This window comes from Nycticebus coucang, chromosome 12, assembly GCF_027406575.1.
Source record: "Nycticebus coucang isolate mNycCou1 chromosome 12, mNycCou1.pri, whole genome shotgun sequence".
Lineage (NCBI taxonomy): Eukaryota > Metazoa > Chordata > Mammalia > Primates > Lorisidae > Nycticebus > Nycticebus coucang.
In genome coordinates this window covers 89,184,348-89,290,352 of record NC_069791.1, presented here as the reverse complement: position 1 = coordinate 89,290,352, position 106,005 = coordinate 89,184,348, and the positions used below count along the sequence as shown (strand labels likewise).

The 106,005-nt window shown below is 39.6% G+C and overlaps 2 protein-coding genes and 1 non-coding gene across 4 annotated transcripts; 2 read left to right on the top strand and 1 right to left on the bottom strand.

The window, feature by feature from the left end:
• Positions 1–19,729: 19,729 nt before the first annotated feature.
• LOC128563043 (small nucleolar RNA U13) lies at positions 19,730–19,833 on the top strand. Its single transcript, XR_008373710.1, has one exon. It is a non-coding gene; the product is annotated as a small nucleolar RNA U13 (small nucleolar RNA).
• Positions 19,834–60,106: 40,273 nt separating this feature from the next.
• METTL9 (methyltransferase like 9) lies at positions 60,107–105,491 on the top strand. 2 transcript variants are annotated; one of them, XM_053555761.1, is made up of 5 exons: positions 60,107–60,526; positions 71,900–72,090; positions 76,398–76,607; positions 84,343–84,527; positions 104,777–105,491. In XM_053555761.1, the coding sequence occupies exons 1-5, from the start codon at positions 60,362–60,364 to the stop codon at positions 104,977–104,979; spliced, it is 954 nt and encodes a 317-aa protein (XP_053411736.1). In that variant the 5' UTR covers positions 60,107–60,361; the 3' UTR covers positions 104,980–105,491. The 2 variants fall into 2 exon arrangements, with proteins under 2 accessions (XP_053411736.1, XP_053411735.1); XM_053555760.1 differs by having other exon boundaries at positions 60,112–60,526; positions 104,774–105,491.
• On the bottom strand, positions 93,148–104,761 carry IGSF6 (immunoglobulin superfamily member 6). Its single transcript, XM_053555763.1, has 6 exons — positions 102,576–104,761; positions 99,408–99,767; positions 97,147–97,253; positions 96,407–96,460; positions 95,966–96,046; positions 93,148–94,142 (listed from the first exon to the last, which is right to left on the bottom strand). The coding sequence occupies exons 1-6, from the start codon at positions 102,640–102,642 to the stop codon at positions 94,086–94,088; spliced, it is 726 nt and encodes a 241-aa protein (XP_053411738.1). The 5' UTR covers positions 102,643–104,761; the 3' UTR covers positions 93,148–94,085.
• Positions 105,492–106,005: the final 514 nt, after the last annotated feature.

Here is a 106,005-nt window from a genome sequence, read left to right as displayed (position 1 = left end):
TTGACACACTTTCATCACACTGGTTAACATAGCCTTCCTGGCATTTTCTCAGTTACTGTGCCAAGACACTTACATTCCACATTTACCAAGTTTCACATACACCCTTGTAAGATGCACCGCTGGTGTAATCCCACCAATCCCCTTCCCTCTACCTACTTTCCCTCTCCCTCCCCTCCCTTTCTCCCTTCCCCCTATTCTTAGGTTGTAACTGGGTTATAGCTTTCATGTGAGGGTGCTGGATTTTATCGAATGCTTTTTCTGCATCTATTGAGAGGATCATATGATCTTTATTTTTGCCTCTGTTAATATGGTGGATAACGTTTATGGACTTGCATATGTTAAACCAGCCTTGCATCCCTGGGACGAAACCTACTTGATCATGATGTATGACTTTTTTGATGATAAGCTGTAATCTATTGGCTAGGATTTTGTTGAGAATTTTTACATCTATATTCATGAGTGAGATTGGTCTGGTCTGAAATTCTCCTTTTTGGTTGGGTCTCTTCCTGGTTTTGGTATCAGGGTGATGTTTGCTTCATAGAATGTGTTGGGGAAGATTCCTTCTTTCTCGATTTTTTGGAATAATTTCTGCAATACAGGAATAAGCTCTTCCTTGAAGGTTTGATAGAATTCTGGTGTGAAGCCATATGGACCAGGGCAGTTTTTGGTTGGAAGATTTTTTTTTTTTTTTTTTTTTGCAGTTTTTGTCCAGGGCTGGGTTTGAACCCGCCACCTCCAGCGTATTGGGCCGGCACCCTACCACTTTGAGCCACTGGCGCCGCCCAGGTTGGAAGATTTTTTATTGTTTCTTTAATCTCAGTGCTTGAAATTGGTCTGTTCAGGAGCTCTATTTCTTTCTTGCTAAGTCTAGGGAGAAAGTGTGATTCCAAATATTGATCCATTTCCTTCACATTGTCAAATTTCTGGGCATAGAGTTTCTGGTAGTATTCAGAGATGATCTCTTATATCTCTGTAGGATCAGTTGTTATTTCCCCTTTATCATTTCTGATTGAGGTTACTAGAGATTTTACTAGTCTATTTCTTGTTAGTCTGACCAATGGTTTACCTAATTTATTTTTTCAAAAAACCAACTCCTTGTTTCATTAATTTTCTGAATGATTTTTTTGTTTTCAATTTCATTGATCTCTGATTTGATTTTGGATATTTCTTTTCTTCTACTGACATTAGGTTTAGATTGTTCTTCTTTTTCCAACTCCATAAGATGGCTTGTGAGTTTGTTGATGCGCTCTCTTTCTGTTTTTTGAATGTAGGCATCTAAAGCGATAAATTTTCCTCTCAAAACCACTTTTGCAGTATCCCACAGGTTTTGGTAGCTTGTGTCTTCATTGTTGTTATGCTCAAGGAAGTTAATGATTTCCTGTTTTATTTCTTCCTGCACCCATCTGTTATTCAACAGAAGATTGTTTAATTTCCATGTCTTTGTGTGGGGTCAAACGTTTTTGTTAGAGTTGAGTTCCACCCTTACTGCCTTATGGTCTGAGAAGATACAAGGTAAAATTTCAATTCTTTTGATTCTGTTGATATTTGTTTTGTGTCCCAGGATATGATCAATTTTGGAGAATGTTCCATGGGGTGATGAGAAGAATGTGTATTCTTTATCTTTGGGATGGAGTTTTCTATATGCGTCTATCAAGTACAGTTGTTCTAGGGTCTCATTTAAATCTCTTATATCTTTGTTTAATTTCTGTTTAGAGCATCTGTCCAGCTCTGTAAGAGGAGTGTTAAAGTCCCCTGTTATGATGGTATTATCGGATATCGTATCAGACTGAGTAAGGTCTGTTTCAAGAATCTGGGAGCATTTAAATTGGGTGCATAATATTTAGAATTGAAACGTCTTCCTGTTGTATTTTTCCCTTGACCAATATAAAGTGACCATCTTTGTCTTTTTTGACTTTAGTGGCTTTAAATCCACATGTATCTGAAAATAATATTGCAAGTCCTCTTTTCTTCTGAATTCCATTTGCCTAAAAAATTGTCTTCCAACCCTTGACTTGGAGCTTTAATTTGTCTTTTGAAGCCAGGTGTGTTTCTTGCAGACAGCAAATAGATGGCTTGTGTTTTTTAATCCAGTCAGCCAATCTATGTCTCTTCAGTGGGGAATTCAAGCCATTAACATTTATTAAGATAATTGATAAGTGTGGTAGTGTTCTATTCATCTTATTTTGTGAGAGTCCATTGCTTAGTTTTATCTTTTGCCTCAGTGTGGAGGTTAGGTTCTGTCCTTTAATTTCTGAGTTTTTACTTTGCTGCTGATCCATGGTCATTGTGTAGAACAGGGTGAAGTATTTCCTGTAGAGCTGGTCTTGTTGTGGTGAATTTCCTCAATGTTTGTATATCCATAAATGATTGATTTCTCCATCAATTTTAAAGCTTAGCTTAGCAGGGTACAAAATTCTGAACTGGAAATTGTTCTGTTTAAGTAGATTAAAGGTAGATGACCATTGTCTTCTTGCTTGGAATGTTTCATTAGAAAAGTCTGCAGTCACTCTGATGGATTTGCCCCTGTAGGTCAACTGGTGCTTACTTCTGGCAGCTTGCAGAATCTTTTCTTTTGTCTTGACTTTGGACAGGTTCATCACAATGTGTCTTGGAGAAGCTGGGTTAGAGTTGAGGCAACCTGGGGTCCGATAGCCCTCTGAAAGTAGTGTGTCAGAATCTTTGGTGATATTTGGGAAATTTTCTTTTATAATATTCTCTAGTATGGCTTCAATTCCTCTGGGGTATTCTTCTTCCCCTTCTGGGATTCCTATAACTGGTATGTTGGAATGGTTCATAAGGTCCCATAATTCTGACGGTGAACATTCTGCTTTCTTTCTCTTCTTTTCTGCCTCTTTTACTATCTGAGTTATCTCAAGAACTTTGTCTTCTACCTCTGAAATTCTTTCTTCTGCATGGTCTAACCTGTTGCTGATACTTTCCATTGCATCTTTAAGTTCCCTAATTGACTGCTTCAGTTCCTTTAGCTCTGCTATGTCCTTTCTATGTTCTTCATATTGTTCATCTCTTATTTGATTCTGTTTTTGGATTTCCTTTTGGTTATTTTCCACTTTATTAGCAGTTTCCTTCATTGTTTCCATCATTTCCTTCATTGTTTTCATCATGTGCATTCTAAATTCCCTTTCTGTCATTCCTAACATTTCTTTATAGGTGGAATCCTCTTCAGTAGCTACCTCATGGTCCCTTGGAGGGGTTGTTCTGAACTGGTTCTTCATGTTGCCTGGAGTTTTCTGCTGATTCTTCCTCATGAGTGATTTCTTTTATCTGTTTCCTTGCCCTAATTTTCCTTTCACTGCCTCTTGCTCTTTAAGTTCCCGTGCCTGTGGACAGTTTTCCACTATTTTTGTCCTCCTCTTGGGGTCCAGAAGTCTCTCGCTGACTCCCTGTATCCTCAAAGGGATGATTATAGGCAGATCCCACCAGCCAAAGATGCCTGGAGTCTTATCTTCCCAGACTCACAGTGCCCAGATTGAAAAAAAAAATTTTTATAGTGACAAGGTATCTTACTATGTTACCTACACTGGTCTTGAACTCCTGTCCTCAAAGTGCTGGGATTACAGGCATGAGCCACCATGCTTGGCCTTGCTGGGGTTTTTGCATATTTTCTCTTATAGAACTCTAAGAAACCATATCAATCACTGAATCATTGTTTTTACTGCTCAGAAAATGAGCTCTTGCTCCTTGAAAGTAGAGAAGCTGGCCAAGTGGCTCAGTGAGTGGGATGCTGGCCCCATATGCCGAGGGTGGCGGCTTCAAACCCGGCCCCGGCCGAACTGCAACAACAACAACAAAAAAATCAGTCAGAGGCAAAAAACCCATATGTTTATTAAAGAATATTTGTATTCTCCTTATATAATTAAAAATTCTCTTCTTATTGTAATGTACTCATGTTTTGTCAATGAAAACTTTTCAGAGCTAAACAATGTGCTTTTTTCTTTAAAACACCTATAATCTGGCTTGGCACCCGTACCTCAGCAGCTAGGGTGCCAGCCACATACACCAGGGCTGGCAGTTCAAACCCTGCCAGGCCTGCCAAACAACAGTGACAACTGCAACTACAACAACAAAAATAGCCTGGCATTGTGGTAGGCGCCTGTAGTTCCAGCTACTTGGGAAGCTGAGGCAAAAGAATTGCTTAAGCCTAAAAGTTTGAGGTTGCTGTGAGCTGTAATGCCAGGACACACTGGTAAAAGGTATATTTCAGACATATTACAGTAGGATAGTGAGTTGTTTATTTATTTATTCAACAAATATTTGGTTCGCCAATTGTATGGTAGGTGAATTCTGAGCTTTAACCCCAAATTTTGGGGGTTAAACTTCAGGGGTTAAATTTGGATTTATTTTTTAGATTTGAGTTGAACCTTTCACATTACCATAAAGCAATTCTGTTTGTTTTTAACTGATAGATTCTTTCATACGGTCAGTTTTAGTAAAATCTCTTTGTGTCAGTGTGAAAATGAAAAGTTAGGAAACCATTTCCTGGTTTCTTCATTTGTTTTATAGTAAATAATTGCTATTTCTTTGTTACTTATGGAATGTTACTACCCATAGTGAATTTTTTTATATATGTGAATAATAGCATCTCTAATCAAAGTAATAGTTGTGTGTTTTAATTGATACTGTAATTCAGAAGCAAATTTATTTATAAATAATTTATAATAATTATAAATTATTTATAATGAGAACGTTTATTTTGTCATCAACAAGAGTAAGCAAGCATAAAGCACGGGGTTCCATCTTCACACACTGCGATTCTGTTTTCATTTCAGTGCCTGGTACTAATACTTACCAGTCAGTCCTGGCTGAAGAAGTTTGGTTACTATAGGGTTATCTTAATCTCTTTTTACCTAGAAGGAACAGCTTCCATTGTCATGTTACTTCTGGGAGGGCCATACTATTACTGTTTGGCTGTTTATCTCACTATTATCATGTAAGTAAATACCAGGTCCAATCTTAGAACACCGTGAATTCCATTCACCCATCAAGGGGTGAAACATCTTTGCGCTGAACTGAGTCTAACGTGTTTCTAGGCAGAGTCAATGCACCGTTTTGCCAGCTGTGTGAATGATACCAGCTTGTTTTTTTTTTAAAGGAGTTAAGTTCATTTTTTTAACCTATTAAGGTGCAATGTTTAGTAAATCCTGCTGCCAAGTATAAGAGATGCTGAGCTTCTGTTTCTCCTACCACCCTTCTTCCTATTTCTGCAACCTCTCCTCCTCCTCCTTTACAAGCACCCACACCTCCCTTCCCACAGGCATCTCAGATTCAGCATATCCTAATCAAGGATCTTGCCTCTCTTAAATCTCTTAAATCTGCTCTTTCGCCATTGTTTCCCATCTTGTGAAATGCCTCTACCATCTCTCTGGTTGCCCAGGGCAGGGACTGAGAAGTTGTCTTTGCCTTCTTTGTCTTCTTTGACACTACTAATTATTAGCAATTTTATCTCCCTAATGTGTCCTGAATTCATGCCTTCTCTGTTCTGTTGCCATCCCTGCAGCTCTGGTCCTCACATCTCTTACGTGGATCTACGTGGCCTCCTCTGTGGTCCCCTTGTGTCTGCTCTGCAGTCCTTCCAACCCCTTCTCCCATATTGCTTCTAGAAGAACATGTCATTCCTTTGCTTAACAATTTTAAGTGGCTTCTCATTGCTTTTGGGATATAGGCAAAATGATGTTCTTTGTTATGTAGGCCCTCTTTATCTCTTCATCTTCATTTTTTGTTACTCCCCCTCCACTTACACTGCACTTTCTGCCATCCAGAAGTACTTTGTAGCTCCTGGTTCAAACACCTGTGTCTAGCAGATGCAGTTCCCAGCTTGGCCCTATTTCCTTCTTGGCTCTCTCCTAGTGTTTCTCAGGCTGCAGCTCAGGTATGTGCTTCAGTGGGAGGCTTTCCTCATCTCAATTAGCTGCCCCTCCTACATGACCTAGTGCCCTGAGTTTATCTCCACTGCAGGGCTTGTGCCTCTGCCTGTGACTGTCAGTGGTCCCCACGGGACTGAGTTTATCATGACTAAGTCTCTTATCACTATGACCCATTACCTACTGCAGGTCTTATAAATAGTCAAGTTCTTGCAAATAGTCCTTAGAAAATGTGTTTTCAGCGGATGAATTAATAAATTCTATTTCAGGTCCCTGCTGGAACAATTTAAGAAAACTTTCATGAAGGTTTGTTTATTTTGAAGTAGTAGAGGATGTAGTAATTAACCTAAAAGATTGAATCTCAATAAATAACTATTTTATAAGTCTGTAAGAGTGGCTTTGGCTACATAATATTTAAATGAAATTTTTTTTTAAGTTCTCTACTTTATTGCCCCCTTGTTTTTTCATTCTACAGAATTTTTGTATGTATGTACAAACATTAAAGTACAAAAAGAAATTTAAAACCCACCAATTGGGCAACAACATGCAAGACGTGAGTCAATAGTTTTTTTCACTTCTTGTATCTTTCTTTATTTTTCTTTTTCAATTCTTTTTTTTCTTTTTGTTTTCACCATACACTGGTTAAATGACATTTTATAGTAATTTTTAGAATGAAGAATTGTCTTCGCTTTTTTATTTACTTAAATCATCCCCCTGATTTTTATTCTCTTATCATTAATTAAAATGCTATATGCCCCTTTCCAGTTCTTAAATTATGCTATCCTGGACATCAAGAGAAAGATTTCTGATGGCATGTTCTATTCTTCAGAGTTTAGTCATAATTTAAATGAGCAGGTATTCATTTAGGCATAAGAAAAAAGCATAAAATTCATTTTTAAAAATCCCAAATGAACATAATTATTTCATTTTAAAAGAGAATTATATTCATAGATATGTAACATTTAAGGAGACAGAAATATAGGCCTAATATGTCTTTTTTTTGTAGTATATTATTTCCTTTTTCTTCTTGAAAACCAAATGTCAACATGTCAACAACTTTCATTTGATTTTTTTAAAAGCTTTGTCTCCCAATTGCAAAATATATATATATATGTTTAATATTTTTTTCCTAGGGTGATTGTGATTTTTTTCCTTGTTTAACCTGCCACTAGCTGACATTTACCAAAGTTCAATCAGCAGTAAGTATATTTATTCAAATATTAGCTACAAACATATTATATGTAGGCTGGACCCATATCTCATCAGAAAAGAGATAGCACAACTCTTCTTTCCTTTCCTGGCTTGTCTTTTTTTTTTCCCTCCTTAGTTCCAAGGTTGTTATCATTGGTTGAAATATAAGACTTTGGTGAATGCATTTGATTTATTTTATATGAAATGATAATTTTAAAAATTATATGGCAGGATTCTTACCAGGAATACATTAAAGTAATAAAAATTTGGGCAGAAAAATTGAGGCATGAATCCCAGTTCTACCATTTACCAGCTGTGTGACTGTAGACAAGTTAATTTGTTTTCCCATCTCTAAAACAGGAGTGGTGATTGTCATGGGGTTTAAATGAAATAATAAGAACACATACTACAGTACAGGACACAAATGGCTCTCATTTAACGAGCAGTTAAGAGCCTAGCTATGTCTTCTTTTTAGATATTAGTTTCTCCATTTAAGAGTTAGGTTCTTTTGGTCCTATAACCCCTAAAAACTAAGGGGCCAATATTTTATAATACTATACTATTATTGTCTGCTTAGGACCAAGGACTTCATAGACAAAAGGTCCTTGATACATATGTACATATACACATATACATACACACATGTAATTTGTGTGTGGTATAGAATCATGCTATTTTTGTCTGTTCCAGGTCATCTCTTCCATCCATGGTTTTTGGCATCAATGCTTTGTTTACCAAACCTGCTCAGTCTTTGGCTCCCATCATGATACTCTGGAGGCTAAACCAGTATGGATATGGAAACTCAAATAGCAGGTAAAGTAAAAAAGCCCTTTGAAATGATGTAAAAGAAATATGAAAGCAAACTCAGCCTTTTACATTAATCACTAAGCAATTATCTTGGACTTTGGATATTATTGGTCATTAACTCATATATCTTGAGTAAGCCATAATAAAAAGTATTAATGTTAAGTGGGAGTATCTTTAAGTACATTCTTTAAATTATTTGCATACTACATATGTCTATTTAATTCCCACTAAGCTACATTTTGATTATTTTATCTAAGTCATTCATTCATTTATTATTTAATTTCACAAATGCTTTTGAGGGCCTGCTATTATCTGCTAGGTACAAAGGTACTGGAATACAAGATGAATAAGAGCCTCTAAGAGGCCTTACAGATTATAAAAAACTGTGGCGAAAGCCGTACCAGAAGTATAATGGGCACTATAGTAATTCAGGGAAGAGATTCCTATCTCTGTCTATCTGGGGTCAGGGAGCACGTCTCAGAAGAGGGGGTTCTTGAGCTGAGTTTTGGATGCTGAGTTGGATTTTTCTCCTGAACATGGAAGAATGTCATTCCAAGTAAGATAACAGCCTGGTAAGAGCTGGAAGCATGAATGAACTCTCATTACGCTATTTGTGTATTGATTTGACAAATATTATTGACAGCCTGCCAAGTAAGTGCTAGGCTGTGTGATGTGGCACTGCTGTGTGAGGTACAGCAGTGAACAAAATAACAGAAATCTCTGCTCTCAAAGAGCTTATATTCTAGTGGGAGGGAGGCAGATGAGAAATCAAATAAGTAAAATACATAGTATGTTGGGAGTGGTGTTATTTCTCTGGTAGAAAAAAAAAATAAAGCAAGAAAGAAAATAGGATAGGGGGAAGCTGCATGTAAAACAGGGTGATGGAGAAGGCCTCACTGAGAAGGTAGACATTTGCTTAAGACCTAAAGGAAAATGGGAGGGAACCATGGAGGCTCTCTGGGGGAAGGGTGTTCCAGCCAGAAGGCACAGCAGGTGCAAAGGCACCGAGGTGCAGGCATTCTAGGTATGGCAAGGAGGCCACTGTGGCTGGAGCAGGGTAAGCAGAAGGGAGGGAGGGGAGATCGTGCAGGGCCTTGCAGCCCTCTTTATTACTTTGATTTCACTGTAAGAGTAATGGCGATGGTGAAGTAGGATGGATTGTTTGACTGGTTCAGCAGACTTTACTTCTTAGAGCAGTTTTAGGTTCACAACGAAGTTGAACAGAAAGCACACAGAGTTCCCATATGCCCCCCTCTCCCACACATGCACAGCCCCCACCATTATTAACCTCCCCCATCTGAGTGGGATACTGTTACAACTGATGTATCCTCACTGACACATCATCATCACCCAGAGTCCATAGTTCACATTAGGGTTTACTCTTGGTGTTATACATTCTGTGGGTTTGGAAAAATGTATGATACATACTTACCATTATAGTATCATAAGGAATAGTTTCATTGCCAGAAATGTCATCTGTGCTCTACCTATTCACCCCTCTCTCCTCACTAACATCTGGCAACCACTGATCTTTCTTTTACTGTCTCCATAGTTTTGCCTTTTCCAGAATGTCTTATAGTTGGAATCATGTATGGCATTTTCAGATTGGCTTCTTTCACTTCATAATACATATTTGTGTTTCCTTTTTCTTTTTTTTTTTTTTTTTGAGACAAAGTCTCACTTTGTCACCCTCAATAGAGTGTTGTGGTGTCACAGCTCACAGCAACCTCAAACTCTTGGGCTTAAGAGATTCTCTTGCCTCAGCCTCCCAAGTAGCTGGGACTACAGGCGCCTGCCACAATGCCCGGCTATTTTTTTGTTGCAGTTTGTCCAGGGCTGGGTTCGAACCTGCCACCCTCGGTATATGGGGCTGGCGCCCTATGACTGAGCCACAGGCGCCACCCGTTTTCTTTTTTATGGCTCCATAGCTCATTACCTTTGGTGCAGAAACAATATTCCATCGTCTGGATATACTACTGTTTATTTATATATTAGTCTACTGGAGGGCATCTTGGTTGCTTCCACGTTGGGGCAGTTATGAATAAATCTGCTGTAAATATCCATGTGCAGGTTTTTGTATGGACATACGTTTTCATTTCACTTAGGTAAATGCCAAGGGGTGTGATGGCTACATCATATGGTAAGGATATGGTAGTTTTGTAAGAAACTGCCAAACTGTCTTCCAAAGTGGCTGTACCATGTTGCACTCCTGCTATCAATGAATGAGAGTTCCTTTTGCTCCATACCAAGCCAGCATTTGGTATTATCAGTGCTTTATATTTTAATCATTATAATAGGTCTGTAGTGGTATCTCATTGTTTTAAATTTGCAATTCCCTAACAGCATATGATGTTTTCACATGGTTATTTGCTATCTTTATACCTTCTTTGGTTAGGTATATGTTTAGGTCTTTTGATGATTTTTAAATCAGGTTGTTCATTTTATTATTATTGAATTTTTAGAGTTCTTATTTTTGATAATAGCGCCCCCCCCCCCTTTTTAGCTATTTATTTAGCAGGCTCAGGCCAGGTTTGAGTCTGCTACATGGAGCTAGTGCTCTAACCACTGAGCTACAGGCGCCCCTCTGATATTTCTTTTGCAAATATTTTCTCCCAGTCTGGAGCTTATCTTCTCATTCTCTTGACAATGCCATTCTTAGAGCAGAAGTTTTAAATTTTAAGTTTAGCTTATCCATTCTTTCTTTCATGGATCATGTCTTTGTTATTATATCTAAAAAACCATCACCATACCCAAGATCAACTAGATTCTCTCCTATCTTATTTTCCAGGAGTTTTTATTGTTTGTTGTTTGTTTGTTTTAAGAAACAGAATCTTGCTATCCCAGGCTGGTGTGTAGGAGCTATATTCATAGGTGCAGTCATAACTCACTGCAGCCTCAAATTCATGGGCTCAAGGCTCTTCCTGTCTTAGCCTCCCGAGTAGCTGAGACTATAGCCCATTCCATCATGCTGGGCTGTGGTCCACTTTCAGTTCATTTTGTGAAGGGTATAAAGTTTAGATCTAGATTCATTGTTTTACACGTGGATGCCTACTATTCCAGCATCATTTCTTGAAAACACTACCTTTTTTCCATTGTATTGCCTTTGTCCCCCTTTGTCAAATATCAGTTGATTATATGTATATTCCTCCTCCCTCCCTTCTGCTTACTCTGCTCCAGAGCATGTGGGCTTATTCTGAGCAGTCTCTTCTGGTCTGTGTTCTATTTGTCTGTTTTCACCAGTACCCCACTTCCTGATTACTGTACCTTTACAGTAAGTCTTGATGATAGGTGGTCAGTCTTCTGACTTTGTTTTTCTCCTTCAATATTGTCTTGGCTGTTCTGAGTCTTTCGTCTCTCTGTAGAAACTTTTTTTTTTATTGTTAAATCATAGCTGTGTACATTAGTGCAATCAAGGGGTACAATGTGCTGGTTTCATATACAATCTGAAATATTCTCATCAAACTGTTCAACGTAGCCTTTATGGCATTTTCTTAGTTATTGTATGTAGACATTTGTATTCTGCCTTTAGTAAGTTTCGCCTGTACCCATTCTAAGATGCACCGTAGGTGTGGCCCCACCCTTTGACCTCCCTCCACAAAAACCTCCCCCCCTCCCTTCCCCTTCCTTGGCCCTTTCCTCAACCATAGAAACTTTTGAATCGGTTTGTCAATATCCATAAAATAATTTGCTGGGATTTTGACTGAATTGAACTAAGTTTATAGATCAAAGAAGAACTGACATATTACAATATTGAGATTTCCTATACACACACAGATTATGTCTCTAGTTAGTTATTTGATTTCCTTTTTAATTTTTATTTATTTTTTTCTTGTAGAGACAGTCTCACGTTATTGCCCTCAGTAGAGTGCCGTGGTATCACAGCTCACAGCAACCTCCAACTCCTGGGCTTAGGTGATTCTCTTGCCTCAGCCTCCCGAGTAGCTGGGACCAGCTAGTTTTTTGCTGTTGCAATTTGGCCGGGGATGGGTTTGAACCCGCCACCCTCGTTATATGGGACCAGCGCCCTACCTACTGAGCCACAGGCGCTCCTGGGCTCAAGCGATTCTCCTGCCTCTGCCTCTCAAGTAGCTGGGATTACAGGCGCCCGCCACAATGCCTGGCTATTTTTTGGTTGCAGCTGTCATTGTTGTTTGGCGAGTCTGGGCTGGATTCGAACCCACCAGCTCAGGTGTACGTAGCTGGCGCCTTAGCCTCTTGAGCCACAGGCGCCGAGCCCTATTTGATTTCTTTACTCACAGTTTATACTTCTCTCCATATGGATCTTGTACATATGTTGTTAGACTTATATACCTGAATATTTTATTTTGGGGAGTGTTACTTGTTTATTGCTGGCATAAAGGAAAGAAATTGACTTTCGAGTATTAATCTTATATTTTGCAAACTTGCTATAATTGGTTATTAGTCCCACTGAGGAAGGTTTTTTTGTTGTCGATTCTTTTAGATTTTCTACATAGCTGAGAAGTTTGTTTTTTAAAAGTTTTTCTTCTTTTTCCTCCATTGTTTTATTATTAACATTTTCAAATATTCAAAATAGGTGAAAAAGTTATACAGCTATGTAGTTTGAATTATTTACATGGTACTATATTTGTTTTATCACATATTCAATGTAGCTTCCTCTATTTATCAATCAGACTATCTTGCTTTTCTCACAACTTTTTATTATAAAAATTTTCAACACAAAAACGAATTAAAAGAAAAGCACAGAGAAAATCCATATACTGACTCCTTAGAGTCAATAGTTGCTGATATTTTGCCATTTTTGCTTTATCTGTATCACCGTGTATGTATATTGTGTTCTCTGAGCCATTTTAAGGTAAATGACAGATATAGTGTATGTCATCCCTGATTATTTACCGTACATCTGCTAGAAATAAAAGCATCTTGACTGGAGAGTTTTGAGCAGAGTAATGACTGGATTTGGCTTACTTGCTTTTTTTTTAGACAGAGTCTTGCTCTGTCACCCAGGCTAGAGCACCACGTCCTCAGCTTAGCTCACAGCAACCTTAAGCCACTGGGCTCAAGTGATCCTTCTGCCTCAGCCTCCCAAGTAGCTGGGACTACAGGTGCCTGCCACAATGCCTGGTTATATATTTTTTCTCTATTTTTAGTAGAGATGGGATCTCACTTTTGCTCCAGGCTGGTCTGGAACTCCTGATCTCAAGCAATCCACCCTCCTTGGCCTCCCAGAGTGCTAGGATACAGGCATGAGCCACCATATCTGGCCTTTAGCTTACTTTTTAACAGCCTCCCCTTGGCTATGTATAAAGCATAGAAGCAGGTCTGGGGGCTGTCACAGGGAACCTCCAGATTAGGGGCATGAATGTCACACGTGATGTGAGCTAGAGGGAGTGAAGGGAGTAAAATTTAAAGGTAATCGGGGTTCTACCCTGGATTTGGAAGGTGTATAGGATTTGGGTCTCACAAACATGATGACTTTCTGACTTTTGTTATATGTACTATTTGTACTCTATGTACTATTTCTGCTCAATATTTTCTTTAAATTTATTTTAGATCCAGGTATAGTGGTTTGTCCTGTAGTCCAGAGATAGTTGGGAGGCTGAGGTTTGAGGAACCCAGGAATTGGAGGCTGCAGTGAGCTATGATCATGCCACTGTACTCCAGCCTGGGTGACAGAGCAAGACCCAAAACAAAACAGACAAAATCAGTAAATAAATAAATTTATTTTAAATTATGACCTTAAAAGAGTTTAACTTTCATAAGCAAAATGATTCACAAAATCATTCACTTGGTGGATTTTAATTTTTCTAACATAATTAAAAAGAACTGGTATGTATCATCTGAAAATCATCGTGTATATTACCAGGGGATTCAGTTGCTGTACTTTGGGAGGGACCACTACAGGTAAAGGGAAGTCACTGAAGATTTTTAGGCAGGAGAAAAAAAATAAACTGAATTTTGTTTTAGAAAAATCTAGTAATGGTATAAAAGAAGAATTAAAAGGGTGTGTGTGTGTGTGTGTGAAAAGTGAACATGTAGTTACTAATTCTACTAGAAGGTAGACAAGAGACAGGGAATCGTAGCACAGAGTGGTAGGTACTATGATAAGAGATATATGTGAAATATGTTGGTGGCTAAAATATAGTCATGTTCACAGGGGAAAAATTGCTTCAGCCAGGTTTCAGGGGAGGCATGATTATTGTAGATGGAGGTCAGAGTACCTGGGGGAAATGACCAGCTCATGCAAAGCAGAGGTATATGAAAAGATCCAGCACTCATCCAACAAATATTTACCAAACATCTACTGTGTACCAGATCCTGTACTAAACCCAAAGAACAAAGAGACAGGGCAGCACCTGTGGCTCAGTGGGTAGGGCACTGGCCCCATATACCAAGGGTGACAGGTTTAAACCCGGCCCTAGCCAACTGCAACAAAAATTAGCTGGGCATTGTGGTGGGTGCCTGTAGTCCCAGCTACTTGGGTGGCGGAAGCAAGAGAATTGCCTAAGCCCAAGAACTGGAGGTTGCTGTGAGCTGTGATGCCATGGCACTCTACCGAGGGCAATAAAGTGAGACTCAGTCTGTACAAAAAGATGAACAAAGAGACAAAAGATGCAGTCCCCGCTGAGTAAGTTCCCAGTCAGTTATAGTAAAAATCCTAATGCTGGGTGTTCAGTGCTATTACAGAAATCCATGTGGACTGTTGAGGGTGTGCACACTGGCCGAGCATATCATCCAGACTAAGTAGCAAAAAAATGATTTTACTGATGAATTTAGAAAATTCATAGTTGCAAAAGGAGTCTGTGCAAGAACAGAGTCATGAGATCATAGGACATGGAGGAATGGCAGATGTTTAAGTAGTAGGGTTTGAGGACCATAGACTTGATCCTAAAAGGAATGGAGAATTATGATTATTAAACTAAGAAATAATATCATATTTGCCTTTTCAAAGATTACCCTGTAGTGTGGAAAATGGTTTGAGGGTTATTAGCCAGATTGCAGGGAAAGAGCAGTTTGAAGGCTGATGAAGAGATTATAAAGTGAAGAATGCTGGTGTGTCCTGAGCTAATGTAGTGTGACCTGGAAGGCAAAAGGAGGTAGACAAGGAAGGGGTGAAGGAGTGAGAATCAACAGAACTTGGTTAGGAGGCACGCCTCCCAGTTGGGTGATTGTCGTTAAGAAATGAGTATCTGAAGGACGTGAATATAGACTGTTCTGGACCACATTTCTTCTGTACAATTTGAAGGAAGTCTTTCTCTGTCTTAGCTTCTTCATCTACTACATGACTGTTTTCCACATGTACCAGGGATGTTGCTTGAAGTCCAAGTAGCACTACAAGTCTCAAGCAGTCTTGTAGTAGAGAACTATGGTAGCTAAGAGGGGACAGGAACTGAATCTGGGGTAGAAAAGACCCAAAGCCCTGTATTTCTTATGAATAGCTTATTCACTGATGGATGTGAATGCAACGGAGGAAGGACAGATGTGTTAACTTGACCCTCTGAATTTTCTTTGTGTGTGTAACAAATAACAACACCCTATGGTTGTCAACCTTACTGCACATTAAAATTACTTGGGAGCTTGAGAAGCCCTGATGCCTAGGTCACACCCTAAACTAGTTAAATCAGAATCTCTGAGGAGTGAGTTCCAGGCATCTGAATTTTTTTTTTTTTGCCTCAGTTTTTTATTTTTATTTTTTCTTTATTTAATTTTTTGGAGGCAGGGTCTCACTATGTTACCCTTGGTAGAGTGCTGTGGCGTCACAGCTCACAGCAACCTCAAGCTCTTGGGCTTAAGTGATTCTCTTATCTCAGCCTCTCAAATAGCTGGGACTACAGGTGCCCGCCACAACGCCTGGCTGTTTTGGGGTTGGAATTGTCATTGTTGTTTGGCAGGCCCAGGCTAGATTCGAACCCACCAGCTCCAGTGTATGTGGCTGGCGTCCTTGCTGCTGAGCTTTAGGTGCTGAGCCTCAATTTTTCATTTTTAGTAGAGACAGGGTCTCATTTTTGCTCAGATTGGTCTTGAACTTGTGATCTCAAGCGATCCACCCACCTTGGCCTCCCAGAGTGCTAGGATTACAGGCATGACCCTCTGCGCCTATGCCTGTTTTTGCTAATTTTTCTGTTTTCAGTAGAGATGAGGTCTCACTCTTGCTCAGGCTCATCTTTTTTTCTTGTCTTTTTCTTTCTTTTCTTTTTTTTTATTGTTGGGGATTCATTGATGGTACAAGAAACCAGGTTACATTGATTGCATTTGTTAGGTGTCTTGCCAAAAGGTGCGGCACATACCAAGAACCCACCCCCCTCCCTCCTTCCCTCTCTCTGCTCTTCCTTTCCTTACCCCTCTCTCCTTTTTTCTCTCTCTGCTCTCCACTTCCCCAACCCCCACCATATTCTTAATTGTCATTAATTGTCCTCATATCAAAATTGAGTACATAAGATTCATGCTTCTCCATTCTTGTGATGCTTTACTAAGAATAATGTGTGATTGCAGTACACTGAGCTCCACAGAGACAGCGCCGGGGCAAGTGAGAGTCGGACGGGCACTGGGCGACTCTGTGCCTCGCTGAGGAAAAATAACTAAACGTGGGCACAGGAGATCCGAAGAAGCCGAGAGGCAAAATGTCATCCTATGCATTCTTTGTGCAAACTTGTTGGGAGGAGCACAAGAAGAAGCATCCAGACGCTTCAGTCAACTTCCCAGAGTTTTCTAAGAAGTGCTCAGAGAGGGGGAAGACCATGTCTGCTAAAGAGAAAGGAAGATCTGAAGATACGGCAGAGGCGGACAAGGCCCGTTATGAAAGAGAAATGAAAACCTATATCCCTCCTAAAGGGGAAACAAAAAGAAGGTCAAGGATCCCAATGCACCCAAGAGGCCTCCTTCGGCCTTTCTCTTGTTCTGTTCTGAGTATCGCCCAAAAATCAAAGGAGAACATCCCGGCCTATCCATTGGTGATGTTGCAGAGAAGCTGGGGGAGATGTGGAATAACACTGCTGCGGAGGACAAGCAGCCTGATGAAAAGGAGGCTGCAAAGCTGAAGGAAAAATATGAAAAGGATATTGCTGCAGACCGAGCTAAAGGAAAGCCTGATGCAGTGAAAAAGGGAGTCGTCAAGGCTGAAAAAAGCAAGAAAAAGAAGGAAGAGGAGGAAGAGGAGGAAGATGAAGAGGATGAAGAGGAGGAAGATGAAGAAGATGATGATGAAGATGGTAATGAATAAGTTGGTTCTAGCGCAGTTTTTTTTTTCTTGTCTATAAAGCATTTAACCCCCCTGTACACAACTCACTCCTTTTAAAGAAAAAAATTGAAATGTAAGGCTGTGTAAGATTTGTTTTTAAACTGTACAGTGTCTTTTTTGGTATAGTTAACACACTACCGAATGTGTCTTTAGAAAGCCTTCTCCTGGTGGTATTTTCAATAGCCACTAACCTTGCCTGGTACAGTCTGGGGGTTGTAAATTGGCGTGGAAATTTAAAGCAGGTTCTTGTTGGTGCACAGCACAAATTAGTTATATATGGGGATGGTAGTTTTTTCATCTTCAGTTGTTTCTGATGCAGCTTATATGAAATAATTGTTGTTCTGTTAACTGAATACCACTGTCATTGCAAAAAAAAGTTGCAGCTGTTTTGTTGACATTCTGAATGCTTCTAAGTAAATATAAATTTTTTTATTAGTAAAAAAAAGAAAAAGAATAATGTGTTCCACTTCCAGCCAGGTTAATACAAAGGCTGTAAAGTCTCCATTTTTTTTTAATGGCTGAATAGTATTCCATGGTATACATATACCATAGCTTGTTAATCCATTCCTGGGTTGGTGGGCATTTAGGCTGTTTCCACATTTTTGCAATTGTAAATTGAGCTGCATTTTTTTTCCTTCTGGGTAGATGCCCAGTAATGGGATTGCAGGATTAAATAGGAGGTCTAGCTTGAGTTCTTTGAGGGTTCTCCATAAGGTTGTATTAGTTTTCAGTCCCACCAGCAGTGTAAAAGTGTTCCCTTCTCTCCACATCCACGCCAGCATCCGCAGTTTTGAGATTTTGTGATGTGGGGCCAGGCATCAGAATTTTTTAAAGCTCTCTAGCTTATTCCATTGTGTAGCCAATGTGGGCAATCTAGAGATTTACTTCCTTGGAAACAGAAGCTCTCGAGACCAATTCTTGTTGGCTCAGCCATAAACACGTTGGCAGTCAGACAGACACGTTGGCAAACTAGTCTCATGATGCTCTAAGCATTTTTAGAGGTATAAACTCATACAGCACACTCAAGTATTGTTTATCTTTCTGTGATAATTTAACATTTGGTGTCTGGTGGCCTCACATAGCTAATGCTAATTGGAAAGTGTCTGACTGAAGTCCAGAGTCTTACACTTCGCAGAATATGGTTTGATAATCAGAAAGCACTGTGAGATTCACCAGTGCAAAGAATTTAGCAAAAATGTTTGTTTAAATAAATGTCATACGTGTAAGTTTTCTAATGCCCGATTACTATTTTATGGTTACAGTATGCAAAACTGTATAGCACTGGGCATTATTCTTCTTCCTGCCATTTTCAAAAGATGGTCTTTGATCCCTTGAGAAAGTTTAAAAAATGTTGGTTCTGCACAACAGATTACTTTACTACATTTAATAGAACCATTTGTTTGTTGGTGACCCAGGGATATACTCTCTAGCAAACAGCCAGTAAATATAATGATTGTATTAGTTTTCAGTCCCACCAAATTTGTTGTTAGTGGAGATCTATAACTGGGGTAGTTGGACAAGAAAGCTACATGTAATCTCTTCTAATTATTTGGAATAAAGTACTTCATTTGGTAAAGGTAGAAAGGGGTTATCTTATTATTTTATAAATGCAACTCCTATTAAAAAATTGCAACACAGTCCCACATTTTGCACAAAGAATAAACAATGACAATGAAAATCTAGTACATTGGCTCTCGGCACCTGTAGCTCAAGCAGGTAAGGTGCCAGCCACATACGCCAGAGCTGGCAGGTTCGAAAGCAGCCTGGGCCTGCCAAACAACGACAACTACAACCAAAAAATAGCCAGGCATTGTGGCGGGTGCCTCTAGTCCCAGCTACTTGGGAGGCTGAAGCAAGAGAATCGCTTAAGCCTAGGAGTTGGAGGTTGCTGTGAGCTGTGATGCCACGGCACTCTACCCAGGGTGACAGTTTGAGGCTCTGTCTCAAAAAAAAAAAAAAAAAAAGAAAAAGGAAAGAAAGAAAGAAAGAAAGAAAATCTAGTATATTATAGCAAAAGGGCTACTCCTTCTATTTGACTGATGAAGCATGCTTGCATACTTTTTTCAGCAAATGTTTATGGAGTACTTACTAGGTGTTAACACTGGGCTGTGAGCTGGGATACAAAGAGTTGTAAGACTTTCTGGTCTTAGGAGCTCACATGGTATTAGTAAATTAGGCAGATGGGCAATTCCAGTGCAATGAGTTAAGTCCAGGGTTGAGATAAAGACCATGTGCAGAAGAGCACAAGCTTGGCAATCGGCTACTGGTTACTGGATGCAGCACACTGCATCAATTCCATGTCATAGCACTGTCCTATCCTCCTGGCCAAATTCCTGTTGCTTAATAGGAGATTCTGGAATAGAAAGGTACATTTTTCACTAACAGTAGGAATATGCCAATTTATTAGTTGAATTACACTGTCATCTGGGATGTGTTGAAGGAAATTGTTTTTTTGTTTTGTTTTTGTGTTGTGTTGTTTGTTTTTTTCTGAGGTAGGGTCTTGCTCAGTTACCCAGGCTAGTAGAGTGCAATGGTGTCATCATAGCTCATTGCAACCTCAAACTCTTAGCTCAAGCTATCTTCCAAGTTGCAGGAAATCTAAATGAAATCCACTATTTTAAAAATAGGCTTTTAGATCCTTTTGTGGTTCATAAGTGTGATGATTGGGTTTTCACACTCATGTATGAGATATGCCTCCCTCGAACCCTGTTATAGCATCGGCACATTACATGTCTGACATGAGAAGAAAAGAAAAAATAGCTTTCTATGATCAATCTGCTTTATATACAAGAATATATAAAGCTTCTGCACAGCTAAGGGTACAACAACTAAAGCAAACAGACGGCCTTCAGAATGGGAGAAGATATTTGCATGCTATGACTCTGACAAGAATATTTGTTAAAGTTTTATATGCAGCATCCCTTTTGCTTGTCTGGAAAGTCTCACAATAAACACTTCCAAAATTATACTTGCAAACAAAATTTAGAAAGTGACTCTTCTCTTAATGATATAGCAAACAATATTGTTTTAGACCCCAGCAAAGAAGATCCAAGATGAATTGTTTCAGGATGACAAATTTATAAATGAAGAATAATGCCAAGGTTTGGTCTTTTAAGTTCAATGAAAATATTCTTGATGTTTAATTACATGAAGCTAATTATTACATGCAATCAATTTTAAAACTGCTTTTTGAAAACAAGTGCTTTTTCTTTTTTTTTTTTTTTGGCCGGGGCTGGGTTTGAACCCACCACCTCCGGTATATGGGGCCAGTGCCCTATTCCTTGAGCCACAGGAGCAGCCAACAAGTGCTTTTTCTATTTCCTAAAGCAACAGCCTGAAAGTTCTCAGGCAAGAACCATCTCCTTCATGTGTAATGACTTCTTTTTTCCTATCAAAACTAAATGCGTGGTTTTATGTTCTGTTAAAGATTAGGTTACCCAAGAAGAAATAACTAGTCTTATGTGTTATACTTGGTGCTGGTAGATTTTTCTGTTTCAAAGTATTAATTTTATATCATACTATTGATCCTGCTGTAGCTCTGAAATGCTTATTGTAAATTTCTTCACTAATGTTTTAAGTATGTTTTACATATGAGGCCATCAAAGCATAGAACCTGGAAAAGGAAAAGAATAACTCCTTCTCTGAGGAACTCAAACAGCTTACTACACGGTTACTAGAAGAGCAGAAATAGCTAGCAATTACAACATTCTGTGTAGTCTAAGTCTCCAGTTTTGTACTTAGGTGAAACACAACTCCCCCCTTGCTTAGCACTGTGTATTTGGGAAGATTGGGTTAAAAACATATGCGACATATTACAACTTACAAGGAACAAAAATGTAAGCATATACATTTGTTAGGGTTGCTAGAATGAATTTCAGTATAATCAGTTAGTCTTTGACAAGGTTCTTTAAGTCTTGTTGCTAACTGTAATGAACATGAGCCCTGGTAGCTTTCTAAATGATTAAGAACTTTTTGTTTTTAGAGACAGTCTCACTTTGTCACCCTTGTTGAGTACTGTGCCATTACAGTTCACAGCAACCTCTAGCTCTTGGGCTTAGGTGATTCTCTTGTGTCAGCCTCCCAATATAGCTGGGACTACAGACACCCAGCTATGATTAAGAAAATTTGGCCATCCACGCTGCATTGGCCATGATTAAGGGCTTTTGGAATGGAGCTGTCTATGGAGCCAAAATCCGGGCCCCTCATGCACTGGTCATGACCTTTCTCTTCCAGACTGGCAGCCTCTGGGAGAAGCTTCGGGCCATCCTGCAGGCCATGTACACCCACTCCCGGAACGTGGCCTGCTTTGTGTTTACCTACAAGGGTCTCTGTGCCCTGCAGTCCCATGTGCAGGGCAAGAACTACCAATTTCACTCCTTCCTGGCTGCTTTCATGGGGAGCATCCTGGTGTTTGGGGACAACAACAACATCAACAGCCAGATCTACATGTACCTGTCATCACGTGTCCCGTTTGGCCTGTGCCGCTTAGGTGTGGAGAAGGGCTACTTAAAAAAAAAAAGAAAGGGTGGCGCCTGTGGCTCAAGGAGTAGGGCGCCGGTCCCACATGCCAGAGGTGGCAGGTTCAAACCCAGCCCCGGCCAAAAAAAAAAAAAAAAAAAAAAGAAAAGAAAAAAAAATTTGGCCTAAAAGATTATTACTGAAGCTAACTCGGTTCACTGAGTATGTCAGAAATAGGGCTGACGTAATGTGAAATTTTGACGTAATGTGAAATTTTGTAACGTAAAATTTACGTAATGTAAAATTTGACGTAATGTGAAATTTTGTGGAGGGAATTCTATGCAGTATCTCATAGGACCACAAGAATATATGTTCTCAGTTTTACAGAGGAATTATGAAAGATGATGTTGTTTAACTTCACCAATAGCAGATAGAAGTTAACTATTTTCCCCATAGTTCACTTCCCAGTTTCTTCTGTAAATAAGGTTTAATATTTCATTGCAAAGGGCCCACTTGAGAACAAGATTATGTTGAAAGGAAAAGATAATCAAGTTTAGGTGTTTCTTTTCCTTTTCATTTCTTTTTTTTTTATTGTTGCAGTTTGGCCGGGGTTGGGTTTGAACTCACCACCCTCAGTATATGGGGACAGCACCCTACTCACTGAGCCACAGGCACCATCCCCTTCATTTCTTTATTATTTTTTTAAATTGTAGTAAGACACACATAAAATAAGCCATTTAAAAATGTATGGTTGAATGGCATTAACTACATTCACATTATTACACAACCATCATCACTATTCACCTCCAGAATTTTTTCATCTTACAAAACTGAAATGTTAACCATTAAACGCTAACTCCCCATTCACTCTTCCCCTTCATCCCAGCCACCATCATTCTACTTTCTGTCTCTGTGAATTTGACTACCTTAGGTGCCTCATATAAGTGAAATAATAGGATATTTGTCTTTTTGTGACTGGCTTACTTCACTTAGGATAGTATCTTCAAGGTTCATCCATTGTACAGCATATGTCACAGTTTCTTTCCTAGATAAGGTTGAATAATATTTGTATACCTATGCTCATAGGTATACAAATACATATGAGCATTATTTGTATAACATATGTATACCTTTACAATAATATATGTATACCTATACAACAATGAGATTATTTGTATAATGTATGTATACCTATACAATAATAATACATAGCAGCATTATTCACAATATCCAAAAGATGAAAGCAACCCAAGTATCCATTAATGGATGGATGAATGGATAAATGCAACATATTATACCACGTATACATACAATGGAAATTTAAGAGGGATTTTTTGAGAAGTACTATATTGATAATTTTTCCCATTTAGTCTTTAGGGATGGAAATATTAATATCCTCCAAAGAAAAATAGGTGCATAGGGAGTTAAATCTTTACATAGTAGAATCTTTGCAGTTGACCACCCAAGGGACTATAACAAACTGGTCAATATATGGAGGTGGTCAACATAAGGAACAAGGCCTGCTGTGCTGATATGTACATGTGGTGCATGTCAGGTCTATGGAAATTAGGTCAACTTAAGGATGTGATCATGTAGGGAGGCAGTCAATATGTTTTAATCTCCTAAAACAGGTGTCCTCAAACTTTTTAAACAGGGGGCCAATTCACTGTCCCTCAGACTGTTGGAGGGCTGGACTATAGTTAAAAAAAAACAAAACAAAAAAACTATGAACAAATTCCTATGCACACTGCACATATCTATTTTTAATTTTTTATTTTTTTTATTATTGTTGGGGATTCATTGAGGGTACAATAAGCCAGTTACACTGATTACAATTGTTAGGTAAAGTCCCTCTTGCAATCATGTCTTGCCCCCATAAAGTGTGACACACACCAAGGCCCCACCCCCCTCCCACCATCCCTCTTTCTGCTTCACCCCCCCATAACCTTAATTGTCATTAATTGTCCTCATATCAAGATTGAGTACATAGGATTCATGATTCTCCATTCTTGTGATGCTTTACTAAGAATAATGTCTTCCACTTCCATCCAGGTTAATACGAAGGATGTAAAGTCTCCATTTTTTTTAATGGCTGAATAGTATTCCACGGTATACATATACCACAGCTTGTTAATCCATTCCTGGGTTGGTGGGCATTTAGGCTCTTTCCACATTTTGGCAATTGTAAATTGAGCTGCAATAAACAGTCTAGTACAAGTGTCCTTATGATAAAAGGATTTTTTTCCTTCTGGGTAGATGCCCAGTAATGGGATTGCAGGATCGAATGGGAGGTCTAGGTTGAGTGCTTTGAGGTTTCTCCATACTTCCTTCCAGAAGGGTTGTACTAGTTTGCAGTCCCACCAGCAGTGTGAAAGTGTTCCCTTCTCTCCACATCCACGCCAGCATCTGCAGTTTTGAGATTTTGTGATGTGGGCCATTCTCACTGGGGTTAGATGATATCTCAGGGATGTTTTGATTTGCATTTCTCTAATATATAGAGATGATGAACATTTTTTCATGTGTTTGTTAGCCATTCGTCTGTCGTCTTTAGAGAAAGTTCTATTCATGTCTCTTGCCCATTGATATAAGGGATTGTTGGCTTTTTTCATGTGGATTAATTTGAGTTCTCTATAGAGCCTGGTTATCAAGCTTTTGTCTGATTGAAAATATGCAAATATCCTTTCCCATTGTGTGGGTTGTCTCTTTGCTTTGGTTATTGTCTCCTTAGCTGTACAGAAGCTTTTCAGTTTAATGAAGTCCCATTTGTTTATTTTTGTTGTTGTTGCAATTGCCATGGCAGTCTTCTTCATGAAGTCTTCCCCCAAGCCAATATCTTCCAGTGTTTTTCCTATGCTTTCTTTGAGGATTTTTATTGTTTCATGCCTTAAATTTAAGTCCTTTATCCATCTTGAGTCAATTTTTGTGAGTGGGGAAAGGTGTGGGTCCAGTTTCAGTCTTTTACATGTAGACATCCAGTTCTCCCAACACCATTTATTGAATAGGGAGTCTTTCCCCCAAGGTAAGTTCTTGTTTGGTTTATCGAAGATTAGGTGGTTGTAAGATGTTAGTTTCATTTCTTGGTGTTCAATTCGATTCCAAGTGTCTATGTCTCTGTTTTTGTGCCAATACCATGCTGTCTTGAGCACTATGGCTTTGTAGTACAGACTAAAATCTGCTATGCTGATGCCCCCAGTTTTATTTTTATTACTAAGAACTGCCTTAGCTATACGGGTATTTTTCCGGTTCCATACAAAACGCAGAATCATTTTTTCCAAATATTGAAAGTACGATGTTGGTATTTTGATAGGAATGGCATTGAATAGGTAGATTGCTTTGGGAAGTATAGACATTTTAACAATGTTGATTCTTCCCGTCCATGAGCATGGTATGTTCTTCCATTTGTTAATATCTTCTGCTATTTCCTTTCTGAGGATTTCATAGTTTTCTTTATAGATGTTCTTCACGTCCTTCGTTAGGTATATTCTTAGATATTTCATTTTCTTTGAAACTATGGTGAAGGGAGTGGTGTCCTTAATTAGCTTCTCATCTTGACTGTTATTGGTGTATACAAAGGCTACTGACTTGTGGACATTGATTTTATATCCTGAAACGTTACTGTATTTTTTGATGACTTCTAGGAGTCTTGTGGTTGAGTCTTTGGGATTCTCTAAGTATAAGATCATGTCGTCAGCAAAGAGGGAGAGTTTGACCTCCTCTGCTCCCATTTGGATTCCCTTTATTTCCTTATCTCGCCTAATTGTATTGGCTAGAACTTCCAGCACTACGTTGAATAGTAAAGGTGACAGAGGACAACCTTGTCTGGTTCCAGTTCTAAGAGGAAAAGCTTTCAGTTTTACTCCATTCAGTAAAATATTAGCTGCGGGTTTGTCATAGATAGCTTCTATCAGTTTTAGAAAAGTGCCACCTATGCCTATACTCTTCAGTGTTCTAATTAGAAAAGGATGCTGGATTTTATCAAATGCTTTTTCTGCATCTATTGAGAGGATCGTGTGATCTTTATTTTTGCCTCTGTTAATATGGTGGATAACATTTATGGACTTGCGTATGTTAAACCAGCCTTGCATCCCTGGGATGAAGCCTACTTGATCATGATGAATGACTTTTTTGATGATAAGCTGTAATCTATTGGCTAGGATTTTGTTGAGAATTTTTGCATTTATATTCATGAGTGAGATTGGTCTGAAATTTTCCTTTTTGTTTGGGTCTTTTCCTGGTTTTGGTATCAGGGTGATGTTTGCTTCATAGAATGAGGGGAAGATTCCTTCTTCCTCAATTTTTTGGAATAATTTCTGCAGTACAGGAATAAGCTCTTCCTTGAAGGTTTGATAGAATTCTGGAGTGAAGCCATCTGGAACAGGGCAGTTTTTGGTTGGAAGATTTTTTATTGTTTCTTTGATCTCAGTGCTTGAAATTGGTCTGTTCAGGAGCTCTATTTCTTCCTGGCTAAGTCTAGGGAGAGGGTGTGATTCCAAATATTGATCCATTTCCTTCACATTGTCAAATTTATGGGCATAGAGTTTCCGGTAGTATTCAGAGATGATCTCTTGTATCTCTGTGGGATCAGTTGTTATTTCCCCTTTATCGTTTCTGATTGAGGTTACTAGAGATTTTACTTTTCTATTTCTAGTTAGTCTGGCCAATGGTTTATCTATTTTATTTATTTTTTCAAAAAACCAACTCCTTGTTTCATTAATTTTCTGAATGATTCTTTTGTTTTCAATTTCATTGATCTCTGATTTGATTTTGGATATTTCTTTTCTTCTACTGAGTTTAGGCTTAGATTGTTCTTCTTTTTCCAATTCCATAAGATCTCTTGTGAGATTGTTGATGTGCTCTGTTTCTGTTTTTCGAATGTAGGCATCTAAAGCGATGAATTTTCCTCTCAAAACTGCTTTTGCAGTATCCCAGAGGTTTTGGTAGCTTGTGTCTTCATTGTTGTTATGCTCAAGGAAGTTAATGATTTCCTGTTTTATTTCTTCCTGCACCCATCTGTTATTCAACAGAAGATTGTTTAATTTCCATGCCTTTGGGTGGGGTCGAGCATTTTTGTTAGAGTTGAGTTCCACCCTTAGTGCCTTATGGTCTGAAAAGATACAAGGTAAAATTTCAATTCTTTTGATTCTGTTGATATTTGTTTTGTGTCCCAGGATATGATCAATTTTGGAGAATGTTCCATGGGGTGATGAGAAGAATGTATATTCTTTATCTTTGGGATGGAGTGTTCTATATGCGTCTATCAAACACAGTTGTTCTAGGGTCTCATTTAAATCTCTTATATCTTTGTTTATTTTCTGTTTAGAGGATATGTCCAGCTCTGTAAGAGGAGTGTTAAAGTCCCCTGTTATGATGGTATTATCAGATATCATATTGCTCAGACTGAGTAAGGTCTGTTTCAAGAATCTGGGAGCATTTAAATTGGGTGCATAAATATTTAGAATTGAAATGTCTTCTTGTTGTATTTTTCCCTTGATTAATATAAAGTGACCATCTTTGTCTTTTTTGACTTTAGTTGCTTTAAATCCACATGTATCTGAAAATAAGATTGCAACTCCTCTTTTCTTCTGAATGCCATTTGCCTGAAAAATTGTCTTCCAACCCTTGACTCCGAGCTTTAATTTGTCTTTTGAAGCCAGGTGTGTTTCTTGCAGACAGAAAATGGATGGCTTGTGTTTTTTAATCCAGTCAACCAATCTATGTCTCTTCAGTGGGGAATTCAAGCCATTAACATTTATTAAGATAATTGATAAGTGTGGTAGTATTCTATTCACCTTATTTGCTGAGAGTCTATTGCTTAGTTTTATCTTTTGCATCAGTGTGGAGGTTAGGTTCTGTCCTTTAATTTCTGAGTTCTTACTTTGCTGCTGATCCATTGTGGTGGTCAGTGTGCAGAACAGGTTGAAGTATTTTCTGTAGAGCCAGTCTTGTTGTGGCGAATTTCCTCAATGTTTGTATATCCGTAAATGATTTGATTTCTCCGTCAATTTTGAAGCTTAGCTTAGCAGGGTACAGAATTCTGGGCTGGAAATTGTTCTGTTTAAGTAGATTAAAGGTAGATGACCATTGTCTTCTTGCTTGGAAAGTTTCATTAGAGAAGGCTGCGGTCACTCTGATGGATCTGCCCCTGTAGGTCAACTGGCGCTTACTCCTGGCAGCTTGCAGAATCTTTTCTTTTGTTTTGACTTTGGACAGGTTCATCACAATGTGTCTTGGAGAAGCTCGGTTAGAGTTGAGGAGACCTGGGGTCCGATATCCCTCTGAAAGCAGTGTGTCAGAATCTTTGGTGATATTTGGGAAATTTTCTTTTATAATATTCTCTAGTATGGCTTCCATTCCTCTGGGGCATTCTTCTTCCCCTTCTGGAATTCCTATAACTCGTACGTTGGAACGCTTCATAAAGTCCCGTAATTCTGACAGTGAACGTTCTGTTTTCTCTCTCTTCTTTTCTGCCTCTTTTACTATCTGAGTTATCTCAAGAACTTTGTCTTCTACCTCTGAAATTCTTTCTTCTGCATGGTCTAACCTGTTGCTGATACTTTCCATTGCATCTTTAAGTTCCCTAATTGACTGTTTCAGTTCCTTCAGCTCTGCTATATCCTTTTTATATTCTTCATATCGTTCATCTCTTATTTGATTCTGTTTTTGGATTTCCTTTTGGTTATTTTCCACTTTATTAGCAGTTTCCTTCATTGTTTCCATCATTTCTTTCATTGTTTTCAATATGTGTATTCTAAATTCCCTTTCTGTCATTCCTAACATTTCTTTATAGGTGGAATCATCTGCAGTAGCTACCTCATGGTCCCTTGGCGGGGTTGTTCTGGACTGGTTCTTCATGTTGCCTGGAGTTTTCTGCTGATTCTTCCTCATGAGTGATTTCTTTTATCTGTTTCCTTGCCCTAATTTTCCTTTCACTGCCTCTTGCTCTTTAAGTTCTCGTGTATGTGGACTAAGGGTTACAGGACCAGAAGGGTGAGAAGGTTGAAGAGCAAAAAAGGGATGAAAGAAAGGAGGAGCAAGTGATAAGAAAAACAAAGAAAAATAGAGAAAGGAGATGGGGTGGGTAAAAGGAATATTGACAAAAATAGGAGAGGCACAGAAAGAGGGGGACAGAACAATATAGGTGTACAGTAGGGTACTTTGACACAACCTTAAAAAAACCCCACCTTCTGGGTGTGCCCAGTTGGGTAGTTCCCTTGAGGTCAGCAGCTCTTTGCTAACCTGATCAGACACAGTACCTTACCTCCACCAAGTAGAGAGGAAAGACAAAAATGCTATAAATCAAACCAAAACAAGCAAACAGAAAACTTTACGGGATAAAATTGGGTGGAAAACCAAATAATAGCGGTAGAAACACTAGCAAAAATGAAGTTCTAATTATTGAAAAAGGCAGCAATGGGAAATTATAATTAAACTAGAAAAATTGAGAACGAAAAAGGATCTGTATGGAAAAGGTTGATCTTAAAAAACAAAACAACATGAACAACATCAAAATAAACAAAAAAACAACCAAACCAAAAAAAAAAAACCCAACAACACACAACCAAAAACAATGCAGTGTGTATATGTTATTGAATATTGTCTGGGCAACACATGGTCTTCTGGGGTATGAGATGTTAATCACAGTTCTGATACGACTGAAGGCTGCTAGTTTCTCAAACCCCAGCAGGTAGACACCCTAAATCTCTCTTCAGCGCACTTGAAAGGCACTTTGAACTTGTTCACTTGCTGAGCAGAAGCTTTCCCAGGAAAGTGCTTGTCGCTGGAATCACTGCTGAAGTGGCTATCCACTTACCCAGTGTGCCAAAACTGGTCTCCCTCTGCCTCTGAGGGTTAGGGCTGCAAGGCGGCTCAGACCCTGCCCTTAGGCTACTTGGTCGCTGGGTTACCAGCTCCCACCCAATTCTACTTCTGCGACCCTGAGGGCGGAGCTTGCCGGGGCAGATCGCTCACAATGGCTCCCTGTGACCCACAGCCAAACACTATTAGCTCCGTCTGGCTCAGAGGCTCAGACTGGGGCTCTAGAAAATGGCCAAAGTTCTCCGCACTCCCGCTCAGGCTCTCTCCAAGGCAGTTCAACTGAGTGCCAAGTCCAAAGACACCAATACAGTTCACAGGTAAGGACTTTCTGGTTTGCAGTCTTGCTGCTACTGAATTTACAGTTGCGGGCGGGTTTAGACGGATTGAACACACGTGACCACTTGCCGGTTTTCCACTGTTTTAGTCTTCCTCTTGGGGTCCAGAAGTCTCTCGCTGACTCCCTGTATCCTCGCAGGGGTGATGATAGGTAGATCCCACCAGCCAGAGATGCCTGGAGTCCTATCTCCCCAGACTCATGGTGCCCAGATACAAGGAAGCTGTTACTCGGCTGCCATCTTGCTCTGCCTCCCCCACTGAATGTTTTTAATTGGCTTGTCAAAGATCAAATAACGGTAAGTAGCTGGATTCATCTCTTGGTTCTATATTCTGTTCCAGACATCTACTTCTCTGCTTTTGTGCCAGTACCATGCTGTTTTGATCACTATCGATTTATAGTACAGTCTCAGGTCTGGTAGCTTGATTCCTCCTGCTTTGTTTTTATTGCTGAGTAATTTTTTGGCTATTCAAGTTTTTTTCTGATTCCATATAAAACGAAGTATTATTTTTTCAAGATCTTTAAAATATGACAATGGAGCTTTAATAGGAATTGCATTAAAATTGTATATTGCTTTGGGTAGTATAGACATTTTAACAATGTTGATTCTTCCCAGCCATGAACATGGTATGTTTTTCCATCTGTTGACATCTTCAGCTATTTCTTTTCTTAAGGTTTCATAGTTCTCTTTGTATAGATCTTTCACATCCTTTGTTTGGTATACTCCCAAATATTTCATCTTCTTTGGCACTACTGTGAAAGGAATAGAGTCCTTGACTGTGTTTTCGGCTTGGTTATTGTTGGTATATATAAAGGCTACAGATTTATAGGTGTTGATTTTGTAGCCTGAGACATTACTGTATTCCTTGATCACCTCTAAAAGTTTTGTAGTGGAATCCCCAGGTGTTTTCCAGATATATTATCATGTCATCTGCAGAGAGTGAAAGTTTGATCTCTTCTGACCCTATGTGGATACCCTTGATCGCCTTTTCTTCCCTAATTGCAATGGCTAAAAATTCCATTACAATGTTAAAGAGTAATGGAGACAATGGGCAACCTTGCCTCTTCCTGATCTAAGTGGAAATGATTTCAGTTTAACTCCATTCAATATAATATTGGCTGTGGGTTTGCTGTAGATGGCCTCTATTAGTTTAAGAAATGTCCCTTCTATACCAATTTTCTTAAGTGTTCTGATCATGAAGGGATGCTGGATATTATCAAAAGCTTTTTCTGCATCAATTGAGAGAATCATATGGTCCTTATTTTTTAGTTTGTTTATGTGTTGAATTACATTTATAGATTTACATATGTTCAACCAGCCTTGAGACCCTGGGATAAATCCCACTTGGTCGTGGTGTATAAATTTTTTGACGTGTTGTTTGATTCTGTTTGTTAGGATCTTATTGAGTATTTTTGCATCAATATTCATTAGTGACATTGGTCTATAATTTTCTTTTCTTGTTGGGTCTTTCCCTGGTTTGGGGATCAAGGTGATGTTTGCTTCATAGAATGTGCTGGGTAATATTCCTTCTTTTTCTATATTTTGGAAGAGGTTTAGTAGTACAGGTACTAGTTCTTCTTTAAAGGTTTGGTAGAATTCTGACGTAAAGCCATCTGGTCCTGGGCTTTTCATTTTAGGGAGATTTTGTACAGTTGATGTTATTTCAGAACTTGATATAGGCCTGTTCAACATTTCCACTTCGTTCTGGCTAAGTCTTGGTAGGTGGCGTACTTCCAGGTATTAGTCTATTTCTTTCAGATTTTTGTATTTCTGAGAGTAGAGTTTCTTGTAGTATTCGTTAAGGACTTCTTGAATTTCAGAGGGGTCTGTTGTTATTTCATTGTTACCATTTCTGATTGATGAAATTAGAGATTTTACTCTTTTTTTCCTGGTTAGGTTGGCCAAAGGTTTATCTATTTTATTGATCTTTTCAAAAAACCATCTTTTGGATTTATTGATCTGTTGTATAATTCTTTTGTTTTCAATTTCATTTAGCTCTGCTCTGATTTTGGTTATTTCTTTTCTTCTGCTGGGTTTGGGGTTGGAGTGTTCTTCCTTCTCCAGTTGCTTGAGATGTCCCATTAAGTTATTAACTTCCTCTCTTTCCATTTTCTTGAGGAAGGCTTGCAGTGCTGTAAATTTCCCTCTTAGGACTGCGTTTGCAGTATCCCAGAGGTTCTGGTAATCTGTGTCTTGATTGTTGTTTTGTTCCAAAAATTTGGTGATTTTCTTCTTAATCTCATCTATAACCCATCTATCCCTCAGCATAAGGTTGTTTAGCTTCCATGTTCTTGTATGGGTATGCAGGTTCCTGTTGTTATTGAATTCAACTTTTATTCCATGATGGTCTGAGAAGATGCAAGGAATAATTTCTATTTTTTTAAATTTGCTGAGGTTAGATTTGTGGCTTAGGATGTGGTCAATTTTGGAGTATGTTCCGTGGGCTGATGAGAAGAATGTGTATTCAGTTTTGTTGGGATGAAATGTTCTGTAGATGTCTGTTACGTCCAGATGTTGAAGGGTTGAGTTTAAATCTGAAATTTCTTTGCTTAGCTTCTTTTTGGAGGATCTATCCAGCACTGCTAAAGGGGTGTTAAAATCTCCAACTACTATGGAAGTGGAGGAAATTGAGTTGCTCATGTCTGTTAGAGTTTCTATTATAAATTGAGGTGCATTGTGGTTGGGTGCATAAATATTAATAATTGAGATCTCATCATATTGAGTATTACCTTTAACAAATATGAAGTGTCCATCCTTATCCTTAATTATTTTGGTTGGTTTAAAGCCTATTGCGTCTGCGAACAGGATTGCAATGCCTGCTTTTTCCTGCTTTCCATTTGCCTGGAATATAGATGACCATCCCTTCACCTTGAGTCTATATTTGTCTTTTAATGTTAGGTGCAATTCTTGTATGCAGCAGGTATCTGGCTTGAGTTTTTTTATACAGTCTGCCAACCTGTGTCTCTTTAGAGGACAGTTTAAACCATTCACATTAATTGAGAATATTGATAAGCCTTTCGAGAGTCCAGTGGACGTTTTTAATCCTTTTGCAACTGTGGAAGTTGGAATTTGATCAAAATTTTCTGGGTGAGTTTACTTTTGTGGTGGAGGATTATGCTGGTCTTTGTGGATGATAGGTCTGAGAATATCCTGGAGAGCTGGTTTACTTATTGCAAATTTCTTCAACATGTGAAACATTGAAGTATTTAATTTCTCCATCATAAATGAAATTCAGTTTAGCTGGATACAGGATCCCGGGTTGAAAGTTATTTTGTTTTAGGAGATTAAAAGTCGATGACCATCCTCTTCTAGCTTGACAGTTTTCAGCAGAGAGATCTGCAGTTATTCTAATATTTTTCCCCTTGTAGGTAATGGTTTTCTTTCATCTGGCAGCTTTCAGAATTTTCTCCTTCATATTAACTTTAGTGAAATTGATTATGTGTCTGGGGGGTGTCTTATTCGGGTTGAGACGTGCTGGAGTTCTGAAACTGTCTGCTATCTGAATTTCAGAATCTCTTGGCATGGCTGGAAAGTTCTCCTTCATAATCTCATGGAGAAGAGACTCTGTGCCTTGTGTAGCCACTTCATCGCTTTCGGGGATCCCTATAAGACGAATATTGGTTTTCTTCGAATTATCCCAGAGCTCTCTGAGAGAGTGATCTGTTTTTGCCCTCCATTTCTCATCCTCTTTGAGAGTTTGGGAGCATTCAAAAACTTTGTCTTCAATGTCAGAAATCCTTTCTTCTGCTTGGTCCATTCTGTTACTGAGGGATTCTACTGTGTTTCTCAGATCTTTGAGGGATGCAACTTCTTGTCTCAATGTGTCAAAATCTTTGGTCATTTGGTCTTTGAATTTGTTGAATTCTTGAGATATCTTTTGGGTTACTGCTTGGAGTTCTAATTCAATCTTATTTGGTATCCAGATTCTGAGTTCGATTTCTGACATCTCAGCTATTTGTTTGTGCATGGGATCTTGTGCTGTGTGTGCCCCATTGATCCTTGGGGGAGTTGATCTACTCTGATTATTCATATTGCCAGAGTTTTTCTGTTGATTTCGCCTCATGATTGTTTTTCACCGTTGCCTCTGGCTGTCCTCAGAGTTGGGGAGGTGTCTCTCCAAGATTAGATCCCAGCGGGATCACTCTATTGTTGCTTGATCTTTGTAGGGAGTGACCCTGTGTATTTCCTCTGGGGCTGCTCCAGCTAGGGAGTTCTGGTTGTGGAAGCCGCTCTGGCGTGTGACACAGCAGGATCCAGCAACAGGGCGGGAGGTGGTGCACATGGTTCTGGGATTGCCTGGTACCCAGTGACTTTGGCACAGAGATCCCAAAGCTCCAGCAGTCTCTGGCCAGGAGAAGGGCTCTGCGTAGAGGCAGGGAGGGCTCCAGAGGGCACGCAGCTACCAGTATCCCTGGCCAGATGAGCGGACCAGTGTGGAGGCTGGGAGGACACAGGAGGGAGGACGCAGGGTTGCACGGCTCCTGCAGTTCCTGGTCAGGGCATGCAGAGGCCCGGTTGGTGTGGGGTCATGGCACAGATCTTGTGGAGGTCCAGGCAGCACCAAGCCCAGGAATTTGAGGTTGCTATGGGCTGTGACACCACGGCACTCTACCCAGGGCAACAGCCCGAGCCTCCAGTGTGCCCAAACCGTTTCACTCTACCCCTAAGGGTTAAGACTGTAAGGCAGGTCAGTCCCCGCCTTTAGGCTGCTGAGTTGATATGTTACTAGGTCCCACCCGCTCCTTGCTCTGGGACCCAGAGGGCGGAGCTTGCTGGGGCAGTTCTCACACAATGGCTCCCTGCAGCCCAGCTCAGTGGCTCTGTCTGGGGCCCCAGACAATGCCCAAAGTTCTCTGCACTCCTGCCTCAGCTCTCCTCAAGGCAGTTCAACTGAGTGCCAAGTCCAAAAACACCGAAACAGTTCACAGGTAAGGCCTTTCCGGTTTGCAGTCTCACTGCTGCTTGTACTCACGGTTGCCGGTGTAATTAGGTCAATCGAACACAGCAACCACTTGCCAGTTTCCCACTGCTTTTGTCCTCCTCTTGTGGTCCAGAAGTCCCTTGCTGACTCCCTGTATCTTCAAAGGGATGATTATAGGCAGATATCATCAGCCAGAGATGTCTGGAGTCTTATCTCCCCAGACTCACCATGCCCAGTTGCAGGGAAGCTGTTACTCGGTCGCCATCTTTAATCCAATCCTGGATAAAAGATTTAAACTTAAGACATGAAACTATAAAAATACTTGAAGAAAGTGCAGGGAAAACTCTTGAAGGAATCGGCCTGGGTGAATATTTTATGAGGAGGACTCCCCAGGCAATTGAAGCAGTATCAAAAATACATTACTGGGACCTGATCAAACTTAAAAGCTTCTGCACAGCCAAGAACATAGTAAGTAAAGCAAGCAGACAGCCCTCAGAATGGGAGAAAATAGTTGCAGGTTATAACTCCGATAAACGTTTAGTAACCAGAATCCACAGAGAACTCAACGTATTAGCAAGAAAAGAACACATGATCCCATCTCAGGGTGGGCAAGGGACTTGAAGAGAAACTTCTATGAAGAAGACAGACGCACAATCTACAAACACATGAAAAAAAGTTCATCATCCTTAATCATCAGAGAAATGCAAATCAAAACTACTTTGAGATATCACCTAACACCAGAAAGAGTAGCCCACATAACAAAATCCCAAAACCAGAGATGTTGGCGTGGATGTGGAGGAAAGGGCACAGTTCTACAGTGATCGTGGGAATGCACACTAATATGTTCCTTCTGGAAGGACATTTGGAGAATACTTAGAGACCTAAAAATAGACCTGCCATTCGATCCTATAATTCCTTTACTAGGTTTATACCCAGAAGACCAAAAATCACAATATAACAAAGACATCTGTACCAGAATGTTTATTGCAGCCCAATTCATAATTGCTAGGTCATGGAAGAAGCCCAAGTGCCCATCGACCCACGAATGGACTAGCAAATTGTAGTACATGTCTGTGGAATATTATGCAGCCTTAAAGAAAGGTGGAGACTTTACCTCTTTCATGTTTACATGGATGGAGCTGGAACATATTCTTCTTAGCAAAGTATCTCAGGAATGGAAGAAAAAGTATCCAATGTACTCAGCCCTACTATGAAGCTAATTTATAGCTTTCACATGAAGGCTATAACCCAACTATAGCACAAGAATATGGGGAAAGGGCCAAGGAAGGGGAAGGGAGGGAGGAGGTTAGAGTGGAGGGAGGGTAATGGGTGGGGCCACACCTACAGTGCATCTTAGAATGGGTACAGGCGAAACTTACTAAATGCAGAATACAAATGTCTACATACAATAACTAAGAAAATGCCATGAAGGCTATGTTGAACAGTTTGATGAGAATATTTCAGATTGTATATGAAACCAGCACATTGTACCCCTTGATTGCACTAATGTACACAACTATCATTTAACAATAAAAAAATAAAATAAAAATTTAAAAAAAATTTAAAAAAAAGTTAAAATTTCAGTAATAACAACATAAGCCTGAAAGTGTTGGATCTTAAACTAGAACATGGTAGTTATCAATTTGCCTTATTTATTTAAATGTTCCTTCCCCTGGCTGCCCTTGAACTTCTAGCCTAAGGTTTTCTCTCTGCAGGGGTGTCAGGGTGCTCACACAAGCCTTTGCCTCTGCAGATTATCACAGGTGTTCCCCATGCCCCTCTCACCATGGAAAAAAGAGAAAAAAGAAATTATGTCTGAGACATAGAAAATCTCCCAGAGAGAACCCTTGGCAGGTGGAATCCAATTTCTTGATATTTCTGAAACTGAAATCTGTTATAAGTACAGAGCACTGAAGGATAATGGGCTCCTGCTGGTAACCAAACACTCAGACAAAAAGCACTGAGGAGCCGCAGCCAAGCAGAAACCAGCCTTTTCATGACACACTGGGTTTCTGAGCACATATTGTAATAATTCTGTGACTAGCTGCTCATGGCCATGGCTCTGTGGGTGCCCCCTCCCTCTCCTGTTCAAAGGTCTTGACCAGACCACTTCCTTTCTTTTTTGTGTTTGAGCTACGTGCGATTTATGTCACTTCAAAATGGAACCTAGGTTTCTGTTGCCTTTTTGGCATCTTGGGCCCATTGTTGGTCCGGTTCTTCCGTCTAGTCTTTCTTGTGGTTCCAGTCAGTGAATAGTCATTGTCAGTGAGAGAAGCGTCATGCTTGCAAGCACCTGCAACATCCAATTCAAAGTACAATACAACCTTGTCCTGTTGTTCGCAAAAACCTGTGCTCAGCTGTTTCAAACCTCACGTGTTTTTATTGGTAGTGGTCAATTAGAAATCACTGATTACTTTCCCTAGAGTGGTCAGAAGCAGCAAATTTATGGTAATTTGGGCACAAGTGCCGATTGGAAAGGTACATTATTCAAACCACCGCTGCAAGTGATGGAAATCAAAGCTGGCTAGCTCAAATAAAAAAAGGAACATATCAGCTCAGGCAACTGAAAAGTCAGGCAGAGCTAAATCTCAAATGATGTCATGAACTTGTTTCTCTGACTTTCCTCTGCGTTACCGTAGGTACAAGCTTTTACGACGTGGCAGCAAGATAACTCCAAGTTTACATGGGCCTTACAGCCCAAGATTGTAAGGAAACATGAACTTTTGTTCCAATAGCACAGACAAAGTCCCCAGGTAGACTGTGAAAGGTACTGCATGAGTCACGTACCTGTTGCTGAGGCAGCAGTTGTACCCTGAGGTGTGGAGTCCTCTGACCAGGTCTGGACAGGGGCTTACCCTTGGTGATGGGAGTGGAGCAGTTGGGCTCCACCAAGTCTCAGCAACAGAAGCAGGCTTACTAAGGAAGAGGGGAGAGTATTTTCTTTTAAAGGAAGAAATGCACAGAAGACAAAAACATCATATACACCTGGAAATGAGGTTTTCCATAGATAATTTGTGTGGATCAGAAGGATAATCACATTCTGACAGCACCATCCATGCCTCTGCTAGTTCCAGAGGCTGTGGTCAGTATGTGACAGATGGTCCAGCCTGTGACCTTGGCCTCTGTGGTTATCTCAAAGCTGGAAAGGTAGCAGCAGGAGAGTGGAGAGTGGGTAGGTAATAATCATTTCTTTGAATGAGTAGGGCTCAAGGTAAAGGATGATCTTGAGGAGTAGCAGCTGGGAAGCAAATAAAGTCTAGTGCAGAGCACTGAAGACATTCTCAGCTACAGTTTTTAGGGGAGGAGGTAGTGGTAGTTGGAGGTTTTGCATGTGGTTCCAGGCAGAGGCTTTCTAGTTAATAAAGCCTATGCAGACTTCAGAAGTCAGCCCAAACATCATTTATTCTGGGAAACCTTCCCTGGACTCCACTTGCCAAGAGTCGCCCAGACCTTGTGACGATGAGCTCTCATCTAATCCTTGAGCTTTTCCATCATAATGGTTTTTGTAGTCATCTTATGTAATCATGTGTAAATCAAATCTATTTATGATTATTTGATTGAGGTCTGTTTCCTGCATTGGGAGGTCAGCTCTATGCATGTGAACTCTATTGATTTTGCCTTCCACTGATATCCAGTATTTAGCCCAGTGCCTCACACATTAATAATCTCACAGTACCTATTTTTTAGATGAATGAATGATACTTAGGTTCTGGTAATAGTGATGGGTTTTAGCATGGAAAAATAACAAACTGCCTCCTCTTCTCATACAGTTTGACTTTTTCACGTCTTTCTTCAATTGGCTGAATTAATGAGGTGCTGTTTTAGATAATTCAGGTAACCAAAAAGAAGCTGCAGACCAGATAATCAGCCACTATCAGGATGTTAAACCTGTGGCCTGTGGGCTGCATGCTAATTATTTGAGGGTTAGGTCTTGCTTATCTGTGGTGTCAGATATTGCAAAAAATATACGTGGACTTTTTTTTTGCTCATAAGTTTTCATTAGTGTTTGTGTTTTTAATGTATGGCCCAAGACAACTCTTTTTCTTCCAATGTGCAGCAGAGAAGAAAAATGGTTGCACACCCCTGCATTAGGAGCCCTCTTCTATTGTGTATGATTTAAATGAAAAATATCATCTATCAGGAATGTAATTGAGAACCATAGAAGTTCTTTTTTTTTTTTTCTTTTGGCCGGGGCTGGGTTTCAACCCGCCACCTCCGGCATATGGGACTGGCGCCCTACTCCTTGAGCCACAGGCACCACCCTTGAGAACCATAGAAGTTCTTCACAGAAAATCAGACCATGTCACATTTGAATATTATAATTAACCTGGTTTCCTTTTATAACCATAACCTCTAACCATGTTGAATGACATTGTTTAAAACCTATGAAAAGGAATTTTCTTTTTTAACTGATCAGGTGAATTATTATTATTATTTTTTTGAGACAGAGCCTCAAGCTGTCACTCTGGGTAGAGTGCTGTGGCATCACAGCTCATAGCAGCCTCCAGCTCCTGGGCTCAAGTGATTGTCTTGCCTCTGCTTCCCAAGCAGCTGGGACTACAGGCGCCCGCCACAATACCCGGCCATTTTTTGATTGCAGCCTCATTGTTGTTTGGCGGGCCCGGGCTGGATTCAAACCTACCAGCTCAGATGTATGTGGCTGGCGCCTTAGCTGCTTGAGCTACAGGCGCCGAGCCTGATCAGGTGAATTTAAGATTCACCAAGATCAAGACTCGAGTATTATGAGTTGTAGAGATTACGGAATTATTCAATTGTCTGAAAGAAAATCAAAATTATTTGATAAAATTTCTTTTAATTTTTAAATGTTCATAGATAAAACTTTTCTGAAATGCTTTATCAAATGGCTTTGAATTAATAAAAGCCATTGTAAAGATTAACTATGTTTTATATCTTTTTTCCCTCCCCAGTACCCTTTCAGATCTTCATGATGTTATGTTTGGTTTGATTTGCCTGATCCCACTGGGCATTTCGATAATTCAGATTCTGGTGTGGAATCCATTCTCAATCAGAAACAAGACCAACTATACCGAGACTCTGTGAGGTCAACATCAGCTGTTATGGGATTCAAACAAAACTTTAGGTGTTTGCCTGTTCTTCTAGGGTTGACAGAGTATTAGAAAACAAACTTGTTCTTTATAACCTTTAATTTATTTAGAAAACAAATTTTAAAAAATTCCAGCAAGTTTAGGGTTTTTTGACTCTCTAATTACAAAGTTCAATGTGTATTAAGGCTCGTCTATTGACTGTTTCTAAGAGGTCTCATGCCCTAGGTAAGACATAACCTGTAACTCTTTACCAATTGCCATAAGAGTTGCTTTGGGTCTCTCAGAGCCCACTTGTTTGTACATGACACTTTATTTTATTTTTTGTGAGGGATATACATTTTATTGGAAACCTTAAGTACTCTTCAAATAGAACTTAATGTCTTCAAATCAAGGCTCTTATGCATCCTACACAGAACACTGAACCTTTTGGATTAGATCAGGGAGAGGGACAGCACAGAGGATGAGTACTTACTTTGCCAAAAGGAGTCCTCATGACAAATGCTCTTCAGCCAGCTTATTAGCTTTTGCCACTGGTTCTTTAATGAGTCTCCTTATATAGAAGTCCTGTTCTGGAAGAGGATCATGTTCACCTGCCCAAATCTTCCATAATCCCTTGTTGGGTTACACTTCCTCCAGGGGTACCAGCTTCCCCATATGACCTGTGAAGACACCAGCCACCTAGAATGGCTGCGAGAAGAAGTGCTATATTTCCATGTACAGGACACAACCAACTGTCTTCCTCAGAAAGTTTATTGATACCCATGATGACAATGATGTGTTAGAGGGATTTGTAGTCCTGCAGGATCTTTCATACCTCATAGGCAGCATCATAACGCTCATTGCCATTGATGTTGGGATCCATGATGCAAGAGGTAAAGTCCAGAGGAGCCACAGTTGAACAAGTGCACGATGGTAGCATCCAAATGGGCAAAGTAGTGACAGGGCAGGGTCAGTGAAATCATTTGTGGGCATAAAGATAGCCTGTGTAGGAGTGACAGAGTAGTGATTCTTTCTTGCATAGCACCTAGGTTAAACTAATAGCCCTCAGCAAAAGAGATTCTGCCCAGTAAGGCAGATATCTCTAAGCCAGCCTGAGCAAAGGGAAAGATGGTGTCAATAAATAGCAATACAGGCTCAGCGCCCATAGCACAGTGGTTCCAGCAACAGCCACATACACTGAGGGTGGTGGGTTTGAACTCAGCCTGGGCCAACTAAACAACAATGACAACCTCAACAAAAAACAGCTGGGAATTGTGGTGGGCACCTGTAGTCCCAGCTACTTGGGAGGCTGAGGCAAGAGATTGCTTAAACTCATTGCTGTGAGCTGTGACACCACGGCACTCTACCCAGGGCAATGTAGTGAGATTCTATCTCAGATAGATAGATAGATAGATAGATAGATAGATAGCAGTACATCTTCACCTTCTTGGTCCCTATTCAGTCACAGTCCAATCTGTGGTAGCTGGGTGTGAGCACGAGGTGGTTCATTCATTTGATTGTACACCAGTCCTACCTTGGGTAGCATCTTTTAAGTTGATAACACCACACTCGATCATTTCATGGTATAAGTCATTGCCTTTGTGTGTCTTCTCACCAAATCAGCAAACATAGAGTACCCACCATATACTTTGGTGACATTGTTGATTAACTCCCATGATTGGTACAGTGTTACCATCTATAGTACCACCAAAAAGCCAAATTTTGCCAAAATTTGAAGATGGTTATATTCACCTACCAAAATCTGCTATAATCCTTTGATGGTCTCCTTCAGGGGTATCAGCTTCCCCATAGGACCTGTGAAGACACTGGCAACCTGTAATGACCAAGAAAAATGCTATGTTTTCCATTTACAGCACACAGCCAACTTGTCTTCCTCAAAAAGTTGATTCAATTTTGCCACCCATGGCATATGGAGCCAGCAGATCTACAATCTTGAATGCCCACCAGGATGTCCTGCTCGACATTCATCTTTATGAACTCAGGAGCATCAGCATGAATGGGAGAAAATTGTTTGGTTTTGATAGGATCTCTCTCATTAACAGATTCTTCCAGTGATGTTCATGATTCTGCTCAAAGTCTAATAGTCAATAGAGATTTTGATTGGTACGCCAGCATTCAGGACTTTTTGTCATCTAACCAAGCCTCTGTTTCATCCATACCAATGGTCCTTACTGTGCTCTTACCCAAATGATGGGTCACCTCCAAACCCAGCCTGGTCTCTCTGCATTGTACTTGCAGAGTATTTAAGATGGGTGGTAGTCCCTCATCAAACTTGACGTCCTCCATTGGACTAGTGACACTATTATGCGCCCAGTGGCAGTTTCTGTGCTGCAGAGTCGTGGGCAAGTCGGACCACTGCCAGGATGGCCCAGAGAGAGCTAAGCTTGAGGTAGCACTGCTGAAAGGCTGAGTCCCCTTAAGGCCCTGGAGGCCAAGGCAGCAGCCACACAACCCGCAAGACTCAGAGTCTGGGTAGAGACTTCCTCTTATGTTTTTAAACCTCATATTGCTTCTTTGCCCAATTTTATTAGTGAGATGATCTTTATTCTTTTCTTTTTCTCATTAATCTTAAATCACCATTATCTGTAGATTGCTTGTGATTAATAGTGGAGAAGGTCAGGATACTCTGCTTTTAATGCATTTAAAAATACATTTTAATTTAATATATTTTAATATGCTATTATAAGCACCATGGTATTAGCATAAAAACAGACATGTCAACCAATGGAATAGGATAGAAAGCCCAGAAATAAACCCATGCTTATATGATCAAAATGCCAAGAACAAAGATGCCAGGAAGACACAATTGGACAAGGACAGTCCTTTCAATAAATGGTGTCAGGAAAACTGGATATTCACATGCAGAAGAATGAAACTGGTTTCTTATCTCACCCCATATACAAAATCAATTCAAAATTGATTAAAAACAAATGTAAGACCTGACACTGTAAAACTGAAAATATAGGGGGAAATCTCCATGACATTGGTCTAGGCCAGTGTTTTTCAACCTTCTTTATCTCACCACACACTTGAACCTGTAGTTAAACTTTCATGGCACACTTAAATTATGTTGCTCTAAAAAAAAAAAAAAGTTACAAAAATACACTTACTGTGCTTTGAACTTCTTTTGAAAATAATTTAATTAATAATCTTTAAATTTTTTCAAGGCACACCTAAGATTCTCTCATGCCATGGCACACTGGTTGAAAATCACTAGTTTGGGCAATGATTTCTTAGATGGTATCCAAAATCACAAATGGGGTTACATCAAACTAAAAAGCTTCTACCCAGCAAAGGAAACAATTAATAGGGTGAAGCGTCAACCCCTGGATTGAGAGAAAATATTTTTAAACCATACATCAGATAAGGGGCTATTATCTAAAACATATAAGAAACTTAAACATCTCAATAGCAAGAAAACAAATAACCAATTAAATAATGGGCAAGGAACCTGAACAGACATTTCTCAAAAGAAGACATATGAATGGCCAACAGATATATTTAAAATTGCTCAGAAGCTTTAATCACCAGAGAAATGCAAATTAAAACCACAATAAGATATCACTTCATGGTTAGAACAGTTATTACTAAAAAGAGAAAAGATAATGTTGGTGAGAATGTAGAGAAAAAGGAACTCTGGTATACCGTTAGTGGCAATGTAAATTAGTACAGCCATTTTAGAAAACAGTATGGAGATTCCTCAAAAAACTAAAAATAGGGCTACCATATGATCCAACAACCCCATTTCTGGGTCTATATCCAAAGGAAATGAAACCAATATATTGAAGAGCTATCTGCACTCTCATGTGTATTTCAGCATTGTTCACAATAGACAAGATATGGGAGCCACCTAAGTGTCTATCTATGGTGGAATGGATAAAAAAAATTGTCCAGCTTTCAGCCAGGAGAGAGACATATGAGCAGGGCTAACACTACCCTGTAGATGGCACAGGCAGTCCTCCTGTAGTCACCTGCTCTGTGAGGGGTCCCCCCTCCTCTCCTGGGAGCCCCTCCCTCCCTACAACATCAAGGGCTGCGGCCGAGATGGCCATGTGTGTGTGGCCAGCAGGGCAGGAGCTTCTGAGGCCCCTTGGCCCCTGGGTACACAAGTGGGTCCCTGGGGCCTGCGTGTGGGGCTCCCGGTCTCCTCTGTGCAGCTGGGCCTTAGGCATTGGCCCTCACACTGCCAGGTCATGAGCTGCCTTGCCAGCCCTGCCACTGCCTCCTCCCCTTATTTTGGCACTCAGCAGAGGCCATTCCAGCTTACTCCCACTGGATCCTGGATCTTCCCAGACTGGAACCCCCACATGCCTAGCAGGCCCACGTGGGAGGGTGCAGTGGTCCCAGGAGGTCTACTAGGCTCTCCTGCTCCCAAGTGGTACCACCTATGTATAATGTGCATCCTTATTTTTTCCTCAAAAACTTGGGCAAAAAAAATGCACATTATACACAGCAAAATATGGCACAAAGGAATGCTATACAACCTTGAAAAAGAAGGAAATTCTTTCATTTGTGACAATCTGGATAAACCTGGAGGACATTATGCTAAGTGAAATAAACCATGCATGGAAGTATAAACACTGCATGATCTCACATGAGGAATCCAAACAAGATGATCCCATGGTAACAGAGAGTAGAATGCTTGTTACCAGAGACTGGGGGTGGGAGGGATAAGAAAGGAAGTTGTTGGGCTGAGGATATAAAGTTTCAGATGGACACAAGGAATAAATTTTAGTGATCTATTGCATTGCATGTTGACCATAGTTGATAATAATGTATCATATATTTCAAAATTGCTAAAAGAACAGATTTTAAATGTCCTCACCATAAAAAAATGATAAGGAAGGAAAGTGATGGACATGTTAATTAAGTTGATTTAACCTTCCTGCAATTCTTGTGTACATAAAAATATCACATTGTACCCTGTAAATATATACAGTTCTTATTTGTCAATTAAAAAAATAGGTTAGTAGAAAATAGACAAGGTCAGATTTGGGAAATTCAGGGACCAGGGTAAGAGAATTCAAATAACTGAGGTTTATCCAGCTGTTTCTCAGTCAAGGTGCTTTTTGGTTGTTAAGAAATAGGAATTCAATTTGAATTATCTTTTTTTTTTTTTTGCAGTTTTTGGCCGGGGCTGGGCATATGGGGCTGGCACCCTACCCCTTTGAGCCACAGGCACCGCCTTATTTCTTTTCTTTCTTTCTTTTTTTTTTTTTTTTTGAGACAGCGTCTCACCCTCACCCTGAGTAGTGTGCCCTGGTGTTATAGCTCACAGTAACCTCAAACTTCTGGGCTCAAGAGATCCTCTTGTCTCAGCCTCTCATGTTGTTGGGACTACAGGTCCTCGCAACGATACCTGGCTAGTTTTTCTGCTCGCAGTAGAGACAAAGTCTCCCTGTTGCTCAGGCTGGTCTCAGAGTTCTTGAGGCTCCACCTGCGTTGGCTTCCCAGTGTGCTAGATTACAGGCCAATTTCAATTATCTCAAGAGTTTTTTTTTTGAAGGATATAATAGGCAAACTCAGAGGCATCCAGGTGTGGGAAATTATAGAGTTGAGCCATAAGTGGGGAAGGCAGGGACTCAGATAGCTCTGTTTGTCTCTGCCATCTCTGTTTCACTGTTTTTTTTTTTCTCTCTCTCTCTCATTTAGTCACCACCTCATCTGACTCAGATTCTGTGTCCTTGTTCAGATTTTCTTAGCCAAGAGTGGTAATCAGCTCAGCAGGAGACACTTGACACATTGGTGTGCAAGAAATATTTATAAGTGACTCTTTGAAAACAATTTGTGCATATTTATACATATGTGATATAATAACATTCTATATGTATAATTTAAATCATGCTAATGAAAAGGATGTCTAGAACATGGTTTACAAATAATAAAATAACCATATGCTTGATTGTAAATGCCATACACCTGTAATTTCAATGTGATTTGTTCTTTCTTAGAAATTCCACTACTGGTTTTTATAATTCACAACAATAGAAATGAAATCAAGACTGTGAATAAATACTTGATTACTATTCAGTTCAACAAGTCACTCATGTCATTGACCATGGAATATAGTTCCAACCTAAATCTTGTCTTGGGCCAGGTATGGTGGCTCATGCCTGTAATCCTAGCATTTTGGGAGGCCAAGGCAGTAGGATCACGTAAGCTCAGGAGTTTGAGACCAGCCTGAACAAAAATGAGACCCCATCTATGCCAAAAATAGAAAAATTATCCAGGTGTTATGGCAAGCACCTGTAATCCCAGCAACCAGCTACTTGGGAGGCTGAGGCAGGGGGATTGCTTGAGTCCAGGAGTTTGAGGTTGTAGTGAGCTATGGTGACACTGTTGCACTCTGGCCCAAGTAACAGAGTGAGATTTTGTCCTCACCCCAAAAAAAGTTGTAAAAAGAAAATGTTGTTTTCTATCTTTGTTTATGTTAACAAGTAGGACAAAAGTGAAACAAAAAAGACCCACTTCCGAACTTCATTTGGTCACCAATGTTGTGAACAACTTCTTTGTTGAATTGAATGATAGGTTTTAAATATTGGGGAAAAGATCTCAATTTTTTGTGTGCTTTTCACAGTGTGATGGCTATAAATATACAGTTTTGAGTTTTGACTTTACCCTGTATTATTACCATTTTTCTTATTAGTGTCTTAATTCTAGACTAGAGGCTGGCAAACTATAGCTGGTGAGCCCAAGCTAACCTGTGGCCTGTTTTTGTTCAGCCTCAGATCTAATAACCAAAGAAACAGAGCCAGCATGTGGCTCCCATAAAGCTTAAAATATTATCTGGCTCCTTACAGAAAAAGTCTGCTGATCCCTTATCTAGAAAATCAGCAAAAGCAAACAATAATTTATACTGATTTCCATGGTATAGATACTTAAATTACACCCAATTTCAAGCTCTCCGTGTGATACCAGTAAACACAGATTTGGGAAGAAATGAACAGTAGCCTATCATAGCATAAATAATAGTAAAATGGGATAAAATAATCAGGAAGTAATGAGTTTTGAGTTTTTATCACCTTTGTTTGTTTGTTTTTTGTAGAGACAGAGTTTCACTACCGCCCTCGGTAGAGTGCCATGACGTCACAGGCTCGGTAGAGTGCCATGACGTCACAGGACTCACAGCAACCTCCAGCTCTTGGGCTTACTCCATTCTCCTGCCTCAGCCTCCCAAGCAGCTGGGACTACAGGCGCCCACCACAACGCCCGGCTATTTTTTTGTTGCAGTTTGGCCGGGGCTGGGTTTGAACCCACCACCCTCAGTATATGGGGCCAGCGCCCCACTCACTGAGCCACAGGCGCTGCCCATCACCTTTGTTTTTAAGATCATTTATTAATTGTAAAATTATGTATATTAAGTTCTAATAGTGGCTTGTGTTCAAAACCCAGCTTGAGAAATTTTTCAAAAGTCAGCAACTGGCTCCCACCAGCAGGTATGAGCAGGCTCCAGCATACCACTGGATGTGCATCACAGGGTTCTCACGGGCTGCTGCTGCTCGTCTGTGGGTGAGCCTGTTCATAAAGAAGAAAGTGTGGGTGGGGTAGAGCTGATCTATATTCTGAGTTCTCTGATCCAAGCCAGAATGTTGTAGTAAGAGAGTACACAATGATGTATTTTCCAAATTTGTTTTCATTTTGTTTACCCTGAAGTCAGCAAAGTTCTTTTAGGGCCTAGAGTTGGGAAAAGCTAAGGACAGAAGGAAGGATAGACATAATGACTACATTCTCTTCCAGAAAGGCTTACTAATCATAAACTCACATTCAATTCTACAAGGAGAGCGAGCTTAAGGTTGTGAAGCAGTTTGAATTTGTGTACGACAGGTGGTAGATTTAAATTCAATCACAGCAATAATGAAATGACATACACAAATGGTCTCAGCTAGCCAATGAATCTGCTAGGCTGAAAGTGTTTCTGCAGAAATTTTTAAGAAGTTTGCAATTGGGGGGTGGCGTCTGTGGCTCAGGGAGTAGGGCGCCGGCCCCATATACCAAGGCTGGCAGGTTCAAACCCAGCCCCAGCCAAACTGCAACAAAAAGTAGCCAGGCATTGTGGTGGGCACCTGTCCCAACTACTTGGAAGGCTGAGGCAAGAGAATTGCCTGAGCCCAGGAGTTGGAGGTTGCTGTGAGCTGTGACGTTACGGCATTCTACCGAGGGCGATAAAGTGAGACTCTGTCTCTTAAAAAAAAAAAAAAGAAGTTGGCAATTGGAAAGCCACCTTATTAGCCTTAAGGACACTGAAGTCTTTCAAGTTTCCTGGAAATGGCTATAAAATTTTTAAAAATTGGCTTGGCGCCTGTAGCTCAGTGGCTAGGGTGCCAGCCACGTACACGGGAGCTCACTGGAGCTAGCAGGTTTGAACCCAGCCCAGGCCTGCTAAACAACAATGACAAGGTTGCTGTAAGCTGTGACGCCATGGGACTCTGCCGAGGGTGACAAAGTGAGACTCTGTCTCTTAATAAATAAATAAATAAATAAATACAATTACCTCACTACAAAATAATCTCATGACATTTAAATACTTTTTATTAAAGTACATATTTCTTCTGCTAAGGATCTCTTCTCTGTCTCTTCCTTTATGAGTCATGTTGAAAACTCTTAATTACAATGAGATTCTGAATCGATATAACTGGCATAACCCAGGAAACTGCATTTCCACCATCACACAGCCAAGTCTAATGATAGGGATCCGAAGACTGTTCTAATAAACACTAGGAGGCAGTAGAGTGTCGTGGTGAAAAATGTGGGTTCTATAGTCAGACTACCTAATTTACAATCTTGTCTCAATCACTTATTTATTCACTGTGCAATCGAAGCTTTCTATATCTTGGATTCTTCTTCTGTAAAAAGGTGGGTGCTGATAGTATTGACCTCATCAGTTTGTTATGAAGATTCAAAAAAATAACATATGGAAGATCCTTAGCACAATATCTGGCACCTAGAATGTGCTGTCCTTGTTCTGAGTGACAGGTGGAACTCTTGCAGTGCTGTAGCAAGAGGCTCTCTTTCATGAAGAGTAAGCTGTGGCTCAGATCTAGAATCTCATGGGATAGAAACATACCTATTTCCATGTTTGTTTCTAGAGTTCTTTTCTTCCCAGGTGCTTCACAGTAGACTGGGCAAACCTCACACAATCAAACAGAGCAGGTGGGGGGTGTGTATGTGTGTGTGTGTGAGAGAGAGAGAGACAGAGACAGAGACAGAGAGGTGAATATACAGGAGTAAGAAAGGCAAAGATTTTCATTTGCAGTCATAAGAAGCTGACAATCTGTCAAGTACATAACTCTCAAAAGAAAAGATCATCTCCACTTATAAACTTGGTCACAGGTATGAGCTATTTGTAGTAAATGATTTCCTGTTTTATGGAAGGTATTGGAACTCTGAATTTGTGAGACCTCTTTTTAAATTGTGTGTGAAAACAGAAAATTATACCACTTCTTTTGTATACTGTACATACATAAAAATACACATATTTATATTGGAATTTGGAAAAAATCCACAGAATTCATTATTTACTGAAGAAAGGAAGCAACTGAAGGTCCATGCCTTTGTATGTGACGGTGTTTATTAAAAATCATTTTACAGACCGGATAGTTGGGTTTATTCAATTTCCCAAGGTGATATGGAAAGTGTAAGAAAAATGACTAGAATATGGGCTTCCTGCCACTTAATGTAAATGCTCACCTTGTTTTTGATGATAAAGGTAGGGCTGGATAAATTGTCATGGAAGGTGATAGATGAATGCGTAAACAAAATGTGGTGTATACACACTGTGGAATATTATTCAGCCTTAGAAAGGAAGGAAATTCTAGCATATGCTACCAACCAGATGAGCCAAGAATACATTATGCTAAGTGAAATAAGCTAGTCAGAAAGTCAGAAAGAGACAAATATTGCCTGTTTTCACTTATAGGAGGGATCTATAGTAGTTAAATTCATAGAGACAAAGAGTAGAAGGGTGGTTCCAGAGTCTGGAGGAAAGGGGAAAATGAGGAGTTATTTAATGGGTACAGAGATTAGGTTTGGGGAGATGAAAAGCTGTGAAGGTGAGGGCTGCACGATAATGTCAATATACTTAATATCACAAAACTGTACACTTACAAACATGGTTAAAATGGTAAATGTTACGTTTTGCATATTTTACCACAATAAAAAAAATGACCAGAAAAAATTGGCATGGAGTGTGGGGACTGGGAGTGTGTGGTGGGGCAAAATAGAATTTGAAAGAAAACCACCATCATACTTGAAGAATCTGGGAAGCTGTCATTGCCATCTTTTGGACTTTTTAGGCAAGGGAGGTCTGATACCTTTTGGGTTTAGAGAGGCTGATCATGTTCAGTTAGTTCCCACAAGGAGTGTGATAGAAGTAAATTGGTCACAGGTTTTGCAGATCCAGAAACTTGCTATGTTGATACGCTGAAAATAGCTTCGTCTGTCACAGGCAGATGAAGCATTGACCCAACTTCTGGACCAGTGCAAAAAATAAAAAAATCCAACACTTGTTTACTAATTGATACTGAGAAACTTCCTTTGTAAAGGGTGTGATAAACACAGAATGAGGAATGTTGTGATTCAGGATGATGTTAATGGGTGATGTCATGGAGCCTTTATGAAATGGATGTGCCCATCTGCATGTGTACACCTGCTGCATGGAGCAAAGCTGGCCTGACTGCCTGTCTCCTGGGATGCTGATGGAATCCACTGCCCACATTGGCCTGCATTTCCATTTCTTATTGTCTTCATAGCTGATCCAGCTCCTCCAATAAGCTTTTCTTTCTTTCTTACTTCATTCCTTCTTTCTCTCCCTCCTTCTCCCTCCCTCTCTCCTTCCCTTCCTTCCTTCCATCCTTCTTTTTTTTCTCTGTGCCCTGAGTAGAGTGCTCTGTTATCATAGCTCACAGCAACCTCAAATTCTTTTTTTTTTTTTGAGACAGAGCCTCAAGCTGTCGCCCTGGGTAGAGTCCTGTAGCATCACTGCTCACAGCAACCTCCAACTCCTGGGCTCAAGTGATTCTCTTGCCTCTGCCTCCCAAGTATCTGGGACTACAGACACCTGCCACAACGCCCGGCTATTTTTTGGTTGCAGCCATCATTGTTTGGTGAGCCCGAGCTGGATTCGAACCTGCCAGCTCAGGGGTATGTGGCTGGCACCTTAGCTGCTTGAGCTGTAGGCGCCGAGCCAACCTCAAATTCTTGGGCTCAAGCAACCCTCTTGCCTCAGGCTCCTGAGTAGCTGGAACTACAGGCGCCCACCACAACACCTAGCTATTTTTAGAAATGGGATCTCACCCTTGCTCAGGCTGGTCTCAAACTTCTGAGCTCAGGCTATCCACCTGACTCAGCCTCCCAGAATGCTGGGATTACAGGCATGAGCCACTGTTCTCAGCATGAACTGCTAATTCTATAAATATGTTAACTACCTTCTTCCAGTCAGTTTGTAGTCAAGACTTTGTTTGGGGGCTGCTTTTCAAAAAGGTGACTTTATGTCTCTTTGCATTAATCTATTTTTTTTTTTTTTTGAGACAGAGTCTCACTTTGTTGCCCTCAGAAGAGTGCCATGATGTCACAGCTCACAGCAACCTCGAACTCTTGGGCTTAAGTGATTCTTTTGCTTCAGCCTCCAAGTAGCTGGGACTATAGGTGCCTGCCACAACCCCCGGCTATTTTTAGAGATGATGTATCGCCCTTGATCAGGCTGGTCTCAAACCTGTGATCTCAGGCAATTCACCTGCCTCGGCCACCCAGAGTGCTAGGATTACAGGTGTAATCTGTTATTTTTAAGAGTACATTGCCCACATGGTCTTGAACTCTTGGTCTCAAGTGACTCTCTGTTCCCTGCTCCTGAGTAGCTGGGACTGCAGGTGTGCACCACTGCTCCCTGCTTAAACATATTATACATATGCTTTTAAAATGTATGATTCTCAGCAATTTTATGTCTCTATTTCCAGAGTTTTTTCAGGGTAATTTTATAATTGACTCTGCTTACCATTTAACATGTCAAAAAGACCTCAATTAATATTTTTTTTTTGAAGCAGTCTTTAAATATATATCAAAAATATAATGTATTCTTGACATTTGTGTACAAATTCATGTAAGTTCTAAATAGGGTAAAAGAGCTAACAAACATTAGATATCCTCAAATATGATCTGTCAAGATGAAAATACACCCATATGTGTTTGCTATTTAAGTATAATAATGAAGAAATTCCAGCACATGAATCAAACAGGATATTGCAGATTCTAAACATTCCAATGTACTATCAAACTGTATGCAGATAACTTAGAATTTTTCCTAAAGGTTTCATTCATTGAATAATCATGAGAACATTGTAGGTGTGGTAAAATTATTTGTAAATATGCTTCCTTATAAAAGAAAAAGGTGCATATAATAACCTAAAACAATTTGTTTAAATTGTAAGATATCTGAAAAGCAGCAAATATGGCTCCAATGTCATTTACTGTTTTCATTTAGAACAGATTTTTCCTGGAGGGACAACAGCCTCTACTATCTTCATATATAAAAACTATCCTTGGGCGGCGCCTGTGGCTCAGTCGGTAAGACGCCGGCCCCATATACCGAGGGTGGCGGGTTCAAACCCCGCTGAACTGCAACTAAAAACTATCCTTTATCATGGTTCCTGAGCAAAGCCGGCTTCCCTGGGCCCCTGGTCCGGTGTGAGAGGGGGCAAGCAGAATTTGAAGGAGGAAAATTCTTCTGGTGGGGAAAGCTGCTAACCTCTAATACCAGCCCCTTTCACATCTCAAACTTTTCAAGAGGCTTGAGCATAGAAAGTTAGAAACAATGTTTCTATTATAGAATAATTTAATAGCTGTGTTCAATATTGATTTTGTCAATTTTAGGCAACTATATGGAACAAAGACTGCTTGGTAAGGGGAAACTATAATGAGAGATGAAAACTGTAGGGGGGTGAGTCTCACAATGCTGTGGTTTTGGTTATCTAATAGCCAAATGCCTGTCCTCTGATTGAATGAATTGTGTATGCAATAAATTTGAGGAAGATCCTAGGCTAGGTTGTAAAACAAGCTCAGATTAGCTGTGGCTATTAAAAAAATCAATCAAGGTTTTCACCAGAGAAGGGAGATAGTTTTGTCAGATTTTCAGGTTGGTTAATTGCTCAAGTATCCCCTTTCATAAAAGTATCCTTCCTCATTTTCTGACCAGTTTCTGGTCTTCTTTCATGCCAACAGAGATGTGGTTGGTTATTCTGTGGTATGTTATGCAAACTCTTTAAGATCACTTCTGTTTGCGCACGCACATACACACACATTTGGTGTATTATATCTAGATTTTAAGTTTTAAAAGCTTTTTCATCATACAGTGCAATTGTTTCATTTTAAAATGTATTTCATATAAACCATAAATTTAAATATTTTATACTCACAAATGAGGAAGACTTTAGAGTTTCAGAACACAATGGCGTGAAGTTACAAGGAGAGGAAGCAGTTATTTGGAAGAACAAACCCACATACATAGGGAGACAGCAATTAAGAGGCCTAGGTTAGAGTTGTTTGGAAGTATATTTAAAATTAGATGAAAGATATTTGGACCTTTGAAAATGCCCTAGAAACTGAATGAAAACAACTGCTTTCTTTTATCAGAGCTCTGAGTCATAGACCTGCTATTAGAAGGACCTTATTTAGTTGAAATACATATTTCAAAAAATGCATGCTTTTGTTAAAGTAGCTTAAGCTATTATCCATGCAGATTTCTTTTAAGGATCCCAGAAGCAGTTCCAATTGTGGACAACCTAAGTAAAGGTGAAAATTTTATAGGTAAAGTAGCTAGGACTACAGGCACCTGCCACAGCACACAGCTATTTTTAGAAATGAGGTCTCACCCTTGCTCAGGCTGGTCTCGAACCTGTGATCTCACCAAGTCACAGGGGGGTGTTAAATCAAAATAGTAAATTTCCTTAAGATGCTACATATGACTTTTGTTTGATACCAGTTGTACTATCATCAGACTGAATGTATTTATGATCCATCAAGTTCAAGTTACTTGGACAAGCTACTTCACTGGCCATCTATTTTAAACTTAGTTTCATACAACACAAATTCCATTTTAAAATCATGAAGAATGTTGTGCCTTGAAAAAAGACAACTTGTGTGGTACAAAAATATTTATTAAAATAACTAATTCACATAATTCTGTTTGAGAAACTGATTAGGCTGGTTGGGGAATCTGGGATTTAGCTAAGTAGCATTAGATGGAAGGACTCTTCTTAATAGAATTTGTGTTGTATGAGACTAAGTTTAAAATAGATGGCCAGCGAAGTATCTTGTCCAAGGAGAGCTCAGTTTACTTCAGCCTTATGGTTCAATAATAACAACCGTAGCTACTACCTGAGGGCTGGCTATGTAGAGGGCATTGTGCTGTCAGCTACCCAGACATGACCTCATTTCTTTTTCTTCAAAACTCTAAGTGTGTGAGGGACACCATAATTCCTTGCATGCCAGAATGCTGTGAGGGGGACTCCATTACTGTGCTGACAGTCATTCTGGAACGTGGGCAACTTGTAAACTTTTAAGCTTACCAAAGTGACGTCAAAGGGACACATTCCTCAGGGCAGCTTTCCTTGAACAGTCTCTGCCCCTCTCCTAGCCCCAATGAAGTCAGCCCTTTCTAAGTTCTCCTAATAATATACAATTCCTTTCTAGCACTCTGCAGTTTGTAATTATATATTCATTGCATGATTACTGGTTGGGTCTGCTTCCCTACTAGATGGTAAGCTCTATGAAGGTGTTTATTTTGCTTTTATTCAACTAAGTCCAATGCCTGGTATATTGTATACACTCAATAAATGTTTATTGAATAGGCAAAAGTGATATTACTTTGTCTTTCTGGTGCTATTCCTGATGTAAACTGAAACAGGTATGAGATTGATGTGGGAGGGAGGCTGTGGGAATTCAGAAGTTTCTTTAAGCAGGTGAAAGGCCATAGCTAGTACAGAGGTAGATAGTAGATTATCAAATATGAAATGTCTAATTCAAATAAAAAGTTGAGTTTATTAAACAAACAAAAAGTCAATGAGGGTACATGTCTAAACTATTGCCAACAGTTCTGCCATATTAATGGTAGCTTGTGTATCCCAGCAATAGTGAAGCCCGGAGAGCGGGTAGTGATGTAATCATGAAAGGAGTTTTCCACAGCTTGTTGAGAATCAAGTATTTTTCCTTGCAAGAAGTGGTCCAAAGCCTGGAAGAAGTGGTAGTCAGTAGGGCAATGTCTGGTGAATATGGTGAATGACAGAGAGTTTCCAAATCCAGCTTCTGTAGCTTCAGCAGCAGAGTTTATGCATGATGTCATTGAGTGTTGACTTGCAAGAGGATTGGCCTGTCTCTATGGATTAATCCTTGCTGTTAATCGCAAGCATCCTCATCATGTTCTCCAACACGATTATAGCTGGTTGCAGTAGACATCAGCTATAATCGACTGACCAGGTTTCATGAAGCTGTAGTGGATAATACCAGTGCTGGATCACCAGACACCATTAGCTTTTATTTTTGGTTTTGGACTATGTTTTGGTGCTTTATATTTATCCAATCATTGTGCTGAATGCTCGTGATTGTCAAAAATAATCCATTTTCCATCACAAATTACAATAATACAGTGCAGAAATGATTTGCTTTTATGTTGTAACAACAAAGAAAGGCAAGCTTGAAAGGATTTCTCTTCTGATGCTCATTTAATTGTTGCAGAACCCAACTATCCAACTTGTTTATCTTGCTGATTTGTTTCCAATGGTCCAACATTGTCCGTGTAGTAACATCGAACCTTGCTGCTAATTCACACATAGGTTGAGATGAATTCTCTTCACTACAGCTTTTGGCTCATAATTGTCCACCTTGGCAATCTCAGGTCACCTACGTGGCTCACTGTCAAGATTAAAATCACCAGAGCAGAATTTTTCAAATCATCAACATGCTGTACGTTAATTAGCCACATCCTTTCCAACCACTTTGTTGATATTTTGAGCTGTCTGCACAGCATTGCTTCCAACTGCATAAGTGTCAAACTCATATTAAAAAATAACATGAATTTTTATAGCCAGGCATTGTGGCGGACGCCTGTAGTCCCAGCTGCTCGGGAGGCTGAGGCAAGAGAATCGCTTAAGCCCAGGAGTTGGAGGTTGCTGTGAGCTGTGTGAGGCCACGGCACTCTACAGAGGGCCATAAAGTGAGACTCTGTCTCTACAAAAAAAAAATAAATAAATAAAAAAAAAAATAACATGAATTTTTGACTTACACATGGTTTCACGAAAAAGTGCTCTAAAAAATTATGAAAGCTAATCACAAGCCAAAATATACATTTGAAAGAATGAGGATGTGCCTCCATAATAAAAATAAAACAAGAATGATCAAAATGGAATGTCAGAGATATCAACTGTCAAACTTAGTATTTAAGGAAATCGGACATTTCACATTTAATAACCTAATAGTTAAGCCACCTGAGAAGAATTTTCTACATCACAGGAGAAAAGACTTTCTTGTTAAAAAGACAGGCATCCTTAAAAGTAGATGACTTGAGTTTGCCGCCTGATTTTGTGTTCTTAGGTTTAAATGTTTTATAGTTGTTTTATATTCCTTTCCTTTCTTAGTTAGTTTGAAGTATCGTGAAGGGGTCCCAGGATAGACCCCTTATTAAGAGAAGCTATCAAAATGGGTTTTGAGAGAATATTTTACGGAGTGTAGCTTTGCAGAGAGCAAAGTCACATTAGACAGAACATCCTTATTTGATAACGTTGGCCAATGTTTCACAGTTTATGAAGTTTCCAGCTCATCGATTCTCACAGCTGTCTTGTGAAGTAAAGAATCAAGGCTTTCAGTTTATAGGTGAGGGAAGGGTGGCCCAGAAGAGGTGGATGTATGCAAGTTTCTTGAGTGTTTGCTAGGTGCTCAGGCACTACACTAAGCCCTTTATATTTAGAGCACATAATATTATCCTCACTGCATCCTCATGAGTTAGGTCACCATAATTATTATTTTAATTTTACAGATGAGGAAACTGGGGCTTGGAGAGGTCAAGTAATTTGCCTCAAATTGCATAATCAAGAAGCATAAATCCAGACTTAAAACCCAGGTAGTCTGTCTCAAAAGCGCAGATGATAAACTTCTATGCTGTTAAGTAGCACTGGGAGTTCTCCAGTGAAATACACTGTTATTTTTATTTGCTACTACAGGTCTTCTGACTCCTGGTTCAATTCAGGCTACCATTTATTTATTTATTTATTTTAATTTAATGGGTCATGCATTAAGAAGGCTACTGTTTTTTTAACCTGTTAGCAGTTTCACCCTGATTTAGAATTTATCACTTGGAGGTCACAGTGATGTCATTGCATATGATTGAAATGATGTCAACTAAATTCAGACAAAAATCCCCTATATTAATTTTAAAAAATTATTGAGGCTTGGTGCCTGTAGCTCAGTGGTTAAGGTGCTGGCCACATACTCCGGGGCTGGCAGGTTTCCAACCCAGCCGGGGCGTACTAAACAACAATGATGACTAAAACCAAAAAATAGTTGGGTGTTGTGGCGGGCGCCTATAGTCCCAGCTACTTGGGAGGCTGAGGTTGCTGTGAGCTGTGATGCTACGGCACTCTACCGAGGGCGACATAGTGAGACTCTGTCTCAAAAAAAAAAATTATTCAAACTTTTTAGATGTGCTTATCAGTTAATAACCACAGTACACATTCTATTGAATATATTGGAAAAAACGTGCATCTTTTGCTGAAAGTGTACAAAACATTATTAAGAAGTATAAAAAAATCTTTCCATGAAACATGTGATTATATGAGTTCTTTTTAGACCATTATCTCTTCAGGGAGCTAAGAATGATCAACAGTGACCAGAATGTTTTGTGTCCTCAATAGATCTAAGTCTCTTGCCCCATGGGTTCTTTTAACATTATACTTTGTAATTGAAAAAAGAATATGAGGTAGTGCCTGTGGCTCAAGGAATAGGGCACTGGCCCCATATATTGGAGGCAGCAGGTTTAAACCCGGACCTGGCCAAAAAAAAAAAGAGAGAGAACATGAAAATGCCATACTATATAACTTAGAAAAACAACAAAAAGCCCTTGCCTAGAGATCCTAGATAGGAAAGTGATTCAATCAAAAATTGGGGCCTATGTGCACAGAGCTGTGATCCAAGTTAGAGTACTTGAAGTCAATGAGCAGAGAGCTTTAGGCAGAGGGTCATTTATGTGTCTTTTGTACATAACTGATGGCATTTCAAAGCCACATTAGAAAGAATATTAGTTCATCTTTGGCTTTTTATGTGTGCCTCTTCCCCTCTCCATTATGGATAATTGAGGTTTTAATATACAGTAGTGACATTCTAGTAGATGAAGGAAGGGGGCAGTCCCTAAGGGCAATCTGAACTTCTGCTTAGTATATTTACTCTTGCTGTTTTCCTTCCTCCTCATTCGTAATTCAGGAGGCTCTCTGAGAAGAGAGAGACAGCAAAGCTTCTTAGATGGATCGAAGGACCATGAGCTGGGATACCAGGTTCTATGAAAAGGTCTGCTATTAAATTTGCTCTGCTACCTTTTGGCAAATCATTTGATCATGTTGTGCTTTAGTTTCTTCCTGCGCTTGCTAAATGTACATAGCATGTATTTGAGTATTTTATGATTGTTATGAAGTATTTTAAATGTAAGAGTGATTTATTGTTTCAGGCCAGCTGCTCAGGTACAAAGTAAAATCTGTTCCTTTGAGATGTTAGGGTTCATGGCAGTCAACTAACCCCAAATCTTTCTGACTGCAGCAGCCATCTACTTGCTTCTTGTCCATCTGACACACTTTGCAGTCTCTGAGTACAGCTTGGTGTGCTTTCAGGGCATACCTTTCTGTCTCCTTTGTCTTCAGAAATGAAAGATGCCATTTTATGCACTCCTGATGCTTTTGCCCCCACTTCGAAAAGATGAAGGCTTGCTTTGGGGACATCGATTCCAAGAAGACAGGCAGGAGAGGTGATAAAATAAACAAACGTTATTTGGACTTGCTATTATAGTTCCTTTTTGATGGTTTGGGCCAGCACCACTAGAGGCTTGAACTAAATTTAGTAGAGCACAGAATGTTTGGGGTTTTGGCAGGAAGCAGCAGTCAGGAATCATACTAAAAAGAGAGTACACAAAGTACATCTCCCCCACTGTGCCCCACCTTTTTTTTGTTTTTGGTTACAGCCTGTCACTTAGGCAAGACATTCCTGTTAGCCAAAGGTGCCAAGCCGAAATTCTCAGAAGCTAATGTGTTGATGGGTAAAGAATGATTTTGTTCCCCATATATAGATCACTACCCTACTGATTCTTAACATGTGAAATCCCCAAAGTGCAATATGGCATTAACCAAAAAGTTTATTTCTTTTGAATTGAACTAAAATAAAATGCATTTACATTATTTCTGGCACAGACAAATTAAAAGCATTTCCCAAGCAAACCTAGCAGAGTATTATATTATTAAAATTAGAGGCCCCATGAAATATGTTCTTAGTTGTTTGAGTTGCAGCAGGAAGAACTGCAGACACAGGAACACAGCGCAACCCTTCAGTTTTGAAACGCTTCTAGGTCTCTTCGTGCTATAAATGATCAAAGAAACATCCGAGTAAATAACCACTCCGGGAGCTGAGTTCACATTAGGAGTGTTGGGTTCCAACTTCCGTCTGTTAGTTCAAGGAAACGAGGCAGGCAGGGATTCTAATTTGGGTCTTCATTCTTGGGCAGGGTCATCAATACATCAAAACACTACTTTTGCGTGCCCCAGCTGCAGTAGCTTCCACTAAAGGCAGAGCTGTCACTCATGCCTTCTAGAAACACGTAGCTAGCAACTTGTCACGCCTGAGGAACAGGACAGGCAGGTAGTGGCGGTGGAAAAAGAAGAGGGAGGGATTGGTGGCATCCTTTCTCCCTAGATTCTTCCCGCAGAGCCGGGTGGAAGCCCTTGGGGTGGGGTTCTGGCTGGTCGGCTATAAACCCCAACTGGAAAGTACGTAGCTGAGCTAGTAACAAGAACTGACAGCCTTCGTCTCTGGGAAGGACTTGGGTCAGGATGTACAGAGGGGATGAGACTCTTCCTCTTCACTCCCGGGGCAATACGCACAATCAGGTGAAGGTCTCCATGGGGACTGGGATGACAGTCGAGAGGTAGAGATTAAGATGAGAAAGAACAGAGGTCCTTCGGGCACCACCTTAGAGAGGCAGGGAGGCTCCAGTTACCACGTTAGGAAGTGATCTCCACCGTCCTAAAAAAATTACAACCACCTCGGCCATTGCGAGAGGCCGAAGCCAACTCGGGAGGCGGGAACGCGCGGCGAGCAAATGCGCGCTCCCTTTGTCCAGCCTTCCGGCCACCCCGCTCATTGGACGCAGGGCGCGCGCCCGGAGAGAACGCGCTTCAGCCACTCCTGCGTGTTCCGGGTGGAAACCGGCGCTGGCGGTCTGGCGTTCCGCAGGCGGAAGGGAAGGGGGAGGTGGCAAGGCAGTGCGCCGGCTGCTCCTCCCCATCCCCCGCCTCGGCCCTGGAGGGGCTGGATGGGCAAGTTGGGCGCAATGGCTCGAGCCACGGAGGCGGCGGCGGCGGCCGGAGGCGGCGGCGCCTCCTCCTCCTCGCCCCGGCGCCGGCGGTGATCGGAGCGAGCGGCCGCGGCCCCCGATGAGACTGCTGGCGAGCTGGCTGTGCCTGAGCCTGGCGTCCGTGTGGCTGGCGCGGAGGATGTGGACGCTGCGGAGCCCGCTCACCCGCTCCCTGTACGTGAACATGACGAGCGGCCCCGGCGGGCCGGTGGCGGCCGCGGGCGGCAGGAAGGAGAACCACCAGGTACCGGCCGGGGCCGGGGCGGGGGCGTGGCGGCCGGGCCTTCCCGCGCTCGGCCTGCTATTGTGCGGGGCGGCAGTACCCGCGCCCCACGGCTCTGGCCCTTCAAAGTTTTTCTCGTGTCTTGCCCGCTGGGCATCTGCTCCACGATCCCCGGGCCTCCCGCTCCACTCTCGCGGCGTCTTTTGTTCGGCGGCGCAGGCGGAGGACAGCCTTCCCTTCCCCCTCCCCGGGCCCGAGCGTGGGCGCCCTGGAGACCCGCATTGTTCCCGGGTCCCAGGCGGTGGTTGCGGACGCTGGGTCCTCTCGGCGTCAGCGCCCGGCGGCGGGACCGGAGGAACTTTGGGGCTGGCGCGTGGCCAGGGGCACCCACCTGGCAGCTGGGCCTGATATAGAAAAGACCCAAGCAAACCCATCACCGGCTACAACCTTTCTAACACCTAAGAACAAAACGAAAAGCCAGTCCCCTTTTTTGTCTAGTTGAATCCCTGAACTTACAAAGGATCATAAAGAAATTTAACCGTGCCTCGTGAACCATTTCATTCTCTGGGGTTATTCGGGTGACATTTTCCGTAAGCACTTAAAAAATGTGTTTGACAGGTCCTCGCTCCCATCCTACCGAACCTTCTGCCTAAGAGAGGTCTCCTTTAAACTTCGATTTAGTTAGCTTACTGGAAAGATTGTGATGAGGAAAGATTGTGATGCAAGCTTTTACGGGAAGGGTTTTTGAAACAACCCGGGAGGAGCGAATTCTTTTAAGAGTTGTAGTGTGGATCGTGAGCAATGTGATGTGACCGATTAGGTGGTCTTTCATTAGCTCAGCTTTGTGCCAGTTAAAGAGGCACGTACAGCTTGGCTGTAGAATTGAGGGAGATATTTCACATTTGACCATAATGTAGTTTGCAGTTAACAAACATTACATTCATTGAAAAGAGGCTTTTGAACTCTGCGAGAGTGTTGACTTGTAATAGCGTTTATAGTACATTTTGCCTTTACAGAGAGCAGTAACTAATTGTTCCCCATATCATCTTGTGTCTCATAATTTTCATATATTTCTCATTTTCCTATGTTACTGATTATACTAGGTGTTCAGAGAATTTACCCAGGCTGATTTCATGTGTTTTAATGAGGGTAAAGAATTATGTAAGAAGATGAAGGAATTTATAAAGAAAAGAGTTTTTATGTAGGAAATATTTATATTGGCCTGTTTTTTCCCCCTGTGTTTAAAGGACTGCTAAATTTATTTTTTGAAAACCTCCAGCGCTTGCATTTTGTTAGGTGAACTGTCCTTTCTGCCATCCATAATAATATTGTTGGAAGTGTACATAAACTTTGTATGCAGTCTTAAATTGTAAAACCACATATATTTCTATGGATTAATTTTACTAGTTCATTCTTACAGCAACAACTCCAAAGTGTTGTACTGTTGATTGTACACTTATCGGAATTCACATATCTATATGGACCATGGATAATAGTGTAGTAAAACAATGAGTTAAAAATGCTGTTTTAAACAAGCAGTACATAGAAATATGGTCCTGGATAGGAAAAACAAAAGAGATTAACAAGAGAGATTAATTCATTGCAGTGGAATTATGGTTGAGTCTTTAGTTGTTGGTGTTTATGGTAAGGCTGTGATTACCTCTATTGCAGCAACTCCATATATTTTCATTGCTTATGAAGGAATTGCACTTATTTTAAAAATTGAAAAATGACTTAAACTGTGATTTTTATGGAGCCTCTCCCTATAGAGGATACTTTTTAATTGTGTACCTTTTTAAAGCTAAATCTGTCAGGTTCTAATGAAAACTAATATAGGCTCAGATATCTCATTTACCTCATTAAGCTTGCTGATATACTCAAGGATGTGTGCATGTGTGTTAACCAGTAGTGCTAACAATTTGGCAGATAATTTCTCCAGAATGAAGACTTAACATGGGGTTTTCTGAATATTTAGGGAGGGATTTTTTTTTAAAGAGTAATGATATTATTTTGCAGTGAATACATTAGTATTATGAAAATATCCATGAATAAATGTTAAGATGAATAAAATAAATGTGTGATAAACCACCCTGAGACTGCCCTTTCTGAGTTGATCTGTCAGCCCTTTATGTTCTCGGATCCTGGGTTTGCCTTATAACTTCATTGCTTCTAAAGTAACTAATGGTTTCCCTCCTTCAAGTTAATGTTTCACACAAGATGTTTCTGGTGTGCCATTTGGTTGTGTGATTTCCATAGCCAGCCACATCTGGTTCTTTAGGAGTGTTGCTTGAAAGTAGGGTAATGGCTTTGATTGAACCATGCTCAGCACAGTTTTTCCTTCTGGTAATTTTATTAAGGAATTATGATGGAGGATTCTATGGTTAAAAGAGAGATCTTGGGCAATGTTTATTCATTAAAAATTGCTCTTTAGTTAGTATGGCCTGGAGATGCAAGACTTCTGGGCTAAAGGCACTCTAAAATTGTAGCAGCAGTGCCATTTTAATAACTTGATTCAGTGTGCTAGCTTCAAAACTCAGATTTCATTTCACTTTGGGCAAGCAAGAGAATCAGGGCTTCACTTAGAGCCGGGGCATGGCCTGCAGGCCAAATTGGTCTCACTGACTTTTTATACAGCCTGTGAAATAAGAATAGCTTTACATTTTTAAATGGTTACTCTGAACAAAATCAAAATAATATTGTATAGCACATGAAAATTTCATATACAAAATTCAAATTTTAGCGTTCAGAGCTAGTGCTTCCAGGCTACAATAGCTGAGTTGAGTAATTGCAAGCCTAAAATATTTATTTTCCGTTCCTTTACAGAAAAGAAAAAGGTTTTCCAAGAGAAAATTCCTGGCTTCCTTAATCAGAAGCTCATTTTTAATCACAGGTGGCAGGGTGGTTAGATAACCTCCTTGGGTAAAGTAGAGCCAGGTGGCAAGAAACTAGGAGATGTAGCTTTGCAGTATTGGCAGACTCAGAATTTAAAAACAAGAAAAAATATTTTGAATCTAGTCTTTTTGATGCCTTGCCCCCCCTAGTGCTTCAAGTTAATGCAATTACTATGGAGCTATTGAAAGTTGAAAGTACCTGTAGGCCCCATTAACTAGGTTCTTGGTTAACAGTCATTCAACAGCATCTCAATTGGTAGAGTGAAAAAATTGTTATAGAACTCACTGGAACCAAACCACCATAATTTCTTCAGGCGATATACTGCAAGGTGTTTTGAAAGCACAGATAACATCCAATGTCCAGAGTTATTAAGGTGTAACATAAAATTGCAAGTATCTATATACCTGTGGCTTACTTTTTCACCTTCTTATACTATAAATTCAGAACTGTGCTGTGCCTCAAGCAATGATGACTTGAAGATAGTATTGAAATCATTTTTGCCCCTGCATTCCATGAAAAAAAATACTTGTATATCACAGAGTCAAACGTCGTACTAAAGGACAGATTCAGTTTCCTGTCCAAGGCTGACCAAAGTCAGGCATGAGTTAACAATGCTTCAAAGGATATTCAGCCAGCTAGCCAGATGACACTGACAGATTGGTGTCCTCCTCTGAACTGCCTTCAAGAGTTTGGAGGCCTTTGCAGCCGAATACCAAAGAGGTTTCTTTCTTTCCTTCCTTATATGTAACCTGTGTTGAAATACCAATAAGTGTTTGCTTCAGTTTCACAAAACACTAGGATGTCTTTCTTTCTTTCTTTTTTTTTTTTTTTTTTTGAGACAAAGTCTCACTCTGTCACCCTGGGTAGAGTAAGGTAGAGTGCAGTGTGTCATCATACCTCACTGCATCCCCAAATTCCAGGGCTCAAGTGATCCTCCCACCTCAGCTTCCCAAGTAATTGGGACTACAGGTACATGCTACCTTCCTCAGCCAATTTTTTCTATTTTTGATAGAAAACAGGGTCTCACTCTTGGTCAGACTGGTCTTGGAACTTCTGAATTCAAGCTGTCCTCCTACCTCAGCCTCCAGAGTGCAGGATTACTGATGTGAGCCTAGGGTCCGTTTCTTTTGCTGGTCTTTGTGTTCTCTTTTGAAGGTGCCCTAGAAGATCCTACTAACTTCTAATAAAAAGGCTCTGTTGTTTAGACCCTCTGAAGCATTGTTGAAATTTCAGGATTATAAAATACTAACAATGAGTGAGTTTGAATTTACTTATTAAATCAAAGCTGAATCAACTTAAATAAGTGTATGTCATTCCCCCCACACCCCCATGAATGTGAGGATGGCTGTCACTGTACACATTTAAATCTCACATAAAGAGGTTTGGGTTGGGTTTGTATTGTTTGTAGAAAAATGGTGAATGATTTGAATGTTTACTTCTGTGCTGTGCTTAGATGTAAGAAGGTGTCATTGCCTGGACTGATTGGTTTGCATTGCAAAATCTTGGAATGGGATTTTTGAATCTTAGCTGTCAAAGTTAAGTGTTAGCAGGACTGGTCTGACCACTACCCTTTGTTCATGGACCCTGAGCAGTGGAACTTTTCTGATTGTTTTTGATAGTACTAAATGTCTCAGGTCTTTATCCATTTCTTTTGAGAATGGCTAGGTGCCTAGATTACATTGTGGTTTTTAGGCATTCCCTGGATGCTTAAGTGTGTCAGGCACTTTAGATACATTGTCCCCTGTGATCCTCATAACATCTCTCTAAGGTAGGTGGTGCTACCCCCGGTTTATAGATAGGAGGTCGAGGCTAAGAGAGAAGAAACTTTTTAAGAGCACCGAGCTCATGGATGGTAAAGTTAGGTTTGAACCCAGCTTTGCCTGTTTTCAAGGCCGGTGCTTATTCTACTGCCTCATGATGCCCGTTCTGGTCAGCCTTGTATTGTCTAAGGAAAGGTGAAAATGGCCTTGCCTTCTTCATAGGAAACTGTCCCTACTCTGGTGGGCCTCTGTGTAGATGTGAAAGTTAGTAGCTTTGTGTATGGTACCAGTAGAAGATTTTGCAGTTTGTGAGTGAGATGAGAATGGGACAACTGCTTGAAGTTCTGCCTTTTTCTCTATTTTGTGCATGCTTTTTGTAAACTTTAAAGTTGAAAAAAAAATTCTTACCTGCAGCATCTTTTTTGACACCAGCCACTTCTCAGATTTTCCATCGCTGACTGTCCAACAATTCAATTCTATTCTGACACTGACTCCCTGGAGTTAGGATCAGACTCCACAGGGTTAAGGGCTCAGTCTCACAAGACTGCCCTCGCTTCAGAGGCCATCTGCAAGTGCCAGGTCTCCAGGTTACCAGTGTTTTTGTCTAACTTGGCTGCAAATTAAGGGTTCCCACAACAAACACCCCCCCCCTTGTTAAATTGCTAGAATTATTCACAGAATTTAGAAGACACTTTACTCTGTTTATTGGTTTATTATGAAGTGGATAGAACCTGGGAACCGCCAAGTGGAAGAGATGCATAGGGCAAGGTATGGGAGCGGAGAGCATGGTGTAGCGCTTCCATGTTCTCTCTGGTGAGCTACCCTCCTAGGATATTAATGTATTTAGCAACCTAGAAGCTCCCAGAACCCTGTACTTTGGTTTAGAGGGTTTTATGGAGGTTTCGTTTTGTCGGCATGATAGATGAAATTACTGGCATGGTTCCCACCCTGAACCCGGCTAGGTGTAGCCATCTCGTTAGCATATATAAGATACTCTTGTTACCCTGAGAGTCCCTACGGGTTTAGGAACTCTATCTGGAACCTATAAAGACCAAACATTATACCATGATATCTTTTATAAAATCAGTAATTTTTTAAAATAACTTTATGATCCTATTAGTGTGTTGAAATCTTTTGTATTATATTTGACTACTTGCTAAACTCCAAAAAATAATTTCAGTAAAACTTTTTATCTATATCCCTTGGTCTGATAAGCAAATATAATTGTATAGGAAAATTTCATTCCTAATTTGAAGGAGTGATTCATCAGCCAAGGTTTTATAAATATTAGGAGATATTCGTGGGCTTAATGAGGAAATTTTTAAGACAATATGACCTAATACTTCATTACTTTGAATTGCTAATACTGTCAAACACACATGCAGAACTCCTGTGGACCACTTGATTGGCTGTTTATTATTTGATTAATAGTATCTCTATATATAGTCTTGTAAGTAGGGAGAATATTGCTTTTTACTGTAATTTTTAGATGTTGTGTTTGGTTATCACATCAGCAGATGACAGAATGGAATAATTCTGCTTTGATTAGAGTTTGTTATTTAAGACATTTCCTTGGTTATTTAACTGAATAAAATTTGAGCGAGTTTTAAAGGCAGATGTTGATAAGATGCTTTTTCAGACACTGTGGTTTCCAGCTGAGGAGTCTGGCCTCACAGTAGAGCTGCCACATAGTTCTTTCAATGTGAAAATTTAACAAGCTTAGTACTTTGTTCTTGCCTGTGCACCTTTGTCTCTGTAGTCTTTGAGGAGCACATGTTCAAAGAACTCATCTGCTTGAAAGTGCATAGGAGCCTAGAAACAGGCCACCCAGTCCTGTGAGCTCAGTATAACTTTTCATTTAAGCTGGGTTGTCTGGAGAGAGGTAACTCCAGGGCGCCTTCCTCTTGGACTACAGGGAATCCTGCACTATATTTCTCTGTAGTTAACATTTTGCCTTAAGGACAAAGTGACAGCTCATTTAAGGCCCTGAAGGGCCTGGCCAACATCATGTTAGTCCCATTACTTGTTTCTGATTTTATTTTCCCCTCTGGAATGTAAGTTCCCTGAGGCCAGTGAGTCCCTCTTTTAGTTTACTTAGCTAAAGTTATGCTGGGACAGTTGAGAAACACTACTGGAGAGTCAGAACAATGAACTTTTTTTGTAGGTAAGTCCATATAGGTGTTCTCAAACAGGGGACATATGGCAATACCTGGGACATTTTGGGTTGTCACTTGAGTAATCTATGGACCTCTGATGGGTAAAGGCTAGGGATTCCAATAAACGGTGCCCCTATAGAAAAGGATTATCTGACCCCAAATGTCAGTAGTGCTAAGATTGAGAAACCCTGGTTCACAGGAATTTAGTTACTATCTAGGCCAGATTATTTTTTCTCTAAATATATTTAGTAAAGTTTAATTGGTAAAATAGTCTTGCTGTCTCTTCTCAAGCAGACACACTGGGTAGAGTTAAAAAGAGAAGTCTTTTTGAAAGAAACTCTTATAAAACAACGTGAGTGTGAATCGGCTAGAGCTGTTAGGGACCCCAGGCTTCCCATTTGTTCAGAAGTTGCAAGGTGGTAAAGTACCTGGGCAGGCGTGAGGCAGGTGGTGGGCACTTAGTGTCTTCCTCCATTGCTTGCTTGTGGTAATGCAGTTTTGGGTGGGTGGGTAGCTTTAACCACTGTTTGCAGAATTGGGTTAAAACAAGGCGTTGCAGAAACCTTGGCGTTTGAGAAATTGACAGAAACCCAGTGACAGCTATCTCTGTGGTTATCTTTATGTTTCTTCCAAGACTTCGTTAGAAACTCCAACTTCTGTCAGTTTATATTGCCTGTGATTCTTAACAGTAATTCATTTGATGAACTTTATTGTTCATTTTTTATCTGTGCCAGGCACTGAAGTCATTAATTATTTTAAAAATTAGAGATGGAGTATTGCAATATTGCCCAGGCTGGACTTGAACTCCTGGGCTTGAGTTCTACCTCAGACTCCTTCTGCCTCAGACTCCTGAGTAGCTGGAATTACACGTATTTTCCATTGTGCCCAGCTGAAGTCATTAATTGTCCCTACTTTTACAAATCTCTCAGTCTACCTGGCAATGTAGACATTAAACGTGCATTTGTGTGCAGCTGTTCAATTCAGAGGTCATAACTGTTCCTAAGAAGATGAATGGGATGTATGAGAGGGTATTAGAAGAGCGGGTGAAACCTAGACTGGAAGTTCAAGGAAAATTTACCTAGGAAATACTTAGACTGAGGTTGAATTAGGTGAAGAGGGAGAGGGTTGGGTGGTGATTAATGTAGGGGCCAGAGCAAATACTGTGTGAGACAACCAAGGGAAAGGAGCCTTCCAGAAAAAGAAAGAAGAGTGGAGTACCATGATACAGGGAGGGACCAGGAGTCATGGGTTGGTAGGGAATAATGCCAGTTGAGGCTGTGGAGATAGAAAGGACAAAAGTAGTGTATGTAGGTCAGGTGTGGTGGCACACGCCTGAAATCCTAGCACTCTGGAAGGCCGAGCTCAAACTCTTCTTAAGTTCAGGAGTTCGAGACCAGCCTGAGCAAGAGGGAGGCCCCATCTCTAAAAATAGCCAGGCGTTGTGATGGGTGCCCATAGTCCCAGCTGCTTGTGAGGCTGAGGCAAGAGAATCACTTGAGCCCAAGAGTTTGAGGTTGCTGTAAGCTATGACACCATGGCCCTCTACCAAGGGCAACAAAGTGAGACTGTGTCTCAAAAAAAAAAAAAGTTGTGTATATATAGGACCTTGTAAGCCATTTTGAGCATTTTGGATGTTCTCTTAAGACTCCTATGAAGCAAGATAGTGACACACTCAGATCTGCATTTAAAAATTTGCATTTTAAAAGAGGTTTGCTGAGTCATTTATGTTTTCAAACCAGTTTTAATTTCTGGAAGATGAAACTGCCACCTTCCTTTAGATATATTTATGTGTATCTGTGTATATATATATTTTTTGAAAAACTTTTTTATTGAGATAAAATTTACCTACCATAAAATTTGAACTTTTAGAGAATACAATTATGTGACTCAGAATTGTGCAGCTATCATCACTATCCAACTTTGGGATGTTTTATTACCTCCAAAAGAAACCCTATGGCAGTCACTCCCCATATTCCCTCCTCCTAGCCCATGGCAACACAGTCTACTTTCTGTTTTTGGATTTGAATATTCTAGACATTTCATATAAATAGAATTATGTAATCTATGGCCTTTTGTGGCTGGCTTATGTCACTTAGCTTAATGTTGTCAAGGTTTATCCATGTTGGAACATGAATCAGTACTTCATTCTTTTCTATAGTAGAATGTACTGTTCTCTTGTATGGATCTACCACATCTTGTTTATCCATTTAATGGACATTTGAGATGTTTCCACTGTTTGGAAATTATGAATAATTCTGATATGGAATTGACATTTGTGTTTTACAGATGACAAGGAAGGACATATATTTCAACCTTTAAAGAAAAGAGCTTTGCTCCTTTTTGTTCTGTAGCACATTCTGCTCAATAAGCAGTTTCTTTTCTGAAAGACTTGTGTGTTAGTGAAGATTCAATCCCATGAATTAATGCCGACAAATTAAGAGAAATGTTAGTTAAAAAAAAAAAGAAGAGAGGGAAATGCTATTAAAAATATGAGTTTCCTTCCCTCTTGGCACTGGGAAGCAGTGTTTGTAAGTTAATGGTACCAGTTCTTGCTTAGTTTTGGAAGTCAGAGTTCATTGTTCTAGCTGTCCATTGACAAGTAGATGCCAAGGAATTATTAGCTCCTCTGTTTTCATTTGAGCAACTTCTTGTTCACATTAGTAGAAGGTACCTGATTGCCTGTTATCAAGGTGATGGCTTTACTCTTGATCAGTCATTTCAGAGAGTAAAAAGTAAAGTCAGAGTGGCCTCAGTATGACAGAGTTCAGAATGTGTACCAGAAGGTCACAAGTATAATAATAGAAAATGGTTTATGACCTGCACTGGAGCATAACCTCAGGCACAGTATTAAGAATTAGTAAATGATTAAGCAAGAACATTTTCAGTCTTAAGGGAAAGAGTGTAGGCAGTGAATGGAAGAAGCCTCATAGCTTGTCACATAGGGTAGCAAAATAAAAATAGCCCTTCATGTAAGCTATGTATATAACAGCAGTTTTGATAGCAGTGGTTAAATGGAAAATTAGCACCAATCAGTCAATAACTGGAAAAGTTTATTTTATCCAGTTTAGGGTATAGGATTTGTAAAATGATTAATTTTTAAAATTCGATGTGCCTGTTGCTTTTTTGTGTTGGCCTATAATTGGTTCCTTTTATTGTTAGTGTCAGGGATCTTACCTAAGATTTCATTGAACATTTAGCAAGCGTAGGATGACTGTAAAATTGGTCCATCAGTTGTGCAAGCACTTACAGGATGCTTACTGCTGATAAATGGCCATATTTGTCAGAGGGAAGCAAGTTAGTCTTGACCAATAGACTCCTTATTGGGAAAAATTGGTTGTTTCATAGCAGACAATAGATTAACAGTAACTGATGTTGTTTAATTGTAATATCCTACCAGGATAGATAGAGAACCAGTGACATGTCTAAGCCTACAAATGAGTGAATAGGCTTAGAGATTAAGCAGTTTGTCCAAGTTCACATGGAATGGTGGAGCCAGGACTTGATTGTGGGGCTGACTCTGAAGCTTTTGTGCAGTCTGCTTCCCCACATCTCTGGTATGCTATCTCTTATGTGAAAACGGAAAACATTTATTATGGATAAATTTCATCTACAGATTGAGTTCTTGAATTTTGTTCTAAAAAGTGCATTCTGCTTAGAACCTATTCTTTGAAATCTAGTTCTTAGCATATTATTACTTTGTCTTCTTATTGAGTGCTGTATGACCTTAAGTAACTTCTTAATCATTCTCGAGTTTACTTTGCCTGGCTGTGAGACCTGTTTGTAAAGCACAGCTCAAGATTTCTAAAGGTCTCTTCTGTGTAGTCTATAAGAAGAAAGGCAACTTAATCTGGTTACTGGAGTGTTAAATTCTGTTGCTTACTCTGCTATTGATTTGTTTTGTGGTTTTGAGTTAAGTCATTGGATTATACAGCTGATCTCTTTTCTGAAGAAACAAGGTTAATGCTAGCTATTTGTTTTCTAATGTTGAATTCTGTGAAGGAGAGGCCAACAGAGCTTTTCTAGATCTCAGGGGTAGAATGACTGAAGCACTGGGGCAGGAGTCAGAATATGTGGGTCACTATGAAAGTTTTGAGACAGACTATATTATGGTCCATGATTTCACTTCCAAGAAACACAGTTGACAGCATCCCTTCAGATTCAAGGCAAGTTTCAGCTTGCTCAGTGTTGCTGGGAGAGCTTCATTTATTTCTGTTGGTGCAATTTTATGTTTCTTGATTTTTGCGTATTTCAAAACTTTTGTAATGACCCATATACCTGTGCTTAAAGTCTGATTCTGCAGCCTACCAAGCTGAATGACTCAAAAGCCTCTTCACCCATCCCTCACTTTCTCTACCTACCTTGAGGGCTAAGATAAACGAGAAGTCATGACTGAAGAAGTATTTTATAGGTCATGTGAATATAAGACGTACTGATTATTTTCAAAGTAGCATGAGATTATAATATTTGGAAATTTGATTTGATTTAGTCCTCTGTTTTTTGTTTTTGGATTTCTTAGGTGACATTTCAGTTGTGTGTTTCAGTTGTATGTTTTAATTTTTGTTCTCCCCCCCCCCCTTGTTTTTTAGTGGTATGTGTGCAACAGAGAGAAATTGTGCGAATCACTACAGGCTGTCTTTGTTCAGAGTTACCTTGATCAAGGAACACAGATCTTCTTAAACAACAGCATTGAGAAATCGGGCTGGCTATTTATCCAATTATATCATTCTTTTGTGTCATCTGTTTTTAGCCTGTTTATGTCTAGAACATCTATCAATGGGTAAGTGAATCTTGGACTTTTTTTCTTTATCCTTAAGTTTTAATAAGGAAAAATGCAAAAGAAAAATTATCTTGTTCAACATATTGGCCACCACAGCTACAACACTTCTAGTAGTCAGAATCCTTGGCAGTTGAGCCAGTAGTCCAGCTTTCTTCAAATTTAAAGAAATTTAAATTCATTGTTATAGAACCTCATTAGTTTATTATTTTCATGGTGGGTGTTACTTAGGGCAGTGCTTCTCAGCTTTAAGATACGTAGGATCATCTGGGGATCCTGCTAAAATGCAAATTACAAGTTAGTAGGTCTGAGGCTGGGCATGAGAATCTGCATTTTTAACAAGCTCTCATGTACTGTCAGTGATGCTGCTGGATATTGCTGGTTCTAGACCACAGAGTGGCAGAACACTTGGAACCAAGCCCTTAAACTGAACAGTAAGATCTTTACCTCAAACACTTTCCAGGAATAAGTGGTGTAGGGAGCCAGTTAATTAGCCCAACAATAGGTGCTTACTTGTTTTGAGTGAAATGTGCCACATCTTTTTTTAATTTTTTTTATTTGTTGAGACAGGGTTCTTACTCTCTTACCTGGGCTAGAGTGCAGTGGCATCATCATAGCTCACTTCAAACTCAAATTCCCAGACTCAGGCGATCCTCCTGCCTTAGCCTCCCATGTAGCTGGGATTATTGGCATGTGCTGCCCTGCCCGACTAAGTTTTCTGTTTTGGGGGAGATAAGGTATCACTTTGTTGCTCAGGCTGATCTTGACCTCAAGTGATCCTCCTGCCTCAGCCTCCCAGAGTGCTAGGATTACAGGCCTGAGCCACAATGCCCAGCCTCTGTCTGTTCTTAAATAATGTCTAGGCTTACCAGAATTTGTAAACTCATTGGGGGAATTCTCTGTCCCCAGAATAGTTCCTTCATATAAATCCCCAGAAAAAGCTTTAGGAGTATTTTAATCCTTTCTTGGCCAAAATTTCAAGCAGCCTCAAGACTCTAGAATCCAGAAAGCCAAAGAGAAAAGCAACAGGGCTCAATGCTTTAAAAGTCTTATTGGGCCCACTTTTCTTTTCCATTGAGGTTTGGAGCCAGTTTCTACTGAATATCTGGATCCTCAGTCTGTCATCTGGTCCTTAAATATGTTTTCAAGCACTGCAAGCCATTTCTCAAGATTTCTTTCTTGATTTTCTTCATTGTTTATATGAAATTGCCATACGTTAGCTTCAGCAAACAGTTGTTATTTTTATATTGGGTGTTGAAGTTTGTAAAACTTGGTCTGACATTTTGTTCCTAAAATTGATTGTACTGAATTTCTGTTCTGTACCATTTATTCTTCTTTTGGAAATCAGATGAGTCACTGTAGCAAAGATTCTTATCCTTTTTGGGGTCCTGTACTTCTGAATCCTTTCTTCATAAAGTACTTAGATTCAACATTTTGCATATAATTTGGGGGAGGGTTTAAACTGTGAATCACCTCCCCTTTCCTGTATGGAAATTTTAACCTGACTGTGGTTAAAATTCCCTGCTCTGGAATTTCATAGTTGGATCAAAGAGACAATGCAATTAATAAACCCCTTTTGGTGTCCATTACCTATAATGCTTCTGTTTTCTTCTTTTAACACTGTTCTCCTCAATCCTTCTTGCTCTCTGTATCCTGTTTTCAGCTAAACACTTAATTCTGAGCTCATCGGTACTTTCTAGCCATGGCAATGGTAGATTATTACCACAGGTGGCTGTCTCTTGCAGGAAGAATTACTATGGTACCCTCTTGAATTAATTTATGATATTTATCAGAAGAGGAAAAGAGGCCAAGTAGGGAGACACTTGATAACTGTTTTCAGAGTTTATTATATAAGGAAGAATCATACCTCCTCTATAGTCTAGAGAGAACTTAGATTCTGGCCCGAGAACCTAGGATGATCATTAAACACTAAAGTTAAAGACAAAATAGATAACCATCTCTCCCCTCAATATGTGTTTACTGGAAACCTTGTATTGTGCTAGGTCAGTATCTTAGTGTTTTAGGTGGGACAATTCTTCATTATGTGAGATTGCCCCAGGCATTATAGGAAGTCTAACTTTTCTGGCCTTGCCTACTAAATGACAAAGCACCCCCAAGTCTTTATGACTAAATGAATGATGATCTACTCTGAATATTTTCTAAAGAGCAAAATTTTTCCTGCCTGCTAAACACTTGGCTCAATTGATTTAGATTTATTTTTTTGATAGTGTCAACCTTTTTATGGAGTCCTTGTTGCTAATGTTCTTTGCAAATAGGACAATGCTTCCTTCCTCTCTCTAGTGCCTTCAAATGTAGAATAGTCATGTGACCCATGTGAGCACTAACCTCAGATGACCTCCAGCTCTAGAATTTTATGATTATCATGTCAAAATTTCTCACATCCCAGTGAAATGGCTTGGGAAGCATGCTGTTTATGGCTGGGAAAGTTTAAGCAAAGTAACAATTTGTGAATGACTTTTGGTCCTGTGGCAAGTCATTAGCATTAGCATTTGAAACCTGCCTCCTTCAGTCTTGCTGCCTATGGTCTCTTTCTGCTCTGACTCTGGTTTCCGTGTGAAATTTTGTATAGCTCTCTCAGTAAGTTCTGTCCCTTTTCTCAGATTTGCTTGTGTTTCCATGATAAGATGTGAACAATTGAGAATTAAAAATAACTTATCTTTTGTGAGAGATGATTCCCTTTAGTAAGCAGTTGTAGTAGGTAGCATCATGGGTAGTAGTGTCTGGCATTTCCCTCCTTCCCATTCTCCAATTTTTTAGCCTTTCTTTGGGGCAGAAGATTTACTGTAAGTGAATTATTAAATTTGGTTAAACTTTCTTGTGTCCTTAATGGGAAAAGGGAGGGGGGATCTATTACATGAACTCCATTTTTTTTAAAGAGGGACAGAGTCTCACTTTGTTGCCCTCCGTAGAGTACTGTGCTGTCACAGCTCACAGCAACCTCCAACTCCCAGGCTTAACCAATTCTCTTGCCTCAGCCTCCCGAGTAGCTGGGACTATAGGCACCTGCCACAACGCCCAGCTATTTTTTTATTGCAGTTTTGGCTGGGGCCAGGTTCGAACCCGCCACCCTGGGTATATGGGGCTGGCACCCTACTCAATTGAGCCACAGGCACCTCCATGAACTCCATTGTTTTTATTTTTTTCTTGAAACTAGTCTCAATGCAGCACTGCTTTTCATGCATCTTTCTAGTCACTGTATAGCAGATACTTGCACCTATGATCATTTCTAGAAAGCAGCAGTTCAGTACAGATTTCCCTGCCCTTTCCTAGACCAGTGGTTTTCAAACAGATGTTCAGGGTCTGAGGAAGAAGTATCTGAGGAGCTACTTCAGGCTGCAGAGAAAAGGCCTAGAAGTGGGCTGACAGCAGCTCCAGGGTTCTTTACTTCATTCCAGCAGTAGCAGCTATCTTGTCATTTTATATTGTCTGTGAGTTCTGCTTCATTTAAAGAAAGGGAAGCTTGTCCATGTCGTAGACAAAACTTGGATTTGAGATCTAGAAAACAGGTCCTAAAGAGGGAGTGCATTTTACTTCCCAAGGTGATGCTTCCAAGAGACTTGGTTTGACCTGTAGCTGCTTTTGTGAGAGTTCTCCCTCTCAGTCTCTTTTTTTCAGAGGCATTACTATGGTTTTGATTGTTTTTAGGACCTTTAGAAATAATAGGACCCAGCCAAGAGTAAAACACAGACACAAGTACGAATCTCCTTCTTTAGTGCCAATTAACTGATGTCACAGGGGCCACTATTTTAGATAGTGTCTCTTACGAATCTGTTAAGCTATTTTTCTCTGACCTGTTTAGTTCCATATTTGAAATGGCCTTTTTCCCTATTCAGTTTCTTTGCCTAGTATTATTGCCTAGTACCATGGTCTAAGTCTCTTAGCTTGTTATCTTTTCAAACTGATAAACATCTTTTCTGTTACTACTTCCACTTTTCTTCCTATTTTCCACTTCCTTACTTTTATATTTTCTTATTTCGTCTTCCTTTCACGCTCATTCTTCCCATTTCCATATTCTATTCCCCTCTTTCCCCCATGCCTTTTGTGGTATTATTTGCATGTCCAAGTACAAATGATGACATCTGGAGGTATTTTCTTATTTTATTAGGCTTGCTTTTTAATCATATGAGTCATAAGAAAGATAATACGTATTTTAATCACGTAATACAATTTTAAAAGTTCAAATGGTTGGTTGAGTCACTACAGTCACTTTGTGTGTATATGGGGGATGCTCAATTTGCATAGACTCTTTCATTTTTGTTCTTTTTTTTTTTTTTTTTTTTTTTTTTCAGGTTGTTAGGAAGAGGCTCAATGTTTGTGTTTTCACCAGATCAATTTCAGAGACTGCTTAAAATTAATCCGGACTGGAAAACCCATAGACTTCTTGATTTAGGTGCTGGAGATGGCGAAGTCACAAAAATCATGAGCCCTCATTTTGAAGAAATCTATGCCACTGAGCTTTCTGAAACTATGATATGGCAGCTTCAGAAAAAGAAATACAGGTATAAATTTTAGACATGGTTTGGGATATTTTTCTTGGTTTTACATGTATTTCCTCTTGAAAGTGTATTATTTAAAGGCTATGAATCAGAAACAGTTTTCCATGATTATGAATTAAAAATATTTTTTTTCCCACACACAATTAAGTAGAAATTTAGAAAGGGATAATCTTCCCATGGCAGAGGAATTGGCACTATAGGGAGGAAAGTGGCTGGTGAGAGAAGGCTTGGAAAAGACAGTTCAGATGTAGGGACTTGCTTCCTAATCAGAATCTGGCATTCTCAAATTTTATTTTATTTTTTTTTAATTGTGGTTAAAATATACATAACACAAAATTTACCGTTTTAACCATTTTAAGTGTATGCTTCAATGGTTTTAAGTACATTCACATTATTGTGCAACCATTATTACCACCATCTATCTCCAGAGCTAGAATCTCTGTACCAATTAAACAATAACTCCCCATTCTTTCCTTCTTCCAGCCAGTGACAACCACCATTCTACTTTCTCTCTGAATTTGACTACTTTAGGGACCGCATCTGAGAGAAATCATACATTTTCTCTTTGTGACTGGTTTATTTCACTTAGCATAATGTCTTCAAGGATCATCCTTATTGTACTATGTGTCAGAATTTAAGGCTGAATAATATGCCATTGTTTACATATACCACGTTCTGTTTGGCCATTCATCTGTCATGGATATGTGGGTTGCTTCTACCCTTTGTGGTAGAAGGATTGTCACAATTGTACATGATGCTTCTATAACATGAGTAAACATAATCTATTTGAGTCCCTGCCTTCACTTTTGTATACCCACAAGTGGAATTGCTGCAGCATAAGTTAAGTCTATGTTTAATTTTTTGAGCCATTGCCATACTTTTCCATTGCACCTACACCCTTTTACTTCCTACCAGCAACGTGCAAGACTTCTTATTTTTCCATATTCTTGAAAACACTTCATATTTTTTGTTTTATTTGTTTTTTCCTAATAGCCATCATAATAATGGTTGCAGAGTGTTAACTCTTAGTTTTAAGATCATTAGGTGTTTGGGAGACTTAGGAAGAAGGGTATTCTTTATTCAGTGTGGATTCTGTTGATGGGAAGATATCTGTGTATTGGTGGAGCTGGAGTCAGTCTCCTTCTCTAGGATTTTTTGATAAGCCTGGCTTAGCCTTATAAAAGGGAAAGGAATTACAGAATCACTCACTTTCCTATCCGCGTTTCTGCTTTTACAGACTAACCTTAGAGACAGCGCATTGGCATAGCTTTTGGAGCAGGATTAGATTGAGCATTTACAAAATGTGGAAATTTTTAGCTTACAAAAGGGAAGGGGAGATGGCAGGGAAGATTACTGTAAATAGATATTTGATAGGATTTTATGTGGAAGGAAAGTAGTAGTTTAGTCTCTGGTATACTCTGGCACAGCTAGGCCCTAGAAGTTGATTATAGGTTAGGGGGATCATCCTTCCTAATAAGCTTGAACCATCTCAGTCCTCATCACTGTCACTGTTTAAATTACTATTAGAGATGTTATAGGAGACTTACATAAATGTTAAGTTTGAACTAAGTGATTTGTAAGGTCCCTTTAGCCTTAACAGTCTGTCACAGATTAAATCCTGGTCTGTGTAGTGGTAATTGAAATACATTCCTCAACTAGAAATTAATTCACTCTTTCAAAAATGTAATGTTTTGACTTTTGTTAAAACAATGGCTTATGCCATGCTGAATTCCTGATTTCCCTTTCTTTCTATGTTAAGAAGAAATCACTATTTTGTAACACAATGGCATGTATTTGAGCAAAACAAAACAAAATAAAATCAGTGTTTTGAAATGTGTTTGGAGAGGAAATGTATAGGAAGCCTATCTTCACATGATTGACGCCCCCCCCCTTCCCTTGCTTTGATTCTAAATGCCTAAATAAATAGAATTTTCAGTGAAACTTCAGATGTTTGAATTATAATAATAGATCATCTAGAGTTTATATGGATCTAACCTAGTAAATGTATCCACCACATAAAAAATACTTTTATTTTTCCCCTAATATATAGCCAATATGCCAAAATCTTCAGTTTGGCCTACATGGACAATTCTTTTTGGCTGGGGCTGGGTTTGAACCCACCACCTCCCGCTTATGGGGGCTGGCACCTTACTCCTTTGAGCCACAGGCTCCACCCTAGATGGACAATTCTTACTGGTTGGCACTTCTTCCATAGTATTACTGGTATGAAGTAAAAACATATTCACAAAAGTGGCCAATTTTGTGATCATTGGTGCAATTTGAGGTTTTAATGAGGAAGTGTAGTATTTTATCTAAGGTTAGAGTTCTCTCAACCCATGATGGCAAGGCAGACTTTCAGCTTAACTTCACATTATTTTGCTTATTTGTGAGATATAGCTATTATATTTTTTATTTCTATTCAATATCTGGGCCTAAGAAAAACAGGTGTTTTGGCTGGGTGGGATGGCTCACACCTTATAATCCCAGCAATTTGGTAGGCCAAGGCAGACGGATCACCTGAGGCCAAGAGTTCAAGACCAGGCTGAGCAACATAGTGAGATCCTATTTCTACAACACATAGGAAAATTAGCCAGGTGTGGTGGGATGCATCGGTAAGCCCAGCTTCTCTGGAAGCTGAGGCAAGAGGATCACTTGAACGCTGGGTTGGAGATTGCAGTGAGCTGTGAGTGTGCCACTGTACTCAGTCTAGCCTAGATCACAGGGTGAGGCCCTGTCTCAGAGAAAAAGCAAAAACCAAAACAAATAGGGTTTATGGTTCTGGATGGTATTTTTGAAATAGATCAATAAACAGAAAATGGTCAGATATTTCCTCTGTATTCCCAAGATGTCATTGTTCATGCCAGAGAATCCTAATGAGAAAACTCTAAAATTTAAGGATATGGCTTTGATTTTTAAAGCAAAATAACAACTTTTATTGGTGTTTTTATATTTTAAGACTTATCAAAATACTGATTGCCTTATCATTCTCTAAGGGAAAATAAGTAAAACCTCCTGGAAGGAAAACAATTACTTAACTAATTTTCTTGAAAATAATAACCCCCTGAACACATACCCTGCTGCTTCTAGGGTTAGAAATACTGTTTTAGAAAAGCTCTAGATATGGGAAAGAATTATACAACTAACTCTTAATTGTACACAATTATGGAATACTAGTCAGCCATAAAAAAGATGGAGTTTTTTTTTTTTTTTTTTTAAGAAAGGAATTTATTTCTCACAGTTCTAGAGGCTAGAAAATTCAATACCAAGGTCCTGGGTGTAGTGAAAGCCTGCTTGCTGCTTCGTCCCTTGGCAAAAATGCAGTCAAAAAGATAGAGATTTTGTATCTTTCATAATAACCTGGAAGGATTCAGAGAACATTTTCCTAATATCAAAAGAATGGCAAATCAAACATCCTGTGTTCTCAATACTAAGTTGAAGCTAGTAGATTAACAGCTACAGACCCACATGAGAGAAAAACTCAAATTCAAGAAGAGAGGAGGTGGGGTTCAATAAGATCACACCTAATAGGTGCAATGTACGGGTGTATGGCACACTTCCAGGTTGAAGGATACAAGTATAACTTGGACTTCACCTTACATATGCAAGCAGTGTAACCTAATTGTATGTACTTTCATAGCAATCTGAAATAAAAAATAAAAAGGAAGCTGCATAGTGATGGGATATTGAAATTAATTCTGCTCAGATAGTTCATGTGCTGCTAATCAAAAGGGAATTATATATAGATGTTTTATGCCAGAGAAGAAAACTTTTTTCTTTTTTAGAGAAAGGGTCTTGCTCTGTTGCCCAGGCTGGCTTGCTGCAGCCTTGAACACCTCGGCTCAAGTGAGCCCCCTGCATCAGCTGAGGATCAGCTAGGTGTGAGCCACTGTGCCCAGTCGAGAACAAATATTTTTAATATAAATTTGAAAGATGATTAACTTCTAATCAATGTGTGTAAGTTTAGGATTTCTTAAAATGAAAATATTGTTAAGAATGCTATTATGAAAAAAAAAAGAATGCTATTATGTTAATATCTTCTTTTTTTTATTAAAGAGGATTGGAGACTGAAGTACAAATTGTCATTCACTCTTAACTACTAGGATAGAAGGAATTATTCAAAGAATGTCAGATCTTTCTCACCTTATATGAAGAGTGCAGGTTCATTGACTTGAATAACATGCCACAATTCCAAGTTAGAATTTCCTTTTTTTCTTTCTTTTTTTTTATGAGACAAAGTCTCACTACGTGGCCCTCAGTAGAGTGCTGTGGCGTCCCAGCTCAAAGCAACTTCAAACTCTTGGGCTTAAGCGATTCTCTTGCTTCAGCCTCCCAAGTAGCTGGGACTACAGGCACCCGCCACAATGCCTGACTATTTTTTGTTGCAATTGTCATTGTTGTTTAGCAGGCCCAGGCCAAGCTCGAACCTGCCACCTTCAGTGTATGTGGCCGGCACCCTACTCAGCGCTGAGCCCCAAGTTAGAATTTCTACTCTCCTTGTGATTTATTTGCCTTGTGAACTTGGACAAGTCACTTTTTAAATTTTCTCATAAAATAATAAAATTCTAATAACTTGTTAGGATTCCTGAGCTCATATGCAGTTTGAGTGAGGCTAATAAATTTGTCTTTTCCTCAATGGAACTGAATTTACAAATGAAATCGCAAAATAGAAATAAAGATGATGTTGTGCTTCTTATAGGTACAGGCTTAACTGTCCCAGCATTTAATTGATAATTTTCTGTTATGAGCATGTAGGTGTTTTAGTCTTTGAAAATTAGCTACCTGGGAACTGCTTATTTGAAACTATTTCTTTCTTTTTGTTTTTTTTTGAGACAGAGTCTCACTTTATCACCCTTGGTAGAGTGCCGTGGCGTCATAGCTCAAAGCAACCTCCAACTCCTGGGCTTAGGCAGTTCTCTTGCCTCAGCCTCCTGAGTAGCTGGGACTACAGGTGCCCGCCACAATGCCCAGCTATTTTTTGTTGCAGTTTGGCCAGGGCCAGGTTTGAACCTGCCACCCTTGGTATATGGGACCGCAGCCTTACCCACTGAGCCACAGGCCCTGCCCTATTTGAAACTATTTCTGAGGTGGAATTTAATGAGATTTTTTTAGATTAGAACATGCTGACAATGTTTGGCTTCTACTTCATTGTAGATAGAACTAATACATATATTTTTTAATCAAGAATAAAGTATTTTGCCAGTCTTGGTGGCTCATGCCTGTAATCCCAGCACTTGGGAGGCTGAAGCGAGACCAGCCTGAGCCATAGTGAGACCTCGTCTCTAAGAATAGCCAGGTGGTGTGCTGGGTGCCTGTAGTCCCAGTTACTTGGAGGCTGAGGCAAGAGGATCCATCACTTAAGCCCAGGAGTTTGAGGTTGCTGTAAGCTGTGATGTCATAGCACTCTACGTGGCAAAGTGAGACTCTGTCCTCCCCTCCCCAAAAAAGAATAAACTGTTTTTGCATTTTATTTATTTATTTATTTTATTTTATTTTTTGAGACAGAGTCTCACTAATGTTGCCCTTGGTAGACTGCCATGGCATCACAGCTCAGGGCAATCTCCAACTCTTGGGCTTAAGAGATTCTCTTGCCTCAGCCTCCCAAGTAGCTGGGACTTCAGGCGCCTGCCACAACGCCCGGCTATTTTTTGGTTGTAGTTGTCATTGTTATTTAGCTGGCCTGGGTTAGGTTCAAACCGCCAGTCCTGGTGTATGTAGCCAGCACCCTAACCATTGAGCCACAGGCACTGAGCCCATTTAATGATTTTAAGTTGGCTGCTTACCTAAGGCATTAATAAACAAATAGTTCTTTTTAATTCTTCATTTCACTGTTTAAAATGGGAATTGATGAAAGTTTTTTCCTGAAAGTAGAACCTTCTCAGTGTTTTGAAACACTTCTTTGAAGGAACTAAATTTAGTTTTTCTTTCTTTTTTTTTACAGTTTTTTTTTGGCCAGGGCTGGGTTTGAACCCACCACCTCCGGCATATGGGGCCGGCGCCCTACTCCTTTGAGCCACAGGCGCCACACCTAAATTCGGTTTTTAAAATTATCATTGCAGTTGACTTCTGTTTAACAAGTGATTTTGAAGCCCTAATGCCCTACTTATTTCAAATGATATTTAGTGCAATAAAACACCTATAACAGAGGAATCTGATCAGTCCCTTAAATTTTTTAGACTGTTGTTTGAAGGAGGTTTTTGTTTTATAAAAATGTACATAAAAAAAGATACAGTTGAATGGTTTGTGTTCTTTTTATTCTGCTACTCACAAATGTGATAAAATATCATTATGCTAAGGAGTTTTCAAAACAACTCTTAGACTTTTAGATTTTTTTTTTTGAGTTAGAGTCTCACCATGTCTCCCTTGGTAGAGTGCTGTGACATCACAGCTCATAGCAACCTCAAACTCTTTGGCTTAAGCAGATCTCTTGCCTCAGCCTCCCAAGTAGCTGGGACTACAGGCTTCTGCCACAACACCTGACTATTTTTTGTTGCAGTTGTCATTGTTGCTTAGCTGGCCCGGTCTTGGTTCAAACCTGCCAGCCTCAGTGTATGTGGCTGGCGCCGTAACCACTGTGCTATGGGCGCCGAGCCACTTTCAGAATTTTCTAAGATAGCTCTACTGTGTCTGTTCAGCATTAATAAAGATTTATTTACCAAAGATCCTTTTTTGTATTTCCTTTTTTCACCGTATCTGTCATAACTTGTCTCGCCTACAGTCTTCTGATTGGTATAACCAGGAAGGAGTAAATGATTTGTAGAATTGCCTTCATGAGATGGCTAACACACTCTTGATATAAATACTGTCCCTTTCTGAATATAAAAACATTATAGAGGACTAAACACGTTTTTGTGTGTGTGTATATATGAAAGAGAAAGAGCGAGGATTGAAAATAGTATTTTAACCATGATTTTTACTTAGTTTTATGCCTTATGCTGTATTTTTTTCTGTATAGTTATTCAGATATGAAAATTACAGAGTATATTCCTAATAACCATTGGGAACAGAGATGTGCTCAAAGGGCCATAGGTTATACATGGAAATTATATTATTCCTAGCCATTAACAATAGGAGGGACCTTTGGAATAGAAAACATGAATATATAATGTATTTTATTTATAATTAAATTCCAATGACTGTTGAAAAGCACGTCTCTTCCGTGAGGGCTATTTTAACTAGTTTGATGAAAATACTTCGAATTGTATATAAAATCAGCACATTGTACCCCATGATTGCATTAATGTACACAGCTATGATTTAATAATAATTATAAAAAAAGCAGGACTCTGTTGTTCACTCACTGATGTTTAAGATTTTGATGTCTTAGTTTTTTTTTTTTTTTTTTTTTTTCCATTTTTTGGCCGGTGCTGGGTTTGAACCTGCCACCTCCGGCATATGGGGCCAGTGCCCTACTCCTTTGAGCCACAGGCGCTGCCCTCGATGTCTTAGTTTTATAATGATTTTTTATCACTTTGTGCCTTTATACTTATTAAACATAAGATCTTGTAAAGGAAATTGTATATGTTTTGAGATTTGGAAATACGTTAAATGCTAAATTAAAAGAACCATGGTTGCTATTTTTCTCTTGTCTGGCCATTTATTGCAAATGTAAATTGTAAGGGAAAATTTTGAATTTATTTTGATTTAGAAGACAAAGTTAGAGCTTTATTGGCATCTTGATTATTTTTAAAAATGTCTTAAAGGGAAATTATACTAATCCAGTTATTTCTGATTTTTCCAGAGTACTCGGTATAAATGAATGGCAGAATACAGGGTTCCAATATGATGTCATCAGCTGCTTGAATCTGCTGGACCGCTGTGATCAGCCCCTGACTTTGTTAAAAGATATCAGAAGTGTTTTGGAGCCAACTAGAGGCAGGGTCATCCTTGCCTTGGTTCTACCCTTCCATCCCTATGTAGAAAACGGTAAGTGTGGTCAGGCCATGTCTTACCAGGGATAGGTATTTATTGGTTTGTATAATTTTATGCTGTGCACAATTAAACATTGTCCAGTGTTTCTTAGAATAGTTTGGAATTTCAAATAATACAATTAATCCATGTAAAATATCACTTGGTTAATGTTCATCGTAAGGTGGATTTAAAGATCTCTAATACTCTCTTTGCAGTGGCAATAATTAATATTCAACTGAGATTCATTCAGTTTCAAAGATTGAAAGCCTAAAGTGTGTTTTTATCGCTGCTTTTAAGTGGAGCTTGAATCATTTATATCTTAGTTTATAAATTGAATTAAGCAATAACTGATGCCTTTTAATCTACTCATACAGTTGCTAAATGTCACCGTTGTTTAGTTTTACATTTTTCTTCTTTTGTCCCAGACTGTGAAAATAATAAACACTGTTATCATTCTCTTTTGAAGAGCATTTGTGTTGCAGCATGTATCAATTTCTTTGTGTAACATTTGATTTTTTTGATGGCATAGTTTTGCTCTTCAGCAGTATTGAATGAAGAAATATATTTGAAGAAATGGGTTGATTTTACATCATTTCATATTTACTGTGACTGCTGGCAGTTACGGTGACAGTGTCACATAATTCATAGTTTTAGCTTATGTGGTTTGTATTTTAGGTCATCTTCAAAGTTATGACTTTAAGTTTCTTGCATTCTTGTAAGTTAATGTATATTAATATAAAAACTATTATGTAAGTAATACATGTTACTACTTAAAAATCTTTAGGTTTTTTTGGGTGGCGTGTGTGGTTAAGTGGGTGGGGTGCTGGCCCCAGCCCCCGCCAAACCACAACAAAAAAAGCCGAGCATTGTGGTGGGAGCCCCGGCTACTTGGGAGGCTGAGGCAAGAGAATCGCCTAAGCCCAGTAGTTGGAGGTTGCTGTGAGCTGAGACGCGACAGCACTCTACCCAGGGCGATAAAATGAGACTATCTCTACAAAAAAAAAAAAAAAATCTTTAGTTTTTGTACTCTGCTACCTAGTTTGACCTTGGCTTCAAAAACTTAAAAGCTCACAGACATTTTAAAGAAATCCATTACTATTTTGCAAGTGTTAAAGTTATCAAATAACAAGGAAAATCTCTGTCTTAAGGAATAATGCTCATGTTTCTTATAACCACAGAGTTCTGTGTGGATGTGTATTACCACTGCTTTCTCCTTAGTTTCTTCTTGTCCTTGTCTGCCCCTTTGCCCCCTTGTCCCCAGGCCCTAGTTCCTTCAGATTCAATGCTTGTTTTAACATTTACCAAATGGTTTCAGATTTGTGTTGATGGTGGGGAAAATGGGGAATTCTTTTTTTTTTTTTTTTTTTGTAGAGACAGAGTCTACTTTATGGCCGTCGGTAGAGTGCCGTGGCCTCACACAGCTCACAGCAACCTCCAACTCCTGGGCTTAAGCGATTCTCTTGCCTCAGCCTCCCCAGTAGCTGGGACTACAGGCACCCGCCACAATGCCCGGCTATTTTTTGGTTGCAGTTTGGCTGGGGTCGGGTTTGAACCCGCCACCCTCGGTATATGGGGCCGGCGGCTTACCGACTGAGCCACAGGCGCCGCCCAGAAAATGGGGAATTCTTGAGACAGGGAAGGGAGTGGAAGAGAACAGATGCAACAGACGTCTCCACTCCCATCTTAAATCGCCATTTTTGCATTCTTGCTGTTGAATGGTTTGCCATGGTAAAGAAGCAGAGAGAGGGAGGGAGGGGGGCGGGGATTTGGTACGTGCCACACCTTCTGGGGGCAAGACATGATGGCAAGAGGGACTTTACCTAACAAATGCAATCAGTGTAACCTGACTTATTGTACCCTCAATGAATCCCCAACAATAAAAAAAAAGCTAAAAAAAAAAAAAAGAAATCTGCTTTAAGTATCTGTCTATAAATCATGTGTATGTTGCACAGTTTTGAAAAAATCTGAGTAAATGTCTTTGGTAATTCAGCAACCTGACTTTATTCCCTGGGTAATTAAGCCTCAGCTTCATCTTCCTGCATTGCACTCACTAGTCATCAGGTTGTAAGGTCCTGGCTTCCTGTGTCCTGTAGGGCAGTCCCATGATAGAACTTTAATGCTACTTCCTGGCATAGCAGGAGGTGGAAGAGCAGGGGGAAGAAACATCAGTCTAACCCTGGCTTTTATTTCCTTGTGTTTCTGACACTAAAAATTGAAAGGAAGTCAAACTAGGCAAGAGGGCATTCTCCACCAAGAATTGGAAACAAGCTCCTTGATTGTGGATGCAGAGAGCTGCCTGTTGAGTCTAAGGATTCTGGCATATGACACATTGCAAACCTGAGACAAGAAGCCTTGTTGCTATGGGTGACCTTTAGTGACCTATAAATTTTGCAGACTGCTCCACGGTACTCTATTACTGCTTCCTTTTTCTAAGTCTCTAATTAGATCCTCATGATTTCCACGTGAAACTGTATGAAGACTGGGAGGTGGAAAATGGTTTTGCTGTGGGAATTCATGAATACTGGACTTTTTAAAGGATAGCCGAGTATGCTTTGCATACTTGGTTTAATTTATTTTTTAACAAAAGCAGTTGTAGGTGAAATGATTACTTGTGTAATTTTTTTTTTTTTGGTAAATGTCTTGAAATCAAAACACTGCAATTTTGTAACTTTGGTTAATTTGGGGGAAAACAAAATGCAAAAGTACATCTTTCTAATACATCAGTACAGTTTATTTGGTTTACTGACCCCACTTTTGGTTAGGGGTTGTTAAATCTAGTGAGAATCTAGTGAGCTAGTTTCTCCAAATATAAGTATGTACGTACATTAAAAAATTATTTATACAACCCTTTGGCAACTTTCTCACTTTTTCCTGGAGTCATTTGTCTGGTTATAGTAGACATGTTTAGTCCTAAAGCTCTCATCAGTCTAGGTATTGAGAATTGTTTTAGGTGCCCCCCTCAAAAAGGAAAAATGTATAACCACGGAAAGGAAAACTGTATTGTAAAATTCAAATTTTAATTATGTTTAATTTTTCAAAATTGTGACTTTCATTAAAAGGTAATTCAGACTGGGCGTGGTGGCTCATGCCTTTAATCCTAGTGCTGTGGGAGGCCGAGGGGGGTGGATTGCCCTGAGCTTAGAGGTTCAAGACCAGCCTGAGGCAGAGTGAGACCCCATCTCTACCAAAAAAAGCTGGGCGTTGTGGTGGGCACCTGTAGTCTCAGCTACTCGGGACGCTGAGGCAAGAGAATCACAAAAGGAAGAAAAGAAAAAAACAACAACAACAACAAAACTTCAAATTAAGATGAGTGAAAGCCAGTTGAAAGCAAAATTGAAAAAAAAAAAAGTAATTCAGGTTAAAAATAGCTTAAGCAGGTCAAGAGAGGGTGTACAATGAAGAGTTTCTCATCTACTCCAGTCGACAATATTGTTCATGTATCTTAAATATTCTTCAAAAGATAGTTACACAAATATAAGTATGTACATTAAAAATTACACAAATAAGGCGGCGCCTATGGCTCAAAGGAGTAGGGTGCCGGCCCCATATACTGGAGGTAGAGGGTTCAAATGCAGCCCACACCAAAAAAAACTGCAAAAAAAAAAAAATTACACAAATAGAAACCCATAATAAATACTTTCATTGCCTTTTCCCACTTAAATGTATCTAAGAAAGTATTTCTTAGCAGTATGTGCTATGTGGTTCATTGGGTGTTAGCAGTAGTATGTTGGAGCTGATTGGGACTGACTCATGAGATCTGACTTTTATATTGCTAGGAATTAAGTGAATTGGTTGTTAAATGTGGCTAATATTAAAACTGACCATGGTGTGAGTATTTATACAATGGAAATTGGCAAACACTAAAAATGGCCTCCTCCTCCTCAGAACTGGTTTTTAACTTCAAGGTGGGTTTACTTGAGGAGACCAAATTTATGTACTTGTAGATACTGCAGTTGGCAGACTCTTTTGCCTTATTTCCAACTTTAATGAAAATATTGCTACTTTAAATATTATGTCAGCTTTTAACTTGAGATTGCTGTTGTTTGGCTTGTGATAGTAATGTCTTTTATATCCTGTTTTTATTAAGAACTTTAAAGATCAGGAATTAATACTGAATTTTGTCACCCGAGTTACCAACATCTATGGAGATGGTCATGTTGTTTTTCCTTCCTTGACTTACTAAATTAATAGCTTTTTTTTTTGTAGAGACAGAGTCTCACTTTATGGCCCTCGGTAGAGTGCTGTGGCCTCACACAGCTCACAGCAACCTCCAACTCCTGGGCTTAAGCGATTCTTTTGCCTCAGCCTCCCGAGTAGCTGGGACTACAGGCGCCGGCCACAACGCCCGGCTATTTTTTGGTTGCAGTTTGGCCGGGGCCCCACCCTTGGTATATGGGGCTGGCGCCTTACCGACTGAGCCACGGCGCCGCCCAATAGCTCTTTTCTAATATATTTGTCCACCCTTGCATTTCTGGCCTTAAACCTGATAGCTTTTTTTTTTTTTTTTCTCTCCAAAGACAGAGGGTCTCACTCTGTTGCCCATGCTGGAGTGCAGTGTAGAGTAATCATTAGCTCATTGCAACTTTGAATTCCTGGGCTAACGCAACCTCCTGAGTATCTGGGACTATAGTTGTTCACCACCTTGCCTGGCTCATTTTTAAAATTTGTCATAGAGATACAGGGTTTGGTATGCTATTGCTGGGGTGAAGTGATCCTCTTACCTTCCAAAGTTTTAGGATTATAGTTGTGAGCCAATGGGCCTGGCCAATAGTTTTTTTTCTTTCTTTTTTTTTTTGTAGAGACAGAGTTTCACTTTATGGCCCTCGGTAGAGTGCCATGGCATCACACAGCTCACAGCAACCTCCAACTCCTGGGCTTAAGCGATTCTCTTGCCTCAGCCTCCCGAGTAGCTGGGATTACAGGCGCCCGCCACAGCGCCCGGCTTTTTTTTGGTTGCAGTTCAGCCGGGGCTGTGTTTAAACCTGCCACCCTCGGTATATGGGGCCGGCGCCTTACCGACTGAGCCACAGGTGCCGCCCAGTTTTTTTTTCTTTTTTAAATGGATCACTAGATTCTACTCATAAAAATAGAAGCATTAGGCTTGGCGCCAGTAGCACAGTGGTTACGGTGCTGGCCACATGCACCGAGGCTGGCGGGTTTGAATCCAGCCCAGGCCAGCTAAAACAACAATGACAACTGCGACAGAAAATAGCCAGGTGTTGTGACGGGCGCCTATAGTCCCAGCTACTTGGGAGGCTGAGGCAAGAGAATAGCTTGGGCCTGGGAGTTTGAGGTTGCTGTGAGCTGTGATGCCACAGCACTCTACCAAGGGCAACATAGTGAGACTCTGTTAATTCATTTATGTATTTATATATATGGAGGGTAGTGTTTGTTATGTTTTGGTATCAATGTTTTGCTGACTTGTAAAAAATAATATGGGACATTATACTGTATGTTCAATGTTCTGCTGACTTGTATACATTGATACATGATACTGTATGTATAATTGAACACTGATACATTATACTGTATGTATCAATATTCTGCTGAACTGTGAAAAATAATATGGGACATTATACTGTATGTTCTGTTCTTTGAAAGTTTGGTAGAATTCTCCTGTGAAACTTTGTAGACCTGTGCTTTTTGCGGGGTTGTAGCCCTTTGGCAACTTGCTGACTTTCTCCGGGGTCTTGGTCTGGTTAAATTAAATGTGTTTAGTCATAAAGCTATCATCAGTCTGCATAGAAATAACCAAGACTCTGGCAGAACTGTTTTGTGGAAAGAACTTGGGTTTAGGGGCCTGACCCCACATTTGAAATAGGGATTCCTTAATGAACCTCTCATTAATCTTAGTTTTCATCTGCCAAAAAAAAGAAAAAAAAAGGCTAATACCTACCTTGATGCTTATTGTAAGAATTAAATAATGTAATGCATAAGACAGTGCCCAACCATGTCTTTCTCATTGGTATTTAATAAATGTTAGATTTATTTCATTCTATCCTATTCTATTACTTTGTTATTTGTGGCTTTATTGATCACGCTGTTCACCATTTTTCAGGTTGAAATAATTGTTAGGACTGGACTTGGTGGTTCATGCCTGTAATCCTAGCAGTTTGGGAGGCCAAGGCAAAGATTTGCTTGAGCTCAGGAATTCAAGAGCAGCCTAAGCAAGAGTGAAACCCTGTCTCTACTTAAAAAAAGTAGAAAAAATTAGCTAAGCGTCATGGTGGGTGACTAGTCCTCCTAGCTTACTCAGAAGGCTGAGGCAGGAGGGTTGCTTTAACCCAGGAGTTTGAGGTTGCTGTGAACTAGGTTGATGACATGGCACTCTAGCCTGGGCAACAGAGTGAGACTGTCAAAAGAAAAAAAAGAAATAATGTCATTACCTTTTAGATCTCTCTGAAACTCTTACCAAAAACTTCAGAATTTGAAGTTTTCATTCTACATTTTAACTTTATCTCAACGTCTGTTCATTCTCCATTGGTTTATGTGATTTGACTCCACGGAGACTTAACTATCTGCTAGAATTTCAAACTCTCTTAAGACTTATATAGTGTGAAAAAGAAATTACTTACCTTGAAAATCCCATTAGCATCTTTTGGCATGTAGTTTAGTGCTTATGTCTAGAGAGTGTGTAGAAACTCTGTTTCCCTCTCAAATTTGTGTAATGGACTGCGTGTTTATGTCCTCCCATTCATATGTTGAACATGCCATTGTGATGGCGTTGAGTTTTGAGGCCTTTGTTTTTTTGTTTTTTGAGGCAGTCTCACTGTGTTGTCCTTAGTAGAGCACCCTGGCGTCACAGCTCACAGCAACCTTCAACTTTTGCCTCAGCCTCCCAAGTAGCTGGGACTACAGGCACCGGCCACAACGCAAAGCTATTTTTTGGTTGTAGTTGCCATTGTTGTTTGGCAGGCTCAGGCTGGCTTCGAACCTGCCAGCTCTGGTGTATGTGGTTAATGCCCTAGCCTCTGAGCTACAGGTGCTGAGCCAAGTGATGAGGCTTCTGGGAGGTAATTAAGATTAGACGAGGTCATGAGGATGGGGCCGTCATGAGTGGGATTAATACCCTTATGAGAGTTCCAAGAGAACTTGCTTCTCCTGCTTTCTGCCATGTTGGCAGTCTACTGCTGAGAAGAGGTTTCTGACCAGAACCAACCATTCTGGTACTCTGATCTCAGACTTCCAGCCTCCATAACTGTGAGAAAAAAGTTTCTGTTTGTAAGCCACTTAGTCTATGGTAATGTGTTATAGCAACCTGAACTAAAACAAGTTGTTTCAGTATTATTCTCTTTCATTATCATGGGAAACTCAAATTCAAACAGAAAGCTATAGCTTAATCCTTTCCAGTGAATATTCTTTGGGATGCTCAGATAGAAAAATAAATACTGTTAAGGATTCAATGAATGGTCTTTGTGGAAAGGGGGATGGTTGATGGCTAGGGAGTGAGATGTACTTACACATCTCAGTTGAAATGCTAAAAGATTCTTTCTCTGTAGGAACATTGTTCACTTGCATTTTTATGTGAACACATTTGAGAGCCTACGATGTAGTACTAGGCAGTGGAAATACAAAGATAATGAAAATAAATGAGAATTGTACTTCAGCTCTTTATATACTATTCACAAGATATTATAAAAAATAGATGTAAACAGATAATGTTGGGATTGTGTGATAGTAAATATGACACAGTGCTATAGGATTAGACAAGGAGAGATCTGTTAACTGTTGAGGGAGTTAGAGAAGGTTTTATCTTGCGGGTAACATTTGAGCTTTGTAATCTGAAGCATTTTACTAGGCAGAGGGGAACAGCATATGCAAAAGCATGAAGGTGTGAACAAGATCTGAGGTTAGGATAGGGCATGTTTGACACAGGATAAGGTGCAAAAGAGGACTTTGTGTGATAGTATGACACTTAATAAATATTGTTGGCTCAATGGATAAATAAGAGAATAAATATTATATATATCAGGTGCTCTTAATAAATGACCTAACAGAATAGAACCCCTTTCTTTTGGAAAGTGGATTCCTTAAAAATCAATCTTTGAAATACATTTCTTGCTTATATTTGGAGAAGGCATATTCTGAATCAAATACTAGTTTATCTTAGAGATTTTTATCTCTTAGTTAACTACAGAAAGAACAGTGTATTTTCAGCCCTGGAATTAAGTACCAAAATGTAATGACTCCCAGAAATGGAAAGTAAATGATCTAATTCTACCTACTTCTTTCTATTCATCTAGATGAAATTAGTGCTTACTGAGGTGTTTTTTTTTTTTTTTTTGCTATCTAGTTTATTTCACCTGAAGTATTAGCATGTCTATTTATTTTACTGTTTATGCCACTGTTTAATTTCTGTTTTTGTTTATAAGGTATAGGCATACTCATCCATCCATACATAGCATATACTATACATAACACACATACACAACATACACACGTGCACACACACTAATACACACAAATAAAATGAGGCCACATGCTTCCTCTTCTCCTCTTTCCATTTTTCTGGGGCATAAGCGCTCAGAAGGTTTGGCATCACTGATTTAAGCCATCAATGCAAAACTATTTCAAAGGGATCTTAAAATATTTAAAAATTCTGTTTAGGTTTTAAAAAGAACATGTCTCATTTAATACTAGTTTTAAAGAAACATTTTAATGAAATATTTAATGAAATAAACATAACAGGTTATAATTCATGTGTAATAATAAATACACCCTTGTGCTTTAGATTTTTCACATCAAAGTTGCCTTCAAAGAACAATCCATATCATGTTTTCTTAGTGAAGTGGTAATGAATTCTACAAATACCTTTGCTGTACCCAGCACCCTCATCTGATAATTTCCTCTTCAATTTGTTAAAAATCAGTATTGCAAATGTACTTGTAAAGCCCATGCGAGCTGCATGCGCTGGTTATTTGGCACAACACTGACATCTAGAGTCAGTTGTGGCTTATTTCTGAGGTTTTCTCTAACCTGCTTTGATTGCCTGTATTTGGGCTTTACTATTCTTAACTCTAGTCTGTATTCCCACTTTTTGCTGGTAACATGATGTGATTTACTTTGCATACTCTGTTAGGCAAGTGTGCACTGTACCATTGCCCATTGCACTATACCATTATAGTATCAGAGGAAATAACTTTCTCACTAAGTACTTTTCAAAATGAATTTCTCTACTTAATTAACTCTTATTGTATCATCATTTCTACAACTCAGAAAGACAGTTCTTCCCCTCAATATTGAGGCATGTGGTTTAAATCAGGGTAGCAGTCATCACACACTTTATATCTTGACCGAAATAAACTTACAGTACATGTTACAAAAGTTTTTGAAAACGTTAGCTTAAAATTTTCTTGGTGAATTAGGAAGAGATTTTTCAGTTGTATTTTGTTGGCTGTAGTAACTTTGTAGTTACTATAGTTATGGTTTCCTTATTCTCTGGCATCCTTCTTTGCAGATGTTGTCTTTTCCATTTACCTTTGATTGTTTTTTTAAGACTTGATTAGTGTATGTCTGTTAAGTGCTACCGCAGCTTCTGGAGTTGGATTTTCAGTGATGTAAAATAAAATGCTTCTATGGTCTTTCATAGTTGAAAAGTGCCCTTCTGTTTTCATAAGTGTTGTCTTTCTCCTGCAATGGTAAACAGCAAGCCATGTTTAAGGCTGTGTAACAAGTGATGTCATCCTCCAAGCAACATAGAAGCCTAATGACTAGCTTGCATTCTGGATCTTAAGTATCCTTACAGTAATCTTTTTTTTTTTTTTTTTGTAGAGACAGAGTCTCACTGTACCGCCCTCGGGTAGAGTGCTGTGGCATTACACGGCTCACAGCAACCTCTAACTCTTGGGCTTACGCGATTCTCTTGCCTCAGCCTCCCGAGCAACTGGGACTACAGGCGCCCGCCACAACGCCCAGCTATTTTTTTGTTGCAGTTTGGCCGGGGCTGGGTTTGAACCCGCCACCCTCGGCATATGGGGCCGGCGCCCTACTCACTGAGCCACAGGCGCCTCCCATCCTTACAGTAATCTTAAAGGTCAGGTTACTGTCTTCCTTATGTATTTAGAGTAGGATGTTGGAACTGAAATATAATTTTCTTATTCAGATGCCATTGTCAAAATCCTGGCTGGGAGCTCTGAAATTCTTACTTCCAGGTCTGCCTTTAAGTCACTTACTTTCGCCTCTGTTGAAAAAAAATCCCAGCCTCGATAAGAGTAAAATATGCACAGGCATTTATAATTATTCAGTGTGGCATTCTAGGTAATTAGACAATGCATCATATTTATCTATTTGTATATACGCTAAAGGATGAAATGAATATTTGGGATGATATTCTCTCCTTGGCAAAAATCCTTTTAAAAAGTTAGATTAAAAAATGTATCTTATTAGCCGGGCATTGTGGTGGGTGTCTGCCGTCCTCGCTACTTGGGAGGCTGAGGCAAGAGAATTGCTTAAGCCCAAAAGTTTGAATTTGAAGTTGCAGTGAGCAGTGATGCCACGGAACTCCACCGAGGGCGACATAGTAAGACTCTGTCTCAAAAAAAAGTGTGTGTGATGTATCTTATATCAGTTAAAAAAAAAAGTGTTTGTATGTGTATCTTATATCAGTTTTTTTAAAAAGTGTGTGTGATATATGCGTATACATATATACATATGTGTGTGTATATATGTGTGTCTGTATGTATATATGTGTGTGTGTATATATACACACACATATATGCATATAATATCAGTTTCCAGTTGTATTTGCCATTTGGCTGCTATTTAAGAGAAAAATATCTTTACTAGTATATAAATTCACATTGTTTTGTATTATGTTTTATTTTAAATCTCAGCTATCTGATCATGCATCATCAAAATGAAGTACTTGCCCTACTAGTTCTAAAATAGCATCTTGTTTGAAAACCCTGTTTCAATAATGCTTTAAAGAAACAATGTTATAAATAATGCATTCTTCCTGTCGCTCTAACGCCAATGACTGAAGAAATACTTGTTTTTTATCTTATTAGCTGCATCTTTTCTAATGTGAATTTATTTTTGCTTTATCACTAACAAGTAATTTTTCTTCATAATTTGAAGAAGATATTGATCCACAAGTGTTTCCAATATCTACTTAGTGCCTGTTAACACTGCATGTGAGATACTGTACATCTTAACCCATTTTTTAAAAGCACCCTTGTCTGTTTTGAAAACATTGAGTTCTCAAAAGGTTTTCTGTGTTTCTGAAGGTTTCCATGTCACTAAGGTACCAGGCAGGGGCTATTTAATACTGTATCAGATGTTCTTTGTTATGTATTTATCAAAACAGGTTCTGTATAAAAATTTATTTTATGCAAAAGTCCTCTTGTAGACTCTAAAAGCAAACATGGTTATTGATAGCTCATTGGCAGCTTACTTTCTTTCAGACATGCTTTATATCTGTGTTTGGTTTTTAACATACAGTATTTTACACTTACAGGTTGTTGGCTTGTTTCCACGTATCTTTTATGGTATAGTTCTTGAGCAATTTCCTGAAAAATACGCCGAGCACTCTTCTTCTGTCAATACGAATGAGAAAAAAAATGTTTTTCTTTGAGGACTATTAGCAATGATTGTTGCATCAGAGCTTTTTCTTTCTTAGAAACTACTCCCCCTCATCTAGACCCTATTCCTACAGTTAACTATTTTGTATTTTGAGTACATTAAATTGAATTTATGGTTGCAAACCGTCAAATTTAAAGCACAGTTTACCACTTGAGATTATATTATCTTTGAGTCTTACAGTAATTGGAAAGAAACATTAGCTTTTATGATTGAAAGTTAACCATGGTATTCTTTGTTACTTAAAATATTTTAGATTTCAAATGGTTATAGCCAGCCACAATTTAAAAACATATTTTGCAAGTGTTAGTCTGTACCTTTTGGGAATCTTCCTTTGTTTCTTTGTTTCTTAGAGTATTAGATTTTGACTGCTAAGAAGGAAAGAAAGGTATATAAAACATCTTATGCACTCACAATTGTGTCAGATAATCTCATACCATATTAAGATTAACTTAATATTTAAATGATACACAATAAGAGATCATTTTTATCATTTCTGAGATGCTTTTATTCCATTAAAGAAACTAATTGAACGAGTCAAACTGTTAGTTGCAGGATTTATAGTATTCGTACCATTAACATGTACTTACCCTGTCTTATAACATATGCTCAGCCAAAGGATGTTCTTTTTCACTAACTTTAGGCCTTCTTGCATATTTTAAGGCAGCTTCTAGTCACTTTATTAACCCCTTTTTGTTCTTAAAGACTGTTCTTAGGGCTTCATATATAACAATAATATTCACCCCAACTCTGGCCTCTCACTCCAGCAGCAGAAAGATAGCATGGGAGATGGTTCCTTCTTTAAAGCCCATGTATTACTAGGCTTTAAAGAGAAAACCCCGTAAATTGTGCACTCTGGTTAATCATTTCAGTGATGAGAATTTATACCTTCTTTTACAGCCCTATCCTGCAGGTGATGTTCTCTGCAGATGCAAAGGAAGATGTTAATTAGGTGAGCTATTTCTGAGGCTCATAACTTGTGGAGAGACAGAAACTGTTTTCCTTATGGTAACATTGAAGGTTATGGGGACATTCAGTGCAAGAAAATGTAACTTACTTTGTAGAGGACTATGAAGATGACACATATACCAATAATGTAGATAGAGAGCAGTGACAGGAGAGCTGTCAGGAAACTCTGTACTTCTTTACTGAGAACCTTAATTTCTTAATTACAAAAACAAAAAGAAACGGTCACCATTGAAGCATATTCTTGCATATACACATATATAATGTAACTGATACTGCATGTTAGAGGTGAAACATGAACTTACTCTGCTTGCCTATTCATATAAAGATTTGTTCAGGGTTTCTTCATTCAAAAGACACTTAAGTATTTGATACCTGAGTTCATCAGTTCTTTTAATATATTATACCAAAAATGTTACTCATTTTTTAAAATAAAAAGTTTACAAGTTTAATTAACTGTTTGTCATAATGCTAAGAGTCACTTTTTATGTAAAACATTACTTGAAGTTAGATGAACATTTCAAGACAGTTTGTTCAAGGGCATTTAAAATTTCTTTTGGTAGAATAGTGACCAAGTGCCATCAAGGGTCCGCTTATGTAGTTAAGACATTTCCACGTGTTGGTTAATGCTGACATTGATAGCCTTGGAACTGGTTAGTGTGCATAGCTGTGTAGTGCAGTCTCTAAGTGAACCCGAGAAGGCCATCTGCTGAGAATCATAGTGCTCACCACTTGCTTAAAAGATAGGCATTGTTATTGTTACATGTGCTCTTCCTTCTCTATAGTAAAGTTCTGGAAGTAGAATTATTAAATTCATTTTTACATTCTGAATTTCTCTCCTTGCAGAAAGTGTCCTGTGCTCTAGGTAGAAATTAAGTGACATTCCACGTCTTCAAGTACCTGATTATTTGAGATACAAAATACAATAATGTTTGTAATTATTACCCGAATAACTTACACTTCCCAAGTAAATATCCCATAGATGCTTATCCTGTGAACTCAGTGTGTATAACATACATTTTTATTTGTGAAACTAATGAATTGCACTGAAAGAAAAAGTTTCAGTGCTAAATTAGGAGCTCTATAGAAAAGGCAGGAAGTTTCGTTTTCTGTCTTCACACAACCTCATTTCTGTTTATAAAAGGCTTGTGATTGTAAAGAGCTTCCTCTCTCTACAAGCCATTTGTCCTTTTGATTAACATTTTTTTATAGAAGGCTAATGCAGTGAGAGAGGTGGGGAACCTGTGGCCTAAAGGTCACATGTGACCCTCCAGATCCCCAAGTATGGACTGTTGAGTGAATCAAAACTTCATAAAACAAATCTTTTTATTAAAAGGATTTGCTCTGTAAAATTTAGATTCTGTCACAAGGTTGCATTCAAGGATCCAGAGGACCACACATGGCTCCAAGGCTGCAGGTTCTCCACACCCTGAGAATAAATTAAAGTTAAATGACATTCGAATAGCCGAAGCCCATAAGGATATCCCTGGTAGCTAAAAGCAGCACTTACAATACTGGACAATTTCAGACCCTCAGAGTCCTATTATAAAACTGAAGGGCTGGTGATTTTCAACTTGTTTTAATGATCTTAGTGCTCTTAGTTTTTAAGGAAAGAGATCCAAAAAAGGCAAGGAGTTACTGCTCTTGTCTTTCTTCGTCCAGAATTATGTGAAACCTTTTCTCTGAAATTTCTTAATCCCCGATTACTCAAGGGAATGAGTTGGTGACATTATGGATAGGATTCAGCTAGGTTTGATGTCCTCACTTGGGTGGGGAATTGTCCTGGGGTTTAGCACATCTCAGAATGCCAGAGCCATCGCTTCCAGTTCTTTGATGTCCAGGCAGAATGGGAAGGTTCAGGATCCTCCAGTGGCTTCTCTGCAAATTTATGCTAATTCTCCATAAGACATATTTTCTCTGGTCCCAAACATATTCATCATTTATGTTTCTCTAGTGCTTTGTTCTAGGTGGTGCATACCAGATCAGGTTCTGAGAAAGCTAGGTTGTGCATCACAAATTTCCCTTGGTATGGTACACCAAATCATTGTAATGTACAGAAGGATGAATGTGTCGGCCCTCACTAGGGCCCTCACTAGTAGTGTCTGGATGAGAGAGAGAGAATATAGCACCTGCACACCACTGACTCTGTGGATGTTGAGAAATGGGGTTGGAGTAGTTCTTTTAATCCAAATCTCATGACAACTGGTGCTCAGATCATGCCCTCACTTAGTGGAGCATGAAGTTAGCAAATTTATCTCATGATTTCTGCATGTAAATAAGTGCTATAATAATGATTTTTAAAGGTCTGAGCAAAATGCAATGATGCATTGAAATAAAGCTGAATGGACTGACCTCTTATTACCAGTGTGGTCCCTCCTCCGGTTTGCTTAGCTCTCGGTCCTGGTGCACGAGCAAATGCTATTCCGCAGATGTAAATTGCACTGTCATTTGAAGTCACTCTGTTTACAGTGAGGGAAACTTGGTTTTCTGCCAACATTTCCCTTATTGTGAATTTGTCTGCTTCACTTCTGCATCCATTCAAGCACAGGCTCTCAGGCTGGTGAGCTCCGTAGCGAAACCACAGGCTTGTTGGATGTGCTGAAGGGCATCCAGTTGCAGAGAAGGTACACTCTATGGTGACAGTCTTTTGAGTGTAGTCCACTTCTAGGTAATGTGGCTGTGTGACAGAGACAGTACAGGCACCCACAGCACCTGCGGGAGGAAGCAGATGGTGGTTTAGTGGAGTCAACTTCTCATTTCACTTTGCCTGTGCTTGTGTTTTACTTAAGTTTTGGGGCTAGGAAACCCAGGCGTTTTTTGTTTGTTTGTTTTGTTCTTATCTTACTCCCAACACACATTAGACGACCTAAATGGATGCCAGTGGTCCTCACTTGTACTAACTCCTTATGTTTCTGGCATTCTGGCATTTACCTGCTGGTTTGTGTGATGTCTGGTTACCCGAGGACAGTCCCAGAGAGGTTCCAGTGAAATCAGTGTCATGAGCAGAGGTATCGGGCATCAGAAGTTTGGGGTTCAGGTGTACATCCTTGCTACTTACAAGCTTTCCTTTGATCTTGTGCAGATCACATGATCTCCCAGCCCTCGTCCTCATCTGTACCCCTCTCCTCACAGGATTGTTTTCAGTGTGGTGACCTGTATCAAAGTTTCTCATACAACTGTTGCTGCCACTGATTGAGCACATGAGCAGTAGTGATGTTTTGGCTTTGTGGAGGTTGGGATTGCTAGGAATTGATGGCAGTTCACAATCGCTTCTTTGTGAGCCTGTTGTCCCTTTGGGAAACATGATAAAAGGCAAGATGTACACCTGTGGAAATTCAGCACTGGCTTACTCTACCATGTCTTTGGTTACTAAGCAGAGGCCAAATGAGCTAGCCATGCTATGGCTAGGCAGATTTTATTTCCTGGCACGTGTACACTGCTCTGTGGGTCCTTGTAGCATTTACCTTATTTGATTACCAATATTCTGATAAAGAACGTAGACTTGAATTTAGATCCTGTCTTAATCTCAAGCCATCTTTCAGATAAAGTTTGTTGTTTTTTTTTTTTTTTCAGATAAAGTTTTAAAAAGGGAGGCTAAGGAGCTGGGCACAATGGCATGTGCCTGATGAGAGGCTAAGATGGGAGGATTACTTGAGGCCAGCCTGAGTAACACAGCAGAACCCCATGTCTATAAAAGAAATACTTAAAAAACAAAACAAAACAACTTTCCTTTAAGAACTAGCAGCACAGGGTAAAATAAATATTTGCAACTTTGGAGTTTCATATGTCTACTTATTTCCAACTTCCGTGAAATTAGTCTGTGTGTGAGAGAAAATCAGTTATAATGGTTTCCTATGGAAGCAGGGACCTGTGAGGAAACTGCTGGTTCCTCCCCCTCCCAATTAAGCAACATATTAGCCAAAAAGAGAAGTTTGGATAATGTGTCACACTACAGCTGCTCCTGTGAAAATTTTCTCTTTAAGAATTCTTATGTTTTTTTTTGGTGGCACCTGTGGCTCAGTGAGTAGGGCGCTGGCCCCATATACTGAGGGTGGCGGGTTCGATCCTGGCCCCGGCCAAACTGCAACAAAAAGTAGCCAGGCGTTGTGGTGGGCATCTGTAGTCCCAGCTACTTGGGAGGCTCAGGCAAGAGAATTGCCTAAGCCCAGGAGTTGGAGGTTGCTGTGAGCTGTGATGCCACAATACTCTACCGAGGGCGATAAAGTGAGACTGTCTCTCAAAAAAAAAGGGAGAGAATTCTTATATATTTTTTTAAAGGGATGGAGTGTTGCTATGTTGCCCAGTCTGGTCTTGAACTCTAAGGTGTGTGTGTGTGTTTAATACAGTATCCACTGAACAGTTTGAAAGTTTATCTCCTCAGTAGAGGGAATAAAATATTCTATTTACTATTTTTAAAAACCACATTAGAGAATTAGTAGAGAATTAATTTTGACACTTAAAGCTTTTTATTATAGAAAAGTCCTAACATGGGTGGCACCTGTGGCTCAAAGGAGTGGGGCGCCGGCCCCATATGCCAGAGGTGGTGGGTTCAAACCCAGCTCCGGCCAAAAACTGCAAAAAAAAAAAGAAAAGTCCTAACATGTGTAGAAGCAGTCAGTGCACCAGCACGGTGAACCCCTGCTGTCAGGGTTTCAGCCCAATCTTGTTTCCCCCCTCTCTCCCCATCTACTCCCTCCCTCTCATATTACTTTAGAACAAATCCTTGCCATTGTATCTGCGTGTCTCTCAGACTATATTTTTAAAAGATTAGGATTCTTCTTTAACATTAATTAAACATTTTATAAAACTAACATACTTATTAGAAAAAAATAGAATATTATTTTAAGTGAAAGCAAGAAGAAAGCCGTAATTCTTTCATCCAAAATAACCACTGTTAACATTTTGGTGTGCTTCTTTATAGATGAGAAAAAATTACTTTTGTAAGCGTTTTACTCTCTTTCCTGCTCTGTGATCCAAATCTGAGGTTATTATAACTATGATGTAGGAGACACTTTCTCTTTCATAGAGACAAAAATGAGTATAGGCAGGATTTTTAAAATAGATACAGTATAGAATGATTATTCTCTATAGAAGGAGTCAGGTTATTTTTTTTTTATGGCAGTTATTTTTAATTACCAAAAGTTAGCTTTTCAGAAACATTGTTGCTGGAAAATACTCAGCAAATACTGCTTATTGCTTACTATGTGCAGAGTGAGTTTGCCTGTATGGCAATGAAATTTTCAATGACTGGCATACTTGGTTTTAAGAACCCTTTGTTTGACAAGGTGCTCTCTAAAGCAGCATAATAACAAAAAGAATTTTCAAGGTTAGTAAGAAACTTTTCAGCTATTCTCTTATCCCCTATTTCTCTGGGGAAAAAGGAAACTTATCACCTTAAACAATTTTTATAATGTTACACATTTAAAAATTATTCTATAAAAGTTTAAAATACAAATGCATTAGATGAGAAGTAGCAGTTGATTTAAATAAAATGGGGGAGGAGAAAGAAAAGAACTTTACCGACATAAAGCAGAATCAGATGGACTTGTAGGCGGAGAGCGATGTTGCCTCTTTTCACAGTCCTCATTTCTATCTGTGTGTTGAGGGAGGTTGGGGTATGTATTTTAAAGGAGAGTTGGCTTTCTTTTTTTCTTCCTCCTTTCTCTTTTCGGAAAGGAAGAACTGAAGAGAGGAACCTCTTATTAAGGAACCATAATCAGGAACTTCTTTGAAATTGTGTAAAAATGGCTCGTAACACAGTTTAACCTTTTCACACTGAGATTTTAACCTGGAGCATATTTCTAAGTGTGCTTTTTTTTTTTTCATGGATTTTACAAATCTTCATGGATTTCATGGATTTTGAAAGAGATTTTGATTTGGATATAACATAGTCTCAGGGAAGGGGTATTGTTTGATAGAAAATTAGTACTTCAACTTTCCAGAGCAGTGCAGGGCAGCTAGTCTTGGGTCGTCCCTGCTGTGTGCCCAGGCCAGCAACTGCTGGGAAGGGAGAAGCAGCAGAAGGAAGTGGCTTTGTGTAGAGCAAGGGAAAAATTATCAAACAGCATATCCTAGTATAATAAAGAAATCCATCGTCTGCCATTAGCCAGTTGTGCCTAGTTTTGGATTTAGACACTTTCCTAATGTGCTGTAAACAGACAGTGGGCCCTCTGTCCACCAGGTCCCCTTCCCTTGTTCCTGGAGGTATTTTCAGTCAGGGTCATCTTTGTAAGCAGCAGGAACAGACTGAAGCTAACTTAAGCAAAAGGAAATTCATTGAAAGGATTTGGGGGGTGGCTTCCAGAATCACTGCGAAGACTGAGGAATCATGTGGGATTCACAGTCAGGAAAAATGCCCAAAATCATGCTGTAATATGGTTCTGGACAGCACGCTGCTTCTGCTGGTGCCATAAACTCTGCTGGCAGTTCCACTCAGCTGTTGCCCCAGCTGCTTGGTCTCACTGCCACTGCTCCACTCCCCAGAAAATGAGCCTCAAGCCTCTTGTCCCCATTGTTTTGGGTCATTAGTTCTTCCTTCCAGGTCTTAGGCAAGTGTGTCTGAGCTTAGATCATGTGCCAATGCCTCAGCTGCAGGGAGGGACTTTCCCAGATGCAGGAAGAAGGTTCAGTGCTTGCGTTCATACTGTTGGGACCTACTGATTATGTATTTTCTCTTTGATAGAACGTTATTCTCGATCTGAATTTAGTAATATTTTTAAAGGTATGTATAGTTTTTGCATCACCACAGCACCTAAAAGCACTCCAAATTTTAATGTACTATTATTTTTTTGTTTGTGACTATGGTCAGTGCTTGGTTTGTATGTGAATTTGAAGCCATACTTATCCTCCCCCTCCCACGTGTCTGATGCTCATAGTGACTGGTAGAGACTTTAATTGTCAATCAAAGAAATACCTGGTTGACCAATCTATTCTGGTGTTCTTTCTTTCTCTGGTCCTAGAGTTTAGTTTTTTGAAATTGTTCTGAAAAGGTAAGTATGGGTCAACTGTCCTTGAAAAATACATTGATGACCCGTTTTTATAAATTAAAAGCTTCATGAGCCAATTTTTTTTTTTTTGTAGAGACAGAGTTTCACTTTATGGCCCTCGGTAGAGTGCCGTGGCATCACACAGCTCACAGCAACCTCCAACTCCTGGGCTTAAGCGATTCTCTTGCCTCAGCCTCCCGAGTAGCTGGGACTACAGGCGCCCGCCACAACACCCGGCTATCATGAGCCAATTTTTATTTTCAACCTAATCAATCTAGGTTAATTTACTACACAAGTGATATTTTCTTACATTTGTCCAAGACTCTTTTTTTCAGATACTGTGTGTTACTATCTGCTCTGGTTTTCTATTATTGAACAACCAGTTTTCTGAACCCATTAACCATTGCAGCCCCCAGTTGGTCTAATGGAGAATATTTTCTAAGAACATCAGGGAAGATAACTGTATGGAGTTTGGATCCAGACAAACCTTGGGTTCTGTTTCTGCTCTGACAGTCATTCCTTGCAAGTCTGGGCAAGTTCTTTAGTCCTCTGAACCTGTACTTTAAACTGGGTGCCCACCTACTTGAAGAGGTACACGAAAGGTATAGAGGAGATGATTCTTTATGTGGGTCTGGAACTTACTGCGTCTTTGGCAAATATTGTTCCTTTCCTTTCCCTCTTTAAATAACTTGTTTGTTCAAGAATTTAACTTAATGTTTTTATTTGTTTTAGTAGGTGGCAAGTGGGAGAAACCATCAGAAATTTTGGAAATCAAAGGACAGAACTGGGAAGAACAAGTGAATAGTCTGTCTGAAGTTTTCAGAAAAGCTGGTTTTGTCATTGAAGCTTTCACCAGACTGCCATACCTGTGTGAAGGCGACATGTATAATGACTACTATGTTCTGGATGACGCTGTCTTTGTTCTCAAACCAGTATAAATATTGGAGGTCGAAGTCTTCAGAGTTCGTACCCTCCAGGATGCACCTTCCAGAAGAGGGTCTGTGTTAACAATTATGTGAAGGGAGGGCCTTTGGGGACTGTCATTCTAAATATCATGTAGGAATTTTAAAAGCCAAAATACTAATTATTTCTTTGTAGTGTCTAAAAGGAATGTTTTTAAAAAACAAAACCCAACTCTTTGCGGATTTTTACCAACTCTTTACTCAAGAGTCACACTCCAATGCAGGTCACACTTCAATTATGATGGAAGATATTTTTTATACTTAATTGCAGTAGGGACTCATTCCCAGAAAAAGCAATAGTCATGACTTCATGGAACCAGTAAATGGATTGTTTTTACTAAAATGAAGACTGGCAATAAAGCTGTCCATTCAGTTGCAAATATTGGTTACAAGGTATAGCCACTGATACTCTTTCATGTTTAGAAATTCTTTCTGTTATTATGCAAGAAAATGTTTTTAATCATGCTAATAAAATTTTTTGGAGATGACTTTGGCATCATGTTTGAGTTAATATAAGGTTCCCCTAGCCTTTTTGATTGCTTTGGCTTCAGGAGTACCCAAATAGTAGCATTATGTGAAAGATTCACATAACTGAATATATGATGAAGGAAGACTTCAGACTGGGGGGAAGGGAAGATCATTGCAAATTGCCGTGAATGCTGAGGCAGTCTAGACATCCCGAAAAAGAACAGCCTCATTCCGATGTACTTCAGCAACCTCCCCACTTCCCAATTAAAGTCACTTTGAAAATGCAGAACACTGGTTGACTTTGTGATAGCTCACATCCTGAACTTTTTCTGGACAATCTCAGGTTCTCAGAATTGAAACATTCAGTTGTGTCTAATGACAAAATGCAACCTAAAAATGTTTTAATTCAACTTTTTACTCTACACTTGTATACCTCTTTCCTAGAACTTCACTGTTCCTGAAATCCTTAGCTAAGTTTGTTTGCCAAGAATATGGTTTGATGAAGATCACATCAGACTCATGCATTCTAGAATC

Excerpts from the sequence above, each read along its gene's own strand:
- METTL9 (XM_053555760.1), top strand. The coding sequence starts at position 60,362 with ATGAGACTGCTGGCGAGCTGGCTGTGCCTGAGCCTGGCGTCCGTGTGG. Across the intron at positions 60,527-71,899 it reads GCAGGAAGGAGAACCACCAG|TGGTATGTGTGCAACAGAGA; the intron begins GTACCGGCCGGG and ends CTTGTTTTTTAG. Across the intron at positions 72,091-76,397 it reads TCTAGAACATCTATCAATGG|GTTGTTAGGAAGAGGCTCAA; the intron begins GTAAGTGAATCT and ends TTTTTTTTTCAG.
- IGSF6 (XM_053555763.1), bottom strand. The coding sequence starts at position 102,642 with ATGAGGACTGTGAAAAGAGGCAACATCGCTCTCCGCCTACAAGTCCAT. Across the intron at positions 97,254-99,407 it reads GACCACACTGGTAATAAGAG|AAATTAAGGTTCTCAGTAAA; the intron begins GTCAGTCCATTC and ends TTTGTAATTAAG. Across the intron at positions 94,143-95,965 it reads TGGAAACAAGCCAACAACCT|GAGAAAGACAACACTTATGA; the intron begins GTAAGTGTAAAA and ends TTACCATTGCAG.